This window comes from Tamandua tetradactyla, chromosome 17, assembly GCF_023851605.1.
Source record: "Tamandua tetradactyla isolate mTamTet1 chromosome 17, mTamTet1.pri, whole genome shotgun sequence".
NCBI lineage: Eukaryota > Metazoa > Chordata > Mammalia > Pilosa > Myrmecophagidae > Tamandua > Tamandua tetradactyla.
Window position 1 is genome coordinate 7605258 of NC_135343.1, and position 115933 is coordinate 7721190.

The 115933-nt window shown below is 43.4% G+C and overlaps 2 protein-coding genes across 15 annotated transcripts; both read left to right on the forward strand.

Annotated features, from left to right (window-relative positions):
• The first annotated feature begins 5940 nt into the window (after window positions 1-5940).
• On the forward strand, window positions 5941-72207 carry IL1R1 (interleukin 1 receptor type 1). 13 transcript variants are annotated; one of them, XM_077133965.1, is made up of 12 exons: window positions 5941-6281; window positions 43630-43706; window positions 48727-48793; window positions 55470-55704; window positions 55808-55997; window positions 56811-56976; window positions 60546-60611; window positions 64234-64351; window positions 65118-65269; window positions 67531-67677; window positions 68439-68606; window positions 69159-72207. In XM_077133965.1, exons 3-12 carry the CDS (start codon window positions 48733-48735, stop codon window positions 69575-69577), a joined length of 1722 nt encoding a protein of 573 aa, XP_076990080.1. In that variant the 5' UTR covers window positions 5941-6281; window positions 43630-43706; window positions 48727-48732; the 3' UTR covers window positions 69578-72207. The 13 variants fall into 13 exon arrangements, with proteins under 13 accessions (XP_076990080.1, XP_076990086.1, XP_076990091.1 ...); XM_077133964.1 differs by lacking the exon at window positions 5941-6281 and adding an exon at window positions 14812-15546; XM_077133968.1 differs by lacking the exon at window positions 5941-6281 and adding an exon at window positions 33977-34269.
• Window positions 72208-83421: 11214 nt separating this feature from the next.
• IL1RL2 (interleukin 1 receptor like 2) lies at window positions 83422-112912 on the forward strand. 2 transcript variants are annotated; one of them, XM_077133977.1, is made up of 11 exons: window positions 83422-83485; window positions 84437-84506; window positions 85370-85604; window positions 87761-87956; window positions 92105-92264; window positions 93468-93542; window positions 98378-98507; window positions 99399-99535; window positions 101966-102109; window positions 105385-105546; window positions 107462-112912. In XM_077133977.1, exons 2-11 carry the CDS (start codon window positions 84443-84445, stop codon window positions 107878-107880), a joined length of 1722 nt encoding a protein of 573 aa, XP_076990092.1. In that variant the 5' UTR covers window positions 83422-83485; window positions 84437-84442; the 3' UTR covers window positions 107881-112912. The 2 variants fall into 2 exon arrangements, with proteins under 2 accessions (XP_076990092.1, XP_076990093.1); XM_077133978.1 differs by having other exon boundaries at window positions 93471-93542.
• The last annotated feature ends 3021 nt before the right edge of the window (window positions 112913-115933 follow it).

A 115933-nucleotide genomic window follows, 5' to 3' on the forward strand; every position in this document is an offset into this window, starting at 1 on the left:
ATGGCATGGTACATGTCATCAAAAATGATGTTTGTGAAAATCACACAAAAAAACCCTACTTGTGACATAATGTTAAGTTAAAAGAAGTTAAAGATATATGTCCATGGAAAAAAGAGTAGACAGAAATATTCCAGAATGTTAACAGTGATTGGGATCAGATGGCGAGATCCTGAGTGGCTTTTAAATTTTTTCTTTATTTTCCATATCTTCTCTATTGTGGTTATATTTTCTATGATGAAAATGTCTAAAAAATCTGTATTAATCAGAACCTTTTGAACCTTCTTAAAGATTTAGGGAACGCACGCAAAAGGAAAGTTGAAAACAATACAGTTTCACCCAACCTTTCATAATACAATAAGCCAGACATATTTATTAACTGTGACTCATATTTAGAACTTGACACACTGAATACAAGTACTATATCGTCTTACCTTATTAAAAACAACAGCTTCCTTATTCACCGAAAGAACTGAAAACTGCATCCAAAGTTCACGGAAATATGCCACAAGGGGCAGTAATATAGTTAAAGACAAAAAGAATTAAGTTTGTAGATTTAAATTAGTTAAAATTAAATCTAAATAACTTACATTTGCCCACGCTAGCCTCAGTTTCTTATTCCAAAATGTAACAGGTAAATGCCCTGCCTAGCATATCGATTTGTCATGAGAGCCAAAAACCAAATCCAAAACCTCAACACCTGAACCCTACACTTAGAGGAGCTGGAATCGACGAGCAATTTCCGATGAGCTGCCCAAGTCTACTTCCGATATGCTTGATTTGAATACTCACGGGTGGGTGCAAACGCGCCATCTTTTGATTCAGCCCATTTCTTTGCCGAGGCAGCTCGGCTGTCACAATGGTCTTTCCTAAATCGGCCTGCTGAACTCTCCCCGCCGTGATCCTACTTCCATCCTCCGAGATGGGACACTGTGGGCCCCTGGTGTGGCTTCCAGGCCTGGGGATAGCAATCCCGTCAGCCTTTGGGCTGGCTGGAGAGCCTGGCTAGTCTTCTCTGGCCCAAGCCACCCTTGTTATTTTTTCTATGAGTCCCATGATGAGAGAAAGTTTGCAAAGCATTGCTCTGGGAGCCGAGGGTGAGCACCTCTCTCTTTTGTCAGAAGCCACACTTCTACCCGGACAGCTAAGCTTGTTATCTGTCACCTCAATTATGCACCATACTGGACATCTTAGTTCATCAAGACCCCTGACAGTTTTTAGTTTTGTTTTCCACCCATGCTTTGCTTTTTGTGCACCCTGTCCGGGACTTACAAAGTTAGGCTTGGAAAGTCAATGTAGGATTTTACGTTTGTCTGTGTTAAATGCCATCTTGTTAAGTGAGATGGTTAAGATCCCATCTCAACAGAATCTTCTGGGACCCTGAGTTGATCCTCTGGTGGAATCCACAGTCCATTTCTACTCCAAGCCCCCTGCTGTGTGATGAGCTCGCCAGCTTTGCCCTTGTGTGACGGGAACCAGTTCCGCGCCCTCAAAGCTCCCTTCCCTATCACAGGATTTATCTCCAGACCTTCTGGTTCCTTATGCAATCCTCAGTTGATAAAGTTATTAAAGCTTCAGACTCCAAGCTTTCTAGCTTGGAATTTGCATTTTTGCAAAATTTATTCTTTCTTACCTGCCACTCCTGCACCCCCTCCTTTCCTGCACCCACTGCCCTAGAGTCCACACGACTCAGGGTTGGCCATGGTCGTGCTCATGCGCAGGACTGGCTGCCACCTCCTTGGGAGGAGAGGTCAGCTGTGCACCCATGAGCCAGAGCAGGGCCAGGTACCAAGCCCAAGACTTTCCACTAAAGAACATGCCTCAGATTGACTCACTTATCTTGGGGTACGGACATCAGTGGATGTACTCGACTCTCCGAACCCCCTCCTTCATCTTGCTCACAAGAGAAACTGCGAAAGATTTTTTGAAGTATTGACTCACTAAATCCACAGCGTTCTGCCTATCTACCCATCTAAAAACCCCATCAAACAGAAGATTGAACAAGGTTCATTATATTTGGCTTGTTCTTAGTCAATTCATGTTTCCTTTCGGTGCTCATGGCCTCACTAAGCACTGAAAAACCATCCCTGTAACAATCCATCTGACATGTTTTCCAGCTCACTAATCTGCACTTGCAAAGTCCTTCAGATCCAGCAATGGATGTGGAAGTTCTCTGAAAGTATGCAGGAGGAAGGGATGACAATCTCCTGGGAAGGCTGCATAGCAAAGGCTGGGTGGGGAGCTGGGAGCCACGGTGTGGCTTAGCGGTCTGGGACAGTCATGGGGATTATATGTGTGGTTTATGTGTAACTGACTGGAACAGCAGCGAAATCAGCAGACCAGCTTCAGACCAGATTCTCCCGGGGTCTAACCTAAAAGGCTGCATGGTGGCCATCGGGCATGGCATATGAAATTTTCCAGTTTATCTGGACAAAGGTTAAATTGACAGCATGTGTTACTGGGAGACACTTGACAGGTCAGTCAGACAGACCAGTGCTTTTCAACTTTTGCTATGCATATGAATCCACTGGACTCTGATTAAATGCTGAGTCTGCATTCAGGCCCAGGTGGGACCTGAGAGCTGCGTTTCTAACCTGTCCCCCCTACTGTGCCTGGCCACACACACTCACACACTCACACAAATGCACACACACCCATGCACACCCACGCACACTCATACTGCACACGCGTCTTCATGTTTTCCTTTCCCATTGACGGTGATGTGTAGAAAACACAAGGACTATGACATATTAGACATATTCTTAATGCAAATCAATTCTGCTTGTGTGAAGTTTTCCATAAAAATACATTCTAAGACACATAGGACTTATTTCTGACCTCTTCAGTGTAAGACAACCTTTCTGGAGTTCTGCGAGGGCTGTGTTATGGATAAAATCGTGTTACATTTAGGTCGAGTTTTGATAGTTAGAGCTGTGGGCTTGACTTGAGGGATTCTGAGCTCCAGCATCCATGGAGAGCCCGGCAGTCCTGGAGATTTTCCAGTCACTTGTGATTTTGAGTTTTGCTGTTGCCAGCTGTGACTGTTTGTTTTCTCCGAACTCTGTGGGGGAACAACTGCCAACGCCCGGGTGGGAGCAAGTGTGTATGTGTGTGTTTGTGCTTGTGTGTTCATGCGTGCTAACTAAACAGTGCAGAGTCCCCATAGTTTCCTCCTTGTTGAGAAGCAGGAAGGTAGAAGGGAGAAAAAAAAATGGTCTGGAGTGGGAAAGAGTACCAGAAAAGTCCTTAAAATGAAATCTCTCCTCTCCACTAGAGAGTCTTTAAAGAGAGTAAGCTAAACCGACTGAAGGAAAATTCGGGTGACAAACTCCCATCTTGGGAGGCAAGTACCTGCGATGGGCTGAAGCTTCTGGACCCTTATTTTCTAGCCCACAGCCTTCCTACCTCCCAGTTGGTAAATTTGTTTGGCTCAAGGCGCGGGTCTTCCCCGTGGTTCAGCTTTTCTTACAGACCACCTACCCAGTGGGAAATCTTAAACACCTCGGGGTGAGACAGCCCTCACCCTTCCAGGTCCCTGGCTTCTGCCCAGCAGCCCTGGAAGACCTCCGTGTGTGTCCCGAGTATTTGAGACAAGTCTGGGAGCTCACAGTGCAAGCTTTGTCCCAAAGCTGCAAACCACCAGCCGCTGCCCCTTTGCCTCGCCCCCTCTGGTCTCTCCTGGTCCACACTCCTTGACCCTGTGTCAGTTTTCTCTCTTTCTTTGAAGGAGGAAAGATCAAAAGAGTAATAAAGAAAAGACAGCGGGGTGGAGGGAGGAGAGGAAAGGGAGGGGGAGAAAAAGGAGAAGAGGAAGGAGGGTGGGGGGCGGGGAGACGGAAATGATAAGATGTCTCGTGGGAGGGAAAGCAGGTCTGAGGCCCGCACCCACCCACCCACCCATGCAAGCGGCCTCCCGCTGCTCCCCCAGTGCCAGGGCTCACTGCGGGGGCTGGGGCGGATGCTTCTGGCTGCGGGGAGAGAAAACCCAAGCGCCGACCTCTAAGGGTGGCACTGGCGCCCGCCGCTGAGCGGTCCAGAGGCGCCACGCGCTGGGGCGGTCTCTTGCCCCTTTGCCTGTGGTTCAGCGTCTGGAAGGTCCTCGGGCACCTGTGGGCTTCGGGCTCGCGCTGGTTCCTCCCGTTAGCTTGAGATGCGGCCCTGAAGGGGTGGGTGTCCCACACGGCCAAGCCCAGCCCCGGCCTTGCTCCCGTCTGGACCTCGGAGCCCCCCCGAGCACCTCACCGGGGGCAGGAGGAGGCCACGCGTGCAGCGGCTTCGCCCGTCCCTGAATCCCCCGCGGGACTGCGCGGGGCGCGCCGGCGGGCCTGTCCCCCGGGGCTGGGGAGGGTCAGCCCGGCCCACACCTCTGGGCTGCTCCGCCTTGGAGGGAGGGTGAAAGGTCCCTTGAGGGTCTGCTGGGCTGTGCAGTGAGGTTTAGCTTCAGCCGTCAGTGGATGCCCCTCCCGGCACAGATGGGCCTTGAACGTGCCTGCAGAGCCACTTCCAGAGGGGGCCGCCTTACAGCCAAGACCGCTCTGCTCATTCTGTTAAAATCCGTGTCCTTAGCTAGATTGGAACCTTTGGTTTCTCAATTAAAGCTCATGAGTCTATCAAATAATCACAGCTACTTGGTAATGACTAGAACAGGAAGGCATTCTGGGATGCTCTGCGGAAAAGAATCCAAGCAGCGGAGGCAGCAGCTGCTAGGAAATTGCATCGTCCCCAGGTAGATAAGCCCTGTTCCCAAATAAATAGCCCTGCAGCCCAGATAAGACTTAACGAGCAAACCAGACTTGGTTTAAACCGGCCTCCACCCACGTCTAGCTTAGGGATTTGGGGGACGGTACTTGATCTTTCTAAGCCTCATTTTCCTCATCAGAAAAATAGGCGTTATCGCAGCACCCTTGTCAGAGCGGGGCACTGCCGGTGAACCCTCAGGCTAAGTGATCCATGACAATTTAAACTCCCTGGACAAGTCCTGGCCCACAGGCTGTCATTATCACAGAGAGAGGGCCCGGTGGGGAGCAGGGGGAATCACCCCAGGATGATTGAGTGAAAGGTGGTGAGGGCGGGGAGGCTGGGCACGGGTTCCAAGAGGAGGTGGGGACGTTGTATGTGAGTGTGAGTGTGAGTAGGTTCACACACAACAGGGTAAGGAGAGAGACTGGGCAGAATGGTGGTGCCACGTGCACAGCGAAGGTCTGAGCAGTGTGTCCTGGGGCCTGCGGGTGGCCAGCCTGACTCGTGCCAAGGGTTCCTGCAAAGAGCATTGGAGGAAATGGTGGGAAGGCATGTTGAGAAGCTGGAGAGCCTTGAAGAAAGGGTTGGCAGTCCTTCTCCCGGGGCTGGGGACTTTGGAGCAGCTCAGTGATTGACAAGACCCCATTATTTTGAGAGCACTGGTGGGGATGCAGCACAAGGGGAGGGTTATAAGAGAGCCATAAAAGAGGTTAGCTGACAGTATCTCCTCTCGCGGATGGGTCAGGAGGGGCAGGTGGCCACGGCCTCCCTTTCCTGGGTGCTGCCACCTGGTCGTGAGCCCAGGGGGACAGGGGCCCGGCCATGAGCCGCCTGCAGAATGCTGTGGTCACAGCAAGCAGAGGCCCTGATCTGAACCCCACAAAGAACCCAAGTCGGGGACCCGCAGTGCTGCCCTGGGCTGAGCCCCGTGTTTGGGGACAGAAGAGTCCCAGGCTCTGGAAGGAAACACGAGAGCTGGGGCTGGCTGAGACCCCACAGACCCTGGCAGCCCACCAGCCTCAGGCGGGTTTGACTTCGAGTCTGTAACACACAGCCTTGTGCAATGCTAGGGGTTAACGTGCAGCGCCCGGTACGGGTATTTCGTAAGGCTTTGGCACGTTTTCTGAATGATTCTGGCTGTGTGCCCAGCTCTTGAGTTTCCTGTTCATAGTTCCCGAAATGTGTCATTGCCGAGGGATTAAATGGTAACAGGCTGCGAGACAGGCATCGCCGAGAGCCCACTTTCTCCTTCCAGCAGCCTCTGGGCCCGCCGCCTCACTCCATAAGAACCGAGCTGTCACTCTCGCCGGCACAGGACCAGACTCCAGGCTCTTCTGGAAAAAGAAAAAGAGCTTAGCAACTCTGTCCGGGACTGTGGGATCTTAGTGTTTTTTTTTTTTTTTTCCAATCTTCAAAATGCACTTCTGTTTTCAGTAACCAACTGCAACTCAGCATCTGGGAGAAGAAACTGTGGGTTTACTCTGAGAACTGCAGGCCCTCTGAGGCCGGCCATCCAAATTCCGCAGCAGCGAAGAGCAGAGCTGGTAAGACAATCGGCTGCACTTTGGGCTTTTTGCTTCCTTTTTTTTTTTTAAATATAGACATTGATGAGCTATTTAGGAGTGACAAATGGTATCTGATGGAACTGCTGATGCTATCTTGTTTACTGAAACGAGATCTTAAGGATGTTTTGAAATTATGTGGTTTTGTAGGTATATATAATGGTAAGATGTGTGTATGCATTATATTAAGAGGAGAATTCACAAATATGACCATGTGCTATTACATCTGTCATTTTCTATGGAAGATCATCGATGAAATGTATGGACAGTTGTTTTATAACTGCATACTACATATAAGCTATAAGCTGTCATGCAATTTTAGGTATAGGTTGTTAGGTTGTTAAAAGAGGGGCATTGTAAGTAAAGTCTTTTTAAAATGCTATCATTGGGTGGTGCGATGGTGGCTTAGCAAGCAGAGTTCTCGTCTGCCATGCCAGAGACCCGGGTTCAATTCCTGGTGCCTGCCCATGAAGAAGAAATGCTATCATTGATGTTAGAATTAATACTTATTTTATCACTTTCCATTAAGCCACTACAGTTTTAGAGGGACATAATCTGGCCCAATGTTTGATTGAGAATATTGCATTATTATGAACAAACATTCATTGATTGCAACTAAAGTTATAATGTATTATATTAATAAGGCTTGTGCGTGTTTTCTTCAATATGGGCTTAAATGTAATTTTAAGACCATGAGGATGTTTTTTTTTTTGTACCCAGAGGCTCTTCAAATGCTACACCTCTTGCTCCACAGAAGACCCTCCACTCTAAGAGGGGATTGTAAATGTTGCCTTGCATTTCTTTTTGGTGTTTTGGGTCTTTTGGACATCCTTGACCTCTGTGGTTTCGATCACTAGTGTTGTCATGGGAAAGAATAAGAAAATGGGACAGAATCTGAAATGTTAAGGAAAGGAAATAAGAAAACAAGGAGGGAAGCAATTTAAGATGCACCATCCAATTCAATTCGATTTAGAAACCCCTATTGCCTTCCTGCAAAGTGTGAGGAGTTTGGCACTGCGGCTGGGAGAGCCGGTGCAGCAGCAGCCTGCCGGCGCAGTGAAGCATCTCTTAGGCCAACAACCCAAGAGGCGAGCGGAGAACAAGAATGTGTGACAGTTGTCTAGAATTTGTGTTCATTCAAATGTCCTCAGCAGTAGGGAAAAGAAGTGTCACCCAGAAAGAGCAGGAAGGGCCCTTGCAAAAGATAGAATGTGATCTTTCTAATGAGTTTTAAAAGATTCTTATAGCCTTTCTCAATTCAACATATAATCTTTCTACCCACAAGCTTTATTGGGCAGAGCCTGTCGGCTTACTTAGGAGAAAAGGTGGACAGACATGGCCAAGGAATAGCTAAAGTTCACATCCGCAAAATAACCTCCAAGAATTTACCCAAGCAGTGCATGCTCATTGGAAAAAATAAAATGAAATATATATATGCATATGCATGTAAAAAAAATAAGAAGGAAAATAAAAATCATCCCCAAATCCATCACTATGAAATAATAACTGTAAGCATTTTGGTGGGTATCTTCTTCTTTGGGATATATTTCAGTTTTTAAAAGTACACCCATACTGTATATGCTGTTTTATCACCAGCTTTTACCTCTTAACAATATATTGGGAGCATCTTGCCACGTTAATGAATTTCCTTTTCCAAAAGCCTTTTAGTTGTATTGTGCAGTTTAGAAATCCAGTCGATAGATATTTGATCATTTTATTTTCTGTTATTAACAATACTAAAATTAACATCCTTGTAACTAAACCTTTGCATCTATTTGTGATCATTTCCTTTGGATAAATTCCCAGAGACAGAATTGTTGGGTCAAAGGGCAGGAGCATTTAAAAAGTTTTTGACATCTCTTGTGACATTAATCCTAGTAAAGTGCTATTAATTTATATTCCTACCAACACTATGTCAATGCCCATTTTCCAACAGTTTCACCAACAATGGGTTTTTCCATTTTTAAAACAATTTTGCTGATCTGACAATGGGCATGGGGTATTTTATCATTTTAATTTGTTTTGAGGAAACCCTTTGTAAAAACTTCTGACTTTTTATTCTTCCCGTTGGGTTCAGCTTCTTGTCATTTCTGGTTACTCATTGCCAAGGCAATCACCTCTTACAGTAACTTATACCAACGTAATTTCTGCATCCTTTGACCTCGTTTGACATCTCTCAGTGATTCTGCTTAAATGTGGGGAATCAGATGCCTTTGTTCTGACTTTTTACTGAGTGCACGATCTGGTTCAAGCTGCCTCCTTTTCTTTGATCAAATTTAGAGATAAGGACTCTAGAGATATCAACCCACCAAGACGGTACTGGGGTATAATGAGACAAGATGGAGGAAAGTTTTGAGATTAGAAAGAAAGTAAAAATGCAAACTGTCCTTATTACGATTGTTATTACTAGCAAATTTCTGTATACCGTCACCTATAAAGTAATAGTTTGTGGAGTGCAGCAAGCTGAAATTTTGAGTCTTCTAATTCTAAATTTGGAAAGCGTGTGTGTGTGTGTGTGTGACAACTTATTTCTTGATTCTTAGATTCATCAGCAGTGTGTGATGCTTTCCAGTAGCACAAGGATGCACTTTTGATGAAAAAACAGTTTCTGTTTTATTGCATATTTATTTCACTGAGTACAGCACGGTTCCCTGTCCTTCTCCATATTGTGTTGCCATCCCTCAGTGCTTTGATCTGAATCTCCTGGGACTGGTTGCTCCTCGAAGGCAGGGCTGCTTTCAAGAGTCTTTCTCTCTCCAGGCCCTAGTTTGAGGTCAGGTATTCAGTGGGGGCTCAATAAATGTTTCTTGCCTCAGTGAATGGCAGGGAACTAGAAACCTGGCCACCTGATTGTGCAGAGAAAGGAATATCCCCTGAAGGACTCACAGAAGATTTTAAAAATCAACCAGGATGCAGCTTTCCTAGGGCTGACTGATTACTTTACTTGTTCAGTTTAGTTGGGATTGGTTAGTGTTTCTACTGAGTCAATCCCTAAATCTCTTGATGATTATTATGCAAATCAGTGCAAGCCAAGGGTAGAACCAGGAAAATGGAGAGCACAGTCTTGTAAGTGCAACGCTCCTCGAGTTGGTATGAGGATGAAAAGCTTTACAGGTGGGTGGGCCATGGTGGCTCAGTGGCAGAGTTCTCGCCTGCCATGCCGAAGACCCGGGTTTGATTCCCGGTGCCTGCCCATGTTTAAAAAAAAAAAAAAAAAAAGCTTTACAGGTGGCACAAATTTTTCGCTTTGACTCCCGGGCTCAGTGTTGGGCTCTAAAATCCTAACTGAGGTTTAGCGGCAGGTTTGAATCTGGAACTGAATAAATAATAACGATGTTGATAATAACAATAGCTTATACATCACTGAGCAGTTACCATGGGTGAGGCTCTAAGAATGTTAAATATGAGGCAGTATATCATCACCTTACTTTCCAGATTAGGAAACTGAGGCAGAGAGAAGTTAAGTAAACTCAAGTCCCAGCAGTAGCCAGTGCAGAGCTGGGGTCTCTAACGCGGACCTGATGGCGCTTTGTCTTGTCCGTCAGCCTTCCCGTTTGTCATGCGCTGCCGAGGAAGGCTCCCTGCAGCCATCCACTCTCATCTCTCTCACCTCCTTCCAAGGTTGGGCTCATGACCCAGCTCTGTGGCTAAACAAGCAGACACTCTGCTAAGTCCTGCAAGGGGCCCAGCGGTGCGCAGCTGCCCAGGACAGATGCCTCAGGCTGCACGGGGCCCTTTCAGCCTTGGGGGACACCCAGTGCTCGCTGCACCCCGTCCACAGCCCGGTTCCCCTGCGTGGAGCTGTGGGTCCTGGCGACGCGGCTGGGGTACCCCTTCCTTTGTGTGGGGGGCGGGGGGGCTCAGGACCCGGAATCCACATGGGCAGTCTGCATTCAATAAACCGTGAAGTGTTACCTCGAGTTGATTTTCGGGTCGGAACATGGCACAGACAACCAGTTAATCATGTCACCCTAGACAGGATGGATATGTAAATTACATGTGGAAACTTTCCTTGTGATTCCCATCCATGGAGCCCCCAGTTCTGCACCTAAGAAGTCCAAAGAATGTCTCCAGGGATGCTGGGCGAGCACTGGCTTGGGAGTGGAGGCCTGGCTTCATTTTCTCCTGGGCAACTTATCTTCTCTTTGCTTAGTTGTTCCCATTATGTAAAATAATTAATAATAATAATGAGATTAAAATATATTTTAAAATAGTATTTTACTTACTGTTAAACTTTTTAGTAAATTTTGGAATTTTTAAACTAGATTACAGATTGAGCTGCATTTTCTTTAACCTCTTGATGTATAAATTTGCAAACTTTTTGCTATAACAGCCAGCGTTGTGATGCATAACAGCCCTTGCCTGTGTCATTTTGCAGAAGCACAAGCAAGCGTATTTGTTAGCTAAATTCCAAGAAGTGGAATTACTGGGTCAGAGCACGTGTGCATTTCAGATTTTGATGCATCTTTCAAAATTGTCCGACCCCTCCTGAGCAGGTTGTGTCAATTAATACCCCCACCGGGAATGTTTGTGAGAAGGCTACCCCCTGGGCTTGTCCAGACATAATGTTAGCAAACTTGTTTCTATTAAACTTTGGTAGGCGGATGGGTCAAAGATAACTCAGTGTCCTTTAAAATTTTTCCAGCCTCATATGGTATGTAACTGAGGTTGAGCATCTTTTCAATCATGATCCTGGCTTTTGTCCATTTGGCTTCTGCTTGAGCCCTTGTTGTGTGCCAGCCCGGCGTGGGGTGCGGGGGCTTCCGGGCTGGCGAGGGGGTCCTGGCTCCTGCCTGCAGGGTCCTACGAAGCACCAGGCGGCACAGACGGGTGCCGGGCCGGTGACTGATGCCCGAGTCCTACCCAGCCCTGTGATGGGTGTCCTCGGGGAGGAGGGGACATAAGAGGGGGTCTCAGGGATGAGAAGGAGCCAGGCAGGCCGAGGGGGCAGGGGCAGAGGAGAAGAGGAGCGGAAGGTCTAGCCGCATCTGGGGAAGAGAGTAGGAGGGGGTCCCGGGGGGCTTGGAGACGGGGATGGGGTCAGGACACGTGTGGAGGGTTTGGATTTTATTCTGAATGTCGGGTAGACTGCAGTCATGGGCTGGGAGATGGTGCCAGTGTCTGCATAAGGCCTGGAAAGCCTTACATGTAGACTGTAAATCCTCACCTGGCTGACACCATGGAGGGGCAGACTCTGTGTAAAAGCACCTGGTGGGCCTTGTTGCATCTGCCACAAGAGAGGGTGGCGGGGGCGGCCATCGAGGCAGGCTGGCACCTGGGCCCCTGTGCTCAGGCTTAGCCCCGAATCCCTCAGTGGTGACAAGTAGCAAATGCCTAAACATGACCATGGAGACATTACGTGAACACACTCTGCCTCAGAAATAAAACTCAGCTTACAAAGAGCTTGCCGTAATTCATTAGCTCAGGCATCGCCAAATGAGCTGATCATTTGGACACCCTTTTGAGGGCTCAGGATCCTGTTTTTGGTGCTGGATGCTGAGAAGATGATGCAGTGGAAGGGAAAGTACAAAGATGAGTAAAATGTGGACCAGCTCACGGTCTAGTAGGGGAGGCAGGGCCAAAGGTCAACACAGGCAAGGGGGCAGGGAGGGGACCCAGCCACTTCTGTGATCAGGTGGGAATCCGGCGTTGACGAGTGAATTGGCCTCCAGGGACAACGGGTGCTGGGGAGGCCCAGGGCTGGAGGCTGGGAGAGAGCCTCGTGGTGCGCCTCTTACAGCCTTTTCTACAGATGCAGGTGGTTACTGCACGCATTAGAGAGACATTCGAGTCAGAATGATCCCTCCTTGCCCTTGAGGCCACAGCTCTGCTCTAGACAGGTGAGTTCTGGGGCCTTATTATCTGGGGAAGCTCTCTCTGCTGTGCCTCCTCTCCCTCTGGCCCCTCTGGTTCCTCATCGCCAGCTGCTCTGCCCACAGGCCCACGGCGCTGCACGAGCATGTGGAGGGCGTGTGGGTATGGAGGTGACCACAAGCTTAGGTCCCCGGCGGATGACGCTCTAAGCCTAGGGCTACTTCCTCCTTGTGGAGACACGCAGGGCAGAGACAAAGTCAGTGGCTGGCACTTCCAGGCCCATCTCCACAGCAAAACTGGCATCAAGGGTAATTTGAGGCCCGAGCAGATGTGGGGGGGAGGGGACAGGGCTAGGGGTTAGTGTGTGGCTGTCAGTGTCTGGGATAAAGGCCCTAGGAAGATGCAGCAGGCAGCAAGTGTTCATTGCTCAGCAGGAAGTGGAAAGGCAGCAGGGTCTGTTAGCACCGCCGTGAGCTGAGCTCCACCACCTGGATCAGGAAAAGGAGGGAGGAATCGGCTTCTGAGAAGAAACTCCACCAGCGAATTACAGGTGTACAACCCGGACAGGGCTGCCCAATAGAGTGGAAAGTGGGGAGGGGGTGAAAGAGGCAGCAAAAGAAAAGTCCAGAAACATACTTAGAAAATTTGAAATGCATATGTGCTGATCATAATTGAAATATGTTTTTAGCATAACAGATCTTTAGGCTTTTGATTTACCTCTTTTTGCATTCAGTCGGTCCTTGACAATATTCTGACTAGCTTCACAGACTAAAATTTCAGGAAGGACTTTCATAAGCTTTCTACACCAGACAGTCTCTGAATCAATGAACAAATGAATGGTGATGCTGCTATAGAATCAGGCAACCGCCCTTGCTTCTCTTTTATGAGACTTTGTCTTTTTTTTTCATTTGAGGAGAACTTATTTTAAGTGAACACACAGAAGTTATCTTCTGTTTTGTTGTCTTTCTAAAAATGCCAAACCTCTTGACAAATCCCTTTTAAGCCGAGGTGAGCTGCGTGGCTTTTGCTGACCGTAGCTGCCCAGATACTTGTGACAATAACCTGTTCTAACACAACCACAACACCAACACATCCCAAAGCCATGATCATCTGCAGCCCCCACCCCTCCCAACCCCCAACCAGACATTGCTGTGGCTTCCCTGCCTCTATTCCGGAGTCAGTGACCCCATAGAGTTTGACAAGAACATTTGGGCCAGCTCTTCTTAGACCTTTTATCACCCAAAACCTCCCTGGCTTGCCCCTTGGTTTCTCTCGCTCTGCGCTGACCTGCAGCCACTGGTGCTGAGGTGCCCACAGGGTGAGCTTCCTTGCCCAAGCTCCACCCTCATCCCGCAGCCCCCACCTCGCCCGGCAGCCACGACCACCTCCTCCCTGCGACGTCTGGGTGCTGTTCAGACATGAACTTGAGTCCGTGCAGTTACACTGCCAAGCGGGTTTTATTATTTCCAACTTGTCCCAGAGGGAATGGAGGCTCAGAACTCTTAGGGATGTTTCTCAAATTTGCAGCAACTAAATAAGAGTCAGGATTTAAACACGGGTCTGCTGGGCTGTTAAATCTCTTTGCGTTTCCCTGTGCTGGCCTGATGAGGACAGAAACCCTGGTGAATGGAGCGGTTCTTTTCCATGCATAGCCAAAATCGTTCTCATTTGTATGGGGCGCTGATGGTTTTGAGTCTGTTCACATAAAACGTCTTGTTACGGTTCCCTCCTTTCATTTTAATAGGAATTTAGAATCCACATTGGTACATGGTATCTGGAAGCTAGTTTTTAAAGAAGGTGTTACGTGAGAGGGTTAATTTTTTGCCTCTGAAGTAGTCAATGGAAAACATTTAAGCCAAAATCAATACAAAAGTAATACATATAATAATAAAGTATAAATTCAAGTATAATAGGGATTCGGGAGATATTTCTCTGGAATGCCTGCCTGAAGTAGGTGAGAGAGATCTGGTTTCATACATAGTGGGAGCTGTCTGTTAAAGAATAATATGTAAAACGGTTATGCAAAGATTCACGGAATTTCTTTTCTTAAAGGAAAAAAAGTGACTATGGTTAGTGGTAATAGAATGTGTAGTGAGAATAGCCATTACTACCTTCTTTGAATAAATTACCTTCAAGGTTTAAGCATTTCTCAAGATCAGCGTATTGGGTTACAGAGATGAGTCACTGGGGAGAAGGGAAGGTTACATTTTTGCTGTTGTTATAACGTGGGAAATTACACCCCACATCACTCACCGCATGTGAATTTTTATCATCAACCTCAAATTCTGAGATTTATTTAGCTGCAAGATCAGAGCTCTAAATTTTTTATCCCAGATGGAACTTTAAAAATTCTACATAATGCAATGTGACACAGTGTACAGAGGAAAGAGAAAAAAAGCCTGGGGAGTGGAACAAGCACTTCTTTTACTATAACCCCTCCCTCAATGAACACACACACGCACACATGCACACATGTGACACACACGCACACACACGTACCCCCCCCATACATGCACACACACACACACACACACGCCCGCTCCACAACAGCCTAAACCTCAGTCTGGATCTGACGTCCAGGTGGGAACTTATTGTTCTAGGAAAACCTGCCCTTGTACTTGAACTCTCTTCCTTCTCCTGCTGCAATTTGCTGGGTCTTAATAGAAAGCGAATCCACTCAGTTAGGTACAAACAGGACAACCACCTGCTGCACAGACGGCTCACGCTGTTGGAGGCAGGTGGTTGTCAACCCTGGCTGCACATTGGAATCACCTGGGGAGTCTTCAAAACCCCTGCCGCCCGGCCTGGCCCCAGAGGCTCCGATGGGACCGGTCTGGGAGGCAGCCTGGGCACAGGGTGTTTTGTAGGAACTCCCTCAGACGCTTACGCTGTGCAGCCATGGCTGAGAGCCACTGCTCCGGGAAGCACCCAGCCCTGAATTCACTTACTGAGCCAACCAAAGGAGTGGTAGCCCAACAGGGTGTCCACAGGGGTTGCCAAATCCTGCCTGCCAGGGGAATTCAGGTCCATTTCCCATAAAATCTTATCACTGGCAGTTAGCAAAAATCCACTTTCATTCATTTGACAACTATTGAAACATCTGTGTTGAAACTACAGTCAGAGATAGAGCCTGCCTTTAGGCATCTGAGTAGTGGGGAGAGAAAAACACAAGCAGAAAGAACAGGGCTTGCCAAGTGCCGACGGAGAGGGGAAGCTGATGAACTAGACGCGCTCGGGTGTGGGAGAGGAGCGTTTCCTATTTCTCCTGCTTGGAGGGGTGGGGAAATCCTAGACCTCCCTCTGGAAGAAGTGGCACAGGATTTAGGATGGGACTTAGAGGGTGAGGAGAAGGAGGAGCTGAGCTGGACGAGAAAGGAGCAGGAGAAAGGAAGCAGACTTGGGAGGTTCCTACGGGGGCAACATGCTTCAAAACGTAAGTTAAAGAGATCAAGGAGGGCCTGGAAAGCTAGATTGAGTGGCTCAGGCTTTATCTGGGAGGCAGTAGGGTGCCCTATATTCTCAGGTTGAGGCAAAGGGCAAGGAGGGGCTCGCACCATTTGCCCAGCTAATCTGGATGGTATAAAAGAAAAGTGTGTGTGGTTTTTGTTGTTTTTTTTTTTTTTTTTTTGCTGTCTGGTTTGACAAGGTTGAAATGAAGCCCACATTTACCACGCAGTAACAGGATAGCTCAGACTTCCCCCAAGGCATTGCTGCCTTTTCTTCATCTCTCTCCTTTGCTCTAACTTCTAACACTTTCTTCACACCCCAACCACCACCTACACTGAGGAAGAAATTTAAGGGCTCTTTCCCCCCCATTTCATCTTGGTGCCACAAGTAACAATTGTGAAGCCCCGAAGATAGGAAGATTGGATGCAGCTAGCAAGAGGCCATATGGTTAGCACGTCATTTACCTAACACTCTTCTGCCACAATAACCCTTAAGTAAATAGGGTAACTGATTTTTTTTAAAGGTCAGCCAGATTTTGGCATAAAGGGCCAAGGCACTTCCGCACATAATGTTTCCGGATTAATCTTACTGTGTCTTAATGCTTTTCGATTTATTTTGAAAGTTTTGGTTCCAAGAAAGATCGTAAGTGTTTCAGATGACTCAGCCTGAAAAGGGAGTAGAGAGAGATGAATTTTTCTCCCACTGAGATCACTTTTTCCAAGTCTGATTTTAAATGATCAAAAAGTTGTTATCAGGTGCCCTGTGCTGTTAGAGCTCGGGCAGGATCCAAAATACAGATGGGTGCCCGTTGTCCTAAAGCCTCACACCTGCCTGCACTCCCTTTGCCTCGGATTGGAGGCGAGGGGTGGAATTGTGAGCACGCCTTCCAGACTCGCTCCTAGCACTTTCTTTACGACTAGGCTCACGTGTTTCTAGATAAAATTTGTATGTTCTGCTCTTAACCGTTCTGATGGTAATCTATAATTCCATCCTGACATCATGTTTGACCGCAATTGAAAGAAGCTAATGAGAAATGGGAAAAACAAAAAAATCATTTGTGAAAGAGAATGCTTATTTATATGTGAATTTTAGATACATGACAATGCAAGGAAAGAAAAGAGCAAAAGGTTTCTATTTTCAATATTGTGCAGTGTTGTCGCCATACTTGCATCTTTTCTCCATCAAACCACACGTCCAATATGGGATTGGGAAGACATTCCTGAAACTCCTTATGGCCTACCTGAACTCACAGAGCCTTCACTGTCTTGGAGCTCAATAGAAAAGAGGGAGGCTGGAGGCCACCTCGGTTCTGTCTCACCTGTGATTTCGTATTGCTTGTGGCATCCCCATGCGTGCACATTTGTTTCTTAGCTCCCCTGGTATCATTACAAAATAAAGTTGCCCCATTATTACTCTTTAGTTACCTCCAACTTCTCTTATCTCTAAACTACCATCAACTTCTCTCTTCTCTTATCTGTCTTCAAAGAGCGTCTTTGAACCGCCATCCTAACTTTCTCTGGTGGGATAGGCTTCCTGCATTCCCCCACTTATTACAATTAGTTGAACCTCATCTTGTTCCAAAGAGGATTTAAGGCAGCTTGTTCCTTGTTTAAATGTGTCGATGCGAATCCTTTGGGGGATGTGTGACATGGATTTCTCAGAAATGGTATTTGTGCTGGGGGAGGGGGCAGGGGCCCCACGGGGTAGAAAACATCGACTCTGTCCAGTTTTCCAACTGCATGAATTTCAAGAGTCACCCTCCTTGTTATGACCTTGGAAAAGTACCAAAGTGGCTACCTCCTGGGAATTTTCCATCTAAATCGGTCCACTAGTGTAATAAGGAATGTGCTTATAAAGTATCAAGAGAATAAATACATTTTTAACTGCAGGAAAATAGGCATATATTCCTACAAGGAACAAAGAAAACATTTACCAGAAGGTTATGGTAGAGGCTTAACTTCACGTTGAAGTTAGGTGATCCCTGTCTTTCAATAAATCAAGCATACCTAGTTAAAACATAAGCTTCGAAAATAATCCTGTATCCACAGGGAGTTTTCCTTTCTTGAAACACTTTGTACTGCCATGTGAAGTTGGGAGGTTTACTATGGAAACTAAATTGCACTTTATTTGGTCTGCTGACAATTAGAAAATAGATTTTCCGTGGCCTGTAGGATATTGTTTTAAATGTAACCGCATCAGATTAATTTCTGGAACTCACACTCACTCCAAAGACGCAACTATAAGATGCATTAATAGCATTCCTTCAAACACCATGTGCTGAGAAGTATATATATTTATGTGTACAGCTCAGACAGCCCTCTCAGCCCCGCAGTAACATTTTTGGATGAGTCTTACAGGAAGTATGTAACAAGTACAGCTCGCTAACTCTGGGTTGCTCACATAGCTTGAGTTAGAATCATTCTCATGGCCGCTGACCCCTCTCCCAGCTGGAGTGGGCCCTGTGAGAGGGAACAGGCGGCAGCATCCGGAAGTGGCTCAGCCCCTCGGCCTGCCCCCCAAGGCGGCGAAGCTTTCATTACCTACTGTTAATTTCTATGGACTTTTTGGCTAAATCATCCTACATCTCTGTCATGTCATTTTAAAGTTAAAATTCTTCAGCACAGAGACCTTAATGTGTGTGTGTTGTATGCGTGTATCTGACTGTGCAGTATATGATGTGTGAGTGTTGTATGAGTGTGTGCTATGTGTGTTAAATGAGTGTGTGTTGTATGTTGTGTGAGTGTTGTAGGAGTGTGTGCTATGTGTGTTAAATGAGTGTGTGTTGTATGTTGTGTGAGTGTTGTAGGAGTGTGTGTTATGTTGTGTGTATTGTAGGCATATGTGTTGGTTATTGTATGGGTGTTGTAGGAGTGTGTTTTGTGTGTAATATGAATGCATGTTGTGTGCTGTGTGTGTGTTGCATGTTGTATGTTGTGTGAGTGTTGTTGGCTGTGTGAGTGTTGTAGGAGTGTGTATGTTGTGTGAGTGTTGTAGGAGTGTGTGTTTTGTGTGTTGGATATGTGTATCTGTGTGGTGTATACTGGATGTGTGTTGCATGTGTTTTACGTTGAATGGTATGTGTGTGGGTGTTGTATGTTGTGAGTGTTATAGGAGGGTGTTGTGTGTGTGTGTGTGTGTGTGTGTGTGTGTGTGTGTGTGTGGTTTTAATCACATCCTCAGTAAATCAGTCCCTTCATCTGAAGCGCAGACTCAGGGCGACTGGTGACGGAGACCCCCAGACGCACAGAGGCAGGCTCCGTGGGCTTCAGGTTCTCCCTCCCATCAGTACCAGAGACTTTCAGCCTCATGGACCCGAGAAATGGGTTTTCAGTAGTGAGATTATTTGTGCTCAAGAACGTAATGTCACAGAGGCCTGTTTTTGACTCTTTCCTTCACTGAAGTCTTTCGAGCCTGACCCAAAAAGAAGCTGTTGATTTAATATTGTTGAATGAATGGATGAACCCATGGAGAGCCGCAGGGGGTTCTGCGGAGAAGTTCTCACCCTGGAAGTCAGGGCCTGAGCCCCAGGGTGCTCCGCTGATCCACCTCCCAGCGAGGGGCCTGGGAAACTCCACTCCATCATCTTCCTGGGCTGACGGACTCGAGGGAAATCTGGTTTTCTGATGCCCACCATAAAATCAACCGAACGCAGCCTGTTGGGTAGCTCTACCGTAGCTGTCGGAACAAAGTCCAGACTGTTGACTAGGGCGAAAGCCCCTGGCGAGCCTAGTTTCTTCTTTTTTTTATCTCCAGCCTCCTCTTCCTCCTACTCTCTCTGCTTGCAGGTCCCCCCAAAGTCACCCCAGCTCGGGTCAGGGGCCCCTTCCCTGGCCCCGAGGGCACGTGACGCGCGGCAGTCCTCCTGCTTCCTCTCTGCACGGGGACAGGCGTCCATCCCAGCACCCCAGACCTGAGCCGAGGGTCCGAACCCCTTTTACGAGGTGCTCGACACACATCTACTAAATGAAAGGACAGACAGAATGCCTGTCCCCATGAAGCTCATTGTGTAAACAGTCTGGCTCATCAGCATCTTGAAGGCTGGACCTATTTTGCTTTCTGTCCTTCAGCACTGCACAGGGCGAGAATGACACAAAGTAGGTGTAGGAGCTTAGCTGTGAAATGTACACATGTATTTTGTCCTCTGTAGATGAACATGATTTTGCTCTCAAGCGCGGTCTTTCTGCAGCAGACACTTATTTTATTCCATTTTCTCCTCCTAACATACTATGGGATTCCCTCATTTAATATGCTTGGTGTTTATTGTCTGGCGATTCCCCATAGAATGTAAGCTCCGTGTGTAGGATTTTGTCTGATTTGCTCATAGATGTAATCTAAGCACCTAGAACACTGCCTGGCATGTAGTATGTGCTCAGTAAGGATTCGTGAATGAATAAATGACTTGTGGCATATTTGGTCCACATCAGGGCTTTTAGCCAAATATGAATATTATTATCTGTGTCATGGCTGACTTGAGAGCTCAGTAGCTCTTGGTAAATGGCCATTCAGGATTTGTCTCCCTTGCTTCTCTGGCACTCTCCCTAAGGTTGTCCTAGCACTCTGTGGAGGTTGCCTCTTATGGAGAGGTCCCCGGTGAAGTGTCGCATTCTGCACTGGTCCTTGCTGCATTCTGTCTGCCATGCGTGTCTCCCCCCGGGGGCCTGGGCGTCCATCCACCCTAGTGCTGATACCTAGGCTTTGCCATTGCTCATGGACACTGCTCCCACCTTCCTTCCAGGCCTCTTCTGGTCCATTGTCTTAGCTTATTCAAATGCCTCTCCTCAGGAACACTGGGCAGCCCCTCCTATTCTGCTGGAGGCACCTCCTGTGGCCATTGTGACCCCCAGCCCCTGTGCCCTGCTGGAGGCCATGCCTCACAAGCCACATCCCTGAGTGCCATCCCAGGCCTCACCAGCGGAAGGAGGACACCAGCCTGAAGTCCTGGCTTTTGCTAACCCACTAGGTTTCTACCCCCTGGTTTGGGAGTTGGCCTTAAGAGCTCAGCTCCTGCTTTCTCTTTTTGCAGGGCTTTTCCTATAGAAGTGCCTCCATTGTCATCTTCTAGCCCTGCTTACATGACAGGTTATCGGAAACACACTATGTGTCCAGCTTTCCTTCCGAGTCTTGAGATGTAAAACTTAGTTTGGGGAATTGCACCATATCACTTTTCTCTCTCAACAAAGCTTAACACTTTCCTGACATTTAAAATCTCTGATATTAGGTTGTGGTGCATCTTGAAATAGATGATAGGTCATAGTTATTTGGAAGGATTTTTATCTTTCTTATGGTACACATTATAATTAATGACATTTTAGCTTAGGCTATTGTCTTGCCATGGACCTAAAGCTAAGAAATACCTTCTTTTGGAAGAAAACATAGCCATCCTGCATCTCCAAAATGGAGTTAAAACCTGAACAATGCTTTGCTCTAGACTGCATCTGCTACATATAAGCTCCATAAATTTTAATTTGATGCAAAATTCCTGGAAGAGAAAATGTGAACGTCTAGCAAATGTGGGTCTAGCAAGTACTCTTGGCCTAATCAGCCATGGTCAAGGGTGTTTTCCTAGATCCACACCTACAGCTTTGGAGGTGGTGGTCAAGGAAGTTGGCTTACTTTCCTGAGTAGACACCGACTCAAAGACATCTATATAAATAGAGACCAATTCAATGCAACCTTAAGCTAAATATTCAAGTATATTCAGTTTATTGTCTTAAGATGAGATTGCATTTCAATCCAGTGTGTGCTGATTCAAAGGAAGATACAACATGATGCCCAAGTTTCATCCATCACAGATATTTAACTACAGATGTTTCAATGCCATGCTACCCTTAGAGATCTTAGAGGCTTTTTGGTTACCAAGTGTTCATCTAAGGAGCAGTTGGTAGCTCTTTTAACAGGCCCAATCTGCCAAGATGCTGCTCAGGGAGGTTAGGGGTGTGTGTGTGTGTGTGTGTGTGTGTGTGTGAGTGTGTGTGCATTGGCATGCATGGGAGTTTAATGTCTTGGGACACCTACTTAGCATCGAGAGAGGGAAATTTCTTCAGCAATAGTAATTTGAATTTTGTGTAAGAAGAATGGGAAAGAAATACTGCAGTCGTCAAGACAGGAAATGATTCAAGATTAGATAAAAATGTTTAACAATGAAAATGGGAAAGAGAACCACTGTGGCACAGCAATAATTAAACCTCTGAGTTTACGTAAGGAGTGTTACGAAACTTATTGATGACATTTTGTTTCCTTTAAGTCCTTAATTATCCCTGAGGACTACCTAGATTGAAATTCCTCACAGTTCTTCACAGTGCCGCAGGTCCACTGTCCCATCGCACAGAGATCAAGTTATTTATATTTTCACCTGGGGTTACTTTAGATTTAAGTGTTTGTGCAGAAACACCCCATTTCTCAAATGTGGTTTTGGCCACTGTTTTTGGAATGAGGAATTTATCCGCTGCGGTGGCTAGAATATACTCTTTTAACCTGAAACAGTACCCTTTTCCTGACCAGAAAACTCCCTAATGTGCCTAATGAAATGCCAGTGATATTTACTTATTTGCATAGTGTTATTCAGGTAAAAATACTCTCAGGTGAATCAACCATGTGTAGTTTTTCAATTAGTCTCTGGTGTAGCCGGGCAGGTATTCCCTAAACTACCCAAATATAACATAACTAAACATGTGGCAGATAATGTTAACCTCTGCCATTGACTAGGTGTCGGACAACGTTTAATGTCTTTTACATGTTAACTTCATCAGTCCTCACAAAAACCCAATTAGGTGGGGACTACTCCTAACGTTATTTTATAGTTAGAGAAACTGAGACACAGATAAGTGACAGCATTACTCGATTTATGCATAGCAGAGCTGGGATTTAATCTGTGGTTGTTGGGTTATGCTTGTGATCACGATGCTGTAGTTCTAGAAAGCAGAACTGAATACCACACATTTTAGGACTTTTTCACTTTACAGGCAACTACACCAGAACAGTGATAAATGGAGGAGGGGCAAAAGGCATCAGGCTTTGGAGAGTAGGGCTGGATTCTAGCCCATTTGGGCAAGCCTCTGAACCTCTCTGGAATTAACGTTTCCTTCTATAATACAAGGAAGCGACAGCACGCACAGTGTTGTGTTGTGAGCATTAAACGTGATACCCCGTGCAAGGTGTCCATCTCATTGTGAGCTACGCACACGTCTCCTTCCCACAGGAATGCTCAGCTACTGGGTGGAATCAGACGAACAATGAGGAGATACGTGGTGAAGAAAATTGGAAATGGCATTGGTGACCTTGCATGCCCTTTGGGGAATCCAGGATAGGAGTTGTGCTACCTAAAAAAGCAATTTAAATCCCAGTGATAAGTTAGGACACAGTTTCCCAAATATAACGTGTTCAGATTTCAATTCATATTTAGACTTCAGTTATGACAGGGTCACAGGGGCTGCTCCCTGAAATACCAACTTGAGATCCACTTCCCTGGTGAAGCAGGTGGTTTTGGCAGCACCGTGCCCTCTGACCTCTGGGAAGATGTCTGGGCACAGGGCTTGGTCCTCCATTGTCCTGGCCACTGGGAAGATATTACAAGAGCTCCAGGGTGGTTTAGAAAGGGTTGCAGAATCTTTATGTAGAACAGAGGTTCTCAAACCTTTAGGCTAAAGACCCCTTTATATTTTTATAGAATATCAAGAAGCTTAACTTTTGTCTATGTGGGTTAACTCTATTGATATTTACTATATCAGAAATAAAAACTGAGAAATTAGAAAATAGATTTTTATCAATCATTTTGAAGTATCAACAATAAACTCATTACCTTCTGTTAACATGAATAACACATCTTTTTAAAAATAATATTTTTAAAATGAAAAAGAAAAATGGCATTGTTTTATATTGTTTACATTGTTCCGAAAATCTCTCCACTATTTGGCACAATAGAAGGCAGTTAAACTCTAATATCTGCTTATGCACTCATTCTTTGAGATATCATACATCACGTATCCTCTGAAGACCCCACTGTATACCCAAGAGAAAGTGAATGTAAAAAAGGGACATAATATCTGTCCATTTTTATGAAAGTACTTTTGACTTTGTGGAATCCCTAAAAAAGGTCTTAGGGACCTCTGAGAACCAATGATGTTGAACATCTTGAACATTTATTTTCTTGAACATTCTCTGAATTCTCTCCCAACTTCACGGTTCTGAAGCCTGTGTTCAACCAATCACAAGTGCTAATATGCATTTCTTAAAGACATTGGGGTTTGTTAAACTGGAAATAGTGGAATGGGTTCTTTGGCCTTCAGATGTCTCTTTCCTTCCCTCCCACCCAACCACCCTCTCCCCTCCTTTCTTCCCTCCCTCCTTACCCCTGCTTCCCCTTCCTTCCCTCTTATATCGTTCTTTTTCTTCCTCCTTTCCTTCCTTCTTTCCTTGTTGTTCTTACCTCCTGACTCTCAGTGGCACAACCTTGAGAGTTTTTCTGTCCGTAATTGCTGTTTCAAAACTGGTCTGTGTCTCCAGGACCCCACAGTTGCCTGTGAGGCTGTCCTCAACTGAACAGCATTCACAATTTACTTCCTTCCTCAAAGGTCTCGAGGTCTTATTTAACATTTGTTAGTTCTGGGTGATGGTTGTGTGGCCGTTTCATGTTTTATATTTCAAAATCTTTTCCAAAAAAATTGTTTTTGAGATGTATCAAGATTTTCAGTCATGCTTATGTTTCTGAGGTGACATTTGTGAACTTCAGAAACATCATTAACCGAGAATGAGTAACAGGGCCTGGATTTACCTTCTCACCAGGAATTACCAAAACACTGGACAAAATATGTGAAACAAGGGTTTTCAAGACACTGGACAACAAGCAATGAAGGACAGTGACGCCTGAGAGACAGGAGGCCTGTGAGGAGAGCCCCAAGGTTTTCTAGCTGACTGACTGGAGCATTTCCAGCCTGGGCACAGGGAAGGGGAGCCCAGGAGGAGCTCAGCAGACTTTCCCAGTTGAGGAGACAGAGCTGAGAGCCCGAAAAGACAGGTGACCACAGTTCACAGGGAAGAGTGCAGGAGGGGAGAGAGCGGCAAAGAGACACTGCGGAGCTTGGCAGAGGCTCCCCCAAACCTCCCCCAAAAGAATTCAGCTGAGGACAGATTAGTGCCTGCGTGGAGGGAAAACTGGAGGCCAGGAAGTGAACCAGCCAGATTTAGGTACTTACTCTAGGGCTAACTTTGCCCCACTGCTGAAGCATGGCCCTCTGAGTCCTTGACCAAATTTCCATGAAATGTGAGGCTTTCCAGTCTGGCTGGTGGGAACAGAAACTCTTCCCCAAATAGCTGTCTTTTCCTGGGGCCTTCTAGTACCTACTTCCACACACTGTTGGTTTTAGCAGAGAAAGTACCCAGTTCCTTCTTAGCCATCACCATTTTCTGTGCTCCTTCTTGAGACTCTCTCCTTTTCCTTGGACAGCTTAGGAAAAAACTCATCTTAGTAAACTTGTGGCTTTCCATTACATTCAAAATGGTATGCTCTGGGACCAGCCTCTTGTGTTCTTAGCGGAGTTCAGATTCCATTGTGCACGCGCTCCTCTTCTCCTTGGGCGCCTGTTCTCTTAGGGACTATCTGTCTGTGCCATGACTTCACGCCCAGATTTATTTGGGAAATAGCCAAGTTACTTGATAAGCACGTAGTTAATACATCAATGCAACAGGGCAAAGCTCTGCAAATTATTTTTCTTGGAGAACAAGCAAAAAGGAATGACAAAAATCCAGAGCATGGTAATATTTTACAGTTCCATTTGCAAATGTAAATGTGTTTTCAATCCTTGGTCTTTTAAAAAACTATTTGAAAGTCATAAATATTGTGTTGCTGCATTTTCAACCCTGCAAGAAAGGGACACACAGTTGCATCTGCTATGCTTGCGAAGAGCAGTTTAAGGGTGATGCTTACAATGAATACCCCTCTACTCCCTCTTCATCAGCTGTGGTCTGTGACCACTTCTGACATTCTGAGCACTGACCTGGTTGAATATGAGCGTTCTGGGACAAGGCATGGAGAGATATCTCCCCCTTCCAAAAATGAAAGACATGGTTCCTATCCCTGAAAATCTTGCATTTATTTTTTACTAGGGAAAATAAAAATACAAACATGAAACAACATATGTACAATCATATTGCTGAAGGCAAAGTAATTATAATAATATACAAATTGTGTACATAAAAGGTAGAGGGGACCTTTGCCTTTTAAATGTGAGCAGAGGCTGATGATGTCATTCAGGCTCCCCGAGGCAGGAAGGATTTAGTTGAGCAACAAAAGATGGCCTGAAAGGTGACATGGTTAATTGAAAGGAAAAGGGGCAGGTGTGAAGAAGGTCCTTGCTCAAGTATGGATTTAAGATGAACAGGTTGTCCATTTTCAGTGAAGACTAGCTTGCTCCAGAAGGACCCTTGTTTCAAGAACCCTGAATTGTCTAGAATTTTGAACAGCAATGCCCAATATAACATTCTGCAATGATGGAAATGTTCTATAGCTACACTCTCCAATATGGTAGCCACTAGTGATGCGTGGCCACTGAGCTCATGAAATGTGCAACTGAGGAACAGAAGTTTAAATTTTATTTAATTTCAGCTAATTTAAATAGTCATATATTGCTAGAGGCTACATGTATTGGATAGCACAGATCTAGAGGAATAAGAGAGGGAATTCTCAGAGCCTCTTCCTGAGAGCCCATGGGTAAGTCACACCCAGGGGCCTGCTGTGTCTCCTGCCCACAGTCTAATCCAGATGGATCCTAAGTTTTTCATGCCATCATTCTGGAATTGGGGTTATAGTCTTCCATTGTTACTCTCTGGAAGACTCAATTCTTAGTGTCCTTAGCCTCTTGAGAAGAAGATACCAGTTTACATGCTAGACCATATGCATTCTCAGAGACTTTGCATGTTAGGTTTCATCAGCAGGTCTAACTGTCCCAAGGCAGGGTCAGCTCAGCACTCACCATCCAGGCTCTCATGACAGCAGTTTATTTATGAAGATTCAAGAGGCAAAGAAGGAATCAGTGGTAATCTAGCCTCTTCTACCAACCCTTGGACCCAAGGCAGAGAACTTTCCCAACTCCCATCCTCCCTCTGGCTGGTAATAGGTAACAGTAATTATTCTTGGACAGCAGTTAACTTGCTGCTGAGTAGTTACCAAGTTGTTTGTTCTGAAGAAAGATGAAATGAATAGCTGGGGGGTGTTAACATAATCTTTGACCATGAGGGAAATGACTCAACAAAAGTAGCTCGCCTGAGTTTAACTAGATTTTTCTGCTGCTTCTATTATCAGTGGACTGTTCTTCACTCTTCTAAGTGCATTTTCTACATAAGAAGTGGAGGATTAGTTCTAATGGGGTGTACTATTTCTTAGGAAGTCATTCAGTAGCAACACTAGAAACGAAAGCATTTTTGCAGTTAACATTTGCTGAGAAGTATGCTTTGATGGCTATTTTTTTTACTCAAAATAGTATATTTGAAACTCAAATTTATTTGAACATGACATAACTTTTCTTTCCCCCTTTGTTTGCATGGGGGGATCCTCATGATGATAATAAGAAAGTCCTCTGTTGCTGTGGTATGTTCAAAGATTATTCTGGAGAAGGGTAGTTAGGTGTCGTTCTAATTCTCAGAGACCTTGCATGTTAGGCTGACTTCATGGTACAGGACAGACAATGGAGAACCAAGACACATTCCTGGTTATGGTTGTTGTTTTGTTAATCTGTAACCACGTCGCAAACCACACTGAAGCTTGGTGACTTAAGAATGCATGTTATCATTTCTTCTGTGGGTTGATAAGGCTCAGCTGAGTGGCTATCACTCAGGGCATCTCATACATGCAGTTGAAGGGCAGCTGGCTGGGTTGACTGGGTAAACATCCAAGATGGCGCACACCCATGGCCAAAGGTTGACTCTGGGGTTATGGACTGGAGCTCCCCCACTATGGCCTCCCCATGGCTCTCTCAGCATAGTAAGATCTGTTTCATGGCACTTCTTCACTCTGAGCACCAAGAGGGAGTATTCCAAGAGGACTGAAGAGAAGCTGACAGGTTTTTTATGATCTAGTCTTAGGAGACGCAGAAAGTCATATCTTCTGCACGTCACCGCAGCCTCAAGGGGAGGGAAGTTAGACTCAACTAGAGCAGCAGCAAATAATTTTATTAGAAAAGGTGTAGATATGCAGAAAAATCATGCAGAAAGTACCAGGTTCCATATACCCATCCTTACACACATTATTTTCCTTATTATTAACACTTTGTTTTAGTCAGCAGCAGAGTTTTCAGCCCTCTTGAATCTATTACAATGGCCATATTAAAAGTCACTTATGATGGATGGTACTAGTAGCACAACATTATGAATGGAAATCATATCACTGAATTGTACAAGTGAAAGTAGTTAAAATGGGAAATTTTGCATTGTATATAAGTTATCACAGTAAAAAAATAATTTAAAAAATTATAAGTGGGGGGGAAATCAGATAAGTTGGTAGTTTCATTCAAAAGGATCAAAGATAGAGCCCAAACCAAATACAAAAGTCTAAATTTTGGAAGGTGCTTATAGAAAAGGAAGACTGATAAAATTTAGAGACCAAGTACAGAAACTTGGAGAGAACCAAAGGAGGCGGGTTCTTGTAGAATTACAAGGGAAAAAGAAGAGTATGAAATTTAATACAACTGAGCACAAAGGTTTTCACAGGCACTTCTTGGATGACGTGGGGGAAGCTGGTAAGGGCGGCCAAATGGGTGGTGATGAATGGTTCAGTTCTTGGGGTTCTAAATTTCATGTGTTGAAGCAATAATCAAATCTAAAATGAGTGGCCTAAGTAAAAGAGGCCACTAATCCGCTTCTGTTGGGTACAACAGGACCCATTAGTTATCAAGTCAGTCTTTGGAACTTGCTGTGCTCTTTTTGTGTTTAAATGGGAAAAAAAAAACAGGGTGCAAGAAGCCTCTTCAGTCATTCTCCTTCATTGAGCGATTATAATAAAAAATTGACAGGGCTATTAGCCATGTCCATCATTTCTTCCTCCTCCTTAGGAAGGAGTTGAAGAAATGGTTTATTACCCATAGCAGTCTTAGGACACACGGGACACTTTATCAGCTTTCATCTTTAGTTCAGATGTGGCTTTCTGATTGGTAAAGGTCTTGCTAAATCAGAGGAATTTGAATAAGAACATGATCAGAGAGGCTCACAAACAACTGCTTAGGGGAAAAAAGTGTAAATCTTCTCACACTGAGAAATTTCAGTGTTGAGAGGCAATGAGAGACAGATTTAAAAAAAAAAGTGGTTATTTGGAGATCAGTAGATGGAAAATGTATGAGAGGAGCAAAAAACTGGGCTGTGGAAGGAAGTTCATCTAGGACAGTGGTTTTCTAAGCTATTTCAGGGAAGGTTGTGGTTGTATAAAAGGTTACTGGTAATACCATAAATACTAAAAATACATCTAGCAAGTAAGAATCACAGAGCATCCATGTGCAAGAATATAATTTTCTTTATATTTTGACAATTGAAGTCACTTTTCTCATGACTTCCATGTTTCCATTTGGTTGCCAATTCAAAGTCATTTCGTTCCACTGGCTCAAGCCCTTCTGAGGGTCGCACCACTTCTATTCAGTGTTCTTTCTCATCCAGACCCTTCTTTTCTCTGAGTTCTTGAAGGAGGAGGGTAATGAAGAGGAAAGAGCTTAAGGGTTGCCCATACTCTCGGGGAGGGGCTCTGGTCCACTGCCATCTTTTATCTTCTCTCACCTAGAAGCATACTTACCACTTAATGCAAGTCCTCTTCCAGGTCTTTGGCTCTCAACCCCTTCACAGTCCCCTTTGAGGACTTGGGACTCTTGGTTGCTTTACCTAAACACTCCGGGAGGTGCTAGGTGAGGCAGCCTGTCCTCAGGCAGCTCTGCTGCCATGGCCAATCCTTGACCAGAGCCATGCTGGACCTGGGGCTTTGCCATGAGACTGACAGTATCCAGGGCTCCACTGTGGGATACCTAGTGGTGCTCCTTCTCTTCTAGGATTCCCCACCAACTCCTCTACCAGACATGAGGGCAGGGTTTCTCTTGTTTGGTGGTGGTGGAGAGTGGGGGCACTAGGCCCCCTCTCAGAGATCTTCCCAGGTGCTGGGCCACCTCTCAGAGATCTTCCAAGCTCTAATGTACACTAGTCATGTCCCCTCTGATTCTCCCCTTCCCACCTGCTGATCAACTCCACTCCTTTTAGATGGGAAAAATAGCTTCACACTGCTATGTATTTTTTGTACTTAAAGGTTTGTGATATAAGTTTTATTGTCTAAGTTTTCCAACATTTTGGCGTTTGGAATTCAAGGAAATACTTCCTTTTTCAAGCTTTCAATCTAGTATTCACGTTTAAAAAGGAAAGTACTTTAAAATGTCCTGCCATGTGGGCCATGGAAAATTTCAGGTCATCAGATCATGCTGTATTGGCCAATGTGATATTTAAATGTACTTTCTTTGTGATTACACATATACTATTCAAAATTTCCCATTTTAACCACTTTCAAGTGTACAACTAAGTGGCATTAATTACATTTGCAGTGTTGTCCTATTAATACCACCATCCATCACCGAAACTTTTTTCATCACTGGAGCAGAAATTCTACAACCATTAAAGCAAAAACTCCCCATCCCTTCTTCCCGCTGACTTGTAATTTTCATTCTGTCTCTAGGAGTCTGCATATTCTGGCATTACATGTACGTGGAATCACACAATATTTTCCCTTTTGTGTCTGGGTTATTTTACTCAAAATGACGTCTACAATGTTCATCCATGTGGTTGTATGTATCAGAACTTCATTCTTTTTTATGGTCAAATAACATTCAATTGTACATATACACCACATTTGTTTATCCATTCATCTATTGATGAGTGGATAAAGCACACTTGAGTTGTTTCCACCTTTTGGCTATTGTGAGCAATGCAGCTATAAACACTGATGTACAGGTATTTGTTTAAGTCCCTGTTTTCAGTCCAGAAGTAGGATTGCTAGTTCATATGGTATTCCCTGCTTAACTTTCTGAGGAACTGTCAGACTTTTTCACAGCAGCCACACCATTTAGAACCCCACCAACAATGTATATGTGCTCCAATTTCTCTGCATCTTTGTCAGCACTTGTTATTATTGTTTTTGTTTTTGTTTAGATAACGACCATTTTCATGGGTGTCAAACATCATCCCATGGTTTAGATTTGTGTTTCCCTGATGACCAGTGATGCTGAGCCATTTGTATGACTTCTTTAGAGAAATATCTATTCAAGTCCTTTGCCAATTTTAAAATTGGGTTGTTTGCCTTTTTTATTGTTGAGTTTTAGCAGTTCTTTATATATTCTGGACATTAAGCCCTTATCAGATACATGATTTGCAACTATTTTCTCCCATCTTTTTATTTTCTTGTTAATGTCCTTTGATGTACAAAAGCTTTTAAGTTTGATGAAGTCCATTTTGTCTGTTTTTTTCTTTTGTTGTTCATGCTTTTGTAAAATAAGAATATATAACAAAGAAATATCTAAGAAATCACTGCTGAATACAAGGTATTGCTTTCTTCTAAGAATTTTATGGTTTTAGTTCTCACATTCAGGTCCTTGATTCATTTTGAGTTAATTTTTGTACAGGATGTGAGGTGGGCGTCCAACTTAATTCTTTGATATGTGGCTATCCAGCTTTCCTAACACCATTTATTCTTTCCCCATTTAATGTACTTGGCACCCTTGTTAAAAATCAGCTGGCCATGGATGTGTCAGTGTGATTTTGCTTCATGCACCCCATTGGCCTCTTCTCCCAAAGAGATTCCTTAGCAGACGGTCCCATATCTGAGCAGCCTGGCTGGTGCAGTACAGACAAACTCCTTAGGGAACATCATCTTTCTTAATAAAGGTGACCTGGGGGCAGGGGGTGGCAGACAGTCAAGAACCCTTAAAGGCGAGCATTTCAGAGTTGTGAGAATGGTGAGGAAGTCACACATCAGAAGGTGACCAGAGGCTATGGATGTTATTTCTATTTCCTGTAAGTTGTCGTCTGAGAAGGAAGGCGTTAGGCCCCATGACGTTCACTGAGAGGTATGTTTACACTGAAGCACACCGACTGTGGGCAGGGCATGCTGGCGCTGCTGCTGAGACCCGAGCAGACAGAGTGTAGGAATAACAGATTCTCCCTCACCATGCTTCCACCCAGAAGGTGAAATGGGCCAGGGAAGCCCACAAATTATCCAAGGAAAGGAAACAATGGGAGGAGAGAGTCAGGGAACTAATCAGCGTTGGTTGAGTAAGGCAGAACAGGCCTTCAAGAGCCCAGGTGGATGGAGGGGGGGCAGCCTTTGAATCCCATTCCTGAAACAGGTGAGTGTTTGAGAGTCCCTCCAGAGGCTAGGAGCCTGTGTGGCTAGGAAGCCGATTGGGTCCGGGTTGGTGGGAGGGTCAGAATTTTAAAAAATACATAAAAGGAGACTGTAATTTTTATTTCTACAGTGTTGCACAAATTAAAGTCACTTTCTGTTTGTAAACTGCATAATAATCTTCATTACATACATGCCAAGATGTATTTACATTCGCCAACATGTGGTTCCTGGGGCTAGTGCTCCAGCACGAGCCAGGCTCACCTGCTTTAGCTTTCACAGGTGAACATACATGAGAAATTAGCCTTCTGATGGAGTCAGAATATGAGCCTCAAGCTGGGAGAACATCTGCTTGCAACCCTGGTTGTGTGTTGGAATCATCTGGGAGCTTTAAAAACACTGAGGGTTCAGCCCCAGTATTGCGATTTTAAACCTGCCCAGAGATCCTAAAGTGCAGTCACGGTTGGCTGCTCTGCTGCTCTGTAGAGGGGTCCTAGGAGACAGGGACAGTGAAGGGACGCCAGCGATGCTGTGTCACTGGGTCCAGATCTGTGCCTGCTCCCCCAAGAAAACGGAACCATGTCAGCTTCGGGAACCAGATAAGACAGGGAAATGGCTGTTTCAACAAAGCTGAGAAATTGTCGTCATGCCAGGCTCCCAGGCAGCTTTTAGGGCTGATGAGTGATTGAACCTCATTCCTTTCTGTTTTCCTCCATCCCAGAATTGTCTAGGGCAGCTGAGGCCAGGGTTACCACAATTCCTGAGTGTCTCTGAAGAGGTTTATCAAGAGATGGGTTAGTGAAACAACTGCCTGCCGTGCTCTGGAAGGAAGCGGGAAGGCACAGCAATGTACTGGAAGGAAGGAAGCAGTCATTTACCCAACATCTCCGTCTCCTCAGAGGCAGACACTTGACTGAAGTGGTCCAGTTAAGTGCTCACAGCAAACAGGGGGGCGAGTGGTAGTAGAAGAGCAGGCTTCCGGCTCGGGGCTCGGGGCTGCTTCAGAACCCCAGTGTGCCAAGGCATTCTCCTTGTGCCCCTGCCAAGTAGCCACTCGCTAACCTTGGTTATTTATCGCTTTTCTCTTGGATCGAGTTCTCATTTGCAAAGTGAGCTGGGCAACAGAGTGGGTTTTAAGTTTAAAAGGGAACCCCTTCTGGAAACCTGTGACATTATTTCAAATATTAGGGGCTCCCAAGTCAGTAGGCCAAGTCCTTGATCTTGAAGCTTGCTCTTGTGAAGCTTACTTCTATAGCAGAGAAGCTAAGCCTACCTACAGTTATGCCTAAGAGTTACTTCCAGAAAACCTCTTTTGTTGCTCAGATGTGGCATCTCTCTCTTTCTAAGCCCAACTCTACAAGTGAAATCATTAATCTTCCTCCTACGTGGGACATATATACAGGGGTGAAAGTCTCCCTGGTAGCATGGGAGATGACTCCCAGGGATGAGCCTGGCCCTGGCACCAGGATTGACAACACCTTCCTGATCAAAAGGGGGAAAAGCAATGTAACAAAATAAGGTATCAGTGGCTAAGAGAGTTCAAATGGACTCCAGGGAGGCTATTCTGGAGGCTACTCTTATGCAAGCTTTAGCTGGATACTGCTAATTATCATGCTTTGCCAACCCCCAACCAAAAGCATTTCTGTTAATCCTAAAGAACACCTAGGGCTCTATCTGAGATTCTACAAAAGTGTCATATACTAAGATTACTTTCCAGAAACCTACAACCTCCAGATGGGTTTCTGGGCCAGGTAAGTCCTGAAACCCAGAGGGGCCAACCTCTCCAGAACATCAACCAGGTCCATCCCCCTATTCCATATTGTGTGCCTCCCTTTCCAACATGAAAAAATTAGAAAGGGCATAGTGCAAATATCCCTAATGATTGGGAGAAGAATCAAAGGAGAAGAATAGGATTATAACAGAGGCGATAGCATTTAACAAATGAATAAGAGTGCTGAATCGTTATACTGATATTTCTTTTAGTCTTCAGTGTCTTGGAGCAGCTAGAAGGAAAAATCTAAAATTGTGGGAACAGTAACCAACACTAAACTCTGAAATCTATTCTGTAACTACTTGTTACAATGTACTTTGAAATTTTTTGCTTTTTAAAATGTGTTATATTTCATAATAAAAATTTGTTTTTTTTTTAAAAAGAGTACCCCATCTGGCCGGAGGTGTGGTATCAAGATCGGGAGGCTGGCACTGGCAAGGCACAGGGAAACTGGGTTTTCTCTGGGCGCCCCCGCGTTAGCGCGATGCCCGCAGGCCCCTCCCCTGGGGTATTTTGGTAGGTGGCAGCTCATTTCATCTCCCAGCAACGCCAGGAGAGGGATGCTCTTCACCGAAGGGGAAACGGAGGTAAAGAGAGAAATGACTCGTCCAAGGTCACAAAGTCAGCCCGGGAGAGCCCGGGTCTCCAGCGATCAGGCTCCAGAGGCTGCGCCTCCTCTGTGCGCCGGGTGGCCGCTGGGCGCCGAGGTTTCAGGGGCTGCCTCGGGGCCCGCAGGGGGTGACCTCGATTCCCTGAACTTTCAGCCCGCGCTCCGCAGTGGGGGTGGCCCTCTCTCTCCGAGCGTCGCCCGCACTCACGCTGGGTGGGCCCACGGGGCTCCCACTCCCTCCACGATGGGGATTTTGGGGGGGCGCGGCCGCCGGGGAAGAGGTAGCCCCACGCGCGCAACGTCCGGGCCGCGGGGCTGCCCCAGGCAGGGGCGGCGTCCGAGAGGTGCTGCCCGGGCTCCGGCCCTGCCCTGCTGCCCCGCCCGCTGCCCGCCCCCGCGGCGGCCGGGGCTGGGCTGGAGTCGGAGCGGCGGCCGCAGGAGGGAGGGCCGCAGGCGGGCGCCGCTGGGCCCCGGGCGCGGAGCCGAGGCTGGAGCGCGCGGCGCGGGCCACCTCGGGCAGAAGCGGCGCCCCCAGGAGCTCCCGGGCTGCCGAGACAGGGGCGCGCGGGACCGCGGGGATGTGAGGGCGACCCCGCGCGGCCCGGAGCTCCCGTGGCGCCGCTCCCGGGGCTCCCCAGCCCAGGCCCGTCCAGGTAAGAGGAAAGGGGGCCGCTGGCCCGGGGCGGGCGGGGGTCGCGGAGCAGGGGGTGTGGACGGGGCACCCTGGACCCCGCCCGCCTCCCGTCCTCCGGCGCCCCGGGGTGTCCTGCCCCCCTCGCACGGGGGTCCCCGCTGCTGTATAAGAGGCGCTGGCGCTAAAATCTGCGGTTTTGTTTTCTGTATGGAGCAGAAGTAAAGGTTTTTCAAATCCCTCTTGCGGGGAACTTGTCCATCGATCCAGGGGGTTACGGTTGTGTCTGCCTGTCTGTGTAATTTGTCCAGGCGTTTTAATCTGGCCAAGCCGAACTGGTTTGGGAGCTTCTCTCTTAGGGCTTTGGGTTTGGAAGCCCCAGGCTCGGCACTGGGAGGGAAGGAATGCCTCAAGCGCAGCGAGGAGGGAGCCGGGTCCAGGCGGCTACAAACAGGCAGATGCCAAGCAAACACTCAGGATTTACACGAGCGGGTTCAGCACCGTTTGGCCCTCCCTACTCTTTTATCCTTCCAATTGCCTTACCGGGGAGGTGCTTTTATCACCCTCATTTTACAGTTGAGGAAGCAGAGGCTTACTGAGCTCGACTAACTCGTTGGAGAACTGGCCCCCAGGAGGAGAATAAGACTTCCGGACTCCAAATCCCCAGGCCTTCTGCCTTGCCCACGATGGTCTCAGCCCACCAGCGCTGCCCGAAGGAGGGCGCGCTCAGCAGCTCTCCACCCTCACTTGGGGGCTTTCTTGGGCTAGGGTGTGGGTATCAGATGGCCTCCTTCCCCTGGTGTAAGCCCTGCAGCCCAAGACCTGAGGACAGGGGTGCCTCTGAACCCTCAAGGAGAAAAGGTGAGCAGAGGCCCCTCCATCACCGAATGTGATAGTGGCACCGTCCTGGTCTAGTGCTAAGCTTCTGGAGGGTGACCCTACAAAAGGGAACTCTGTGACTATTGATGAAGTAAGGAAAGCAAGGGGTGGTGCTGGGAGAGCTTGCTATCCCCACCCAATTTAATCAGCAACCTTAAATTTCTTATTATAAATATCCTATTTAATATTTCATTTAATATTCTGTCATAAGCTTATATTAAGTTTTGTGCCAGGAAAAAGTGGAGAGCCTTTAGGATGAAGTTTGATGGGGGAGTGAGAATGAACTGGCGTTGCTTTCAGTCTCCTCTGGCTAGCTGCCCTACCGTGGAACATCTCCTGGGCCCATCCACACTGGGGCTGTCTCCATGAAAGGACGATGGTGGAAATGAATTCTCACGTGACATTGACAGGATAGGACCAAACTCCACATATCTAATTGTCCCCACTACTGCCATATGTAGTGTGATGTGGCATCAAGATTTTCTTTATGGTTCTGAAACATTTGGCATCTTTTGAGTAATTCCTTCACTGTTGGTGAAACACTACTTCATATTAGATTCATTTTTTAGCCATTGTTTATTGAATACCTACTATGTGCCGGACACCTTTGAGAGTGCTGGGGAGAGCGCAGTGCAGAAGACAGAGGAAAATCCCACCAATAGACCCGAATCCTCCTGGTGGAGCCCCAGGAGGTCGGCAGTCTCCCAGCACAAGGGGCTTCACTGAAATCCGTCCTTCGGGGCTGGGTGTGGGCCCACTGGCTGCCGAGAGGACACTACTCAGCTTCTCCAGTGGAGGACAAGAAGATGACAGACCCAGGCCTGTGTGTCCCTAAAGAACCTGCAAGAGTGCTGAGAAGCACTGAGTGACCCAGCCGTGGGCTCATGGGAAAATCAGGGCAGATGGAAAACCTCTGGCTGGCAGGCATCAGGGAGAGATGTATCCACCTGAACCAGACACTGTGGAGGGAACATCTCAAAGTAGCAACATTTGGCATTTACAGTGGAACTAACAAAGCATAGGGATAGGAAAGCACAGAGCTACTCATATTGTTAGGCTACATGATGGATCCACTATTAATTTGCCAGTTACATTTTGAAGGAGAGAAGTCATCATGGGGCAACTCTGATTCACAGGCCATGGTCCCCCATCCCACACCTGCCCCCCAGATGTTTCCCATCTGCTGTGTCAGTGCTTGGTTTGCATTTTCCTCTCTGTGAAGCTTTCATGTGGGCTGGGGGTACAAGATGACAGTTTATACTTTTAGTAGCTTTGTTCTTCCTTTGGCTGCTGGCAAGTGACCAGGAAATGCTCCTGTAGCCTCAGGGCAGTACCTAACACGCCGAAGCTTGTAGACAGCCCTTGCATGGGGCAGTCTCATCAAGTGTTAAAAGGGTATGGGGTACCTTGAAGTCCCTGGTCACCTGTGAGGTGGATTCTGAACCATCTCCTCTTTCCATCCATGCCCAGGGGCATGCATGTAGCAGAGTGTTGGAAACAATGTTTTCATCTTCAATCTATTCCAGAAAGGATCTGAAAATCAGATGGAAGGAAAACAAGAGTAGAAACAATGTGGAGCCTGAAATGAGGTTAAAACTGTATAAAATGAAAACCTTGAGGACTGAATCGCAGAGCACATAGGGGGTGGGGATGGAGGTGGAAACATGTTGGGGACCGAATCCTGACCCCATAAAAGGCATGTTCAGGTCCCAACCCCTGGTTCTGTTGGTATGAACCCATTTGTAACTGGGAGCTTTTCAGATGTTAGTAGTCAGGGTGTCCCCCAAACTGAACGAGGGTGGGCCTTAACCCAGTATGACTGAAGTCCTTAAAAGGAAAGGAAATTGGACATGGAGCAGACATGGGGGAAGCAAGAAGCTGGAAATCAACAGACCCAGAAGAGAAAGAAGAAGATGCCACTATGTGCATTATCATGCGATGGAAAAGCCAAGGAACCCCCAAAATTGGCCATCAGGCAGAAAATATTGATCCCTCCTCCTTGTGAGCCAATAAATTCCTATTATTAAGTCAACCCATTGTATGGTATTTGTTTTAGCAGCCATTAACTAACACAGGGCAGATACTGGTATTTCTAAAGCTCCCAGGTGATTCTGAAGTGCGGCTAATCACAAACACCTTTTCTTGCAGGCAGGGGATGAACTCTGTCAGTGTCTTCTGGAAGACTCAATACTATGAAAACTGTGCCAATTTATATTTTTTATATGTGTATAATAGTATTAGGTGCTAGATCCAAAAATTATAAATTTGATTTTCATTGGCATGAGTGTCTGTGGGCCAAATGTTTGACAAGTCTTCACTGGGTGGAACAGGCAGATTTCTAGCTTCCATGGTCTCCTCTACTGAATGCATTGTTGTAATAACTGGAAGGGGCCCTGCCCTGAAGTTTTTAAATGCTCCATTAGGGGCCCCACTGAGAACCACATGCAAACATGGGCCCTGAAATAACAGGGCATTGAGAGGTTATAAGCTAGCCATCCAGAATCCACTTGCATTAATTGTCAAAGGATCATTGATTTGGTGATAGAAATCAGAGTAGTGTTTGCCACCTGTGGTGGGCAGTGGACTACAAAGAAGCACAAGGGAATTTGGGGACCTGATGGAAATGGTCAGAATATTGATGGCATATTCCTGGTGTATTCAATTGTCAAAATTTACTGAATCGTACAGTTAAGATTTGTGTGTTTCGTTGTACGTAAATTTACCCTCAATAGAAAAATCAGAGAAGTGAAAGCAACATAAACATTCTTGTAGAGGGCGTGTAATCCTCTGAGATTCCATGTGTAGATTCCAGTTTGAGAAATAGAACTGTTCTTACCTGACCAGAAGTCAGTGCTCCGGAAATCTGAGATTCAGTCACTCACTCAATCAATCTCTCTCACATAGTCAACTTTTGACAACTCCTCTGTGGTAATGGCCTCTGTACCCTAGCCCCTGGGAAATGCCTGGAGCAGAACTGTGTGGGAGGAGGGAAGGGTGAAAGGGTAAGGCAGAATGTTTATCAAGGAGGGATGGAACAGCAAAAATCCCAGTTATAGATTCCAGTTCCTATTGTCAAGAGGCCCTGGGGACAAAGTGAAGAAGTCATCAAACTCCAACTTAGTTGTCCAGATTTGACGTAGCTCACCTTCCTGTTTGTAGGTACCTTATAAGGATAATCACTTCTTTCTGTACCTCAGTTTCCCCTTTGGATTTATAACCCATGTGCCTTAGTTGAAACCATCAATCTTGTGACTTTGTGTCTTACATTAGCTGAATCATTTAGATTCAATAGCAACACTGAAACCTCTGCAGCAGTTTTTATCTTCATATCATTTTGCATACTTGATGCAAAAAACTTTCCTGCTCCCATTTATGTGGGTAAATAATCTAGATAAATCTACTTTGGCTTTTAGATTAAACTGCTGGTAGGAATATAGCCGAAGTTTTTGTGTTTCTTCAAGTCAATGAGTGAGTTTTTAGCCGCTGTCCTAGAGTGGTTCTGTTTGCTCATATCTATATAGAGCTTTTCCTCTCGGGGAGAAAAGAGTAATAGTTCTATTTAAGGTACAGTTGGGTTTTTAGGATTTGTGTGTGTGGTAGCATCTGTGTTACTGATCTCTACAGAATGGAAAGTCATGCCACATTTGCATCTCACCGTGGTCTCTCTCCGTGTGTGTCTCTCTGTCTCTGTCTCTCGGGTTTCTGCATGAGCTTGGCAGACCAAAGACTTTCCCTTAGACCCAGGCAAGAGCAGCCTCTGTCCTAGGCCTATACTTCTGTAGGGCCCTGCTCTGGCCCTCCTCCAACCACATCCCTCGTCCTGACCCGCAGTCTGTAGGGCCAAGAAGATATATCCACAAGCACCCACTTCTTGGCCATGCCCCTGGTACCTGGGAGCCCTGGAACTCCCAACCAGCCGGCCACCGATTCCAGGGTCTCGGCGGGTCTTTTCCTGGCCCATCCCCCACAGGGCCTGCGCAGTGGTCAGGCCTGTGTGGAGGATGGAGCTGGAAAGCAGGGGTCCCCCCAGACGCTGGACGCAGCGCTGAGCGTCGTGGGGCTGCTCCGCCCAGACCCCACCGTGGTGTGCACCCCTGGGCAGCTGCTGGCGGCAGGACACGCCGGGGCTGCGCCTCCGCCGGGAATGGCCCCACATGGTGCGTGCGTGCGTGCGTGCGTGCGTGCGTCCTGACGACATTCTGACGTCACGTGGGGGACGCGGTGCCTGGCTTGTGTCTTGTCAGGCGGGATTCAGACTGTGGGAAACTCCTCAGGAATGAAGAGCGCATTCCTCAAGGTTGTGGGGAATTCTCCAGGAAGGTGTTCGATCATTGCAGTGTGGCCATACAGGAAGGACGTCCTCTCCTTAGGCGCTGGGGCCCTAGGCCCTGGGGCAGCCCGTCTGTCCTCCCGCGTCACTTGGGTCCGTCTGTCCTCCCGCGTCACTGGGTCCGTCTGTCCTCCGGCTGTCGCTTTTCCCGCGCCGGTGCCGGGGGCGCGGTTCCTTGCAGAGGGGCAGGAAGGCGCTAATGGGAGAAGATCGGCCTGTCCGGAAAGCGGGCGTTGGTCTGGGGTGGGCCGAAATTTCGTGTATCTCCTTGCGCTTTGTTAGCGCTCGTGACAGTCCGTTCACTTTGAAGTCTCTCATTCCAGGTCTGGGAGGAAACTGTTCTAGGCCTCATGTGCGTTTGAATTCTATCTTTAATGAAAAAGAAGCTTTCCAGGCATGGTCCATACGTATAAACCGTTGCATGTTGTGATAAAATGACATTTCCAAATATGTGGTAATCACCAAAAGACAAGGCAGCTGCCCTCGAGAGCATGTTAGCAATTCCTAGCTTTTCAATGTGATTGCCATAAAGCCGAGCTTCCCATCCGCTGGCGCGTCCTGGAGCACCGTGGCACATGGACAGGGCTGCTAGGGTTGGGGTGACAATTCTGAGGCCCCTGCTGGCCCCACGCCCAGCTGGGCCTCTCCCTGCAGCCGGAAGCTGCTGCAGAGAAGGTGTTAGCAAGTCCGCGCAGGCACCATGCGCCTAAGGCATTACACGAGGAGCCGTATGTTAGGCTTACTAATGTGCTGTGTGGTTGTATCCTTTCCCTTTTCTTAATAGTTTTGTTTCATGTGGAAAATACAACCTAGAAAAATAGCACAATGGAGCCTATCTGTGACTTCTTGTTGTTGGTATTTTCTTTATAAAGTTTCTCACCATAAAAATTTTATTGTGGTAACATATATATGAAACATAAAAGTGACCATTTTAACCATTTTTAAGTATACAATTCAGTGGCATTTATTACATTTACAATGTTGTGCTGCCATCATCACCACCCATTACCATAACTTTTCATCACCCAGGACAGAAACTCTGTAACCTTTAAGAAGTAACTCTCATCCTCTCTCCCCATCCCCTGGTAACCTCTAATCTACCTCTGTCTCTATGGACTTGTCTTTCACTTGCCATGATATCTTCAAGATTCATACATGTTTTAGTATAGCATTTATCAAAACTTCTTTCTTTTTTATGACTGAATAATAATTCCATCGTATGAATATGCCACATTTGTTGATACGTTCATCTGTTGATAGACTCTTGGGTTGCTTCCACTCTAAAGAAATATTTTGAATGTTATTATAGGTCATTTTTTATAAAACCATCACTGATATGGATAAGTTGCCTCTGAATAAGGAATGTTTTATTTACCTAGTATTCTCCCTGGCATTATCAGGTCTCAATGTCTAGCCCCATTACTGTTGCTCTCTCTACACAAGTCTTTGTCCACCCCTAACACTTTCTGCCGCTGTGTAGACATGAGGCCCTTGCAAACTCCTTAAGTAGCGTTCTACCTTCTCCTGTGTGATTCTCAACCATCTCCAGACTCCAGTTACAGTTCCCCTTGCACTCCTATTGTCTGACCCACACTCAGTACCCAGATCCCATCCTTTTTCATGATCCTAGCCCAGGCATTAGTTCCTAGGGAATCTAATGCAAAGACAGATGTGCAGGTGTGTATATGGGTCTGTTCCTGTCCTCCTCCCTCCTTCCTTTCTTCCACTAGAATTTACTGAACTCTTACCACAAGGAAGATTTGTAGGATGAGCTCCTCTCATACCCCTGTTTGTGGCCCAGGGGTGTGGGAGAGGGGAGCGACTGCTCTGTACTTAAGCAGTTCAGAGTTATCCAGGTAGCACCAAAGATGTCATCCAATGCTGCCTGAACCCTGAGTCCCACAGCCAGAAGCCTGAGCCAGGGACATTCAGCAGGGTGAGCCTAGGTAACTTGGCACTGTGGCTTTGAGGAAGACGGGCGGGGGGAGAGCTACAAGGGCCAATGCGAGAGGTTTCTCATCAGAACGAGTTCAGAGCAGGTCGGAAGTCACGGTAGGAGTTGGCAGACTAAGAGCATTAGAATTGCATCACACATCCAGAAAGCACTGTAGCTATCATAGAGGCAGAATTGCACATTGTTTACAGACAGGATAAGGAGAAGAGCTTGTGAAAGAATCAGATAGCAACTTGGAAGGTAAAAAGCAGGAGAGTGAGCGTGAGTGGTGACCCTCCTCCTCTCCAAGGGTTTCAAGAAGGAGGGAGCGATTGGTAGGGTCAGGTGCTGCAGAGATGGCAGGTAAGACAGACTGAAAAGTGTCCTTTGATTTGAGGAACTCGGGGTGGATCGGGCAACTGCACTTCAGAGTAGTGAGCATAGAAACCTGACTGTGGTATGATTCAGAAGTGGAGACCGTGACTATAAAGATTCTTATAAGAAGTTTCTAGGAGAAAGGAAGCCTGAGAGTGAAGTGGTTAGGAAGGATGTGAGGTTTCTCTGCAAAAGGTTTCCTCGGCCTTCCAAATAAATTAATCTCTCTTGCCCTTCCTTCTCCGCCTCCTCCTTATCTCTGTGACCTTACCACCATAATTTCTACCAACTGCAAACTCCTGGGGGCTGGGTGGGCACTGTCCTAGGCCTGGGAACAGGAAGATCCATGAGTCTTTGACTTTGTATTCTGTTGCTACTCATATCATTAAGCTACTGTGCCTTTGACACTTCAGTGGTTATGCTGTGTACTTTTCCCTTTTTCCTTTACTGCGAGCTAAATAGTAAGTCTAATCTATGCAGAATGTTTAGCATTAAATTCATCAGGCTCTTTTATCCGATGGGCATTAAAAGACCTTGTCTTTAGGCCTTACCAGCTTTTCAAAAACCTAAGAAAGTGTTTGAGTTCTAAAAAAAAAAAATTAGACTCCAAAATTCTAAAGGAAACTGTGAAATCAGGTGAAGGGATGGTGAAATGGTGAGAAGTCTACAGAACATAACAGCATAGAAATTACAGCTCAGCTTTTATGAAGTTTTTAAAAATTATTTAATTTGGGGTAAATGTACATTCCTAAAATTAATATATACAAAGTGAGAGCTCAGAAAATGAGTGTGCCTATTCTTTAAAAGTTCCTGTTAATTTTTTCTGGCATCTTGTACCTTTCTCTCTGGCAATGCCTGAGCTTTTATTTTCTAAATTCATTAAGCCACAAGATCCTCAGAGTTTGTTTTATTCATTTCTGCATCCCCATGTCTAGTAAAAGGTCAGATGCATTTGATTAACCAAAGAAATCTTATGGTTTCCAACCTCTTTATGTTCCTAAACTCTGTGATTTCATTTTTTGAAAATGTTCTGTCTCAAAAGACTGTGGAATGTATAATTTTTAAGCATTTGGCTTATTTTTGTAAGCATTGAAAACCTGTTTTGGGGTATCAGCTCTTGACGGTTGCAGTCTGCTCCTGCCTTGTCAGCTTCTTTATTCAAGTTTACACGCATGTTCTTCCTTTCTAGGTGGAAGCACCCCTTGAAGATGGCAACTCACTCCTGAGAAACGAGACCACTTAGTACAAGGAAAGGAGTTCTCCGAGGTAACGGCGCACTGCAGGGGCCTGCCTGCCTTTTGTCATAAGCAGCTGCAGTCCTCAAGTTTCGGCTTCAGGTGGTCCTTCAGTAGCTCCCCACTGTATGCAAAACAATATTTTATTTTTGTTGGGACATTGTTCTTTGGATCAGTTCCATCAATTTATCAGATTTTTAAAGAATCTATGACCCTATTAAGAAAGCTATTGCTTACCCAACTTCCCAGGTCACCCTGCCTACCCTTTACTATAGTTCTAGCTGTGGCCTGTGGGATGACTGCTCCCATTTCAGCGTCTGCTCTCTCCCCGATCCCAGAACATTCCAGGCCTCGCTGTCACTTGTTAGGTAACTTTCAGCCCTTACTCATATCTTGAGTTCTCTGGGAGATAACCCTGCCCACATAGCCCCAGGACACGCGGGGCCCAGTGCTGCTGAGTGTGGCCCAGCTGGGCATCTTTGGGTGCCTGAACCTGACCTCCTTATCCAGACCTGCTTCTCCCTGGTCTCCACCTCAGCAAATCAGGGCCGGCACCTCCTGCTACCTTGTGTCCTGTCCACAATCACTCCCTGGTTCTCCTGCTTGCCCTCAGGGCAGTTCTCAGATATGCCCCCTGTCCGTATTTCTTTTATTGCTGGCTGACTACCACCTTCATCCTCTCCCATCTGCACCTCCACAGCAGGCTGCTCTGTCTTCCTGTGTCCCCTCCTGTTTATATTCCACACAAGTGCCAAAATGTGTATAAAAAATGAAAGTCTGAGCATACTGTACCTCCTGGCTGAAGATCTTTACATGATTCTCTCCCACAACTACAAGTTGCAGTCCATACTCCTCGGCGAGACCTTTCACCTTCTGGTGCTTGTAGCTTCTCCAGGCTTACCCCTTCGTGTCTGCTCTGGTTCATCCTCCAGCAGCATGGTATTGCTTGGTCTTCTCGTGTACAGCCCTTCACCCCCTGCCCACGTGCAGTTTAGGTAACACCTCATCCAGGAAACCTCCTCCAGGTCCCGGTGTTTGTTTTCCTCCATAGCCTGGGAGTATGTGTTCCCTTGGGTACTCCCACGTTTACGGTATAACTCGGTCAATACGCCCATTTTCCCTGCTGTCTGATGAGCTCCTTGATCCTGGTGCTGGGTGATTATTCATAGTTTTGTTCCCAGGCCAAATACAGATGCTGGCCCTTAGAATATATTCAATATGTCATTGTTGAATGTGGAAATGTTCAGATCAAGAAATGAATGGATATCTGAAATCATTTTACCCAAACTTATACTTGACATTAGAACATGAGGGGATTTAGTAACAGCTGACGCTTGAGTGCTGACCATTGTTAGGTACTGTTCTAAAGCTTTAATATGTGACAACCCATTTAATTCTCATAAGAACCCTCAGTGACACATACTGTTATTGTCATCCCCATTTTTGTCAAATGAAAACACTGAGGTACATAGGCGGCACAGTTTTGCATGGTGCCATCAGTGGGAAATGAAGAGTAGATTTCCTCATCTCCTGTGGTAAATACCTAAATTGCGGCCATCCTGAGGACCAGGCCCACTTTTTCTTTCCTTTTTTGTCTCTGGCCCTTGCCCCCTGCGTGGCATACGGTAGAACATGAATGTGCGTTGAAGGGCTGCCTGCCTGGAGCTGCCTTTCAACCCTTGGCACTACTGAGACTGGTCAGATTTGCCAGCCACCTAAGAATTCTGTTATTTTAGGGTTTGTGTTGACTTTTGTTGGGAGTGCATTTGCATTAGCCTGGGATACGTGTTTTATCTCATTCTAGTCAGGTGTCCTCGCTCCCTTAGGTCATGTGACCATTAACCCCACGTCTGAGACTGCTGAGGGGAAGGGCTCCCCCCACCACCCTACTGTTTCCTGGAGCAGTTCTGGGGCAGGTGAAGTCTGGACCTGTGGGGTTTGATCGCCTCTGTTTTATAGACTTTTAGAGTGGGAAGGGATCTGATGTCATTCGGTTGATCACTCCCCTTGGACAGGTGAGGAAACTGAGGCCCAGGGGCTGTCATGTCCAAGACCACACCACCCTGTAGGGTCAAGCCGCACCGGTCCTGTTGAAAGCCCGAGTTGAACATTGTCCACAATTAACTTAGATTATTATCTTCACGATAAATTCTGTGAGATTAAGTCTGGTACCTTCCCCTTTTTCCACCCCTACCTTCTACTGAAACAAGCCAGATCTTGTAACTAAATGAAATAACAACTGGCAGATGTTCAGTTGATTTCGTAATTGCCCCTACTTCGTTTTTAATACGTTAACGTGAGTAATCAGTTAGCCTGAAACTGGTAATTGAGAAACATTTTAACACTTTCATTTCTCTTTATTAGAAAGACTTAGGGTACATGCTCACATATTCACAGAAAGAGGTAATAAGCCAGGCTCAAAACCTTCTGTCTTATAATCTGAAAATCATTTAAAGGTAAATGTGGTAATAATGCCATTAAACTAGGCTAATTTGGGAGGCCAGTTTATATTAATAAAATGTCAATATTACAGAATATTTAAGGAATGCAGTTTTACTACTTTCAGGTAGGTTTTAAGCTTGAACCAGGCTTAAGAATCATCATCCTGATGCTGGCAGTGAAGGGAACAGAAGTGAATAAGAATGGCTATGCCTGGCATGCTTAGAAAGTCTTTTTTTTTGGCTTTTATTTTAAAAGCTTGTTGTAACATCTTTTATACCTTTTAATACAACTTATTAAACTGAACATTTTCCAGCTAATATTAAAATGTTTGCATGTCATTAGTAGAGTCTGAATTAGTGATGTCTCAGTTAAAATGTTTTGTCTCTACTGATAAGGATACAGGCAAATTTAATAGCCTGTGAAAAATTAAAATGCACATTTTCCCCAAAACATGAAGTCCCATGGTCTACTCTGGACATTACCTCTGAAGTTGGATGGAGGAGATAGCTTCTTCTTTTGTGAATTTTTGGTCATTTTTCCACAAAGATTTATTAAGGACTTCCACCGCCCAGGCACAGTGCCCGGCACTGTGGATACATGATGGGCAGGTTGCAGTTCCTGCCCTCACGTGGTCTCCTGTCTTTGGATGACTGCAGTAAAGTGGGCTAAATGCTATAATGGATATAAGCTTAGTTAGCCATGGAGATATAGTAGACGGACGCCCCCTGGGTGGGGTAGGGGTGGCATGGGGCTGTGACTTGATGAATGTATCAGCTAGTAAGGGAAAAGGCAGAGGGAATAGCAGAGGCAGAGCCTCAGAGGCTGGCAAACAGGCTGGTCCTGGCTGACATGTGGAGTGTGCTGAGAGGAGTGATGGGTAGGAATAGGTCTGGAGAGCTATGCTAGAGCCTAAGCACGAAGAACCTGTATCCTTTACTGAGGATCTGGGCACCCTGGGGCACCAGGGAAGGTGTTTCGAATGGATAATTTGATGGTCTCATGGTTTAGAGACTCTCTTTGGATTGATTGGCAGAAGTTTATAGGCAGGGAGACCAGCAAGGAGCCTGCTGCCATGATTACTCCAGTCAGGAGATGGGGATGGCTTGAACTAAAGAGGCACCAACAGTGGAGCTTGAGTGAAGAGGGCTGGCTGGCTGTTCTCAAGGAGACGAGTGGGAAGATCACGGGGGGGTGGTTGGTGGTGTCAGGATAGTTGGTCCTAGGTATTTTGCTGGGCACACTCATGGTGATGCATAGAAGTGTCGTGCGGGGAATGATGCAAGTTTGCTGGAAGAGAAAACGAGTTTGATTTTGGCCCTGTTGAGTTTGAGGGGCTTGTGGGCCATCGAGTGGGTTTGCACAACAGTTGGCTAGATATACAAGTCTGGAGTCTATTGTACATAATCGCATGGTCCCCCGTACGGTACCAGGTGACAACAGGCACAGCTTAGAAAGGGAAAGAGACTATGTTGAACATTAACTTCATTTGGGCTTTAGGTATTTTAGAAAGCTAGGGAAAAATTGAATTTTTTTATCACATTAACTAAAATTCCTTATTATTTTGTGACTTAGCTTTGTGAATAAGGCAATGAAGATGTTTTCCTTACAGTGTTGGGCAAGTTCTTAATCTGACCCCCCTCTGAGTGTGTGCAGGTGAAGCTTTATGTAATTAATAGAATACATTATTAGATCTCACTTTAATATGTGGCCCTATAGCTGGCCAATACCTGTTGTAGGTGATGCTGTGTTGGTGTGGCTGTGGATTTTGAGGGGTTTTTTCTTGTGATAAAATTAATACATGCTCACTGTAGAAATTTCAGAAAGTACAGAAAGTTCCAGAGAGAGTGGGGGAAAAATCCACAATATATATAAACTGAGTTTATTTTTATTAGAAAAGTGGTAGGTTTACAGAAAAATCATTCATGGAGAGTTCCCATATATCACCCTATTAGAAACACCGTGCATTGGTGTAGTACATTTGTTACAGTTGATGAAAGAACACTGTTATAATTGTACTATTAGCTGTAGTCCATGGTTTACATTATGTTTACAACCCAATTGTAATATATTGTCAAAATTTTTTAGCCTTTTCCTATACAATTCCATGTAGCTGTATCGTATTGTGCAAACAGTTTAGTGTTTTTTTAATTAAACCTAGCAGTGTGGGTAGACTTTTGTGAGTGGATCTGGTAGCAGGGTACTTTTCATGTGGAGAACAGATTCACATAAGCAGAAGTGAAGTTGGCTTAGGATCTGTTGAATAGTCTACTTTGGATGTCACATAGATAGATTTTAGGGGAAATTTAAGTGGAATTTAAACTAAAGATGTGTATTGGGACAAATTATGGAGATTTTTAAAACTTTGGGTTGTGACGTTTGTCCCCAATTCTGTTAAAAATCGTCATCCCACCCAGCCCTCCAACCCTTTGCTAATTTTCCGCCCGTAGCTGTGCGTGATCACGGACTGATATAGGAAGGCAAATCCATTTGTGTGAAAGGGGATGAGGGTGGGGACAGGTGATTGCCCATGTATAGTAGGTTTTAGAAATTTTCTGGAATAGTAATTCTTTTTTCACTTTTATCTCTCTTCCATTTCTACATTTTCCCAGGAGAATATGAAAGTGCTACTCAGAATTGTTTGTTTCATAGCTCTACTGATTGCTTGTTACAAGGCTGGTAAGTTAAACATTTCCTTGTATTCATGTCTGCTAAAAAATCTATTATTTAGAAGATGTGAGGTAACATATCTAACACAGTCATTTTTATTACCTGCTAGTATTGAATTCCATGACACAGAGCCTCATAGTGAGAGCTGTACTGCCAGTTCCTTTCAGCATCTTCAACTCGCATTCTCTCATTTTAAAGATTAGGAAACTGAGGACCCGTAGTTTCAGATCAAGAGATAAAATCTAGTTCTCCAAAAATGTCTCTTTCTGCTTTTTTGCCAGTTGAAGAGCATGAATATGGGAAATTCTGGCTTTTGTTTAGAAAAGGTATTAAAAGTATTTTTATGAACACGCAATTGGAAATTTTCAAGCAACCGCTCTTTGTTTTCTTTTTTTATTCCTTCTTTCTTTTCCCCTCTTCCTACCTTATTACAAATTTATTGAGCCCTTAACCATATGCTGGGCAGTTGGTGCTGAGGATACAGTAAAAATACCTGCCTGCATGGAGTTTACATTCTTGTAGGAGAGAGAGATAACACGTTAGTAAATATATATAATGTAATATAGTGAAAAGAGTAGGGAGAAAATAAAGGGAAGAAGGCATAAAGTTTTGGGATTGAATTAGGCCAAAGGCTAAATTTTTAATAGTATGGCCAGAAAAGGCCCCACTAGTTGACATTTGAGTTAAACCAGGAGAAGAAGGGAGCTATACAAATATCGTTTGGGGCTGAGGAAACGATCCACACAGCATGTGCAAAGAGACTGTGCACTGTGGCCAAAGACTGTATGGCGTGTTTGCATCAGAGTGAAAGGCGGGGCAGGTGATAGGAGATGAGGTCACTTGGGTAATGGAGGGATAGTAGAGGATTGACTGTGGAGTGCCCTAAAGATCTCTGTGATGTTCTTGGCTTGCTTGAGTGAGGTGGGAAGACTGCAGGGTTCTCTGCTCAAAATTAGTGATGACCTGGTTTATATTTTAATAGGCTCATTCAAGTTCCTGTTGAGAATAAATTACAGGAAGATAAAGGCAGAAACACAGAGGCCAGTTATGAGGCTGTTACAATAACTCAGGCAAGGGTAGCTTGTTGCAGGCAAGAAACGATAGAGGCTTGTATGGGGGTGGCAAGAAGAAGTGAAAAGCAGCCAAATTTTGGATATATTTTGAAGATAGAGACAACAATATTTAAAGATGGATTGGATGTTGGTGTGTGAAGGAAAGAGAATAACCGTAGGTGGTTGAAGGATTTTTGCCTGACGGGATGGGGGACGATAAGGAGTCAGATTGGATGTATTAAGTGTATCTGTCCATTAGACATCTTAGGTGGTGATGTTGACTAAGCAGTCTGGAGTCTGAGGTTCTGTCTGGAGATATAAAATTGGAGACATCAGAGAGTGGTTGGTATTAGGGCCATGAGACTAGGGTCTCCTGGGGAGTAAGTATGGTTGGGAAAGAAAAGAACTTCAAGGATGAACCTGCAATCTTGTAAGGACTGGTGGTCAGACTTATCACTGACCAGAGAACCAGTGAAAGCCTGGCCTGAAATGTAAGAGACCCAGAAAAGTCTTGAAAGCCAAGTGAAGAAGTACTAAGGATGAGAGAGTGGTAACATGAGTCAAAGCAAATCATCAAGTAAGATGATGACTGAGAGTTTATTTGATTTAGCAATTTAAAAGTAATGGGTGGCCTTTATCAGAGCAATTTTGGTTGACTGGTGGGGCATAACCCAGATAGCTAGGAGAGTATATTTAGCAGAGAACTTACTTAAGTTTATTATTTTTATCACCACTGTTATTGTTGCTCCTGCTACACATAGCTAAGGTTGGTTATAACTCTGCGTAGTGTTCACCTTCTACTTGTGCCTGACCTTAAGGTCATCCAGGTGTGAGACGCTTGTGCCTTCTCTGGTCTTTCCTAGGCATGTGCATAGCCCTGCTCATATGTGTAGGCTTCATGGTACCTCAGGAATATGTCAGAGTTTTTCAAAGCCCCCTGTGGACACTGAGTTTCTCAGATCTTCCTTTTACATTTTTGGCTAGGCTCTTGTTTTCCACAACTGTAGATCTGGCATCACTTCTTCCATAACCATTTGATAGAATATACTGGTGAGGCCATCTAGGCCTGACATTTTCTTTGTGGGAAGGTAATTCACATTCAGTTTCTTTAAAAGGCATAGGGCTCCTTCGGGGAATGGTGAGAGTGGGGAGAAATTCAACTTCCCCAAGTTGAATTCTTGATATTCTCACAAGCAGTGTGGACAACCAAAGCTATAGGCTGAGCCCCCAGTCTTGGGGTTTGTTCATATGAAACTTAACCCCACAAAGGATAAGTCAAGTCTACTTAAAATTTAGGCCTAAGAGTCACCCCCAAGAGAGCCTCTTTTGTTGCTCAGATGTGGCCTCTCTCTCCAGCCAACATGACGAGCAGTCTCACCACCCTCCCCCTCTCTGCGTGGGACATGACTCCCAGGGGTGTGGACCTTCCTGGCAACATGGGACAGAGATCCTGGAATGAGCTGAGACTCAGCATCAAGGGACTGAAAAAAACCCTAGAATGAGCTGAGAATTAACATCAAGGGATTGAGAAAACCTTCTCGACCAAAGGGGGAAGAGTGAAATGAGACTAAGTATCAATGGCTGAGAGATTCCAAACAGAGTCGAGAGGTTATCCTGGAGGTTATTCTTACGCATTAAGTAGATATCACCTTGTTGTTCAAGATGTAGTGGAGAGGCTGGAGGGAATTGCCTGAAAATGTAGTGCTGTGTTTCAGTAGCCATGTTTCTTGATGATGATTGAACAATGATATAGCTTTCACAATGAGACTCTGTGAATGCGAAAACCTTATGTCTGATGCTCCTTTTAGCTACTATATCAACAGAAGAGTAGAACATGTGGAATAAAAATAAATAATAGGGGGAACAAATGTTAAAATAAATTTAGTTTGAAATGACAGTGGTAAATGAAAAAAACAAAACAAACAAAAAAAGGCATAGGGCTATTTGGATTATCTGTTTCTTCTTGAGTGAGCTGTAATAGTTTGTGTCTTTCATGGAATTTGCCCATTTCATCTAAGTTGTTGAGTTTATTTGCATTAAGTTGTTGATAATTTTCCCTTATTATCTTTGTTAATGAGAGATATCACCTTTATTTTTACCTGACCAGTCTGACTAGAGATTTATCAATTTTATTGTGTTTCTCTGTTGTTTTCTGTTTCATTCATTTCTACTCTAACCTATATTATTTACTATCCTCTTTGCATGTAATTTGTTCTTCTCTTAAGATGGAAGCTAAAGCCATTGATTTGAGATCTTCTTTTCTTATATAGGCATTCAGAATTTCCTTTTATATACTACTTCAATTGCATTCCACAAGTTTTTATATACTGTTTTCCTCACCATTCAGATCAAAATACTTTCTAATCCTCCTTTTGATATTTTCCTTGCCTTATAGGTTATTCAAAAATGTTGTTTAATATATGGGGATTTCTTAGCTATCATTCTGTTATTGATTTCTAATTTAATTCCATTTTCACCAGAGGATATACTTTGTTTAATTTGAATCCTTTTAAGTCTTGGGTTGTGGGCAGGAGTATGGTATATTTTGGTAAGCATTTTGCATGCATTTAAAATGAATGTGTTTTCTGTCATCATTTTATGAAATGTTTCATAAATATGAATTTTGTCTAGAATTTCTATTTAGGTTGATTATCAATGTTTAGAAATGGATAGTGGTAATCGCAGCACATTATTGTGAATATAATTACAGCACTGCATAATGTTTGTGAATGTGGTTGAAAGGGGAAGTTTTGGGTTGCATATATTACTAGAAGGAAAGTTAGAAGACAAAACATGGTACTGTATTACACAGTGAAACCTATTGTAGACAATGGACTGTGGTTAATAGTATAAAATAAGAATGTTCTTTCGTGAATTATAACAAAGGAATAACACTGTAACCAGGTGCTAATAATAGGGTGGTATATGGGGAAAATACACCTAATGTAAACTATGGACTGTAGCTATATTACTGTTCTATTACTGTAGTTAACAGTAATATTTTAATATTCTTTTATCAATTATAACAAAAGTACCACACTTTTGTTGCAAAGTGTCAATAATAGGGGGTTATAGGAGTATGTTGTATTTGTTAAATGACTTTTCTGTAAACCTACAACTTTTCTAATTAAAAAAAAATGCAATAATTTAAAAAAACACTATGCTAAGTGAAAAGAAACCAGACACAAAGTACTACATATTGTATGATTCCATTTATATAACATGTAAATATAAATACATTTATAGAGATTATAGGAATTAGATTAGTGGTCATGTAGAGCTGGGGAAGGATAGAGGGATTGAGAGTGACTGCTAAGGGTGTTGGGTTTTTCTTTTTAGAGTCATGAAAATATTCTAAAATTGATTTTGGTGATGAAGGCACAACCCTTTGATTATATTAAAAGCCATTGATTGTGCGCTTCGGACGGGTTGTATGGTATGTGAATATATATCAATAAAACTGCTTTAAAAATCGATTACAGGATATGCCCACTTCTTCCCTCTTGAACTTTGTCCTATTGTTTTTATACATTTTATTTCTTTCTGGGTTATAAACCTCATAATACTTTGTTGTTATTTTTGCTTTAAACATTCAGTTATCTTTTCAAGAAATTTAAATAATAAGATAAAATATTCTATAATTACCCACAGAGTTACCATTTCTGAATTCATACCCATTCTAAATATGAAATAGACCATATTTCATCTGATACTTTATTTCTTATTTCTTAAGGACTTCCTTACATATTTCTACTAGTAGTAAACTCTTGCAGCCTTTGTATATGTGAAAAAGTCTTTTTTTTTTGAAAGACATTTTCACTGGATACATAATCGTAATTTGACATTTATTTTCTTTCAGTGCTTTAAAGATATCATTCAACTCTCTTGAGGGTTGTATTGTTTCTGACAGGAAGGAACATCATTTTGCCTTTGTTACTTTGTAAGAGATGCATTTTTTTTCCTTACTACTTATAAGATTTTTTTAAATCCCTGGTTTTAAATAATTTGTTGTATGTTTGATGTAATCTTTATGTTTCTTGTGCTTGGCATTCATTGTTATTTTGGGATCTCACAATATATAATTTTCATTAAATTTTGAAAAATTTCAGCTAGTATTTCTTGAACTTTTTTCCTGTTTCCCCCTACCTCTCTTCTTTTTCGGAGATTCATATTAGATGTATTAATGTTGTCCCACAGCTAATATGCTCTGTTCATTTTGTTCTGTTTTTCTCTCTGGTTTTAATGTTTGGTAGTGTCTAATACTGTGTCTTCAAGTTCACTAATCTTTTTTTCTGCAATTTTGAATCTACTGTAAACCCCATACAATGTATTTTTAAACTCAGATACTTTAGTTTTTATCTCTAGAAGTTTGATTTTGAGTCTTTTTTTTGACATCTCTTTCATGTTTCTATTTAACATGTTTAACCTTTCCTCTAGCATTTGGAATAAATGGAACGCAATAGTAATAGCTTTTCATCTTCTTGTCTATTAATTCTATAATCTGTGTCATTTCTGGGCCAGTTTTGATTGGTTGATTTTTTCTCCTTGGTCGCTTGTATTTTCTTGCTTCTTTGCATGCCTGCTAATTTTTTATCGGATGCTAGAAATGATACAATTTACTGTGTTATATGCTGGTTGTTTTTGTATTCCTAAAAATATTCATGAGCTTTGTTCTGCCACGTGGTTGTTTTTTAGAAATTGTTTCATCCTTTCAGTTCTTATTTTAAGATTTATTAGAGGATCAGACCCAAGTTTAGTCTAGGCCTAATTTCTTCCAACAACTGAGGCAAAACCCTTCTGTGTACTCGACCTGATTTTTTGTCATGAGGGAGGTTTTCCTTTCTGCTGTCAGAACTGCAGCCATCGCCAGCATTGCATGGGCTGCAGGTACTGTGTACTGCATACATTGCATGGGCTGCAGGTGCTGTCACCTCTGATCCTTTTGGGTGGTTATCACCCTGTCCTTGGGTCGTTTTCTTCCGTGCTTATACGGCTCAGTACTCTGCTGAAGACTCAAGGAGGAATCTCTGTAGATTTCCAAAGCGCTCTTCTTTGCATTTCTTACCTCTTTGGTGGACTACTTATTCTACCCAGATTCCCTATCTTGCTAACAAAGAACGTTGTGCTTTGCCTGTGTTTCCTCGTTGTTGTATCATAGCCCAGAATTCCAGGCAGTATGTTGAGAAAATTGTACGGTTTTCCTCCTTTATTCCCTGTCTAGCTAAGATCTCTAACCCTTGTTCCCTGATTTCTTGGACATCCTTACTTCATATACTTTGTCCTTTTTTTTTTTTTAATCTTTTTTTTTTTTTTAGGTGACAGGGGAAATCCCTGTTATACTGACTTTTACCAAAGTGAAATCTCTCCTACATTATCACCATTTTTTATGTGAGTAAAGGCAGAGTGAGAAAGGTTAAATTGCCCAAGGGCCCACAGGTAATAAGTGATGCAGCTGGACTTGAATATAAATTTTTCAGATTCCAAAGAGACTATTCTTAATTATGAGGCTATAATGCCACCATGTATAATATTAATTTATCTATTTTAATTGATGTATTTTATATATGGATATTAGTTTAAGAAACACTGACAACATTTTTATGGAAATTTCTCCTCCTTTCTCCTGTTTAAAGATAAATGCAAGGAACATGAAGAAAAAGTAATTTCAGTTTTCTCTGCAAATGAAATTGACGTTCGTCCATGTCTTCCTAATGCAAATAAAGACAAATTCACTATAACTTGGTATAAAAAAGATGGCAAGACGCTTATTTCTATGAAACAAGACACCAGGATTCATCAGCACAATAATAAAATTTGGTTTGTTCCTGCTAAAGTGAAGGATTCAGGACATTACTATTGTGTGGTCAGGTAAGGAAGGGAATTGCTATGTTATAAGCATGCATTCCAGCTGCCTGGAATGACAAAAATGAATATCTTTTAATAGTGTTTATTTCAACCTGTTTTATTTCAGAAATTCAACTTATTGTCTCAGAATTAAAATAACTGCAAAAGTTGTGGAGAATGAGCCTAATCTGTGTTATAGTGCACAAGCTACATTTCCACAGAAGCTACCTGTTGCAGAAGATGGAAGAATTGTGTGCCCTTTTATGAATTTTTTTAAGAATGAAAATAATGAGTTCCCCCCAATACAGTGGTATAAGGTAATTTTAATTTAAATATGGTATTTTATTTTCTAGAAAATAAAATAGTTTTCTGTAATTAACAGTAGGATGAATCTGCAAAACACCCTTTCATTATGCCTGTTTTTTTCTTTTTGAGTCGTGAAATGTACAAGGAAATTTTAAGAAATTAAAAGAGTGAATACATTTCATTTGAAGTTTAAAATCTTGTTTTAATTTAGTATAAGATACAATTGACTTCACTTCCTGATGCCTGCCTATGCAAAAAACAAAAAGATACAATTGAGAAAAGTGATACTAGAAATAAAAGACATTTAGAGAGAAGGGTAATAATAAATTTTAGGTTTTTAGAGATAAATATTTGCTTGTGGCTTATTAAAGTGGTTCCCCCAAAATTTAGTGGTTTCGAAAGTGGGTGTTCTCCTTGGAACACACCATAACGTTTTGGTGCGTAGTCTGCTGAAGTTTAAATGGAGAATCATCTAGTAAAGGTTAAGAAATACAAAATAAATAGAAGCAGTGAAGAAAGGAAGTGCAGTATTGCTAAGAAACTATAGTATTAATGTTCTTTCCTCAAATATGTTTTTCTTGCAAAATAAATTTGCACTCACTTGCCTTCATAACACAGGGGTCATAGGCATAAAATTGCCAATGACTATAATCAACTTTTACCAAAAAAAAAGAAAAGAAATACAATTATTAAACATGTTGCATGCAAGAAACCTTTCTAGTCCCTTTATTTTGCTAATATGAAATAATGGAGTTCTTTTTGCTGGTAGCCTGGAGAAAGTTAGTTATTGTTTTTCAACTATTGTTCCTGCTCCCTTTGTCTAGGATTGCAAACCTTTACTTGGCAATATAAACTTTATTGGAGTAGAAAATAAACTTGTCCTGAGGAATGTGTCTGAAGAGTCCAAAGGATACTATACTTGTCGTGCATCCTACACACACTTGGGAAAGCAGTATCATGTTACCCGGGTAATTGAACTTACTACTATTGGTGAGTCATTGCTCCAACCCCAAGAGTTTAGGTCTGGGAAGGCCCAGACACCATGATTCCGATAGTACCTTTATTTTCCCTGGAGGAACTAAATCTAAGAGAAGCTCAATTGTATCCTGAAGGTTTTGTGGCTTTTATTTAGTTGCTAGGTAAATATTATATAAATATATTTATATAATTTGGTTTTTTATATTATACATAAAATATATTACATACTTTATTACAATATATTACTAGTTACTATGTAAATATTTTTCATTTTTGCTTTAGATGTATTGCTAATTAAACAGAAGCATTATGAACTGCCTTTTCCAGCGGAGCTGGGGGCTTGTTCTTCCAGAGAGCTTTGAGGCTGGCTGGTGTATGGAAACAGTTCTGGGAGCTTTGCTTGGGGAATCTGAGCATGGGGTAATGGGCATCATTGGCCTGATAGAGTGAATGCTGATGTTTAGCTCCTGTGAGCTCTGTGACTGTGGTGCATTCCTTAACTTCTCTGATCCTGTTTCCTCATCTCTGAGATGATATGACCTCATACAGCTGTTAAGATCATGTGCTGGGAATAAAGCAGGTGCTCAATAAATAGGTGTCTGGTAGTTGTTCTTGTTAATCATCCTGAGGCTTTCAATGATCTATGAACCATTAACCATTTCCATGCTAAAGGCTATTTTGAAACTAGGCAGAAACAACAAAATAAAAGTGGGCTGTGATAAATTACCTGGGAATGGGCAGAACATTTAATCTTTCTGTAAATATCAGTACTTTATAAGTTTTAGATATTATAAGCTTTATTTTCAAAAAAGGTCCTTGTTATAATAAACCTTACAGTGGTCTTTGTTATTATGCTGAGACAACAGGCATAAATTGGAACTGTCCCAGAAAAATCAGATTATGTGATCACTCTAGATGTAGCTCCATTTCCCAATGCTATAATAATTTATCTTTTTTCAAAGGTTAATTTGATTGAATAAAACTTAATCCCCTGCCTTGGTCCCAGAAGCATCAGGAATCCTCATTATTAGTGAACTTTGTATCGCAGCATCTCCTGGTGTTTTTAGCAGCCTCTTTCTGGTTATGTATAGCTCTGGCTTGTCTTTCTTGTGATACAACAACCAGACCTGTAGACAGAACTCGAGAGAGAACTGAGCACTGGGAAAGCACAAAGTAAATAGTTTAGAATGTTATTTTTATATTTTAATTTTTAATACACTTCTTACTGGAGAAAAGGACATGCATATACAGTAGGTGTATACATCTATATGTAGCCATATACACGTACATAAAACAAAATTGGGAAATTGATTTACAACCTTGTAACCTGCTGTTTTAACTTAATATGAAGTGAACTTTCTCCATTTTTTAAAATACTCAACACGATAAAGTGATTCAGTCTATTACATGATAAAGATAGACAAGGGTTCAATTAATCCGCTATGATTTGCCTTTTAGATTATTTCCAATTTATCTCAATTTTAAATAATGCTATAATGAATATCTTTATAAATAAATCCTGGAAAATAGCTCTGATTTTTTCCCTTGAGAATAAATTCTTAGAAGCAGAGCTGCAGGGTCAATGTGTATGTACATTTAAAAAGATTTTCACATGTGCTAAGTTGCCTTCCAGAAAGGTCTTACTAGTTTGTTCTCCTGCCAGCAGTTTCTGAGAATGCCAAAGGCTTTTTTGTCTGTTTGTTTCTGTTTTTATTGTTTTAACATTTTTTTATTGTGAAATATAACATATACACAAAAAAGCAATAAATTTCCAAGTACATTTTAACAAGTAATTATAGAACAGATTTTAAAGTTTGGTATGAGTTACAGTTTTTCATTTTTTTCTTCTAGCAGCTCCAAGACATTGGAGACCAAAAAAAGTATCAATATAATGATTCAGCAGCCATATTCATTTAAGTCCTATCTTCTCTGTTACACTCCTCTTCCTCTCTTTTTTCTTTTTTGTGAAAAAAAATAACATATATACTAAAATGCAATAAATTTCAAAGCACATTGCAATGATTAATCATAGAACAGATTCCAGAGTTTGATATGGGTTACAATTCCACAATTTTAGATTTTTACTTCTAGGCGCTCTAAGTACTGGAGACTAAAAGAAATATCAATATAATGATTCAACAGTCATACTCATTTGTTAAACCCTACCTTCTCTGTATAAGTCCACCTTTACCTTTGATCTTTCTCACACTTTTTAGGGCTATGCCCATTCTAACTTTTGCATACTGGAAGGAGCTGTTGATAGTATGGGATAGGGGGATGGAACTAATTAATGTTCTGGAGAGGCTGGCCCCTCTGCATTTCAGGACTTATCTGGTCTAGGGAGCCATCTGGAGGTTGTAGGTTTCTGGAAAGTTACCCTAGTGCATGAAACCTTTGCAGAGTCTTATATAATGCCCTAGGTGTTCTTTAGGATTGGCAGGAATGGTTTTGGTTGGAGTTTGACAAACTATGATAGGTAGCAAGGTCAAACTGAAGCTTGCATAAGAGTGACCTCTAGAGTAGCATCTCAACTCTATTTGTACTCTCTCAGCCACTGATACTTTATTAGTTACACTTCTTTTTCCCCTTTTGGTCAAGATGGCATTGTTGATCCCATGGTGCCAGAGCCAGGCTCATCCCTGGGAGTCATCTCACATGCCACCAGGAAGACTTTCACCCCTGGATGTCATGTCCCACGTAGTGAGGGAGGGCAATGATTTCACTAGCAGAATTAGGCTTAGAGAGAAAGAGGCCACATCTGAGCAACAAAAGAGGTCCTCTGAAAGTAGCTCATGCATAGCAAGGTGGGCTAAGCTTCTCCACTACGTATATAAGCTTCACAAGAGCAAGCCTTAAGATCAAGGGCTTGGCCTATTAATTGGGGTGTCCCTAATGTTTGGCACAGTATCAGGGGTTTCTCCACTGATAAAGTTTAATAGTTCTGTGTTTTTTCTCCATCCCTCAAGGGACTTTGCCAATACTTTTTGATTATCTAATTAATATAGTCTGGGATTTATCCAGGCATTACATTAAGCTATACAAGATCAAAGACCCTCATTCTTATTCTGAGATCCCTGTGTTTGGATTGTTTAAATGATCCATCCAGACAGGTTGAGTTAGATTATGTGCTACAGAAGCCTGTGGCTTTTGCTATTGGATGGTTGCTAAAATTGTTGAATACAAGCAGGTCTCTTACTGGCTAGCCCTTCTGATGGAGAAGGGCTGGCGGAAGGACAGAGCCTTTCCACCACTGCCTGCTTTTCCTGATTAGCTTGAAGAGAGGCACTTGTCTGGAGACCAGGGCCTTGGCCTGTGTCTTGGACAAAACCCTGATGTGTATGTTTTTCTGTAGCAGCAAGCTGCCATGGGTTCTCCTTTGCAGCAGGTGTTTATAGTTTGCTGTGGCCTCTGCAGTGGCTTCCTTCCTTCACCTCTTTCCTCCTGTCTCCTGTCATTTGTGCTTTGGGAACTTAGGAGACTGTCTGGCCAGATGCTGTTCAGTATATTTTGCTAAGTGTTATCATTATTTGTGATTTTTATTTATAAGAGGCTGAGAAGTTCCTTGGATTTTTTTCTTTCAGAGGAAAACAAGTCCGTTAGGCCTGTGATTGTGAGACCAGTTAATGAGACAATGGAAGTGGAATTGGGTAAGTGGTCTCCCAAAAAACGATGTATTGAAATCGTTATTTTGAACTCAGGATTAAGATAAAATGTACCTTTATACGCATAACCTAAGTTATTTCCTGAATAGATCTATAATTAGAAGTTAAGTGGCACAAAAAACAAAAAAATAACAAAAATTAAAGAAAATAAAAACTAAAAGCAAAGTGGCACAAACTACATCTTAAAATGTTTCTTTGGATTTTTAGCCTCTTATTGAAAAAATCTGCCCATGTGTGATTTGCCTGCGCCTGCTCCCCTCTGGACAGTTACTCCCCGTGAAAACACCAGCTAAAAGGGCAAAGCTTAGAAGGCCTGGGAACAAGAAATGTAATTTATCTGACAGGCACAGGATGGATCTTTTTTATGACCAGTGCTAAGCTATTAGGCAGATAAGTAAGGCCACAGGCCAAAAAGATGATAGTTATTCTAGAAAAATACTTTTTCCAAGTTAGTAAAATATTTTATTATATTATAAGAATAAAGAAAAATTTTTTTACAAACTTCCAGAACTGTGCTGTTCAACACAGTTGCCACAAGACACATGTGGCTACATGTAAGTTTAAATTAATTCAATTAAAAAAATCCTTTCCTCAGTTACACTAGCCATATGTCAAGAGCTTACTATCTGCACGTGACCAGTGGCGGCACAGATGGAGAACATTTCCATCGTGGCGGAAAGTCCTACTGGAAATCACTGGTCCAGACATAAAAACAAATTCTTGCATCTGAGGATCAAAAATCAGGCTTGCCTTGCAATTTTTCTCTTTAATAGTAACTGTGAAGACAGTGAACAATTGCACAGAGATTTGAAGGTAAAAGTTTGTGACCTAAGAATTCTATACTTGGCCAAATTGTTATTCACAGTGGAAAGTAATGGGCATTCTCATGCATAAACAAAGATGTCAAAACTCAAAATCGAATATGGTCAACAGAATCCAAAATAGTGTTTCCTAACCTTTTAGATATTTTTTTCATTTCTGCTCCCCTTTTGGAGCCTTTTTAGACATTTTTTTCTTTAATCGTCTACTCTTCCCAGATTTTTTTTTATTTCATATATGTCTTTATTTTATTACTCCTCTATCCATACACTAGATAAAGGGGGTGTCAGTCACAAGGTTTTTACAATCACATAGTCACAAGATGAAAGCTATATAATTATATAATCATTATCAAAGATAAAGGCTACTGAACTACAATTCAGCAATTTCAGGTAATTCCTTCTAGCTATTCTAATACATTAGAAACTAGAAATAAATATTTATATAATGAGTCAGTGGTCATAATCATTTGTTAAATCCTAACTTCTCAATTACTCCCCCTCCCTCTCATTTGATCGTTCTCTCAATCTTCACGGATATCTGGGCAATGGCCATTCTGACTTCTTCATAGTGAAGAGGGATATCTCCCTAATGGGGTAGAGGAATGAAACTGGTTGATGTTCTTGGGGAGACTGATACCTCTGGGTTTCAGGGCTCATCTGTCATAGGAGCCATGGTAAAACTTTTGCCATAGGTAAAACTTTTATCATCTTAGATAGAGCTCAGAGTATTCTTTAGGGTTTTCAGGAATACCGTTGGTTGGGGCTTGGCATACTGTGGCAATTTACAATATCTGGTTGAAGCTTGCATAAAAGTAACCTCCAGAATGACCTCTCAACTCTATTTGAAATCTCTTAGCCACTGAAACTTTGTTTCACTTCTGTTTTCCCTCCTCCCAAGATTTTTAATATCACCAGTATACTACATATCTGTTGATGCACTATTGTAATAAACTAAGATTTTTTACCTTTTCCAAAAACCACTGTTTACCCGTTGACATAGTCCCCACTGATAATATGTGCCTTAGAGGTATATAATTTAGAGCTCTAAAGCCTAGGATGCACTGATCCCTAAATCCAAAAATATCTCCATATTAGGAAATGATTATTTTAATATTGGACAGTAGCTCAGAGGCACCCACCACCCTGTTATATATTTATCCTGAATGGTGTCAAATAGGCTTTTGATAAAATTTAATACCAATTACTAAGAAAATATGTTAAAAAAAAGGTATGGGGGTAATCTCTTTAATTTAATAAATAACATCAGTCTGAAACAATCGCCAACACTGTGTGGTGAAACAAACACTAGACTTCTTCTCACTGAAGTCATGGTCAGGCAGAGGTGCCCCCTTATTAGTTAACATGCTCTAAAAGTGCCCATCAAGGTAATAAAAGTGAAAAGAACCAAAGTCTACTTACTGTTAGGGAGAAAACAACTTTTTTAGTCTTTATAGATCACATTATCAACCTAGAAATCCCAAGTGTATTCCTAGGATAACTTTTATTAAATTAAATTATAATACATTTAAATTTACTAATTGGCAATTAATGTTCTAAAATATGAGACTTGTCTAGCAATAGCTGGGAAACATAATGTGAAAAATAGATCACATTTGAAACAGTAAATGTCTTAGAAATGTCTATAAGATATCTTAGAAAAAATTTTTTTAAATATGAGGGGTTTATAAGGGAGTAAAAAATAAAATCACCAACAAACCCTGAAGTATAAAACTTTTTTTCTTAGAGATTTAAAGCATGAATTTTCAGATGGGGTAGGGGTGATGGACAATATCGTTTCCAAGGGGGAGAAAATTGGTTATTGCAGGCTGAAAAAAATCTGTGTTAACAGACACAAAGAAATTTCATAAACCAAAATAAAATGAAAGCAACAAATTCTGAAAATTTTCAAATATTTGTCATGTATGACAAAGGGTTAATATCCTCGATGAATGAAGGTCTTCTACACGTGAGTGAGGTTAGGGTGAGGATGAATTAAATAATTCAACTTTATTATCTCTCTTTTGTACAGAATGGACATTCCTTCAACCAAAAATGGACAGTAGGTTGACAGGCAATTCTTAAAAGAAAGATGAATGAATATAAAGTTTATAAATAGTATGCTAGTTAACCACAAATTCAGTGAATGCAGATGAAAATTTAAATGTAATTTTGTCATCTCTCAATTGGTAATGGCTACCCCAAAATACTTTTTCTCTGGATGGTTTGGAGAAAATGTCACTTGTATGCACTGTTCATGAGAGTGTAGACTGCTACTGCCCAGCTTAGAAGAGGACTGACTTTTAAAATATGTTCTTTAACTACATTTAATCAATTCTATTTCCAGATTTTTATTCAAAGTAACATTTCAAGATATGCAAACATTCATATATAGGGATGCTTGTTGGAATAGTAATCACCATACTGAAAAGTTAGAAATAAATTGTGTCCAGCAACAGGAAAATAGCTAATCATAGTATATCCATATTTTGGAATAATAAGCATCCACTAAAGAGCTGTTTTGGAAATCTAGTCACGTGGGCCTAAATTCCTAAAGTACAGTAATGTCAAAATAGCAGATATAACCAGACAGCATTTAAAATGACATGTGTGCACGGAGAAGCTGTGGAGTGAGGTATAGAATGTCACTAGCTTTAAGTGTGATTTTCCTTTTTCTTTGTATTTTACTGTAATTAAAAATTCCTATTCAGTAGCCATTTATTAATCTAGATAGGTAGAGCAGAATAAAAATCAGTTAATCCTGTGATTAAAAATACCCTGTTTTGCAGGTTCCCAGGCACAGCTGATCTGCAATGTCACTGGCCTGGTGAGTGACGCTGTCTACTGGAAATGGAACGGGTCAGACATTGATGAGGACGACCCGTTGCTGGTGGAAGACTTTAAAACGTGCGTATGCCAAGAGCCGATTGTGCTGTGGAGAAATTTTGATACTGAATTCCATGTCTTGCTTTATATAACCTTGATATATTTAATCTAATAGCAAGGGTTAGTTGGCTGTTGATTGGTCCTAAATTTTTCTGCCCATTTCCAGTCTTGCTAAGCTAAATAGAATTTATAAAATTGTGTACATCAAAGGTAAAATTCCATGTCATTGTGGTACAAATTTCAGACCAGCTGGAAGACTTTCTCTTAAATTCTCTTAAATTCCAGTTAAACAATTATCCTGAGTTACTTTTTATGTCATTCCTTTTCCCTTTTTTAAATTGTTCAGAAAGAGTCATTAAATGGATGGGGAATCAGGGATTCCACTGTGCAAAAGATTCATGGCTTCCTATTACCTCCCTGTAGGATGAACTCCACATTCCTTAGCATCATCTGCCAAGCCCTTGGTCGTTTTCCCCAGTCTCCTCTGGTTTAATGTATTCTTCTCTGGGCTCCATGAAGACCAGAGTGCATATTCCGTATTATTCTTCTTGGAAGCTGATCATTTTAATTTGAAATCTCCACTAGTGAGTCTGTTGCCGACAGTGGTCTCGGGCCTGTAAAATCTCAGATCAGTATTGCCAAAGCCTGGTTTTTATGCCTGTGATTAGAGTTGGTGATTACGTCTGCTACAATTTCTAATACAAATAAGGAGATACACCAGTATACGCATCGTATATGTAGTTGATGCAATTTACTTCAACAACTTTATTATCTCTCTTTTGTACAGAATGGACATTCCTTCAACCAAAAAATGGAAATCAATAATCTTAATGCTTAATATTTCAGAAGTAGAAAGTAGGTTTTATCTATATCCGTTTACCTGTTTAGCCATGAATATAGCTGGTGAAAATGCAGCATATATCCAATTAATACATCCAGGTAAACAACAAACTATTTGAAATGCAGTTTTTGTTTTACTGTGTAAGATTTCATGACCTTGAGATTTGCAATGCTGTTTCCTCTGCCAGGAACACTCTTCACTTCCTCTTAACCTGAGTGACTTCTAGTCCTCTTTCACTTCTCGGCTGAACTATTTCTTCTATGAAGTTTTTCTGCTCTGATACCCATACTTAAACTAGCACACTGCCCAAATAGAAGATTTTTTATTAATGTTCTCTTCCCAGCCTCTATCATACTTAGTTTTCCTTAGGACTATACATTCTGTAATAGTACAGAGCCTTTCTCTTACTAATAATTCTATCTCTAGAGCTAGTAGCAACTTAGGTCTGACACATTGTAGGGACCTGTTTTAGTTTCCTGGCTGCTAAATCGAATACTATGCTATAGGTTGGATTTTTTTTTTTGCATGGGCAGGCACTGGGAATCGAACCCAGATCTCAGGCATGGCAGGTGAGAACTCTGCCTGCTGTGCCACCATGGCCCACCCTATAGGTTGGTTTTAAACAATGGGAGTTCATTGGCTCACAGTTTTGAGGCTAGAAGTCCAAAATTAAGTTGTCATCAGGGCAGTGTACTCTCCCTGAAGACTGTGGAGTTCTGTGGCAGGCTGCTGGCTGTCCTTGTCCTTGGCTTTTCTGTCAGATGGCAGTGTACCTGGTGGCACCTTCTGCCTTCTCTGGATTCCATTGACTTCTGGCTTCTCCTGTGGCTTTCTCTCTGTATCTGAATTTCATTCTGTTTATAAATGGTTCCAATATTAGGTTTAAGAAGCATCCTGATTTAGGATTCTTCTTAGTCCTAAAATTCAGTTAAGGTGGGCCACCTTAACTACAGTAACCTCATCAATAGGTCCTAATTATAATGGATTCACACCCACAGGAATGGACTAAGTTTAAGGACATGTTTTTCTGGGGTGCATGGCCCTAAGCTATCACAGTACCTAATAAATGTTTTTAGGTAAATGGCTACATGAATGATTTAATGGATGCATAAGAGAAGCCTAAGTATGCATCTTCTAAAAAAGGTGTCAGAAATTATATTGGCAAGTGAAACACAATATTGAAAGCATCTGTGAAACATTTGAAGGTAATTTGAAGTTGAATTAACAATAGGGTGTTTATGAATGCAATAAAATCTAAAAGAATCTACAAATTATTAGAACTGGTGAGTGAATTTATCAAGATTACTGGAGTCAATATTGTATATATGTATAAAGTGTTTGTATGTATATTTGTATATCTACAATACGAACTAAAATTATTATTGAAATAAATTAGAGAAGACCTAGATAGATAGAGGGTATGTATAATATTAATAGACCGGAAGACACAATTATTATATAGGTATCAGTTGTTCCCATATTAATCTATAAATTCAAAATAATTCCAATCAGAATTTCAGCAGCATTTTTAGAGGCGTGTGTTTGTATGTGTGTGTGTTGTGGACACACGTGTAAATTGACAATTTTATTCTAAAAGTCATGGAAATGCAAAAGTTATCTTGAATTTGAACAATAAATTGGAAGAATTTATACAACCACAATAGCCTGATTTTGCACAAAGCTACAGGACTATAAATGTTCGCTATCAGTTGGGTCAATTGGGTATCCATGCAGAAGATGGTGTATCTGGATTTCTACTTCATTCCAGAATCAGTTCCAGATGGTTTAAGGACCTAAATTATAAATGTAAAATAATGAAGCTTTTAAGCTTATGCATGCATAGTTCTTGATCTTTAGACAGCGTTTTATTCTTTCATCTTTTTCTCCTGTTCTCCTGCCTTTCCCCCTCTGCCCCTCCTCCTCTGTAACGACTGGGTGGATGCTTTGAGAGAGAGGTCAGAATAGAGGGGAAATGTGAGACATTCCTTATCACTTCCCTCAGTCTTTCCTTTCCCACAGGCTTCACCTTTCTCTCCAGGATTCTCCTACCTTAGGACATTTTTGTAGACTTTTAAGTGTATTTGACTTTTACTTATTCATTATGATGTGCTCTATCCTATGGTGTTCTGAATTTTTCTTTTGTTATTGTGTATTATCCTATTGAAGTGGAAACTTAATGTACCTTAATTTTGTATAGTATCCATGATTGATTGCTTTACACATTAGTATCTGAATGAGTTAATACTGTCTGAACATGGACCAAACCCAAATATAGTTTCTCTAATATGAAAATATTTAATTTTCTGTGCTCAAACTTTAAATTACTTTTTGTTTCAGTATTTTTTCTCTCTCTTTTCAGCTGCACGTGATTTCCAGAAGCACATGATTGGTTTATTTGTCATGTTTACGGTAGTAATTACATGCTCCGTTTTCATCTATAAAATCTTCAAGGTTGACATTGTGCTTTGGTACAGGGATTTCTGCTATGATTCTCTCTCCAGAAAAGGTATAATTTTGCATTTTAGACAATATTTTCTTGTTGGAGAGAGGGGATAGTTAAGAGATGTAGAATATGAATAAAATGGATTTTACTTAAGTATTAAAATGAACTACAGCATATAAAAATAGTAATTATTCTCATACATAATTATATATTTAGTAACTAGTGTAAAATTGTGCTTTTGAAATTATGCAAATAGTGATTCATCAAGTATTTTGCTCATCTAAATCTGGTAAAACTTTTGAAAACTTAGGCTGAATATCATTGCTTTCCAAGTTACTGCTTTAGTGTTTATATTGGTGTGATAAACAAATATTTAGGACATATGTTCATAAATCCAGTTATTCAGAAGTCATTTGGGGACCTGTTGTTGCTAGACAGGACATAGATTGCCCCATAATTTGCCTTAAAATGAAATAAATGACTAGATTTTCAAGTATGAGGGAAGCTCTCTTTTTCTTTTGTTTAAACCTTTCAAAAAACTAATACCAAAATAATATATAAAAGGAAGAAAAATTAGAATTTGAGGCTGAGCTATTTGGGGAAGGAGATAAGAATTGTTCCATACTGAGATGGCCATCAACTACAGTATAAGAGCAACTTTGTAGTTAAAATAATAAATAGAAACCTCTTTAGGTATTACCACTTCATTCATACCATGATAGAAAACATTAATATTTACATCTGAACTGCATGTTTGTGATATTGACTTGACCAAATATTTAATTCTTCCTTTTCCTTCTAAGTACACTGCATTTTCCCTTTAGTTCCAGATGGAAAGACCTACGATGCCTATATACTCTATCCTAAGATCTTTGGGGGAGAGTCTGCCTCCAACTCAGATGTGTTTGTGTTTGAAGTCTTACCTGAGGTCTTGGAAAGACAGTGTGGATATAAGCTGTTCATTCTTGGAAGGGACGATTATGCTGGGGAAGGTATGTATGGGAAAAGAGGTAAATGGTTTATTGTTATAAAACTAATTTTTAATCACTGAAGTTGGGTTACGCTGTTCTGGAAGACTGTGTGGCATAGGTACACATATCGATGGTTTTAAGAACCTCTTCAGTGTGTATGATGTTAGTTTTCACATTAATTAATGCAAAGTTTTCACTTTTCTCTTAGATTGCTGGCATAATAATTACCTATTCAATATTTAATTTTGAAAAACTTGACAACTAGCTATACCCAATAGTCACTTTCCAATTCGTAAAATAGTAGTCATATAGAGAAAGTAAATTAACAAGAAGATTCAAAAATTTCTTCGGAATATTTTTCTGAGTCGCAAATGAACTGTTTCACTTTTGTGGATGACTTTTTGAGCTGGTCTATAAAAGTGGAAGCCCCTTAAATGTTAAATAAGGCAGGAGAAAAGACCAGTAGGGGACAAAGAGTTGAAGTGGGAAGAAGTTCTGCGTGGGGTTTTGGTCCTGGAAAGAATGATGACAAGTTGAAATTTGATTTTACTTTGTATTTCATGTTTTTTGCAGACATCGTTCTGGTCACTGATGAAAACGTTAAAAAAAGCAGAACTCTGATGATCATTTTAGTCAGAGAAATGTTGGGATTCAGCAGTCTGGGGAGTTCATCTGAAGAGCAAATAGCTATATATAATGCTCTCGTTCAAGATGGAATTAAAGTTGTCCTACTCGAGCTGGAGAAAATCCAAGACTATGAGAAAATGCCAGAGTCCATTAAATTCATTAAGCAGAAACACGGGGCCATACGATGGTCGGGAAACTTTACAGGGGAATTGCAGTCTGCAAAGACAAGGTTCTGGAAAAATGTCAGGTACCACATGCCAGCTCAGCGGCAACCCATTTCCTCTAAGCACAAATTGCTGTCTGCAGCCACCGGGCCAAACTCTAAGGAGAGACTGCAAGGAGAAGTACACCTGCCTCTTGGGTAGCATGGAAAAGCTTGGGTAAAGAGTCCCTAGGGTGACTTCTGTCTTAAGGCCTTCCGGGCCATGCTGCTACTCCTGCTGACTTGTATAGTCATAAAATGCCCATGTATAGTCCTTTATCCCAGAGGTCCCCTGGAGAAGGGAGTAGGATGTGGTGACAATAGCAGGCCAGGGCAAATCAGATCACAGGGTTTGCGAAGGCCTCTCAAAAAGGCTACGGATACCTCCTCTTAATGTTTGAACTGTGAGAAAAGGCACTGGGACAGCAGACTGGAGAAAAGAACGTGCAGCACAGGTCTGCCGTGGAGAGCTGGTTTTAGGTTGACCACGGCCAAGGCCCTGCCCTGACCACCCTGGCCAGCCTGCCGCGGACCTGCTGCTGGAGGAGAGCTGGGCTTCACGGAGAAGGGAAAAGTGATTCTTGGAGAACTTCCCATTTGCCAGCAGTTTCCAGAAATCCAACTTACTTTTATAGACTTTTACAATTGTCATTTCAATAAGCAAAGGGATTTTTCAGGATTACAAGGTTTTGAAATAACCTTTGCTTTCTGAAGGAGAGAGAAAATTTTTAAAGCAACAGTAACAGAACATTGTTTCTCCTCTTTGTTCTTTCCTCACTGGAATGACCATTCTCTTCTTCCTTAATGTTCTGCATTTTCCTTGGCGCATTACCTCTCTGAAAGGACAGCTCTCAGTTCCCGGCAAGGCCCCTCCCTGCTCAGATCTCAAGCTCAAAGTCTCCCCTGGCCTGTCCACGCCCCTCCCCAACCTGGCTGCACCCTGTGTTCACCGCCGCCTTCTCCGTCTGGCCGGGTAGATTCCCAGGTCAGCCTCCTACCTCTTTGACCCCGCCCTGAACCCCTTTGCCACCACGCTGCCACTCCATCCTGGGCCCTCTCCCATTTTCTCGGCTGACCAGAATTGAACAGAAATTCTCTTTTCCCCAAGAGGCTACTTTACAGTGCTCTGTCCTGCCTCTCAGCCCACAGCACTTGCTATTGGTTGTCACTTCTTATCCTGTGTTCTCTCTCCAGCTGGCAGCTTTGCATGTTGCCCTCTTTGTCCCTTGGTGCCTTCCATAGTAATTTGCACATAAATTATTTATGCAGTGCTTTATTGTTTAGCAAATGTTCTTAGATTATTGTATTTAATTTTCACACTCATTCTAATTTTATGGAGAATAACTGACCTGGTTTTTTAAAAATTACACTCTTAGTCCTATTGGGACCCACGGCTTGAACCTCCGTGTCTGGCTCGCAGCCCCCCTCTCTGAATACTTGAGTTCAGAACAGTGAGCGAGTCCCCACCTAGCCCAGCGCTGCCGTGACAGCGGCCAGGCTGGTGGCTCAGTCTCGGAGCGCTTGTATATAAGAAACCAGCTTCCTAATTTTGAATGTTTGAATTTTCAAAAATTATGTTTAGCTTTTATGAAAAACTTTTCTACTTTTGTAAGTTCTTTCCCTAAAGGTAAAGATTTCTTATTAAAGTAAATATGAAAGTAATTTGGGGTCTCTCATAAAGAAAAATATAGTTTTAAAAAATTTTAGGATAGTCCTCAGTATCGTTTGAGAGACCCTGGGAAACCCCAGAGCCAAATTTATATGCTAATGAATGCATTACATGAAGAACCAATCTTCTGGGTTTTTATATTTTTAATATATAACATTGTAGGTGAACACAGATTTTCTATTTGGAAGAATCTGGCTTTTTCCCCAGGGTAGTGAGAGCTAGATAAAAACACACAGTGTTGAATGTTTTGACTCTCCCCTTTCTATCTGTCGTCTCCCTGATCTGATTTGAGTACTAGTGGTGTTTGGAAAAGCCAGTTTATAGGGAGTACTTTTTCATTTGGCAACACACACGGACCACAGCTCAAGTCCAGCCGGGCAGTGTCACATCCCACAAGTTGCCCATTAAATGCTTTAGAAGTAGAATTCTGCAGATGCTTGTGGTGTATCACCTGTAACAAGAGTTGCATGTGGAATACCAAGGAAGCCAATTCTGAAGTTTATCATTAGAGGCAGAATTGGTCCGGAAGTGAGGTGGTGGGATCACACCAAGAATTCTATTTAACATGGAATCTGGAATTCAGGGAGGGACAAAATTCCCCCATAAGTGAGGGTGGAGGAGAATCCCAAACAGGAAAGTGAAATGACACTCCCCATCTCAGGGAGGATTGCAGAGGAAGAAACAACATTCCTAATTCATGGGAATTTCCTTTGACTTATTGTTTTTCCCAAAACCTCTTGTAAGCTCTTCCTTTCATTTTAATTAGATTTTATTGCATTTTTCTGATGATACATTTTTTCAAAGTTAACTTAAGTGTTTAAAAAAAAGTCTGCAAATACAACAAAGTATTTAATTTCCACATGTTAAAACTGGCTTGGCAGAGTTGATTCTTTCCCCTCTCTTGCTTTTATTTAATTTTATTTGCAATAAATAGGAAAGGTTTGAGCCATTTTTTTATAAATTATGTTTGCACTGGTTAATGATGAAGGTTTTTTTTTAACTTGTTTGTACAATACTGCAGCAGATGGCAAATATTTTTATATCTAAAAACACCAGATTCTCATACAGCATGCATCATGGATCAATGTACTGCACTTGTTTTCTAATAAAATTGTCAAAACCTAGTATCGGCTATTTGAAATCTACTTCTTTGCCCTCCTTTCTCCACAGCTTTCATGCACACTTCGACTCTACTTGGTGTTAGTATATGCTTCTGCAGAGAGCATTTCTGTTGGAGTTCAGAGGCCGTTAGCCAATGACATGTAACTCTCTTCTTGTAGCCTCAACTGAGCTCCATCTTTGTTTCCTTGCGTCTAAAAATGGATTAAAATGTGACTCATTATTATTAACCCATTACCTCTGCAAAAAATCCTAAGGGCAACATTTGTGTGGACTTTTACATTTTACAAAAGACTTCCATTTATTTTCTCCTTTGATCCAGGAAGTGAACAAAATTGGCAAATTAGGTGTCCAAAATGCATGCCTTTCGACTCTAATTATCAGAGAGCCGTCAAGCCCAGCCCCTCTTTATTCTTACATTGTTCCATTTCTAACAAGCTAGCTGCTCTTTCAGTAACTAGGGACAAAGGGTTGGGTGGGAATTTGGGATCTGAGAGACTCTTAATCCTGAAAAACCCTAAATCCTACCTCTACCATTTAGTAGGTGTGAAATCTTGGGCAAACTATTCGAGCCCCAGTTTCCTCATCTATAAAATGGGTAAAATATCTAATACATAGAGTTGTCTATGGATTAAAAACAGCAAATATTATGAGAAGCACAGCACCTAATGTATAAAAGGCTCTAAAAAGAAAAGTAGCTTTGTTAGTAGTAATTCTATGAAAAAAAAACTTGGTCATCTCAAGTAATTCTAATATTACTTGAGATGAAGCAAAGCCATCCTAAAAAGACAAAGCATGAAACAGCATGATGAAATCCTATCAGTTGGCTCATCCCTGCCAATTCTGAGACATTTGTGTATCACTGATGAAGAATACCTGATATACTACACTTGGCACTCCGCCAGCCCCACATTTTGACTGATGTTTAGTGGTCTTAAATTCAGACAGATTTAACACATTCCTGATGAGTTTTTTTTTTCAATAAAAATTTAAAATGCCAGAACTCATAAAAATTTAGGAATCAGCTATCCAGAAAACTTGCCTATCCAGGATTTCTCCCCATTATTTAATTCAGAGAGCCCTTCACCAAATTTGGGTTATTTTACAAATTAATAATTTTTGACCAATTAATGAAAAAACCTAATACTAACAGCCACCTAAAATACTTTTTTTGTTGTTATCATCTGATGATTTTTCCCCAGAGTAAATGCAAAATAGTCCCCCCAACACACACATGCACACCATTCTTTTCCTTTGGAAAACACTTCTCAATATGTGTGCCATCTAGTGGAAAGAGATCTGGGGAATTTTATCTTGCATCATCACCAGTTAGAGCAAAGCATCTGGTTGTGTTGAACCTCGGTTTTCTCATCTGCAAAAAAGGACTCCTATGTTATAGCCTTTTTATATGTGGGAAAACCTCTTTCCAGTATCTGGAATAGAATTTTAATTTATATTTTCTTAGTTTCACCACTTGGTCAGTGCTGATAAAACATAATAAAACTTTGTTCACCCAAAACATATCTTTTTCAAATTCCCATGGTTTGGAGGAAGATTGGAGGGTAAATCTTCCTGTTAGTTTTTTTTAAATGATGCCTTTTACTTAAATTCTAACAAGTCAAGATCTGGGTTGATATTTTTGTCACAGTAGTTTTCCCAAATATTTATTGAAGGAATTTTAAGTACAAAAAAGTATCTCACACACAAAAAAGTGTCTTACAGTTATAAATGCAGAGATTTCCCTAAGCCATTTTTGTCAGAAAAGAAAATGTGTGGAGGCCAAAGAGGTGTGAGCTTTAAAAAAAAAAAAAACATAATGAAGATAATGATCTTGGGCTGGAGCAGGGAAATTGTTTCTTTTTACTAAAATAAAATGCATGAATGGATCACTACAGTAGCAAGAACTCATGAAAAAAATGTACATAGGGATATGGGTAAAGGGACAATTTGGGAACAAAACCTTAGTATGAAGGCATTTGTGTGGCGGTTCACGTGTAAACAAATGTTAGGGAGAGGAGAGTTACAGAAAATAGATGACATTACTTAAAACAAGCATTAACCTTTTAAAACAAAGCCATGCTCATCTTCATCATAGATTGGGCAGGTTTCATCCAAGGAAGACTTGGCTGGTTATAACATGTAGGTATTGTGCATTGACTATAAATCTGAACACCCAAACGTTAAAAACACAGCGATTGTTAAATTTGCAGGTGTTAGCCCGGTGGAGCCTGTGTTGCCTGAATCTCAACTTGTAGGAACCTGATGACGCCTTCAGCACTGGGCTTACCTGCTGCAAGACTGACAGGAACAATTTGCCTGCTCCAGCCCAAGATCAAGTCTGCAAGACTCTTACAGAGCCAATGCCAAGAAAAGCTTGTTTTTCTGAGCCCTTTGACCAGGAAGTGATGCCATGTGGTCACTTTGTTCAGGGTCATTAATTCTGCCCTGGCTCCCTCTTCCCCTGTCCTCAACCATTTTAACTCACTTATCCTGCTTAGTTTGACGCAGAGCCAGTTTCTCATGCGCACTCATGACAGCGAGCAGCTGCCGGACATTTGAGTGTTTTAAATTGTTGCAAGCTGTTCTACAATCGTGCAGTTCCCACTCCATTACTGAGGTGCTTTGTGTTCTCAGGTTTACTAAAACTAGGACTACGTCCTCCCCCGAATTCCAAAACATATGGGAAATAATTTGGCTTACCCAATATTACCTTAATGTTTTTAATGAGTGCCCATGTGCCTAGCAATTTACTGGACAGTGAGAAAATGACAAAGGAGGGTAAAGATTAAACCTAGCCTCAGAGAACGGTGTGAGGAGAAAGTCGTTGAGGATACACAACGTCCTATAATAGAGGAAGTAGGTATAAGGAAGCTCTTGAAGGTTTTCTGCTGGGAGAATATTAGGTATGAAGAAACAAAAACAAATCGACCCATCTGGCACCATCGTACGCGGGAATTAGGAGAGGATAAAAGATGAGTGCTCTGCCATTAGGAAATTGGTAGAGTAATCCCTCTGTGTGCTGATGGCATTAGAAATGTTCTTCTTAAAGAAAAAGTAAAAAAAAACAAAAAACAAAAAAGAGCCTCTTGTGTTTTGGAAGTAATATATGTTTATGGCAGAAAATGTAGAAATTTCAGAAAACTATGGAAGGAAAAAGACACCCATAATTTCACAATCTAAAGACAATTGTTAATATTTTACTATCTTTCTGTATATGAGATCATATGACAAATGCAGTTCAATAGACCGATTTTAAACTTAGTACAAATGTTTGTTCATCTTACCCTTATATGAAATAAGAGTAATTATGCAGTCTATCAAATTGATAGTCCATAATTTAGATTTTCTGTTTGGTTGGATATCTAGATTATATCCAGTTTTTCGCTACCAGTAGTCAAAATGAAATAGCCGTCTTTGCCCAAATATCTTTGTCCACTTCCCTGCTGATCTGCTTAGCATGGTTTCCTACAATCAGTAAGGCAGAGGGCAATAGACCTTTTCAGATTTTGCCTAATTACACCACGTAAGAATGTTTTCTCTCTTCTTCCACGAGAAGTATATGTAGCCTCTGTTTGACTATGCTTGTACTAGTATTGAGGATATCAGTTGCTTATTGGATAGACAAAAAGGGTATCTTTTACTCTGAGTATTTCTTTATAAATTAAATATTAATGAGGTTGAAAGGTTCATGTGGCATTGACAGTTGCACTTGCCCTTGCCCCGAATTCATGATGCCCTCAGCTAGTTAGCAAGAAGACTGGAACCGAGGTGTGGTGAGTCCCTGGTAAATGCTCTTTTAGAGCAGTCACCGTTCAGGATAAAGGTAAGATCATTCATGCAGTAAATAGAGCATGTATGTGCAAGTGGGAAAAGTATGGCTTAGTAGGAACAGAAGTGAAAAAAATTAGAATATTAGTGTAAAGTAATTCCAGAATGAATAAATGTGTGATGTAGGGGAAAAAGTAACCAAGCCAAACACATACAAACCCATCTGTGTTGGTGTACATCTATCATGTACCCCAAGAAAAGTCACATTTTAATCCTGATCGAATCTTGTGGGAGCAGCCACTTCTTTTAATCCCTATTCAGCACTGGAGGTAGGACACTTGATTCAATTATCTCCATGGAGATGTGACACACCCAATTATAGGTATTGACATTTGATTAAATGGAGATGTGGGTCTTGATTAGATTACTGGAGTCCTTTAGAAGAGGAAGCATTTTGGAGAGAGACACTTAAAGCAGAACCTAGAGAAAATACAGAAGCCGCAGAGACGACAGAAGTTTCACAGCAGAGCCAGCACACATGCAGATGTGGAGAACAGAGACACGGATGTTTGGAGATGCTTGGAGCCCAGCAATCGCCATGAGATGTTAAGCAAGCCAGAGCCTGGAGAGACTCAAGGGTGGCCAAGACACGAAAGCCAGCCCGAGAGAAGCAAAGTGAGGAACCCCCACAGGAAGAGAGGCTGACAGCAAGGGAGCCCAGGAGCAGGGGCCCAGTGTGCCTTCCCAGCTGACAAAGAAATTCCAGATGCACCGGTCTTTCTTGAATCAAGCTTTCTTTCCCTGGATGCCTCAGTTTGGACATTTCTGTAGGCTGATGACTGTAAACTTGTAACTTTTTAAATTCTCCCTTTTAAAAACCATTCCAGTTCTGGCATACCGCATTCCAGAGCTTGAAAACTAGAACACCGTCCACACTGCAGGCCACATGAACAGAAGTCTAGTATTTACCGTTGCAGGATGAAAGTGTCATGTTCTCCCTGCCTGGTAGGTCAGGAGTCAGGCAGGCAGCTGTGCTCAGCCCTGAGGTCTGTTGGAACCTGGGACACTGGGTCCCCGGTTGGGAGAGAAGGGTGGTCAGTACCACCTCTGGTAACAGAGGTGGCTGGCAGTGTGGGGGCCTAGACTCCTCTTCCTATGGACCCAAAGGGTGGAAGGAGGACCGCGGACTGAAACCAGCTCCAACACACCACGCGCCTGAGCAGGAAAGCAGTGCCTTGCTGACACCTCAGATCTGGACTGCTCCAAGCTTCAAAACCACAAGCCAACACATGCACATTGTTTAAGCCAACCCACTGTGAGCCATTCACCCTAGCAGCAGGCTGAGGCAAATCAGCCAGCGTGGCCATGGGGGTGCTATTATGGGCATGTGTGCGTGTGTGTGAGAGAGACACCATAAAAGTCCTTAACTCGGGAGGGCTTTAAAGTATTGACCGCTGTACCATGCAGTGCCCTTACACAACCCAGAGTTCAGGGCCCTGCCTTTTACCTGAGAATAAACCCTAGATTCTGCACCAATCCTGCGATTTTGTGATTCCCTGAATTTGGTTAAAATAGATTGAAACTGGGAAAGCATGGAGAACCGTTCAAACGGATCCCAAATGGATCTCCATATGTTCACCTCCCCATCGTCAGCTTAAGCCCAGGCACTCTACTGCAAATGTCTTACCGGCACCATCCCTGAAAAGTGGGGACAGCCATCCTATATCACGGGTGAGTGGTGCTTCTCGAATTTGAACCCCATCAAAGAGAGGACAGTGGGGTGAATCTGTTCTCCCCCTGGAGGTCAGCCTATGAGACCTCGGGGGTAGAACTTGAAGAGTCCTTTACAAATGGATGAGAGGAAGGTCAACAACCAAGGGGGAAACAGGGCAAACCATAAGAGAAGGAATCTCAGCAGGAGGACAAGGGATGGCCGGTGAGCACACGCAAAAATGTGCCACTGCGCTAATGATAAAGAAAATTCAAAATAAAATCCCCAAGCTGCTATTACACCATCAGATAGGCAAAACTAACAAAATTTACAAGTCTGACATTACCAAATATTGGCAAGAACACGAAGTAATGAAAATCCTTATTCTTTAAAAGATACCACTGTAGAGAAAAATTAAGGATTTTCTAATACAACTAGACACCGAACCAATGATCTCAGAATTTCACTTACTTGTTGAGAGGACATGTGCACACAAGAGGATATACATAAATCTTCAAAGTGGCACCATTTAGACATCCAGGGGTGAAAGTCTCCCTGGCGACGTGGGAGATGACTCCCAGGGATGAGTCGGCCCTGGCACCATGGGATCAACAATTCCATCCTGACCAAAAGGGGAAAAAGAAATGTAATTAATAAAGTATCAGTGACAGAGAGAGATCAAATAGAGTTGAGAGGCTACTCTGGAGGTTGCTCTTACACAAGTTTCAGGTAGACGTTGCTACCTATCATAAACTGCCAATCCTCAACCAGGATTTAGGATTGGCTCAACCAGCCAATCCTAAAGAGCTACTAGGGCAAAATATAAGATTCCACAAGGGTTCCAGGCACTAGAGTCACTTTCCAGAAACCTACAACCTCCAGATGGGTTCCTGGTCCAGATAAGTCCTGAAACCTAGCCCAGCCTCTCCAGAACATCAGATAGTTCCATCTCCCTACCCCATATTAGTGACAGATCCTTCCAATATCAAAAATTTAGAATTGCTATAGCCCAAACCACCCTCAAATGAGGGATGAACAGATCAAAGGTGATGGTGAAGTTGTATCAAGAAGACAGAATTTAACAAATGAATATGAATGCTGAATCATTAAATTGATATTTCTTTTAGTCTCCAGTATTTTAGAGCAGCTAGAAGTAAAATCCTAAACTTGTGAAATTGCAATCCATGTCAAACTCTGAAATATGTTCTACAACTAATTGTGGTGCTGTGCTTTCAAATTTATTGCTTTTTTGTATATATGTCATTTTTCACAAAAAAAAAGAAGGAAAAAAGTTGATTGTGATGATGAAAAAGTATTTAAGCCCTCTAGCCTCCTATATTCTGGAGCAGCTAGAGGGAAAAATATGAGAAGCTTGTATTGTAGCCCAGGACAGACTGGGATCTTTCCTGTAACTACTTGTTAAAGAGCGCTTTGAAAATTATTGCTTTTTTCTTTCTTTGCTTTGTATATGTTATTCTATACAATAAAAAAAGCTAAAAATAAAAAAAGAAATGATAGGAAGATAAAGAAAAAGAAGCAGCATCATTTATAAGGGCAAAGAATAATTTGGAACAACCGACATGCCTGTGAAAGGAGGGAGGCACGTTATTTGCTCATAAAATGGAATACTATGCAACAGTGACCTTCGATGAACTTTTTGAAATGTTGGAATCGCCCCCGATAAAATGTGAGTGAAAAAAAAAACCAAGTTATGTAAGTATGCACTGCAGTATTTTAAGTATACGCTGCAGCCATTTTAAAGTAAGATTCTGAAAATTTACACGAAACACCTTATATTGCTTAAGGAACACACACACACACACACACACACATTAGGTGTTTAGGGTAGTGAGCATGGGGTAAGAGGAAATGGATACAGGAAGCTTACTAATTATTATTCCTGAGGCTACCTTGTATACATGACTTAAGAGCTGTTTTAAATATTTAGCTTTTTTGTGTGTGTGATGCTGTATGGCGGCATCACATTTCATTATTTTTCCATGTGAGTGTCCCATTATTGCAGCACCATTTGTTGAATTTTTGTTTGTTTTTTGTTTGTTTGTTCTGCTTGTTTGTTTTGTTTTGGGGGAAGCGCATGGACTAGGAATCGAACCCAGGTTTCCCGCATGGCAGGCGAGAACTCTACCACTGAACTACCATCCCCTCCTCCTAGTTAGCTCTTAAATATTGCCTGATACACTTTAAACAGAAAATTTTAAATATGGAAAAGCAGTGGGAAAATAAAGTGATTGAATTCTATGGCCAAGCTTGCCCACCTAGAATTTCCACAAACAGATTTTGTTTGAATGCCTCTCTTCTACTTTCCCATTAGCAAAAATGGTATCCAGTTTTCCCCATTTTTTCCAGGCAACTGATAACTGCCAATAAATGTTTGGGTTTCTCATTGTTTTTGATTGTAAACTTTACAATCCTCAGTCAGTGCTGCTTTCAAAGCCAAGTGGTTCATTCTCGAACATCAGGAAACGCATTTAGCATTGGAAACAATCCCTGGAAGTGAAAGTTTCGTGCCTGAAGCCCCACTAGAAAAGGGAAACGTCAGGGCACATGCCAGGAAGAGGGAGGCGCTGCTGAGGGATCTGTGATGGCCCCGTGAGTTTGCTGAAGCTGCTGGAATGCAGTACATTAGAAACCGGTTGTCTTTTACAGAGGGGATTTAATAGGTTACAAATTTGCAGTGCTAAGTCCATGAAAATGTCTAAATTGAGGCATCCAGAGAAAGACAAACTGACTCTGAAGAAAGATCAATGGCTCCTGGGGTTCCTCTATGTTAGGCTAAGCCCCCCATGAAGTAACTGACCCTTAGCAAACACTCCAGGAAACTCCTCCCACCCTTCCAGGAGGCCCCTTGCAAAACCAAACCTGCCCCTCTCACGCGGCAGCCCCATGATTGACCTTGCGTCCGTCCTCCGGCAGTTGCACCCCTGCAATAGCTCCCCTTATCCAACACCCCTCTGGGAGTTACAGCCCCAGCAGCTACAAGCTTGTGACAACTCCCCGCTTAGCCTGCCCACTTCTCCCTCCCAGGTCAGACAATGAAAATCCACCACCTCCCTTTCCCTAGCCCCCCAACCATCCTACAGAAGCTGGACCCCTTCCCCTGCTCGGGGCTGTCGCCATCTCAGGCTTCAGCTCCCCTGCGCACAGCCTCCAAGAAAGCTCGTTCCATCAAGCTTTGGTCTTTTCTCCCTCCCCGGTGGAGAAACCTGTCACTCTGTCACCTGTGGAAGGCACAGGGCGACGTCTGCTGGCCCTTCTCTCTGAATGACTGTGGGCTTGCTGGTTCCTCCCAGGGCATTTCTGTCTCCACACACTCTCCAAAATGTCTCTGCTTTTTATCCTCTCACAAAGGACTCCAGAAAAGACAGTTAAGGAGTACCTTGAATTGGGAGGACCACATCTGCATGGAAACAGCGTAATCAAAGAGGTGCCACGTATAATAGGTCTGTAGCCACAGAACAGATGAGAAGAACATGGCTTTTCTGGGCTCCATAACAGTTTCAAACCAGCACAGTCAGCTCTGCAGCACCTCTATCTGCGGTTCACACATGCCACTGCTGACACTGTAGAAACAAGGGAGGACATGAACGCATCTACTCATTAAGTGGTGTGCTGGTTTGAAAGGATGTATGCCCCCGAGAAAAGCCATGTTTTAATCAAAATCCCATTTCATAAAAGTAGAATAATCCCTGTTCAATACTGTATGTTTGAAACTGTGATTGGATCATCTCCCTGGAGGATGTGATTTAATCAAGAGTGCTTGTTAAACTGGATTAGGTGACGACATGTCTCCACCCATTTGGGTGGGTCTTGATTGGTTTACTGGAGTCCTATAAAAGAGGAAACATTTTGGAGAAAGAGATTCAGAGAGAGCAGAGCAGAATGACACAGCCACGAGAAGCAGAGTCCACCAGTCAGTGACCTTTGGAGATGAAGAAGGAAAATGCCTCCCAGGGAGCTTCATGAAACAGGATCCAGGAGAAGAAGCTAGTAGATGATGCCGTGTTCACCATGTGCCTTTCCAGATGAGAGCGAAACTCTGTGTTCGCCATGTGCTTCTCACTTGAGAGAGAAACCCTGAACTTCATCGGCCTTCTTGAACCAAGGTGTCTTTCCCTGGATGCCTTTGATTGGACATTTCTATAGACCTGTTTTAATCAGGACATTTTCTCAGCCTTAGAACTGTAAACTAGCAACTTATTAAATTCCCCTTTTACAAAGCCATTCTGTTTCTGGTATATTGCATTCCGGCAGCTAGCAAACTAGAACAGGTGGAAACAAACCAAAAAGGCAACATAAATTATCATCAAACAATGTTTACAAATAACTTTCAACACTGTTCATAGCATTAGTTCTGTACTGGCTCCCTTGACATTTTTTATAACACCTTCGTTTCTTTTTGAAAAGTGTAGATATATGGGGGGAGGGGGGCACGGTGGCTGAGGGGCAGAGTTGTCACCTGCCATGCTGGAGATCCAGGTTCAGTTCCCGGTGCCTGCCCATGCAAAAGAAACAAAGCGTAGATGTACAGAGACATTTCTTCATAAGGCTGATCCAGGGGGAACTGGTGAAAGTCTCCACGTGGAACTTAAAAGAAATGTCCTCAAAGCATGGGAGCCTGGGGGTCCCAAGACCCTTTAAAGAGATCCCTGAAGTCAAAACTATCTTCCTAATAACATTAAAAGTTGATCTGCCTTTTTCATTTTGATTCTTTCAAGAGTGTACAGGGAAGTTGTTCAGAGGCGGCATAACATTATAGCATAAGGGACTGGATGCAGAAGCAGATTTGAGACTCTTAACAGAATCTTCTATTAAGCCAGAAGGTAAGGAGATCTCCAAACACACAAAACAGTACCACATTTCTCAAAAAAAATCTATTTGTTTTGGAAAGTATAGTTATTTTCCATAAAACCATATCATATCCATCACCTGTAATGGTTTTATTCTTATTTAAAATAAATAAAATAATGCTTAAAAACCCCCCATTTTAATTAAAAACTTCGAAACTATCAACAGACATAACATAAACCAAAGCTCTTTGGAATTCTCAATTATTTTTAAGATGGTAAACGTTTGCAGGCAGCTGCCGCCTCCCCCACCCCCTCACCCCCAACCCCCCGCCCCCGCCCCCAGAAGGGTGTAAGTACAGCAGGCGCAGGGCTCCTCCCAGGTCCCTGCTGCTGTGCTGGGTCTCAGACTCCCGCCCCAGGGCGTCCAGCAGAAGGAGCTTGGTCAGGAATGTAGCTGCTGAGTCACAGTGCTCCGGGGGTCACCCCTGGGGTCCCCCGCCATGGCCAGGGCAACAAGTTTCTGCTGACCTCACCCTGCTCCCCAGTTTTAGACAGGAGCAGGGGAGGGGAGGCTCCGGGTGGTGACATCTGCTTTCCAAAGATTAAGAGGATGACTCGGCCGGCTACATGCTATGCCTTGGAAGGTTCTGGAATAGTGTTCCACTTTGGGGGTTCCATTCAGGCCAGTGCAGGGCACGTGATTACTGCTCGGGTGGTGCTTGACAAGGATTAACTAGGTCATTTATGAGAAGATTTGAAACATTTAACCAGACGTTCCCGGCGATGGAGGACTCGCTGGTTGCCAGAAAATTAGGCAAAAAGCTCTAAGATCACTCCCTAGCGTGATGCCACATTCCTTCCCACGCTCCCAACCCGGGAAGGTAGGGCTGCCCCGCCCGGCAGCCAGCAAACAAAACCCTTGACGGGGCTTGGGCCGCGGCGCCCGGCTTTTCCACCCTCAGCGAGACGCGCGCCAGCTTCGGTGGGGCCCGGCAGGTGGGGCCCGGGCCTGGGAGTCCGCGCCAGGAGTGGGGTGCGGTGGGGGGGGGGGGGGGAAGGCGTGCAGGGCAAGGTGGCGGAAAGGTGAGGGGCCCTGAAGCCGGAGATCGGGACTGGGGTGGTGGGTGCCCCCCGCCGGCGGCCTCCAGCTCCCTGGTTCTCCTGGCCGCCTCCCCCGCGGCGAGCTGGGGCTTGGGGTTTCTGTTCAGCCCGCGCTTCCCAGGCGGTTCCCGAGGCTATAGACGCCGGCTGCGTAGACCTCGGGGTGAGTCGGGTTCCCCAGCAGGCGATCAGGCACCGGGTGGGACGACCTGGGGGAGCCGCGAGGCTGCATGGGCCGGGCTGGGGGCCGGGAGAGGGGGTCCTGCGGGGGGGGTCCTCCCCGCGGGGCGCTGGACGCCCATCCTGCCTCCCTGCAAGGGAGAAGGGGGTGGCACCCGAGTTCTCCAAAGAGGAGGGAGCGCACCCCAAAAGAGGGGACCTCATTCCTGCCACGCACCCCACCCCCACCCTCAATCCCTCCACCCCGACCGGCGGGACTGGGCTCCTGGTCCTGGATTCTGGGGTTCGGGCGCGGAAAGTAACAGTAGTCTCGGGGGCCCTTCCCGGGAAATGAGGGTCCCGAGGCGCCTGGGGCTGGAAGCGCGGAGGGGCTCCGGGCGCGTTGCCCCGGGGGGCTATGGGGGGATTCCGGCCGCGCTGCCCGGGGGGTTGGGGGGGAATCCGTGAGCGCTGCCCCGGGGGACTGGTGGGGGCACCCGGCACACTGCATCGGAGGGCTGGGGGGGGCGCACCGGGCGCTCTGCCCCGGGGGACTGGTGGGGGCTCCGTGCGCGCTGCCCCGGGGGACTGGTGGGGGCTCCGGGCGCGCTGCCCCGGGGGGCTGGGAGGGGGAGAACTCCGGGCGCGCTGCCCCGTCGGTGCCCCACACGCCCCTCTTTCTTGCAGCCCAACATGGGGGCGCGGTCGTGGCTGCTGTGCCGCCTGTCCCTGGCGCTGCCGCTGTTGGTGAAAGCAGGTACGTGCCTGCGCTGGGGGCCCAGAGGCCGCCCTTCGGCCCGCCTCCTCTGTGCCCAGCGCCCCTCCCCGGGCCCACCCCCTGGGGCGGGCGCGGCCCCTCGGCCCCTCGGCCCCTCCGCTGCTGGAGCTTTCCCGACACAGCCGGACGGAATTCTGCAGAGTGGGTCCTCAGGGGCTGCGTTCCCAGGGCTCTGCTGCTCGGCCCCCGGCGGCACCTTGAGCTCCGAGATGAGGATGGTTAGGCACATCTGCAGGTCGAGGCCTGACCTCTAATGCTAAAGCTTTGTGTGGTGCAAGTTTTGCATTGCATATGATAGAGGGCCATTTTATGACCCAGGGTAAGGCAGAAACCAACAACAGAACCAGTGTCTTCCAAGAAAAAGTAAGCAACTTGGTGGAAATAAACTTTAAGGTGAGCTGACTTAAATAAATATATATATTTGGAAACTGTATATATTTGGGGAAAAAAGATACACTATTCGAGACAGAGTGAAATAACCCGATGGCAGAGCAGAAAGAAATAGGACAAAGTAGGCTCCACATGGGAAAGGTCACTTTGTAGAAAGTTTGAAAAACTTAAGGGTCTTAAAATAAGGTAAAAAGGAAAATCATTGCAAATGGGGAAGATGGTTTGTGAGGAGGGAACTAAGAAGATTCTGTCTTCTGGATGCATGTGAAAAACTTCAAGTCATGCTTTCAAATCAGCACACCTTCTTAGGAAACTCGCAGACTAAGAAACTCCCAAACAAAATTTCAAATTGGCTAGAAAATCAAAGAGGTATTTGTTAAAACAAATAATAAACATATAAGACAAGTTCTCTTTCGTGGTTAATTATTTTTGGTTTTTCTTTCTTTCCGTAGATGGATGTAAGGACATTGGTTTGCAAAACGAGACCCTTGAAGCAGACCAGCCCTTTGCTTTTAATTGCACATACCCTCTGGTAACATTTAGGGAAGTGAATATAACATGGTATAAGAATTCTAGCCAAGTCCCATTATGCAAAAACACACAGTCTAGAGTGCATCAGGAGAAGAGCTGGGTTCTGTTTCTCCCCCTGACATGGGAGGACTCAGGGATCTACCAATGTGTTGTTAAGTAAGTTCCTCATTTAAAATAGAACTAACTCTCTCTCTCTCCCCCTCCATATTTAGTTAATTTGGGGAAAATTCTTAATAAACATAGAAATCTCAATGTGAAGAATAATGCCACAGAGTATTCTAACTGTCAACGAAATATATTTTAAAAGACAGATATGTCAGTTGTTAGAACTTGAAAAACCTGTTTTCCCACCGAAATGGTGTTTTTCTCCATGTTTCTGCTGCCAGCTTTCTTGGAAAGCCAAAAGATTCTGTGATAGGCAGCCTGTCGAGAACAATCCTCCTGGTGCCAGGAGTCTGCTGAAGCTGGGATGTGTGAGCGTCTCAGCACCTGGGAACCTCCCCAAGCCAGGCCAGGCTCTCTGCTAGAAAGTTCTGGAAGCGAGTGACAGGCCTGCTGTGTGCAGCAGGGCGGGGGGACCGTGGCTAGCTGGACGTGATGCCCCGCCAGGACGGCCGGGGTTCATTCAACGCCATCTCCCCAGTTTTCAAGGGAAACTGGAAATGAGTTGTGTGCGTGTGAAACTTCAGTTTGTCTTTATAACCGTGTCTTTATAATAAACCACGTAGGTGGACCAAATCTGGCCTGAGCCTCCCATACTCACTTGTGTGGCCTTAAATTATTTGGCCACAGATTAAGCCTCAGTTTTCTTATCTGTAAGGTGGGAGTAGCATGGCCTTGTAGGGTTGACGTGGAAATGAAATGAAAACATGCATGTAGGACGTTCTCCGTCAGCCTGTTGCTTCTCCCTCGCATGTTCTGGGTGGTTCTTTTCTGTCCCCAGATGGCCCTGGTCCCACTCGTTCGTGCCAGATGCCTTGTTTCCATGCATCAGGTGGACTCGATATGCCACATTACTTACTCGGTGTCACCCACGTGCAAATGGCGAGCCGCTGATGGCCTGTCTCCTATTCCTTCCCTTACGATGTAGATTAAGCCGCCGAAGTTTTGGGGAGGTCAACTCTCCCATTTTACTTTAGGCTCTGAATTAACTAGAGTTGGAGGTCATATGGCACATCAGTTCATCTGGATGTCAGTCTAGATTTAAAATACTTAAATCTGGGATTTGTGATATAGTAAAAAACAAGCTTTCACAGACACAATGTTGGGTTTATGTTCTTGTTAGACAAACGTGCTGTCTGCCACGAAAGAAAATGAACACAGATTCTCACCGATCTTTAATGTATATTGTATATAACTTTATGATATAATATATATTTAGAAAACTGCGCAGCTTTACTTTTTAGTTTGAAATAATTTCAAATCTATACAAACTTGAGAGAATTGCATAAACTATTCCTGTCTACTCTTTATCTAGATTGGGCTGATTTTAGTATTTTGCCACATTTGCTTTATCATTCCCTCTCTCCATACATGCACGTATACATATGTACACACACATGCATACCCCTGCATATATTACACACGCAATATTTTTTCCTAAGCAATTTCTTTAAACCATTTAAGTTGTATACATCATGCCCTTTTTCACTTAATATTTCAAAGTGTGTGGCTTAACAAGAATGTTCTCTTACATAATCACTGTATCGTTTCAAATCCAAGAAATTTAACCTTCATGCAATACTTTAATCTGCAGTCCATATTCGAATTTGATCAGTGGTCGCAGTAATACCCACTATAGCATTTTTCTTTCCTTTCCAGTAGAGGGGCCCCATTCAGGATCCTGCATTTCACTGGGTTGTCATATATCTTTAATTTCTTCTCATCTGGAACAGTTCCTCGGCCTTTTTTGCTTTCAGTGACATGCTATTTTGGAGAAGTTATAGGTCAATGACTTTTATATTATAGCCTTCACTTTGGGTTTGCCAGATGTTCCATCATGATTAAGTTCAGGCTTTGCCTTTTGAGGCTCGAATAGTAAATAAGTGATTAAAATCTTTCTGGGGGAAGATGTTCAGAGGCATTGTGTGATGTTAATTTCGATACTTGCTTTAGGTGTTGGGGAGTTTGTGCATTCTGTAAATACTATTTTTCCCTTGGTAATTCATGATTTGTTGGGTGCCTTTTGTTTTATTCAAGAACAGAGGGTGGGTGCAGTGTTTCGAAAACAATTAGGAAAGACTGGAAGACGAGCTGACTCATTTGATTATGTGACTAAGAGTTTATGATTTCAATCTACTATTTTCTTATAGGAATGTAAACAGCTGCCACAGAATACATGTAAACTTAACGGTTGTAAAAAGATATCCGTGTGGTGCGTCCAGAAAAGGTCTACCGAGTTTATCAAACGAGTACAAACAAATATTATATCTTAGAAAAGATTACAGTCTTATATGTTATCTGAACTTCCCGGAGAGTTATGTTTTGGATTCAATTAAGTGGTATAAGGTAAAAAATAAAATTCCTATTGAGACTTTCCTCCCTCTTTTAAAATTCACTTTTTTTTTTTTTTGGTAGTTTAAGCTGTGTCTTTTAAGGCAGAGCTGGTAAAGAGATTTGTTTACCGATGCTAACTTTATTTCCTGATAACTATTGATAAGTCTACCCTGCTAATTATTTGTTATTTAAAAAGTTCTGATTATGATAACCTTATAAAATATTGCTATTTGGATTCATTCCTGCCCCAAATACCCTTTCTTTTCAGGCTGTCCTTGGCTGTTTTTTCCTAAACAACTTAATTTTTTTGTTTGAACTGGCACCACACGCATTTGTTTCCATAATCCCAAAACATAAAAGGTCACACTGGAAATTTTCCTTCCCGCCGGGGCTCCGTATTTGCCCTGGGACTAGCATTCCTTTCCAAGTGCAGCGACTGTCGTTAGTTCCCTGCATTCTCCTTCCAGCGACTTCGGGCTATACGAGGAAACAGAAATATCTACTCCAGCCCTTCCTTTCTAGTGCATGTGGTAACCTCCTGTACTCACCTTGCGCTTGATTTTGAACCTTAAAATGTTCTCTTTTCTTGACCATTGGCTTATGCGGCATGTCAGTCACAAGCCTTGACATCAAGGGTAGATATTTAAGCTGGACTTTGTTTTCCCTCCACCGTGTGTCACCTATTGCCAGTACTGCCACCCGGGTCCCCGGTTTCCTTTGTGGAAAGGGCTCCATCTGCTCATTCACTTTCTTTCGTGGTTTAGATGTCTTGGTAAGATTTTGTTGCCTAGGAAATTTCCCATTTCATTAACGTTTTCAGATATGCTGGCCTGAAATTGTTCATCAAATCCTCTTCTCTTTTAATGTCTGCTTCTGTACCAAGGTTCACCTTTTCGGCCCTATTACTATTTATTTGTTCTCTCTCTCTCTCTCTCTCTCTCTCTCTCTCTCTCTCTCTCTCTCTCTCTCTCTCACACACACACACACACACACACAAGTGCTCAATTAGTCTCTCCAGAGGTTTGTCATTCTATTATTCTTTTTTCCCATGGGCAGGCACCGGGAATTGAACCCGGGTCTCCGGCACAGCAGTCGAGAACTCTACCTGCTGAGCTACTGTGACCCACCTGCCATTCTGCTACTCTTTAAGCAACAACTTTGGCTCTGTTGATCCTCTCTATTATGTGTTTCCTGTTCTTTCAGGCCATTTCCATTTTTTTCCCCACAATTAATATGGTAATGATGTGCTTATACTCCTTTTTTATATTTCTTTTTTTATATATATTTTTATTGAGAAATCTTCACACACACACAGTCCATACATGGTGTGCCATCAATGGCTCAGATTATCATCATATAGTTGTGGATCACCGTGATCATTTTTAGAATATTTGCATCACTCCAGAAAAAGAAACACAAAGAAAAAAACTCATCTATCCCATACCGCTTACCCCTCCTTCTCATTGACCACTAGTATTCAATCTACCCAATTTTTTACCCTTCATCCCCCCATTATTATTTATTTTTATTCTGATTTTTTACTCATTTGTCCATACCTTGGATAAAAGGAGCATCAGACACAAGGTTTTCACACAGTCACATTGTAAAAGCTGTGTAGTTATACACTTATCTTCAAGAATCCAGGCTACTGGCACACGGCTCTACAGTTTCAGGTACTTCTTTCCCGCCACTCCAAAACACCATAATATAAAGGGATATCTATATAATACGCAAGAATAACCTCCAGGATAACCTCTCAACTCTGTTTGAAATCTCTCAGCCACTGAAACTTCATTTTTTTCTCATTTCTCTCTTTCTTTTTAGTCAAGAAGGCTTTCTCGATCCTATGATGCCAGGCCCTGGCTCATCCTGGGAGTCCTGTCCCATGTTGCCGGGCAGATTTACACCCCTGGGAGTCATGTCCCACATAAAGGGGAGGGCAGTGAGTTCACCTGCTGGGCTGGCTTAGAGAGAGAGGCCACATCTGAGCACAAAAGAAGTTCTCTGGGGGTGACTCTTAGGCATAATTATAAGTAGGCTTAGCTTCTCCTTTGCAGGAATAAGTTTCATAGGGGTGAACCCCAAGAGCGAGGGCTCAGCCTATTGAATTGGTTGTCCCCACTGTTTGTGAGAATATCAGGGGCTCAGCCTATTGAATTGGTTGTCCCCACTGTTTGTGAGAATATCAGGGGCTCAGTCTATTGAATGGGTTGTCCCCACTGTTTGTGAGAATATCAGGGGCTCAGCCTATTGAATGGGTTGTCCCCACTGTTTGTGAGAATATCAGGAATTCCCCAGATGGGGAAGTTGAATATTTCCTCCTTTCTCCCCAGTCCCCCAAGGGGACTTTGCAAATACTTTTTTGTTCTCTGCCCAAATTTATAGTACTTGTCCTTCAATGAGATTTTGTCAGCGTCTGAGGTTTTTCTAGGTGACATAACTAGCCCTAGAATTCCTAGGCTCTGAAGTGTGTATATGAATAAAACATTCTACTTTTATTAGATGTTTCCAAATTGCTCTATGAAATTTTGCATCAGTTTATACTCTCACCAGCAGTTCACTTTATTCTTTTTTTTATTTTATTCTATTGTGATAACATCCATACAACATTAACTTTTCCATTTTAACCCCTTACAAATTACAGTTCAATGGTGTTAATTATATTTGCAAAGTTGTGCTACCACTTGTTTATTCTAATAATTGATCTGTTGATTCTTTTGGATTTCCTACATGCACAATCTTATATGCCAATTTTTTTTGCAAACATGATTTTTGTTTAACTTCTTGCTTTTCTAACAAGTCTTCTGTCTTGTTCTTTCCTTAGAGCTCTAGTTGGGATCTACAGAACAGTGTTAGTGGAAGTGATAATAGTAGCATCTTTGTGTCATGATATCATGAGATGCTTCAATATTTTCCCACTAGATATGATGTTTGTTGTAAGATTTTTATAAATGCGCTTTATTAGATTGTGGGTGTTCCCTAGTTTCCTTGGATTTTTATTATGATGTGATGTTGAATTTTATGAAATGCCTTTTCTGTTTATACATATGATTTTTCTTTCTATTCCATTAATGTCCTGAATTACAACAGTTTCTTTTTGAACATTACACCAACTTTACATTCCTGGACGAACCCAACTTTGGTGGGTGGCCCTTTTTACATATTGCCAGATATTGCCGGATTTGGTTTGCTAATGTTTTGTTTAGGATTTTTGTATTTATGATCCTGAGTGAGATTGGTCTGGAATACTTCTTTATGTTCTTGTTAGATTTTGTTATGAAGGATAAGCTGGCTTCACAAAACAAATTGAGAAGTAACCCTTATTTTCTTCTTTTCTATAAATATTTAATGCTGGCTTTATTTCTTCTATAGATGCTTTTAGAGTTTAGTAGTTAAGTCATCTGAGCTTTTTTGGGGGGAAGGTTTTTAATTATTGATTCAACTTTCTTAATCCTTACAGGAATATTCAGATTTCCTATTTCTTCTGATATCAGATTTAGTAAATTGTGTTTGTTTATAAATTATTAAGAAAAAATTGTTCAAAATATGCTTTTATTATCTTTTTAATATTTCTAAGATCTGCAGTGATATCTCCTCTTTCACTTCTGGTGTTGTACATTTCCATTTTCTCTTCTTTTTTTGTTGATTACTCTTTCCAGGAGTTTATCAATTTTATTAACTTTTCGAAGCACCAATTGGACGCTTTGTTTATCCTCTGCTTATTTTTGTGTTTGTCAACTGTATTATTCAAACCTATGCATTTAGTTTTTACTTTTTCTACTGATTACTTAAGGATGTATGTTAAAGTAACTGCATAATTGTGGTTTTTCTGTTTCTTCCTTTGGTTCTATCAATATTGGGTTTATGTTTTTGAGGTTTTCTTGTTAGTTACGGCCCAAATCCTCCTCCTCCATGAAAATCTTCCTTTAGCATCACAGCCTCTCTCCTCCCAACACCTTCCAGACAGCATGTTTGGAACTTTCAGCCAAATTTTCTAGATGCTCTATTGTCTTTCAGGCTGATTATAAGGCATAGGAGCCACACGGTCTTCTAGTATGTCCCCAGAGTTCATAGGATGGTATTAACTGAGAATGTAACTGGTACCCCAACATTCAGTTGAATTTTGTTTTTGTTTTGTATGTGTGTGCATGCGTGTCTAGGACTGTTTAGAGGTCAAAGGAGAGCGGTTTATATTTTGGGAAACAAAGCTTTTGGTAATCAATGCCTCGGTAGAGGACAGAGGGAACTACGTGTGCCAAGCAAGACTGAATCACACGGGGAGGCAGATTACTGCTTTTAACAGCATCAGTGTCAGTATCGGTAAGTACTTCCCACCTATCACCCTTCCGGCTTCGTGTGCACTTGCTGGCTTGGGGTGGATGAGATTCTCAATCTTAATTTCTCGAAGGTTAGCAGGCTCTCAGAAAGTGACAGTGTTAAAATCAGAGGATGGGGAGAGCGAGGCAAAAGGGCCAGAAGTTTAGTTGGTTTCATCTGAAAAAAAAAACAGAATACTCAAAACTCTTAGTTTATTTGTGGAAATGAAATGAAATTGGGTATATCGATTAGCTCCTGTGGTGCCTGGCAAAGCAGAGGTACTCAGTAAATGACAGGTATTACTTCACAGTCCATTTCTTTCCCTCAGCCCTCATTCTTGTGAATATTTTGGGGGCATCCGGCTTTGGCCTCCCTTTCCCTCAGGGTTTGAGTCACGGGCTGGGTTCCAGGACAACCTCAAGCTCGTAGGGCTTCAGTTCTCAACACACAGGGAGGGACCAGTTTTCTTGAATAGATGACCTGGAGAGTTGTAAGCAGAATCTTAGAGGCTTAGAGAAATCCTAAAAATAATTTAGCTCGAGCCACTACTTTTACAGAGGCCAGGGAAAGGAGCAATTTATTTAAGCTTACAAAGCTGGTTAGTGTCAGAAATAAGAGCAGAACTCAAAACTTCCAATGCACAGGCAAGCTTTTATCCTTATGAACATAACTAGGCTAGGGATTCTTGGGACGTCATCTTTTGCTCTTTCTCCAGCAGAGTGTTGTTTTCCATATTTACAAATCGAAATGGAGAGACCTGATTAATTTTTGTCAGGCTTCAACACCCTGGGGAAATTTAACCATTTCCTGATGGCTGGCTCCCTTGGGTGATGCATCCAGCCTGGGTGGGTCCTCCTCCCCCCTCCCCCCTCCGTCCGGGGGGGCTCCAGCCATCCCAGCCACGCCCTTCCTCCTCGGGCCCCCCCTCTCCCCGGGGTCTTTCCTGCAATCACTTACTTGATTGTAAGTGTTTTGGGATGATCTTCCATTTTAATTTTGTTTGCTAAGAGCCCCCTTTTCTTTTCTTTAGCAATTCAATTATTTCTAGTTGGAAAATGCGTATTTATGGAGGGAGTTTGGCACACCGTGGGTTTTGATTTTCTTGGCCCATATCTACTGGAAGTTCTGCTCTGCGCTGTGCTTTCTTCACGTAATTGCACAATGTATGTGATTCTAATGAGCTTTCACGGGGGTGTGATTTCTTAGCAGAAAGATACGAAAATGGAGGAAGAGTCCCTAAAATCACTTACCCGAAAAACAACTCTATCGAAGTCCAACTTGGTAAGTCATTTTGAAATCACTAGCTAGAGAGCAGTAGGTCCACAAATCCCAGTGAATTTTTTAAATTTCAGGAATGAAGACAAATCCCATGAACCTCCAGGTCTGAGCTTCACATGTAACCAAGTTCATCAGGAGAGACATCAAGATAAAAAAGAGTGGGTGCACGGGTAGTTTAGTGGTTAGAATGCCCGCCTTCCATGTGGGAGACCCGGGTTTGAGTCCCGGGCCATGCACCACCCCCCCAAAGTGAAAGAGTGATGAAACCTGGGGAAATTGTAGCATCAAAGGTCTGGAAGAGTGCACTGGGTCTAAATGAGTATTGCAAATCTGTGCACAGGCAGGGCAAATGTAAAGAATAATTCCTGAAACAAAAGGAACATAATGTAAAACTATGGCTAAATAATATTGAACAAGAATTCTGGATTATGTTATCTAACATTGGAAGGTGTATGCAAAGAATAGGGGAAATTAGCATGCTATGTTCCTTTAAATAGGAAGCAATCAATAAATATTACCTTAATTTGTGAACTAATTGGAGAAAAAAATTGGCTCAAATAATTTTTAAAATTTAAAGGTAATCACTAGTGAAATTAAAACATGCTAAGTACCTTCTGAAGAAAAACAAGCAAATTAAACAAAGTCCCCATTAAAAGGCAAATGCTCAGATTCACTCCAATATTAAAATCAAGTTGCAGGGTGGGCCACGGTGGCTCAGTGGCAGAGTTCTCACCTGCCATGCCAGAGGCCTGGGTTTGATTCCCGGTGCCTGCCCAAGCAGGAAAAAAAAAAAAAAATTACATGCTCTTCTTAAAAGACACACATCTAAAATACATTACTTAGAAGATTAAAATTAAATACATAACTAACAAAAGTTAACCAAAGATTATTTTGGGTAATCAGGCTAGCAATTAATATCTGACAATATACCTTTCAAGGTAAAAAATTAAATTACAAATTGGGTTCATTTTATACTAATAAAATTTACTATGCCTCCCAAAATAGAACTTTTAAGCATCAGATAGGAGTGCATCAAAAGATGTAAGGCTAAAATTCTCAAAAATGCAAAGAAACATTTGTAGTAGGAGATTTTTAAATACTCTGGCTTTGACAGACTTGCTAAAGGATCGGAAAGATATGAAGATAAAATAAAAATAAATGTAATAGGTTGCTCCCATAAACAGCAAGGAAAAACTTAAAGTCACCCAAAACCTCTGAAAAATCCCACTCATTTAAAAAATTAAACACCACCAATTGTTTGCTCTTGTGGTTAGAGATGAAAACAAAGCCTTGATTACAGAATAAATCGACAATGATAACAGCGAGAACACTTCATATCAAGCTACATGAACTATGACCAATGCTGTGCTCTAAACAAGTTTATATCTTTAAATACCACTATTACTATTATTAAGTATGGAAATAATTAAAATACATAAATTAACCATTTAGCACTATGAAAAAGAGCCACTAAACAACCCCAAAGAAGGAATATGCAAGTAGAAAATAATGAATTTATAATAGGAAAAAATCAAGTAGAATTGCTAAGTCCCAGGGTTGGTTCTAGATAAAGGGTTGGGGGAGGGAAGCAGGTAAGAAAAAGAATACAGTTAAGCCCCCAGCAAGTCAAATCTCAAAAAATGTAGAGAAACTCAAATACTAAAGGCTTTGGAATGAGAAAGCTTGTAAAACAACAAATGGTAAGTAGATGAAACCTGTATAAAAGGCTCCAGGCCCACATGCATTAAGGAGAATTCTTTTAAACTGTTCAGGGAAAAATAATGCCCATAATAGTGGGTGTTTGTCTCCAAACCATTGACCAAATGAATATTCTAGGGGAGTATGACTGTTATCATCTTTCTTAATTGACTTTGGCCCACCTTCCCCTATTTAGAAATCCTGGCCAATGTATTTAGACAATTAAAAGGTATGAGATGGAAGTCTTGTATTAGTTTGCAAATGCTGCTGGAATGCACTATACCAGAAATGGAACGGTTTTTATAAAGGAAGTTTATTAAGTTACAAGTTTACACTTCTAAGGCCATAAAATGTCCAAACTAAGGCATCTGGAGAAAGATACCACAACTCAAGAAAGGCCGATGTCTGTTACACAGGAAGGCACATGGTCACTGCTGGTCCTTGTTCCCAGTTCCCTTGCTTCCAGCTTCTGATGCCAGTGGTTTCCTCTCTAAGCATCTGTGGGCCATCATTTAGCATCTCTGGGACACAACTCTGGGTTCTGTCTTGCTTAACATCTCATGGGAAGGCACATGATGACGTCTGCTGGGCTCTACATCTCCAAAGTCTGCCTACTTGTCTGCCCTCTCTGTTGGTACTCCAAACATCTCCAAGTGTCTGCGTCTCTGTCAGGTCTCAAGCAATTGTATTTTCTCCAAAACATCTCTCCTTTTAAAAGACTCCAGTAAACTAATCAAGACCCTCCTTGAATGGGCGGAGTCACATCTCCATCTAATCAAAAGATCACACCCACAATTGGAGTGGGCCAATCTCCATGGAAACAGTCTAATCCAAGGTTTCCACCCTACAATTTTGAATGAGGATTAAAGGACATGATTTCTCTGGCATACACAACCATTTCAAATGAGCCCAGTGGGAGATAAACATATTATTATTCTTTAAAGATCTGTAGATAGCTTAGCTTTTCAGAAATTCTAAGAAACTTATCCAGCAGCATTCAGTATGATCATCCCAACACAAAGATTAACTTTCAAAGCCAATAGCATTTGTACATACCCGAAATAGCATATTTTGTAACTGGAGAAAATGACATTCATAACTGCAATAAAGATAGCAGAATATCAAGGCATAAACTGATCAAGAAATTTGAAAGACCTACCTACACTAAAAAATTACCGTATTTAAGCAGGACCTAAAAAAGATGTGTTTTTAATGAAATTCCTTACCGTGTTCATAAATAGGAATACTCAATACCCAAAATATTTTTTCCAGATTAATATACAAGTTTAATATAATCCCAGTTAAATTTCACTTAATGTTCCGAAATTTAATAAAGCATTTCTAAAGTTTATCTTAAAATATGCTGGAAAGAGTTGGCCAAGAAAAAATTGAGTAGAAGACATAAAGGAGAGATTTCCTAGTAAGTATTAAAGTGTATAATAAAGCTGTAATAAGTAAACACTGGCATTTACATAAAACTAGACATATTAAAGCAATTGAACAAACAACAAAACAAAAAACAGTTGCTGAAATATGCACGAATTTAGTATAAAAGATTTCCAACATTTAAAAACTTGTAGGGAATAAGAGATGATGTAAATACCTGATGTGGCATACTTTGTTAAATTTGGAGCAAATGTAGTTCATTCTTTTTCTCACATCAGGCACCAAAATAAATTCTTGATGTTGTAAAAAAAAGTATCAAAATAAAACCAGAAAAGTGCCAGTAAAAAAATATAGAAAAATGTTTATCTGATGTTAGAATGATGTACTTTCTAAGCATAAAATTAGTCAAAGAAATCACAATAGAAAAGATTTTTTAAAGTTATGTTATATGTATTATATATATATATGTATGCATATATATATTTGAAGGTAAAATTAAAATGTATATGACAAATTAGGAGAGAATGTTTAGACCAGAGATGACAGGAAATGAAAATAAATAATTCAGAGAAGAAGAGAGAATGAGCAAAAACATGAACCAGTATTCATCTGCAATAAAAGAAATGCACACTAAAGCAATGATATTAATCTATGAAATCAATAACGATTACAAATATGTCTAGCATTGGACATTAGCAAAGGTTATATAAAGGCCACTCTCATCATATGACTGGTAATGAATATGAAAACCCCTTTAAAGCACGCCTGCTTCCAGCCCTCCCGTGGCTTCCCGTCTCGCTCAGCGTCGAGGACACGTGCTCTGTCAGCCTCTGCAGGGACAGCTGCTGGGCTCTCGGGGCTCAAACAGGTCTCTGGCCTCACTGACTACTCTTCCCTTGAAGCCTTTCTGCTTTCCTCACTTTGCTTTCCTTTATGGCAAGCACTCCTCAACCTCAGAGCCTTTGCAGTTGATGAGCCCTCTCCTTGGAATGCTTTTCCCTGCATATCCTCCTGGTCCATCCCCTCACTTCCTTTAGGTCTCTGATGAAAGTCGTCTCACCTGACCACCCTGCTGAAATAGCCTTCTTCATGATGCCTCTATCCCCTTAACTTCCTCTGTTTGTCACAGGAGCCTTCTCATTAGCTGGCATATGGTTTTCTTTTTAATCTCTAATTCTATTTGAATGAATGCTTTTTAAGAGCAAGCTTTTTGCCTGTTTCATTCCCTGCTGTGTCACCAGTGCTCAGTGTGTACCTAGAATATACTAGATGCTCAGTGGAAACTTGTTAGTTAAGTGAATGCATTGGTACCAACTTTAAGGAGGGCAGTGCCAATAGGCACCCCTGTCTCCGGTCCCCGGGCGCCCCTGTCTCTGGTCCCCGGGCGCCCCTGACTCTGGTCCCCGGGCGCCCCTGATTCTGGTCCCGGGGCGCCCCTGTTCCTGGTCCCCGGACGCCCCTGTCCCTGGTCCCCGGACGCCCCTGTCCCTGGTCCCCGGGCGCCCCTGACTCTCGTCTCTGGGCGCCCCTGTCCCTGGTCCCCGGGCGCCCCTGACTCTGGTCCCCAGGCGCCCCTGACTCTGGTTCCCGGGCGCCCCTGTCTCTGGTCCCCGGGCGCCCCTGTCTGTAGTCCCCGGGCGCCCCTGTTCCTGGTCCCCGGACGCCCCTGTCCGTGGTCCCCGGGCGCCCCTGACTCTGGTCCCCGGGTACCCCTGTCTCTGGTCCCCGGGCGCCCCTGACTGTGACTCCCACAGGCGCCCCCCTCATCGTGGACTGCAACATAACGGACAGCAGGGAGAACACGAACGCGCGGTCCTGGAAGGTGAACGGCACGCTGGTGGACGACTACTACCGCGAGTCCCGACGCGTGCGGGAAGGAGTCGAGTAGGTGTCCTGCTCTCCTGGCTTCTCCAGCACCTAACGAGACTGTCTCTGAGTTAATCCCGCGTGCCTGCTGCTTTTCCTTTCAAGTGCATGTCGCATTCTTACAGCCTCTTCAGCACTGCTCGGGGCTGGGTTTCTCGTGGCTGGTTCGTAGGGCAGGGTGGCAGGGTGGCAGGGTTAAAGAGCAGCAGGGCAGGGTGGCAGGACAGGAGAGCAGCAGGGCGGCAGGATGGCAGGGCGGCAGGGCACAAGGTGGCAGGGCAGGGTGGCAGAGCAAGGTGGGAGCATGGCAGGGCGGCAGGGTGGCAGGGCAAGGTGGGAGGATGGCAGGGCGGCAGGGTGGCAGGGCAAGGTGGGAGCATGGCAGGGCGGCAGGGTGGCAGCTGCTGCTGTCAGGCCCGTGGACACCCAGCGAGGAGATGAGGCACCTTGGGGTGGATGTGGCACAGCTTAGCTCAGTCTCTCTCAGCTGCCAACACCAGGCTCGTTGCCATCCGGCCACAGCCTAAACCACAGCCATTCAAGGGTTACCTGACAAAGCCCGTGACCCCTGGGGATTCTCAGAGAGCTGAGCAGAGCCATTAGCTAATGGAGTGGCATAAACGGGGAGAGTAATGACACCAGGAGCAGGAACTTGCATTGGTCCTTGAAGCACAGGTGCGTGGGGACAAACGGGGAGGACAGGAGGGCCTTTGAACTGCATCTCCCCTCGCTGACCAGAAGGGAAGACAGATCTGGAATTTGTCACCACTCCTCAGTGGGCTGTTCTCACGGTGGAAAGAAGGCCCTCAGTGTTCTCCGGGAGGGAACTTTATTCTCCAAGATGAATATTGCAGGAGTGGTTGGGTACATATGGCTCATGCATCCACGCCTGGCTCTTTTCTTTTACAGAAAATCGGTGTCTTTCCAGCAATATAAGTTTTACACAGTAAACATAACCTTCTTAGAAGTGAAAATGGAAGATTATGGCCAACCTTTTGTGTGCCACACTGGAGTATCTGCTGCATACATTATCTTAGAACTCCCAGGTAATGTTTCAAAGACCTACATTCTGCTCACAGGCCCAAAACGATGGTGAGGAAACATAGGAAAGAGGACAGACCTTACACCTGACGGAAAGCCACAGGGTAGTGTTAACTAGAGAAACGAAACACGAAATCCACTGAAAAACCGATGCCGTGCCTGATAAGGTACTCAGAGTGGGGCTGGGATTTTATATTCGTTTGCCTTGAAAATGCCATATTAATATACCATGAGATTTCATGCCTCAAAATCCTAGAAGACGAAGTTTCCTTTATGAAACCTGCTGTTCAACTTGCAGAGTCATTTGCTTGTGACTTCTAGCTTTCAGTTTATTATAGATAATCTGACATGCATATTGGATGTTTACAGTTATTTTTATCATGCAAATTTTGTAAAATTATCTATAGAGGCTAAATTCTGATACTTAAAGGAAGAGGGCTTTAAACTCCGGGTGTTGCATAAATTGCACCCAACACTGTGCAGAGCTTATTGGTTATGCACTGGAGTTAACAAAGCCAGGGACAGATAGTCAAGGGTGAAACTATAACTTTGGGGAACGAACTTTAAATTCATGACATACCAGGGAAAGTGTGTAAAGCGCCTCATAAGTACTGAAGTGGGGCTTACTTACCAAGATATCTTTTGTTTTCTTGAGTCTATTATTATCTTTTTTAAATTTTTGTGGTTTTTTTTTTTTTTGGTTGGCTGTGTGCAAGAACAGAGAACTTGAGTTTGCCAGCAATCCTTAATGATAAGTTAAACCCATGTTTGCCTGCATCTCAGCTAAGAAATATTTTTCTAAGCTCCACACAAACATCGGCCCAGGGTTGCTGGCTGGAGCTAGTGAATGCACCTGCCCCTGCCAGGCTCCTGTGGTGGTGAGCGGGCGTCACCTCCCTTTGCAGAGATGAGCGTGTTCCGCGTCGCCCACCATCTTCTCCCTTCTCCCTCGTGCAGTGGCGGGCCTGCACCTCCCACTGCCCGCACGACAGGAGGTCCGGGCACGTCCATCCTCTCGAGCTCCCCTTACCCTCCTGCTGCCTCCCTCCCTCCCGTCACGCCTGGCACCCAGTGGCTGCCGGGTCCCATGGATTCTCCCCCACGTGCCGCCAGCGAGGAGACCGTGCAGTGGTGACAGCGGGGACTTCCGGACCTGGCGGCCTCATTCTCAGCCTGGTGCGCCCGTTTCGGCAGCTGTGTGAGCACAGGCCTGTTCCTTGACCTCTCTGTGTCCAAGTTTCCGTCAAATGAGGATGGTGACAGCTCTTCCCTCCCAGGGCTGGTGTGAGAATCGGTTGGGTATATATATATATATATATATATATATATAAAGGGGGTGAAGAGAAAGGGATCCACAGAAATGCATAGCCTACGGCAAATAATTCTATAGCAAAGCCCCTGAAACTACCGCCTACATCGAGGAAAGGGAAAACCCTGAGTCTCCATCTCTGGACTGATAGGTTGAAGCCCCAGGTGTGTTTTCCGTCCTGTGGTTTTAAAGGCAGGCGACGGAGAGACGGAAGTCGTGGGTCTCCGTGTGCTTACGGCCTGGCCTGGCGACCTGAGCGCCCGCGCTGCACTCTTCCGTGAACAGTTTACAAAATGAAGGTGTCGTGGGGGGGGGCAGAGAAAAGAGAACCCCCCCAGCCCCCTCCCTCCCCCTTCTCGTGGGGAGGGGAGGAGGAGGAAAGGCCCAGGAGGGAAGTGGCCTTTCTGGTGGGTGGTGAGATGGGGCGGGCGTGGGCGCTTCTCTTCTCGCCTCCTTCCTCTTTTCTGGTCTCCTCCTCCCCAGCAGCTCCTTTTGGGGGAGGCGTGGGGCTTGGGGTTGGGGGAGGGCGGAGAGCGAACCGACACGGCCACACCCTCCCCGCAGGGTCCCTCCGGGAGGGGGGACAGGCTCCCTGCCAGCCCTGCGGGGCAGAGGTGGCCTGGAGGGGACACCACCGGGAGCCCCTTCCTCACACCAGGAGCCCGAGCGCTCGGTTTGGAGTGACCGGGAAACCACTCAATTAATAAGTGGTTATTAATTGAGAACATGGGACAGTCGCCTGGGAAACTTTTCAAATGAAACCCACTCCGTGCCCGCCCTGCGAGCGCCCAGCGGCTGTGCAGCAGCGCCGGGCCATGTGCAGTTCAAAAGCAATTGTGGTTCGACTGGGCGCCACGTCGCGTCTAGCACCCACAGCAGGGACCCTACAGAACCTTCCTCTCCCTGGTGCCTGTGAGCCCAGCACGCGCTCCTTAAATCCTCTATCCAGAGCAGATTATTCTACTTCATATGCCTATTATTTGAGTATAAAGGCATATTTAGGCAGTACCCTCAGCACTTGGACATCTAATACATTTCCATTTGGCACTTGTAATCTGATTTGTATTGTAAAGGACATCATTGACTCTCTCTCTCTCTGTTTTTTTTTTGACCCCTGCATCTATAGCTCCAGATTTTCGATCTTACTTGATAGGCGGTTTCATCGCCTTGACAGGCGTCGCAGTGTCTGCTGTACTCATCTGCAGCACTTTTAAGATTGACATTGTACTTTGGTATCGAAGCGCCTTCCCTTCTACTGGGACCGTCCAAGGTAAATGGGGGTCACTCGCCCGTGTGACCATTTTCACTACACGCTGCCGTATTGGCTTTTCATACTTAATGGCAAATGTAAAGGAAGCAGTCTCCCTGGAACTTCTGAAGCTCCAGAGAAAGGATTTATCCATGACCATCAGCACCGTTCCCTTAAATAAGGCTTGCATGGTATTAGCACTGAGTACATTTTGGTTAAGCAGCTGAAAATCATCTTCCAGATCCTACTGCATCCATTTTAGAGAGGTTTTTATATCCGTCGGTGTTCGCAAAAGAAAATTTCTCCCAAAGCAAAGTGTCTCCATCCACCATAATGCATTTCCTTTGCAGTAGAAGCCTGAGCAGACGTCACATTACAGAGACAGGCCAGCTGGTTGGGGTGGCCTCTCCTGCTGGCACTGGACTTGGGGCATGAAAAGCGTATAGCCTGAAATGCTCAAGCCGTGGGGACAAAGTCTCCAAAGTTCAGTCTTGGCGAGAGACAGACTTCCATTTGAACCTGAGTTCTCCACTTGCTCATTGTGTGATCTTGGACAGGTGTTTCATTTTCTTTTGTAGCCCAGCTGTTAAGGAAAAAATGGAAATGGTGAAAGCCAACCTTTATAAAGTGTTGTGGGGAGTAAGCGAGCTAAACACAGGAAAGCACCAAGCAGGGACCTGTGGCAGAGGTGGGACTCCATTGCTTTTTTGGAGGTCAAGACAAATTGCTGGGTGGGCCACAGGGGCTCAGCAGGCAGAGTTCTCGCCTGCCATGCCAGAGACATGGGTTCGATTCCTGGTGCCTGCCCATGCAAAAAACCAAACCAAAACAAAACAAGAAGCAAATTGCTCTGAAATCTCTGGTTTGTGACGCTGCTATGTGCTGCCACCTCAAATGCTATAAAACAGGGGTGTCCCACCGTGGCGGATGAACTCTTTGTGATATTTTCTTTTTACCTGGGAATGGATGTGACCTACTAAGGCCTTTAAAAATATAGTACATCTGTTTTAATTTCCCCTAATTGGATGGAAAAACAATACATGGCAGTGAGAAGTCTGTGTAACTGGCATGGGTAGAGATGCACAAAGTTATAACTTTCAGGTGCAGAGACTTGCACGGCTGACAAGGGCATGAAAGTGGGAGGTGGGGGGTGGGAAGGGATGGGTGGGGGATGGGTAAGGGAGGGGGAGGGGCGGGGGGACTGTGTGTCCAAGCAAGTGTACTGAGCAGTTCTTAATACATAGAAGAGCATTCGTTAACACTCAGGGCCTCTTTCGCACATAAAAACACAATACAGATTGTTGTTCACAAGTTTTATAAAAGTAGATGTCCAAAGATGAACTTATATTCCAACTTGAATTTCAGGACTCAATATTAGCAACCCTCGGCTGATGTAGAAAGCAATGATCTCTGTTTGGATGAGAAAATTCAGTTGTAGAAAGCAAGGGTTTCTCGTGTTACAGACAGCCCATTAGACATGAGGGTTTGTCTTTTTTCTAGCTTGCCTGTCCTTCTGTCTGTCTGTTTGATTCCAGTTGGCTGAAAGGAGAGAGTTCAGTCCATCCATCACTTATGCTTTTTCCCATGCAAGAATGTGAGTGGTTTGACCACTTCCTGCTGGAGGAAGAGCGGGTGCACGGGCTGCGATGGCTCTGCGGCACGCCTTCCCTGACTCACGCTGACTCCCAAGGAGTCTCAGCGCCGCTGGGGCTCGGGCTGTGCCCAGTGCGTGTGGGAGCTGCTGTGAGTAAGGCCAAGTGTAGCAGGAAAAGAGAAAAAGGATGAGTGACTCACTCAGAACATAGAGATCTGAGCAGCTGAGGCAGCTGAGAGAGACCCACCAAATCCATTGCATGGGGAGAGGGTCTGGAGAGCTGAGCTGACAGCCAGTGTCCTTTCCTGTTTTGTTGTTTGCTTTTAAATTCAGAAAAGAAAGTGTGTCTTCTGTGGCTAACTCTCTACAGCTCCGTCCATGAGACCTGTTCTCTAACTCCCCTCTGAGCTTTGCCGGGAACAAATGGCTTTTACACTGTGCTGGTGAGAAGAGGAAGACAGCTGCCAGGTTCTAGTTACAGTTTGGCTTCCCTTTAGGATCTTCTGTGTGGTGTGTGGGATTAGACTGAGAAATAGGTGGGAAAAGTACAAGTGAAAGAGAGGGGAAGTGTGCCCTTGAATGTACCCTGTTTTCTCCGACCTGATTAGTCACATTTTATAATCCTGTTAATACATTTACGTAGTTCATAGGATTACCAGTCACTGATAGGTCTTGCCAAAGTCAGCAAGTTCTTGTGGCCCTATTAAGCCACAACTATTTTAGGAATTCTCCTGTGGGGCAAGTTTGTATACAACAACATCAGGATAAGTTTTTGGATCTACTAGAGAGATTTGTGTGTTTCCTCCTCTTATTCCAAATAGGTCGAGGGGGCTGTACATGGAAAGCAGAAGGATTAGAAAACAAACAGAGAACACAGGGAAGGGAACTAGGCAAAGAGAAACAGAAGGTAGAACGATCAAAGACAGCCAGGGATAGAGTTCATTTCAAGTCTTGAGACAGTTTTGAAAGATGAGCTTGCTTTTAGAAGATCAAGCAAAGACAATCAAGAGATTCATCGAATACATTGTGTAAAACCCTTTCAATTGCTCATGAGAGAATGTGGCTTTCCCTGAGGCTGATTTCTAAGGGAAAGATTTCGGGAGACTCTTTAAAAGGGTGCAAAGTAATGAACCTGTCCTGACAGTGCTCCTACAGTAAAGGCGATAGCACGTTTTATGTGGCTTTTCTTCAAACATCTTCTATGCGGGTTGGAGCTAAGGCACCCCACCTCGCGCCATCCAGAAAAAACACTGCCATGAAGCCCAAACTGTCTGATTTTTACCACTGACATGGTTTAATCAGGGTTAAAGCATAGGCTTCGTGAAAAAGTGAGTTTTTGAAAGATGTGAGATGCTCTGCCTACTCACATGTCTTCTGCTCCTGGGTCTGGAGGGCAGGGAACCCCTTATCCTCACGTGCCTTACTTAGAAACACGGGACATGCAGTGCCATCAAAACACAGGATATGCTTCACCAAGCCAGAGTTGCTGGGTTTTTAATCAGTTTCCTTCTTGTGTGATGGAATGAGCTCAGCGCCCTCCCGGGTGCACTTGGGAGGATGAGATACCTTCCCCCAAGGCAGCCACAGCCGGGTTCTTTGGATTCACTGAACTCCAGCCAAAAGGACATAAAGGTAGCAGCTCTGGTTTTCACTTGGTTAAAAGAAAAGAACACTTCTCTGAGCTTATCCATTTCCTTTCCAGACATGAAGGTGTACGATGCGTATGTCTTGTACCCTAAACTCCCGAGAGAAAGCCAGAGTCACGATATGGACACGCTCGTGTTGAAGATCCTGCCAGAGGTGCTGGAGAGGCAGTGTGGCTACAAGTTATTCATACTGGGGAGGGACGACTTTCCGGGACAAGGTATGTTCTGAGTGACGTATAAAAACAACAGATGAGTCCGAAGGAAAGTAACCACTCCCCTCGCTTCCCTTTGCAAATGGCGGGGACTCACCTGGAGGCCAGGCGGGGCCAGCCTCCCCCAGAGAGCAGAGGGCCAGGCTCTCTTCTTCCTCCACCAGACTCATTCCTGCAGCAGGATGTGATGTTGGGCTCCTGGCTGAAATAATGTGACTCTCACTTTTGAGTAAGGACAGGATACCCCACTCTCCAGAGTGGGTGGTTAATGGCATAACCTCGTCCCAGGGACTGAAAGTAGGTGAGTGGCCATTTGCCCTCATGTCGTGGAGACTAACTGTTGGGTGTTTGCAGTCAGTTTGAATATGTAAATCAGCTCAGGTTTAAAGCTAATTTTATATCCTTTGACTCTACCCAGTGAATAAGGGTGTGAGTTCCTTATTCACTCCTCTCACTTATTAGGAGTTCAGTTTCAATTAACATCTCTGAACCTCAGTTGGCTCATCTGTAAATGGGCGAGAATAACGCTTTCCTGACCCAGCTGAGAGAATTCAATGAGATGGAACCTGAGAAGGGACCATTAAGGGGCTTAGCACATTCTAGACACTTGGCAAAGGGAAGTTTCACTCTTGTCCTATATGTTCCCTTTCATTGAAACCTTTACAGTAAAATGGCTGAAATCTGAAATAAACAATTTTCTCCAGTACAAGGAAATCAAGATAACTACCTCACAGCGTCAGGTAGTGGCCTATTTCAGGCCCATTTCAGGCCACTCTAAAAGGTTTCTAAGTACTTTGGCTCTCTAGCTGCTCGTTCTCTGTCAATTTTTTAAAACAGAGAACGTCTCTCTGTGGAGACGTCTCTGTGGAGAGACGTTCACACCGTTTCAAATTGTGAATCACCCTCTGTGAGGAAATGAAAATCTCATCCTGTGCTTGTCACGAACACGTGGAAGAGTCCTCATTTCCTAAGCATATTGACAGTCATTCATTCACTCAACTAACATTTATTGAGCATCTACTATGTGCTCAATTTTTTAATGTTTTAAAAAAATAAAAATTAATCAAACAGAAAAGGATCTTTGGGGAGAATACAGCGTATTCTTATATTTCACAGGAGACAACTGCAGGCAGAATAGACTTTCTATAGCCAGATAGTCAAATCATTAGGGAGTATTATTTGGGATCTAGATTAGTTCTGTAAGTCCTGGTCACTTTAGCTATTAAGCCTTAGAGTGCAACAAATACAAGAGTAACACATTTGAACCAACTGTATTTTTCCTATCTTTCCTAAATCTATTTTTTTTTAATGTGTTCATCACCCAATATATGCCAGACCTTCAGCTATTCTGGGAAAACAAATTTAGTCATGACCAGATCTTTTTCTCTAAGCAGTTCGCAGTCTGTGGGTAGAGCGTGTGGCCAGAGAAAGTGACAGGCAAATAAGTAACTTCAATAAAATGTGATTCATGAACGCAGACGACTAATTCTTCAGGGGGAAGTGAGGAAGGCTTCACAGAGGAGAAGAAAACTGTTAAAATTTTTGTTAATCCATTTCTGACTAATTATATTTATTTTAAAGTCCATTTTCTCTTTCCGGTACCAATTTCTAATATTCTCTATAGCATTAAGATCCAGTGTGGGGGCGGGCCGCGGTGGCTCAGCGGGCAAGAGTGCTTGCCTGCCGTGCCGGAGGACCCCGGTTCGATTCCCGGCCCCAGCCCATGTAAAAAACAAACAAACAAACAAAATATAATAAAACAAGAAAATGTTTAAAAAATGTTTCCCTTTCTTCCTCCCTTCCTTCCTTCTATCCTTCCTTCCTTCTCTGTCTTTCCTTCCCTTCCTCCAAAAAAAAAAAAAAAAAAGATCCAGTGTGCTTTAATCAAGAGGTGTTCTGAATCTTTTCTTTGCTTTTTTAGCTGTGGCCAATGTTATTGATGAAAACATGAGGCTTTGCAGGAGGCTGATAATGATTGTGGTACCCGAGTCGCAGGGCTTTGCTCTGTTAAAGAACATGTCAGAAGAACAAATCGCTTTATACAACGCCCTCATCCAGGACGGAACAAAGGTCATTTTGATTGAACTGGAGAGAATTGAGGATTATACAAACATGCCCGAGTCCGTTAAGTACATCAAACAGAAGCATGGAGCCATCCAGTGGGGTGGGGACTTCACAGAGGAATCACAGTCTGCAAAGACCAAGTTCTGGAAGAAAGTGAGATATCACATGCCACCCAAAAGGTGTCCACCCTCTTCTTCAGTGCAGCTGCTTACGCACACATCCTGCAACCACACAACGGACAGGCGGGAGGTCAACACAGGACTCATCACCCAGTGATGGACAGTTTGCTGCCACGTGGTGGCTTAGAGTTGGACAAAGATGCATTTCATTTGGGCTGTCTGCCTCTAAGCACGCTATTGTATACTGATGAGAGGGTCTATTTTTGTTTGTTTGTTTTTATTCCGTTCAATTAGAACTACTTCTTTAGGGAAGTGAGGTTTAGAATTTGTATTGTGCCCTCCAAAAAGATACGTTCAAGTGCTGACTGCCAGGACCTGGGAATGTGATCTTATTGGGAAATAGGGTGTTTGCAAATGTATTCAAACTAAACTGGGGTGGACCCTAATCCATTGTGACTGTTGTCCTTATAAGAAATGGAGGAGAGACGTAGAAAGAAGACCTTGTGATTGGATTGATTTGTCAACAAGCCAAGGAATGCCCACGATTGCTGGCAAACAAAAGGTAGATAAAGGGAGGGAGGATTGTCTTCTCCAGTTTTTAGATACACCATAGCCCTGCCAACCCTTTGATTTCAGATCTCTGGCCCCCAGAGCCATGAGACAACACATTTCTTTTGCCTTAAGCCACCTGATCGTTCCAACAACCATAGGAAACCAAGACAGTTCTCCAGGAAGCCCTTGTTCAATTACAGACTCAACAACGCGCACCAGCAGCCACCGGATAAGGGAGTAGAAATTAACCTTGACCTTAATGAGCAAAGACCCTTGGGGCTGGGACCTGGAAGGTTGTAGACATGGCAGTTCAGATGTCAGAAGCATCTGGAGCTTGGTATGGCTCTATGAGGCCTGAGATGGAAGCTTGGGAGTTGTCAGTGGGCTTCTCCATGGCTGGCCTGTGTCCATGGGGCCCTGCCTGCTTAGAAGGGTCCACTTTTCTGGTGCAAATGGCTGTGGCCACAGACTTGATCGTCAGAATTGGAGCTGACTCAATGGCCACCTGGTCCACTGGTGACCAGCTGTGATGCCATCGCCATTGCCATTTGAACCTATTCCTGGCAAGACTCAGGCTTTGCAAAACTTTATATGTCAAACTGAAATCAGTAATAATTCATGTATTTTTCATTTTAGACATCTGTCTGAACCAGAGTTCTGAACAGCTTGTGCAGTTACCACACTGAGGTGTTGTAATTCCAGCCCAAGTAAAGGAACGTGGTCTTTCAATTAGCCACCGTGCTCTCTTCCAGGTCATTTTATGATTTAACAAATCACAGAGTTCTCTTGATACCATAACTTTGTTGTAAACCTTCATTACCAACTTCAAAAACCCTAGCTTGGGAAACTAGATATAGTCCAACCCTGTCATTCTAGGACTGATGCTGAGCTTTGAAAGTGGCCTTCACAGGGAGCCAGTGAGGGCTGGAAGGGGGTCAGCACACAGGACGGGAAATGAGGGCAGGGGCCCAGGGCCCAGGAGGGGAACAGAGTGGGGAGTGGGGAGACCATGGCTCGGGAGTAGAGGGAGGGGCAGGGAGGGCCGGTTGGGAGGGAACAGGATTCTGCAGGTGTGTGTCCTTTGTTGACAGGTGAAGATGGTGTGAAGGTTTCTGGTGGACTCTCAGGTGATCAGAAGCTCACTGCAGTTGTATTAATTTCCTAGGGCTGAAGTAACAAAGTACCACAACAATGCATGGCTTAACACCACAGAAACATGTCCTCTCACAGTCGAGGAGGCCAGAAGTCTGAGATCGAGGGCTCCGCAGTGCCAGGCTCTCTCTGAAGGCTCCGGAGGAGGAGCCGTCCTTGCTTCTTCCAGGCTTCTGGTGCTTGCCCGCCATCCAGGTTCTTCCTGGACGTGTGGACGCCTCGCTCCAATCTGTGCCTCCACCCTACGTGGTGTTCGTCCTGGGTGTCTGTCTGTGCCCAAATTTCCGTCTTCTTAAAAGGACATCAACCCTTGGATTAGGGTCCACCCCAAGCCAGCATGTTAACTAATGACGTCCGAGAAGACTCTATTTCCAAATAAGGTGACCTTCACGGGCAGCAGAGACTTAGGACTTGAGCAGATCTTTTCAGGGTTTACCATTTGACCCACAACACCGTTCTCAAGAATTGATGTTCTAAGGTGACCTAGTATTTCACATTTGTTTATCTGTACTGAGGTGCTGACTCAACATTGAGTCACTTTGGATTTCATTAATACTTGCTTTAGTTTAATTATTCATTACTCTTGCCTAGCCCCTGCCTCCCTCCTTTCTTTCTTTTTTCTCCCCCTTCTCACTTGAGGGCTCCAGTGAGCAGAAGACAAAGCCCCTATTTTCCCACGGGCGCAGGGGACACTACTCAAAATGATGAGCTCATTCGCGTCCTTGGAATCGGATATTTGTGCTGTCTTTGCATCCTAGCTTATCTCTCTAACGTGAGAATTCTAATTCTTTATAGAGGATTCATGAGTTTATGTAAAATAAGCCGCTTTTCATGTTGCACCTAAAAGGAAGAGATCATTAATATGTTCCTCATTCCATTCCCCCCTCCCTCCAGCAGTCTTTTCTTCTTTTGGGTTAATTCCTGAGATTGTCCACAGTGCTGGGAAAGCCTCTGTGGTTGTAGGCAGGCTCAGTGGTACTTTACCTTAGCCTTGTTTTATGAAAAACACATACTACACTGCCTGGCACATGATTGAAAGGCTAAGAAAGGCAACAGCTCTGCAGAGGATGTGACTGACTGATGGCTTTGACTATTTGATTGAAGTTCATGCAGTAAAATCTGGGGATACAATGGGTGTGTGGTCACTGGCTCATGACCAGGTTTCCTCCTGTCTTTCCCAGTCATTCCCCTCCAGAGAATGAAGGGGAGCAGAGGCAGACCGAGTGTAAGGGTAATCTAACTTCAGAGGGTCAGAGACACTTGGGAGTGGTGCTTTCTAAGGATATTTGGGTTTGCTAAAGCTGCCAGAATGCAATGTACCAGAAATGGGTTGGCTTTTACAAAAGGGATTTATTAGTTTCCAAATTTAGTTATAAGGCCATGCAAGTGTTCCAATTAAAGCATCAAGAGGACGATACCTTCTGTGAAGAAAGGCTGATAACATCTGGGGTTCCTTCATCACTTGGGAAGGCTTGGGACGTGGGCCTGCTGATGTTTCACTCCTAGGGTTCACTGCTTTCAGCTCCTGGTTCAGCGCTTTCTCAGCTTCTGTGGATCCTGGCTTGCTGCTCCGGGAGGCACTTTTCTCTCCAAGCTTTCTCTGTGTTTCTGTCTTTTATCCTCTCATAAAGGGCTCCGATGAAGGATTAAGACCTACCTTAAATGGGCGGGGTCCCATCTCAATTAAAAAACTAATCGAAAGGTCCCACCCGCAATAGGTCTGCCCCCACAGGAATGGAGTAAAAGAGCGTGCCTTCTTCTGGGATATATAACAGCTCCGGACTACCAAAAGGAGGTCCTGGCATGCCATGTGCATTTGGGAAGACACGCTTTTTTTTCAGTTAATAACCATTTCTAAATGAATGACCACTCTCACAGGAAGCCAGTGGAGACTGTCAGAAAAGCTAGCCCATCAAAAGAAAATATATTAACTGAAAATCAATCACTTATGAGAGGTAAGAACGATGGGTGGATTCTTTAGTTGGAAACTTGTTTTTAAGTAAAAAGTAATTTCCCTCCAATATGTCTCACGTTTCTTTTTGTTTAAAAGTTTATAAGGATTTACTAGTGATATAATAACTTTAGTTATAACAGCATTGTTTAATTTTATTTTATGTAAGTATATTTTATGTCCTATACCAGAAGCTCCTTTCCTCGGGGGTCCCACCACTTCCTGAGTTTGAGCTCTGTGCCCATGTTCCCAGGCTGGAATATGCTCTTCAGTGGCCAGACCGTATGTTTTGCCTGGGGATTTGGAAAATAGAGCCACCCTATTTTGAAAAGATCAAGAAGTCTTGTCTCATGGCGGTAGGTCCTGCCCTTCGTAACTGTGGCCCCCTCAGATAATTTAATGAAAGCCAAGGATATCTCCCCAGAAAAATGTACATACAAACAAAATTATGACTGCAGTTTCCAGGAGGTTGGCATCCCTTGTTAAGCTCATCAGTGGGGGACTAGAGAAGGGAATTCTCTAGTAGGGATTCTTGCCTTAGACAACCTGTTGCTTGTGTTTCTAAAAGGTGCCATCTCATCGTTTCCAGGTTGAATGTTGAGACCCAGTGTTCATCATGTTGGGTGAGTGTTCTAGTTTGCTAGCTGCCGGAATGCAACACACCAGAGACGGAATGGCTTTTAATAAAAGGGGATTTATTTTGTTGGTTCTTCAGAGGAAAGGCAGCTAACTTTCCACTGAGGTTCTTTCTTACGTGGGAGGCACAGGATGGTCTCTGCTGGTCTTCTCTCCAGGCCCCTGGGTTCCAACAACTTTCCCCGGGGTGACTTCTTTCTGCATCTCCAAAGGCCTGGGCTGAGCTACTAGTGCTGAGATGAGGAATGCTGAGCTGCTTCTCTGTGCTACATTGAGCTCTCTCTTTTAAGCACCAGCCAATTAAGTCAGATGTCACTCATTGCAGCAGATACGCCTCCTAGCTGACTGGAGATGTAATTGGCAACAGATGAGGTTCACGTACCGTTGGCTTATGTCCGCAGCAGCAAGATTAGGTATGCTCACCTGGCCAAGTTGACAACTGAATCTAACTAACACAGCATCTTACCATTTTAGAAAATCCTCATTTTCTACTAGCTTCTTAAAATCATGCAGAAATCCCCCTGGGGATAGATCATGTAACAATCCAAACACAGGGAGCCCAGAATAAAAACAAGAGCCTTTGATCCTATATAGCTTAATGTAATGCCTGGACACATCCTAGAGTCTATTAAGCAGATAATCCAAAAGTATTGGCAAAATCCCTTGAGGGATGGGAGAAAAAAATGGAACTATTAAACTTTACCACCAGGGAACCCCCTAATACTGTGTAAAATATTAGGGGCATCCAGGTCACTAGGGCAAGCCCTTGATTTTGAGGCTTGCTCTTGTGAAGTTTATGTATGTGGCAGAGAAGCTTAGCTTACCCTTGGTTATGCCCAAGAGTTACTTCCGGAGGACCTCATTGGTTGCTCAGATGTGGCTTCAGTCTCTCTAAGCCCAACTCTGCAAGTGAAATCGTTGCCTTCCCCACTACGTGGGATGAGATATCCAGGGGTGAAAGTCTCCCTGGCGGTGTGGGAGATGACTCCCAGGGATGAACCTGGCCCTGGTACCGTGGGATCAACAATGCCATCCTGACCAAAAGGAGGAAAAGAAATGTAACAAATAAGGTGTCCATGGCTGTGAGTTCAAATAGAGTCAAGAGGCTATTTGGGAGGTCACTCCTATGCATGCTTCAATTAGACATTGCTACCTACCATAATTTGCCAAACCCCAACCAAAACCTTTCCTGCCAGGTGGGCAACGGTAGTCAATGGCAGAGTTCTTGCCTGCCATACTGGGCACCAAGATTCAATTCCTGGAGCCTGCCCACCCATGCCAAAAAAAAAAAAAAAATTCTAAAGAATACCCAAGTGCATTATATGGGATTCTACAAAGGTTCCAGGCACTAGGGTAATTTGCCTGAAACCTACAACCTTGAGATGTGTCCCTGGACCAGATAAGTCCTGAAATGCAGAGGGGCCAGCCTTTCCAAAGCATCTGTTAGTTCCATCCCATTATCCCATATTATCAATAGCCCTTTTCAACATGAAAAAATTAGAATGGGCATAGCCCAAATACCCCTAAAGAGTGGGAGAAAGATCAAAGGTGATGGTGGAGTTATACAGAGAAGGTCGGGTTTAACAAATGAGTATGATTGCAAAATCATTACATTGGTTTTTCTTTTAGTCTCCAGTATCTTAAAGCAGCTAGAAGTAAAAACCTCAAATTGTGGAATTATAACCCATACGAATCTCTGAAATCTGTTCTACTACTAATTGTTGCAGTGTGCTTTGAAATTTATTGCTTTTGTACATATGTTAGTTTTCACAAAAAAAGTCAATTGTGATGATAAATGTGCAGCCATATGATGATATTGTGAGCCACTGAGTGTACACAGTGATTGTACACTGAGTGTACACAGGATGATTACACGGTATATGAATATATAATATATATCAATAAAAATAATAATTGAAAAAAATTACTTGCCAGAAACCTGCAAACTCCAGATGGTTCCTAGGCCAGATCAGTCCTGAAACTCAGAGACCAGCCTCTCCAAGAGCATCAACTAGTCCCATCCCCCTACCCCAGATTGTCAACACCCCTTTTCAACATGAAAAAGTTAGACTGGCATTGCTGAAATACCCCTAAAGATAGGGAGAAGAATCAAAGGAGGAGGAGAAGTTATAAAAGAGAAGACAGGATTTCACAAATGAGTATGACTGCTGAAATGAGTATGATTGCAGAATCATTACATTGGTTTTTCTTTTAGTCTCCAGTATCTTAAAGCAGTTAAAATTAAAACCTTAAATTGTGGAATTGTAACCCATACGAAACCCTGAAATCTGTTCTACTACTAATTGTTGCAGTGTGCTTTGAAATTTGTTGCTTTTGTACACATGTTAGTTTTCACACAAAAAATAGTCAATTGTGATGATAAATTACAGCCATATGATGATAATATACAAGTATAATTATTTGTATTTCTTTTTAGTCTCCAGTGTCTTGAAGCAGCTAGAAGGAAAAACCTGAAATTATGGAATTGTAACCCATACCAAACTCTGAAATCAATGTCCTTTGAAAGGTACTGCTTTTTGAATATATATGCTATTTCATAATTAAAATGTTTTTTATAAATGCTTCTGGAGACGGAATGCCCCATATGGGTCTTTGACTGCACTCAGTGGTATGGCACCTCAGCCAGGGCCATTTCCAGGTCATCCTGTCTTGGGATGGACATCTGGTCTGGTATCTTCTCCCACTAACACATCAGTTACTCATGTCAAAGAGTGGGGTGAGTCCTAGGGGAGACTTGGAGACCGGGATGCAGAAATTCCTCCCACCCGCTTATTGAGTTACCTTAATGTGCTGGTTTGAAAGGATGTATGTACTCTAGAAAAGCCATGCTTTAATCAAAATCCCATTTCATAAACGTAGAATAATCCCTATTCAATATCATATGTTTGAAACTGTAATCAGATCATCTCCCTGGAGATGTGATTAAGTCAAGAGTGATTGTTAAACTGGATTAGGTGACGACATGTCTCCACCCATTTGGGTGGGTCTTGATTAGTTTCTGAAGTCCTATAGAAGAGGAAACATTTTGGAGAATGAGAGAGATTCAAAGAGAGCAGAGAATGCTGCAGCACCACGAAGCAGAGAATCCACGAGCCAGCGACCTTTGGAGATGAAGAAGGAAAATGCCTCCCAGGGAGCTTCATGAAACAGGAAGCCAGGAGAGAAAGCTAGCAGATGACACCGTGTTCGCCATGTGCCCTTCCAGCTGAGTGAGAAACCCTGACTGTGTTTGCCATGTGCCTTCTCACTTGAGAGAGAAACCCTGAACTTCATCGGCCTTTTTGAACCAAGGTATTTTTCCCTGGATGGATGCCTTTGATTGGACATTTCTACAGACTTGTTTTAATCGGGACATTTTCTCAGCCTTAGAACTGTAAACTAGCAACTTACTAAATTCCCCTTTTTAAAAGCCATTCCATTTCTGGTATACTGCATTCTGGCAGCTAGCAAACTAGAACACTCCATTTCACTCCCAAGGCAGTCCTTAAAATGCACATTTCCAGCATTTTGTACCATTGGGTACAAGCAGGAAGTAAGAACAATAGTCAAAGGTCACAGAAGGAAGCGAGCCTCAGAGATATCCAGGGGGATCCAGAGATCAAGACTGGCTGGGGTCCTTGTGTGAGTTCATATTTCCATGAGAAAGAAGGTTTAGGCAGTCAATGGATAATGTATTAAAAAATCAGTTTATCTGAAAGTTGAAGACCACCATCAATTCCTGGGCCCCCCCAGCAAGGACTTGCACGAGCCCCAGCTAATGAGGCATAAGGGGCAGTGACTCACCAGGAGGTGGGGATGAGTGAGGCGACCGGGTAGGAGAGAAGACAAAACAAAGGCACCCGCTGGATTCCCTTTTGGGTCACCTTCCTCTCATGACTTCCTGAGTCGGTCGCCAAGC

Bases quoted from the DNA above. Each gene is read 5' to 3' on its own strand.
- IL1R1 (XM_077133965.1), top strand. From the start codon at position 48,733: ATGAAAGTGCTACTCAGAATTGTTTGTTTCATAGCTCTACTGATTGCT. The intron at 65,270-67,530 runs GTAAACAACAAA...CTCTCTTTTCAG, and splicing joins TATCCAATTAATACATCCAG to CTGCACGTGATTTCCAGAAG. The intron at 68,607-69,158 runs GTATGTATGGGA...TGTTTTTTGCAG, and splicing joins GGACGATTATGCTGGGGAAG to ACATCGTTCTGGTCACTGAT.
- IL1RL2 (XM_077133977.1), top strand. From the start codon at position 84,443: ATGGGGGCGCGGTCGTGGCTGCTGTGCCGCCTGTCCCTGGCGCTGCCG. The intron at 87,957-92,104 runs GTAAAAAATAAA...ATGCGTGTCTAG, and splicing joins ATTCAATTAAGTGGTATAAG to GACTGTTTAGAGGTCAAAGG. The intron at 98,508-99,398 runs GTAGGTGTCCTG...TTTCTTTTACAG, and splicing joins CGCGTGCGGGAAGGAGTCGA to AAAATCGGTGTCTTTCCAGC.